The sequence below is a fragment of the Pecten maximus genome, chromosome 1 (assembly GCF_902652985.1).
Source record: "Pecten maximus chromosome 1, xPecMax1.1, whole genome shotgun sequence".
NCBI classification, from domain to species: Eukaryota; Metazoa; Mollusca; class Bivalvia; order Pectinida; family Pectinidae; genus Pecten; species Pecten maximus.
The window spans coordinates 54,962,819-55,072,725 of record NC_047015.1 but is presented as its reverse complement, the minus strand read 5'-3'; the positions used below and the strand labels follow the sequence as shown (position 1 = coordinate 55,072,725).

Below are 109,907 nucleotides of genomic sequence, written 5' to 3'. Positions count from 1 at the left end.
TTTTGTAGAATCCGCTACGCGGATTCATACAGTTTGCAAACAAAATTTGTTTCATACCCCGATGAAACTAAAAAAAAATGACATCAATGCTTAAATGTATAACAAAAAAATACTACAGGGTAAAAAACTTAGTTAGATACTCGTATCTGGTTTTCAATTGCAATATGTGGTGTATTGAATAAATTCATTAAATTCTTTATCATATCTATTAAACATGAAGAGCTTTTTTCGGTTTTTTTTTTGTTTGTTTTTTTTGTGATTTTTTTTTTTTTTTTATTTCGAAAACTAAATTTTTTGTATAACATAAACACCTTTTGTTTGGCAGTTTGCTGATTTTGCGGAATTCTACTGATTTATAGCATCCGAAATCAACAGTTCCCGGATGGTATAAAAATCTAAACTATTTTCAAAAGAAAAGAAAGAAATAAAAGCCAAAACGTAAACCCAATTTCATTATATATGTACTTACAGATCTGATCCAAGTGAGATGTCTTCTGAACAGTCTTTTTCAGTTTCTGTAGCTCTGGGCGTACCGACAAATGTGGCGCTTGTTCTAAGACTGGAAAGGCCTGGTGCGTGTGTGTCTCTTCTGAACAACTTTGAACGCTGTGCGCGAATCACGTCGAGTCGATGCTTATAAAGGCATGTAAGTCCATAATGCATTGCGTCTCCGTCCAATCAGATGTGCGCGTTGTTATCACATGATTACTTAAGTAGATGATAAGTAAGCATCTGTCGAGTGTTTGATTCGTTGTAAAAGATGATTCACCAATGCTTGGAAAACGGGCTGCATGTAAGCGAACGTCGCAAATAGACCTTATCTAAACGAGTTCTTGACTATTCGAATTCGTGAAATAAATTGAGGAATTATTGCAACTGAACTAAACATGGACTTATTGTTATATTTGGCTATCAAAGTTCGTTCATTCATAACCTCTACTCGCATGATCACTAGTTCAATAGCATATTCGATCGACGTCTTTTTTTGCATATCAAAGTGAGCTGTGTTGATAATAATAATGTTAAGTTTGATTTTGATTAGTATGATAATCACGTGTAATAACTACATATATGTACTGCGCATGTCGGATTTCTTAGCTTATGCTATACCGTGGCGTCCGTCCGTCCGTCCGTCCCAAACACAATTTGGTAGGAAGCATCCCTAGGTGGATGGGATATTTAAATACATATGATGGGGCTGACCCCCCAGGTGCCCGAGGGGCCAAAATGGGTCCATTTGGCAATATTGATATAAACGAATTCTTCGTTGGACCTAAGCAATGTATGACATCGGTATTTCAGTGGTAACATCCCCTATATGGCTGGAATTCAAATTTATACAAATTATAAGACTGACCCACCAGGAACCTGAGGGGAGGGGCCAAAGGGGGTCCATTTGGCAATATTGATATTAACGACTTCTTCTCTGGACCTAAGCTATGTATGACATTGATATTTCAGCAGTAGCGTCCCTAGGTGGCTGGGATTCAAAGGGGTATGGTCGTTTTCCTCCTATCCTGACCTAGGCCACGTACATCGATAGTCTGGGCTAAATATACAGGTAAAAATATCACGAGAGACCCCAGTGATTCCCACAGTTCCAAAATAGATCGTCATGGTCCATTGGCGCGCTGTGTGATGTGAACGGATTACATGTATGTAGTCAATCAATACCATATGAAATAAAGTTAAATTGGCATGTTAAAAATGAATTTTACACTACTCATCCATGTAATAGTATGCCTGTTGTCGACACTGCTGTTCATTTACATTTTACTTACCGAGTAAATCGGCTACGATTTCACTGAGGCTTTTATTATCCAAGTGATTTTTTTTTTATTTCAACATTTCTATCATCTTTATAATAAATAGTTTATATCAAATATGTATTTATTGTTGATAAAATCTTGCAAATACGATAAAAAAATTAAATGGTATTACTTTTAGAAACATAACAAAATATGAATATAAGATACATCTTAGTGATTCGAACTCCTAACCTTCGTGTTGCTAAGCAATGGTTCTATCATATGAGCTATGCGGGCTTACGGCAATGTGAAGTTTATGTTATCATTTATAGTCAGTCTAGTTAATGCTAAAATGAAAATATTTTATCAACTTCGTTTTTTTTCTCAATTTTTCGATACCAGCGCCTCGGAGGACCACTTTTTAAGAATAGGATTTTAGTTGTCTTTTGGTACATAGAATAAAATAAGACATTGTAAACGTTGGTCTTCCGATGCGCTCTATGTACAAAAATGATACGAATGCGGGAAAACCCCCCTCGAAAGATGCAAATAGCCCGATGGTGCAACTTTACGGTCATTTAATGAAATATCCATTGCTATGAACAAGCAAATTTTTCGCAAATAATGATTTGTATATGTAATAGATTTAAGGTTTGTATTAAAAAACTGAGTTTTAAACATTTATTTTTTTGATTTGGAAAACGGTCACCGTTAGGTCGAAACAGGCCAATATGCGCCACACCTTTTATACAAATGATGGGACTAACTCCCCATGGGTCCGAGGGGCGCCGCGGGGCCAAAAGGGGTCCTTTTTGCAATATTGACATTACAATCAAATTAAAATCTAGATAGTCATTCTCACTACGTTACATGAACATCTAACAACATCCCATAAGGGGCCACGTCAGGGTGACCTTTGAGATGTGTGTATTTAACTTTCAGGGCGAATTTTTTATTTTTCGATGTCATCGAAGCAAAACATTTCGTCACAGCGTGCATCTGAAGCAAACTATTTCGGCTTTGTGGGACGAAATGACTTGAAACAAATTGACAGATTATACAAGCTATGCACTCTAGTCATGCTAATTCGGACATATAAAATTCACTTCCAAGATTCTGGAAGTAGTCATTTGATTTGCTAATCCAAAAGTTCACCCCGACGTGATATCATTTTGATGTTTGCTCAAATAAACCAGGTGAGCGATACAGGCCCTCTGGGCCTCTTTTTTTTTTACTATGACGAGTGCCAGGCTGATCTTTTCTCTGCTTTTCTCATCTTTCCTGTCTTTCTCCTAAGCAGTTGCAAGTGGAACCTATATATGTAATCTGAGATAAATTCTTCACCAAGAACTTTCTGAGAAATAATAATGTCAATAAACTCAAGATGGCTACCTCTCAGCCTTTCGGCGATTTTTATTTCCCTAATAACTCTCAAAATTGAATGAACACAACTTGGAATGTAGGGGAGCCCACAAATGAAGTTTTGGAAAAAAAATCTTAAGACAAGGATTGTTTGTGGACGGACGACAGACGGAAAACGGACCACAGACGGAGGACGATTTGAATATCCAACCATCTGATGATGGTGGAATAAAAACAGGAAACAGTTGTACACTTGATTTATAGTTCGGAGAAAATGGAGAAAGGCCAAAACGGAACACAGCGATGATGACACCTGTGTAGCAGGTACTTGAGTTTATTAAAGTGCTTTATGTCCATGTACATTGTCACGGCTTCATATTCATATCGTATTAACAGATATAGAATGACCACATGGCCAAAAATATATATACATTCCCGTGGCATGGCCCTAACTTTTTGTACAGCATTATATTAAATAATATATACATACCCGTGGCATGGCCCTAACTTTTTGTACAGCATTATATTAAATAATATATACATACCCGTGGCATGGCCCTAACTTTTTGTACAGCATTATATTAAATAATATATACATACCCGTGGCATGGCCCTAACTTTTTGTACAGCATTATATTAAATAATATATACATACCCGTGGCATGGCCCTAACTTTTTGTACAGCATTATATTAGATAATATATACATACCCGTAGTATGGCCCTACATTTCTGTACAGTATTATCCAAATAATGTAGACTTAGTATCGCCATCAAATAATATTTATATACATAACCGTGGTATGACCTTACATTTTTGTACAGTATTATATTGATAATTCAGACTTCTGATGCCATCAAATATTATGTAGAGTATCATATTCAATAATGTAGACTTAGTATTGCCATCGAATATGATATACACAGAAAACAAATGAAAAAGGAGGACATTTTAATAGTGTCCTGTCCGGGACTCGAACTTACGATCTACGGCATAAAACTCTACGACTACGCCATCTTGGCACCCCTCTTAAGAGAACATTGGATGTCATCGTTAGTATTTATAGAAAATTCCGTGTCGGCCAACAATTCTTGATTGTACATGTACATTATTCTCGACAAAAAAAACAGCAACAACAACAATAAAACAAACAAAAGACACACACAAAAACAAAAACAAAAAACAAAAACAAAACAAACAAAAAACAAAAAAATGACGAATGCTAATGCGATATAGATTTACATGTGCAGAGTGAATTCATTATATGTACACGATTAGCTAGTAACATACAAACTACAATTAGTAATATGGTGATGTAGTGATATAAAAACTGGAATAGATGATAAAGTGGTTTTAAAAAGCAGGAATAAGTGATATATTGGTTTTAAAAAGCAGGAATAAATGATAAAGTGGTTTTAAAAAGCTGGAATAAGTTATATAGTGGTTTTAAAAAACTGGAATAGATGATAAAGTGGTTTTAAAAAGCAGGAATAAGTGATATATTGGTTTTAAAAAGCAGGAATAAATGATAAAGTGGTTTTAAAAAGCAGGAATAAGTTATATAGTGGTTTTAAAAAGCTGGAATATGTGATATACATGTAGTTGTTTTAAAAAGCTGGAATAAGTAATATAAAGATTTTTAAAATAACTAATATGTACAGATAATTATTTAAACAAACGTATACCCTACTATATACAGGATATGCGTTTTGCAAACCTGTTTTTCTCAGTTCAGTTGACTTTTAAATGAGAAGCCCCACGCCCAGCAAAGGTATTTACAATCTTTTGGCGATATTCTACATACGAAATTTCTGAGTTATTTGTTAAAATTGGTCATGTTTAAGAAATCTATATTTTTCCGGAGTTATATCAGCATGTTTTGCTGCAAAAAGTACTTTTTAAAATTTCCCTTTGGAACATTAGACTGCAACTCCTAAGCAATTATACACTGAAAGTTCTTGTAGTTCTTTTTTGCCAAATATAAAAAATTTCCTTTTTTTCATTAATTTTACTCTTTGACTATATGATTGTAATTCGATCGATCCTATTATTGAAAAACAGGAAAAGCTGAACACTTGATTTAATAATTCCGAGAAAGCAAACAATCGCAAACTTCGAGTCCAGCGATGATAACCCGGATGTACATGTAGCACGTCCTAAGTTTATCAAAGTGGTGTTTGTATGCATATAACATTATATATGAAAACAGGACAATGACACTTGATATATATAATATATATTAATTGTAGTGTGACCAAATATATACATCGTAACCTTACATTTCGGCTCACCATCATCACGATGGACTATTCAAATCCCTGACGTCGTCCGATAAATTTATACAAATGATAGGACTGACCCGCCAGGAGCCTGAGGGGCGGGGCCAAAAGGGGTCCATTTGACAATATTGATATTAACGACTTCTTTTCTGGACCTAAGCAATGTATGACCTTGATATTTCAATGGTAGCATCCCTAGGTGGGTGCGATTCAAATTTATACAAATGGAAAGACTGACCCGCCAGGTGCCTGAGGGGCCGGGCCAAAAGGGATCCATATGGCAATATTGATATTAACAACTTCTCTGCACCTAAGCAATATATGACATATGATATTTCAGAAGTAGCATCCCTAGGTGGCTGGGATTCAAATTAATACATATGATGGGACTAACTCCCCAGGGGCCCGAGGGGCGCCGCAGGGCCAAAAGGGGGTCCATTTTGCAATATTGACATTACAATCTAATTAAAATCTAGATGGTCATTCTCACTACGTTACATGAACATCTAACAACATCCCATAAGGGGTCACGTCGGGGTGACCTTTGAGATATGTGTATATAACTTTCAAGATTCTGGAAGTAGTGATTTGATTAGCTAATCCCCTTATGGGATGTTGTAAGATGTTCATGTAACGTAGTGAGATTGACCATCTAGATATTTATTAGATTGTTGACATTAACGACTTGCTCTCTGGACCTTAGCAATGCATCACATTGATAATTCAGTGGTAACATTCGTAAGTGACTGGGATTCAAATTTAAACAAATGATGGGGCTGACCCCCAGGGGCCTGAGGGGTGGGGCTAAAAGTGGTTCTTTTGGCAATATTGATATTAACGACTTCTTCTCTGGACCTAAGCAATGTTTGACATTTATATTTCAGTTGTAACATCTCCAGATGGCTGGGATTTAAATTTATACAAATGTTGGGCTGATCCCCCCAGGTGCCTCAACGGCGGGGCAAAAGGGATCATTTTGACTACATTTTGTATATTGATATAAAGGACATATTGCATTTTTAATACAATTAAGATCAAGAGATTAACACAGTCCTGATGTAAAAAATAAATTAGCCCAGGGGTCTTTCCCCACCCCAAGGGACTTAATATGTTTCTTTAAACACAATCATGTTGAGTCTTGACTTGACTTCATTTCTAGGTTGTATCTTTGAAGCAGTTGAGATCTTCAGCCCATAATCATACATATACAATGTAGCATTTATACAATGTAGCATTTATACAATGTAGCATTGTTAGACATTAACAAATATAACATGAACATTATTTTTATGTTTGTTCAAATAAACCAGGTGAGCGATACAGGCCCTTGGGCCTCTTGTTTTACTATGGAGAGTGTAAGGCTGATCTTTTCTCTGCTTTTCTCACCTTTCCTGTCTTTCTCCTAAGCAGTTGCAAGTGGAACCTACATATGTAATCTGAGATAAATTCACCAAGAACTTTCTGAGAAATAAGTATGTCAATAAACACAAGATGGCTACCTGTCAGCCTTTCGGCGATTTTTTATTTGAACATAACTAGGAATGTAGGGAAGCCTACAAATGAAGTTTTAGAAAAAAAATCTTAAGACAAGGATTGTTTGTGGACGGATGACGGACGGAAAACGGACCACAGACGGAGGACGATTTGAATAGCCAACCATCTGATGATGGTGGAATAAAAACAGGAAACAGTTGTACACTTGATTTATAGTTGGGAGAAAAATGGAGAAAGGCCAAAACGGAACACAGCGATGATGACACCTGTGTAGCAAGTACTTGTGTTTATTAAAGTGCTTTATGTCCACGTACATTGTCACGGCTTCATATTCATATCGTATTAACAGATATAGAATGACCACATGGCAAATATATATATACATTCCCGTTGTATGGCCCTGCAATTTTTGAACAGTATTATATTACATAATGTAGACTTAATATCGGCATGAAATAATATATACCATACCCGTGGTGTGGCCCTACATTTTTTGTACAGTACATTCCGTGTCGGCCAACAATTCTTCATTATACATGTACATTATTCTCTACAAAAAACAACAACAACAACAATAAAACAAACAAAAAACCCCAAAACAAACCAAAACAAAAAACAAACAAAAAAATGACGAATGCTAATGCGATGGAGATTTACATGTGCAGAGTGAATTCATTATATGTACACGATTAACTAGTGACATACAAACTACAATTAGTAATATGGTGATTTAGTGATATAAAAACTGGAATAGATGATAAAGTGGTTTTAAAAAGCTGGAATAAGTGATATATTGGTTTTAAAACCTGGAATAAGTAATATAGAGATTTCAAAAAGCCGGAATAAATGATATAGTGGTTTTAAAAAGCTGGAATAAATTATTTAGTGATTATAAAAAAACTCGAATAAGTGATATAGTGGTTTTAAAAAGCGGTTTTAAAAGCAGAAATAAGTGATATAATGATTTTTAAAAGCAGAAATAAGTGATATAATGATTTTTAAAAGCAGAAATAAGTGATATAATGATTTTTAAAAGCAGAAATAAGTGATATAATGATTTTTAAAAGCATGAATAAGTGATATAGTGTTTTAAAAAGCAGGAATACGTGATATAAGGATTTCAAAAATAACTGCAATAGGTGATATGTACAGATAATTATTTAAACAAACGTATACCCTACTATATACAGGATATGCGTTTTGCAAACCTGTTTTTCTCAGTTCAGTTGACTTTTAAATAAAAAGCCCCACGCCCAGCAAAGGTATTTACAATTCTACATACGAAATTTCTGAGTTATTTGTTAAAATTGGTCATGTTTAAGAAATTTATATTTTTCCGGACTTATATCAGCATGTTTTGCTGCAAAAAGTACTTTTCTTGATTTCCCTTTGGAACATAAGACTGCTATAAGCAACTATACATTGAAAGTTCTTTTAGTTCTTTTATACCAAATATAAAACATTTCTTCTTTTTTTATTTATTTTACTCTTTGACTATATGATTGTAATTCGATCGATCGTATTATTGAAAAACAGGAAAAGCTGAACACTTGATTTAATAATTCCGAGAAAGCAAACAATCGCAAACTTCGAGTCCAGCGATGATAACCCGGATGTACATGAAGCACGCCCTATGTTTATCAAAGTGGTGTTTGTATGTATATAACGTTATATATGAAAACAGGACAATGACACTTGATGTACATGTACATTCATTGTAGTGTGACCAAATACATACATTTCGGCTCACCATCATTGCGATGGACTATTCAAATCCCTGACGTCGTCCGCGATCCGTCAACTGGTTGTAAATAATCCCTTTCTGGATTTGCGTTTCATTTGATATTGTAAAAATTTGCTGATCTGCTCGTCCTTTCTGCAAAATAAAACAAACTTTTTGTCGCTAAAATAAAAAGGACCATCAGGGATATCCATTGTCACGACAGGAACCCGAATAGACCTAGAATATATACTAGTAGATTGTATCTATATATTAAGCCTAAGTCGTCCGTCCACACGGCCGGCTGACCATCCGTTAAACAATTATTGTTATTGATATTTCTTGAGAAGTGCTGAAAGAAATTTTCTCTAACGTGATGATTATTAAGGCTTTGCTCGGTTCCTAGTTGTGCAGAGTTAATATAAACTTTATTTTATCCATTCAATTCATACATATACAATACACAACTAGAAATTGTTGGTTAACAATTTGACGGGCTTTTCACCTTCTTAGCATAAATGACCTAAAGGCTTTGTATTTCAAAAGGTAAGAAAAAAACTATTTAAAAACACTTGATAGGTCATCCGCATTCTAGTTTTGAATAAATCTGGCATCTGAAATAAAACGTTTCAACAAATGTTGGACGAGGGGAGGTAACTCGTACAGCCTTGTACGAGTTATCTCCCCTCGTCCAACTAACGTTATATCTCAGATGCCGTTATATATCTGATGCCAAATTAATTCAAAATGGCGTTCCGCGTTAATGGTAAACGTTACCGAAACACCAAAAAACATGAAAATCATCAGAATAACATTTTGAATCATACTTAAATTTCTTTTTTTGGAAAAAGATTAAAAAATGAAGATTTTCTAAAAATAGACTTATTTGACCCCATAGCGAACGCTTTTATTTGACCTCTGACCCTAAAACTTTTAGTAAGTAAAAGCTAGAGCCAGCCTTTTACTACAAATAACATAATTACCTGACCCCTGTAAAATGAATACTTTTTTAATTATGGGCATTTTAAGCTTTTTAATAGATGACGTCATGGCGGCCATCTTGGATTTCAAATCAACTTAAAAAATAACATAACTTGGCCAGGACAATCCAAGGATTATTTCAGCTAAGATTGAGCTGAATACCACCGGTGGAACTTGAGAAGAAGTTTAAAATGTAAAACTATTTTTAATATAGAATATATAGTGGAAATTCAAAATGGCGTATACCGGAAACCGTATGTGTCACAGAAAAACTGAAAACGTCAAATTCATCAGAATGACATTCTACATCATACTAAGAACTTTTTTTGGAAAAAGATTGAAAAATGAAGATTTTCTAAAAATGGACTAATTTGACTCCATAGCGAACTCTTTTATTTGACCTCTGACCTAAAACTTTTGGTTAGTAAAAGTTAGCGCTAGTCATTATCTACAAATAACATTATTACATGACCTTTGTAAAATGAATACTTTTAGAGTTATGGCCATTTTAAACTTTTCAATACATGACGTCATGGCGGCCATCTTGAATTTCAAACCAACTTAAAAAATAACATAACTTGGCCAGGACATTCCCCAAAAAAAGGTTTTAAAAAATTTCAAATTTTTAAAGGGGAAAATTTTGGGAAAGGGCCGGAAAAAAAAGCCAAAACTTTTTTTTCATGTTATTAACTTTATTTCTCTGGTCTTTATATTTTCTAATATCCGGATCGCGTTTTGTCGTTTTGGCCTTTTTATATAACCTACAATATGTATCACGGAATCTGATATTTTTCCTTATTTTACATTTTTTGTACAGTACATTCCGTGTCGGCCAACAATTCTTCACTATACATGTACATTATTCTCTACAAAAAAACAACAACAACAACAAAAATAAAACAAACAAAAACCCCCAAAACAAACCAAAACAAATAAACCAAAAAATGACGAATGCTAATGCGATAGAGATTTACATGTGCAGAGTGAATTCATTATATGTACACGATTAACTAGTGACATACAAACTACAATTAGTAATATGGTGATGTAGTGATATAGAAACTGGAATAGATGATAAAGTGGTTTTAAAAAGCTGGAATAAGTGATATAGTAGTTTTAAAACCTGGAATAAGTAATATAGAGATTTCAAAAAGCTGGAATAAATGATATAGTGGTTTTAAAAAGCTGGAATAAATTATTTAGTGATTATAAAAGAACTCGAATAAGTGATATAATGATTTTTAAAAGCTCGAATTAGTGATATAGTGTTTTAAAAAGCAGGAATACGTGATATAAGGATTTCAAAAATAACTGCAATAGGTGATATGTAGAGATAATTATTTAAACAAACGTATACCCTACTATATACAGGATATGCGTTTTGCAAACCTGTTTTTCTCAGTTCAGTTGACTTTTAAATAAAAAGCCCCACGCCCAGCAAAGGTATTTACAATTCTACATACGAAATTTCTGAGTTATTTGTTAAAATTGGTCATGTTTAAGAAATTTATATTTTTCCGGACTTATATCAGCATGTTTTGCTGCAAAAAGTACTTTTCTTGATTTCCCTTTGGAACATTGAAAGTTCTTCTAGTTCTTTTATACCAAATATAAAACATTCCTTCTTTTTTTTTTTTTTTTTTTATTTTACTCTTTGACTATATGATTGTAATTCGATCGATCGTATTATTGAAAAACAGGAAAAGCTGAACACTTGATTTAATAATTCCGAGAAAGCAAACAATCGCAAACTTCGAGCACATCGATGATAACCCGGATGTACATGTAGCACGCCCTATGTTTCAAAGTGGTGTTTGTATGTATATAACGTTATATATGAAAACAGGACAATGACACTTGATGTACATGTACATTCATTGTAGTGTGACCAAATATATACATTTCGGCTCACCATCATTGCGATGGACTATTCAAATCCCTGACGTCGTCCGCGATCCGTCAACTGGTTGTAAATAATCCCTTTCTGGATTTGCGTTTCATTTGATATTGTAAAAATTTGCTGATCTGCTCGTCCTTTCTGCAAAATAAAACAAACTTTTTGTCGCTAAAATAAAAAGGACCATCAGGGATATCCATTGTCACGACAGGAACCCGAATAGACCTAGAATATATACTAGTAGATTGTATCTATATATTAAGCCTAAGTCGTCCGTCCACACGGCCGGCTGACCATCCGTTAAACAATTATTGTTATTGATATTTCTTGAGAAGTGCTGAAAGAAATTTTCTCTAACGTGATGATTATTAAGGCTTTGCTCGGTTCCTAGTTGTGCAGAGTTAATATAAACTTTATTTTATCCATTCAATTCATACATATACAATACACAATTATACAATCATACAATTTACTTTAAATATATTTTATTTACACATATTTGCAAATAGGATTTGGCACAAGTTATTACAACTTATGAAGCCATTTCCTTACAATAGTTACATAGACAACAGATGATATTACAGACTGATCAACTGCAGTACGAAAGAGATATAAGCCTACATAACATTAGGCACTCACACAAAATAATATAACAAAGTCAATAAAATTTTCAAACATGTTAAATATTGTTAAAATCTTGTTAAAATCTTCCGCTGGATTTTATAAAATTTTGTACTTTGTTAAATACAACACAATTTAAATCCAAAGACATTTTCATTTCCAAAAAGTAATAATCTTAAAGATATATTTATATCTAAATCACTTAAATGATTTAAAAGCACAACTCGAGCATTTGTGTAAGATTGACATTCAAAGAAGAAGTGATAGGCATTTTCACAATAATAGCCACAATTTACACAATTTGAGTTTTGGACCAGATTTGAACGGTAAAGATCATGATTAAGGGAACTGCATTCATGTCTTAATTTAGTGTGAATAATATTAAGTTTTCTATCACCAATTAAGTAATAAGGGGGTACTGAGCATGGTAAGTTAGGGGCTAAAGCTGACTTGAAAGCAGAAAAAGGCATGGATCTAATATCAGAATGTATAGAGTTCCACATCGTCAAAGAGGAAGGTAGAAAGGATTGGTTTGTAATAGACAGTCTGAAATTTGGGATTCTATATTTTTCATTATTTCTTAGACCCTGTCTGTTTTCACCGACTGTAGAGGGAAGTAAATTTGTAATGTAGTTTGGAGTTTGATGTCTATCCATTTTGTAAACTAATTGTAATTTCCGTCTTTTCCTTCTAACAGAAAGTAATTCTAGACCTGTTTCATACAATTTGAATGGGATTCGGAAACAAGTATAAGACTTATATTAATCCGTTTTCTTTTATGACACATTTAGTAAACGGCAGCAAGTGGGAGAATACATAAGTGAGCAAGGTAATACTTGAATAAATGAAAAATGGGGAAATTCGGAAAAGAGGAAAGATGGAAAGACCAGAAGAAAAAAATTAGAGAGGAATTTTATGCCATGACATGAGATATACAACCTGCTGTAACAGCTGTGTACTGGACAAAAAAACAACAACAAAAAAACAAGAAAAAAAAAAAAAAATTCATTTAAATCTTTTAGAAATAATTATAAATTCTTGAACACTGGAAAAAATCAAAAGATTTTCATCATACGTGAGTTCGTTATCACCGAAGAGTAGTATTTCAGTTGATAAGGGATAGTTTAGAGCACTAAAACAACGTAAGCGAAACTGCGCGAAAAGTGGACAACGTAACAGGAAATGTTGGTTGGTCTCATCTTCTTGATTACACATGCACAGAGGACTATCTATAAGATTTCTATGAAATAGATAAAATTTTAGTGGACTGCACTCCATCCTTAATCTAGCATAGTGAATCTGACCCAGTCTACTACCGCTAAGGAAGTAATGTGGAACTTTGTGGCGTGGTTTATTTAAATGACTTTTCAATTTAATTATGGACGAATCACTTTTTATTGCATCTGGCAAGAAATTCCAGAAAGGATTTCATGTAAAGACTTGTGCGACAAGGAGGCCGACGAAAGTTATTTCTAACACGAGTATTGTGATCATGGATGCTATTATTACGCTGAGGAAGAATTTCTTGTAGATGCTGAGGAAGGAGACCGCGAACCATTTTATGGAAATGAATGATTTTGTGGTGTTTACGTCTTTGCTCTAAGGGAAGCCAGCCTGTTTCAAGATAACGTTTTACTCTACTTGTGAGTTTCGTTCCGCCAGTAACTATACGCGCTGCCTCTAATTGGAGATTTTCTAGCATGTCAGACTGAGTTTTTGTAAGGTTATCCCAGACAATGTTTCAATATTCAAAAATAGGTTGGATAAGAGTAAAATACAGAGTTTGAAGGGAAGTACGATCTAAGTGAATTTGAATCTGCGTAAAATATTTAATTTTGGTGAAACCTTAGATTTGATCAAGTTGATATGATCAGTCCAACCGCCATTGATGGACAAAGTCAAACCGAGATGCCTATGTGAACTTACCTCAGAAAGCAAAATATTGTTCATGTAAAGAGGAGGATGAATTGGGGAATTAGTCTTTTTGGATATTAATAGGGTTTCCGTTTTAGTAGGATTGAAGTTAACCAGCCAATTCACTGACCATTCATGAATTTTACGAAGATCGAAATTCAAATCGACTGCACTAATCCTAGGTGAGTCGAGAATGAAATACAAAGAGGTGTCATCTGCAAATAATTTTATATTAGCTCGTATGTCTTTCACAATGCCATTTATAAATAAGAGAAAAAAAAAAGGGGGGGGGGGGGGGGGGGGGGGGGCCAGTATCGAGCATTGGGGAACCCCGGCCTTAATTTCAGACCAATTAGAAAATTTTCCGTTGATAACAACTCTTTTGTTTACGATTGTAGAGATAATTTTCGAACCATTTTAGAAGTGTACCCCGAATTCCAAAACCTGAAAGCTTACTTAGTAGTCCCTTATGCCAAACGCGGTCGAAAGCTTTGCTTATATCACAAAAGACCATTCGTATTTTTTTACCATGGTCTAAAGCAGAGTAAATATTATGAGTGATAGCAAGAAGTTGATTAACGGGTGAGTCGCCGTGTCTAAATCCAGATTGGTGGGGAGATAGTAGCGAGTGGGCATGCAAAAAATTGTGAACATATTTAAAAATGCATCGTTCCATTAATTTTCCTACAATAGAAAATAAGGATATCGGTCTATAGTTTGTTAATATAGACTTATTTTCTTTTTTTATGTACAGGGGTTACATTAGCAGATTTCCATTCATTCTGTTGGGGAAAATACCAGATGTTAGAGATAGGTTAAGCAGTGAGCTTAAGGGCTTACATATAATATCAACAGATTCTTTAAGCAATCGATGATTCACCAGGTCGGGGTCAATGGCTTTAGAACAGTCTAGATTTAATATAGCGTCTTTTACATCAGTAGCAGTGATATGTATATTAGAAATAGTTACATTACATTACATTCGTAATTAATGTTTGGAAGTTCAGCGTTTGAGTCATCAATAGTTGCTGGGCACAGAAAAAATCGTTGAACAAGGAAGCTTTTTCGAAATCATCTGAAACTACAGTGTCATTGTGAAGAAGTGGTGGTATCGGGGATTTTCTATAATTTGGCAATAATGAGTACACAGTTTTCCACCACTTCTTCACATTGAGATTAGATGGTTTCTTGAGTGTACCACAGAGATGGTTAATATATGCGATTTTTGCATGTTTAATAGTGTTAATACATTGATTACGAATTAGACGGAATTTAGCACAATGATCATTGATAAGTGTACGTTTGGCTCTTTCGTGTGCACGTTTCCGTTTTCTAATTAGTCTTCGAATTTCATTAGACATCCACGGAGAATTGTTCCTGTTGCCCCCATTGCATGATCGTAACAGGCGACTAAATTTGGAATCTATCTTTTCTCTTCTTTATTAACAGTTTTCTTCTTCCTAATGTCTCCCTTGACAATGCCTCACTTTTGGCCTTTAGTTGAGCGTTCGCCCCTGTGAGGAAAGCATTGGGTTCTGTCCCCTGGCCGAGACATACCAGAGTCTTTAAAAATGGTAGTTGCTACTCCTGCTTAGCGCTCAGCATATTTGGAGTGGAACGACTGGTTCACCCGTTGTCAGTATAATGTGACCGGGTGGGGTGCCCTGCTGGGTGTCTTCGGCAGTATGCTTCAGTGAGGTAGCACTATAAATCGGCAAAAGTTCCGGCCTATCACAAGGAGACTTAACACAAACATATCGCAGCCTCCCAAAACACACATACACACTCACCACACGCATGCATGTCGCACGCAGGGGAGACCGTCCTTAAATGACCTTAGCTGTTAATAGGACGTTAAACAAAATAAACCAAACCAAACCAAACCAAACATCCACGGAGGCTCGTTAGTAATATGGTGTCTGTAAAATTCTTAACCGAAACATTTATATCGTCAACATTAATCAATGCGTTCCAGTTAATAGATTTCAGTTTGTCTTTAAATACATTATAATTACCATGATCAAATAGCTAAACGTTACGTGCAGAGTTGATTATGAGTCTGATCCAGAAAACAAAAATACCACCAGACGTCCAACGTTGATTTATACATTTGAAGTTTGTAACGCTTTTCCTAGTGAAGTACTGGGAGGATTTTGCTCAAACTTCAGATTAATCCGAATGTTTCAGATTTTCAAAATGCCGATAAAACACCAAAAACCTTCGGATTGACTTCAGATTTACGTTTTCTTTCGAATCTGATCAGGAAAACAAAACGGTTGACAGTTGAGGTTTAGTTTCGCTATTTCATATTTCATTTGTAGGTTCTCCTTGTTATCAAATCTACATAGACCCAATAAAGATCATGCATATGTCACGTTGCCTTTTAGCCACAGAATGTTTATCATCGTACTTTTATATCAACCTTGCAATGCCTCCTTGTCGCTCAGATGATATTGATTTTCAACCAAGAGCCGGGAAAGAGATCCGGAGTATATCGGCTTTATTGAAAAAGACATGCCTAGTCTCTAAGTACTGTATGCAATGCCAAAATCTACGTTGTAGACTATTTTGTTTGTTTGTTGTTGTCTGTTGTTGTTGTTGTTTTTTGTTTTTGTTTTTTTTAATCTTGTCTCTTTCTCTTGTGTATAGCTCCTGTTCAATAAAACCATTCTTCTTTGATGCTTAATGTAAGGTTACGTTCAGATTCTTGTAGAACCTGGGGCCTGTTCGTTAATGCGGACAAACCGGTTCGTCAGTTTTTAAATGTAATATTCCAAACATATATCTTGACGGACCTGCCAATGTTAATACAAGCCTTGGAAGGTCTCTGCCATGGCTGGTCTGAAAATATTATACAATCACCAGGTCCGTCTTTATTTCATAAACGAACAACACCGGTCCAAGTGGTCTAACCGTTTGGACCGCAAAAACGAAAACGGCTCTGCATGGCAGCTACATAATACCTCACTGTCGCCGTATCTATATCACAAAATTGAATGCTTATATTTGACCATTGGTTTCAATACGAATAAATGCGAATAATTAGATTTCAAAATAACATCTGGGAACCACAGGGACTTGGCACAATTTTTCAAATGATGGTTCATATATATGTTTAATAGTGACACTATAATACACATATATATAGACCATCATTTGAAAAATCGTGCCAAGTCCCTGTGCTGGGAACCAAGTATATTTATCAGATAAGAATGAAAAAGTCCACGAGACCTAGTTATATGAAACAGGCTATACTTTTCAAGGGTGTAAGCAGCAAAAAGCCATTTTTTATAACATCTTAAGCGGCATCTCCTGGGAACAAAATAATAAACAACATATCGATTTGTTATATTATCGTCGAATATGCATGGAGGACACTTCTGGGACGTGTGAAATAACGCTGTGTAAGTGATTTATTACCGTAATACTTTAATTTCTTTGCCAGAAACAGTAACCGAAGCGCGTCAATACTCGCATACGATAATGTTATGTGGGCAAATGACATGTACAGGTAGGCTCAGGTACCATGCTTGTTAGCGAGGAGCACGAGTTTCGCACCTGTGCAACTCACCTGTCAGATACCGGGAGGAACACCTGTCAGAATACACTGCTGCTGATTGCCCCCCCTCCCCCCCCCCCCCCCCCCCCCCCCCTCCGACTATTCACAATGATCACCTGGGCAATTAAAGAAATTATACTCGCTGAAAACAGTAAATGTGCAAGCAGTAGCATGTACACAATTCAGTTGAATTGTATATAAGGTTGAAACGGGATTATACAGTAGGGTATATAGTAAACAATGATTTTAACATAAAAAATGAATGCAAGATATAGTAAGTGTTAACTAAGTGTTTGAGTGTACTGATAGGGAAATGCTATTGTGTAACTGTTTGTTGGAAAAAGGAATATGGTAATCAAAATCAACGTAAATCCATGTTTCACGGACATGGGCATTTCAGCAGCAAGCTTTTGTGGCTGTACGGTTGTTGTGTCTATGTAACAAAGTTAAGTCGAGGGTAGTTAGCTCTTGGATGGTTGACCGCTCGGTTGTACCCCTGGTGCATATGTTACACTTCAACGTGTAGAAGATTGTATAGAAGTTTCGAGTCGAGGAGAACTCCATTTGTTTGAGTTAAATACGCCTTTTTGAAAAGTTTATACAGTGAAAAAATTGGTGATGATAGGCTGTGTATGAGTCAAAAGCTGCAGTGTAGTGGCAGATCATTTCAGAGATGAATGGACGAGGAAAGAAAGACTTCATGATGGTTTGTTGTCGAATGAGGAATGACTAGCTATATAGGTTTCTGGAGGGTCAATTCAGAATTTATCATTTTCAATGGCTACTAGCTATAGGCCATGTATAATTTTGAAAAGCATGATTGATGAATGTGTATACAGTGGACCCGCGATAATCCGGACGCCGATAGTCCGGAAAACTCACAGTCCGGACGGAAATGCACGGGAACGGATTTCCGTAACGTTATTTGTACTCACCAGTCCGGAAATTCGGATTCCGATTCCAGAACTCTATTTTGGGAACGGAACGTACTTTTCATTAGTAAATTTCCCTCAATAATCCGGACAATTTTTTCACCTCGTGGACAGAAAAATGTCGGGGCAAGTCACCCGTGTCGACAGCTGTACAGACTATCGCTTGACACTGTGTGTAGTCATAGCGACCGCTGCCAGGTCATAGCCTCGGGTGTTTACCTGTGTTACAATGTAGCTCTGTTTTTATAACGGTACATTGCTTTTCTTTACCGAGTCTTTTATTTTAGGTTTTTAACTTACGTAAGAATGATAAAATCATGGACTGGTGGTAAGAACGTGTCTTTTTATTTCAGGTTTTAAACTAATGTAAAAAAAAAAAAAACGCAAAAAACACGGACTGTTAGTAAGTTGTAAAAACTGGGTCTTCTAATTTACGTAAAAAACGTACATTGTAAATAGCGGGTCTTTCATCTCAGGGTTTTAACTTACGGTAAAAAAAACCCGTAAAAATGTGGACTATTGATAAGTTGTACATACCGCAGGTCTTTTATTTCAGGTATTAACGTTTGTAATTTCTACTCGTTTGTGAACCTCCGGGACGTGACACGCATGTTGTTTGTAGGTCACATATGCCCGCTATCCGAGTGCTTGTTCTGACTGACTAACCTGATTCAGGCACATATACAAGTACACATATACTTAAAATGCTTCATAAGGGTCACATTATATTGCACGGTGCTGCTCAGAAACATCGGTTTGAATAAAACAACTTTCACTCTACATGTTCTTTTAAAAACACTGTTTATTTTTTAGTTTCAATAAAATAAAACAAAACAAGAATCATATCAGAAACATAAGTATACTTATTTTAAAAAATACTGACAATTAGACGTGTTTATGAAAGTAAGTATGTCATTTAAACGGCCCACATTGTATATAGTAAAGGGAGATAACTCTTACACGACCATTTTTTTGACCTGGTGGACTAAACTCGGCAGTCCGGAAAACTCGTAATCCGGACGGTTTGGACTGGGAACGAAGGTGTTCGGATTATCGAGGGTCCACTGTAGTAGTTTCAGTGATCCCGATCAGTTTTTGTCAATGAAACTTTTTAACATATCAGAAACACTATATACAGTTGTTCTTATATAAAAGTGTTCGTTACAGCTTTTGTTTCAATTTTATTTTGTAGTTTTTTTTGTGCCATAGATAGTGCTACAATATTCCAGATGTGGGCACACATTAAATGTATGTCTTATAGGATTTTTCTTTTGTCTATATGTGTTATTTGGAATGAATATAAGTGTCTTTATGTGTCCGGTTTTTGTTTCTGTTGGAATAAGGGTGGTCGATAGGAGACGTGTTGCTTTAGCAATGCTCTGTATATTTGTTATATAATTAATTACATTTAATGTTTAAAACTGTTTTTCTAAAAAAATCCAACACACTTGAGCATTTATGGTACATACAACATGCTCTATTTCCCTTCCTGTTATGATCAGGTAATAAGGGCCAATCATTAGAGAAATTATGATGATCTGTCATGAATTTCGAACTTATTCCTGATAGAATTATGTACAGGGATTAAATAAAACCTATACTGGTATAATTTTATTGTTTGTGTAGTAGAGCAAATCAAAACAAATACATGTTTGTGTTTCCACTTTTGGCATAAAAAAAACTTTGGCCAGGCCTTAGGAGTTTGACATTCTACCAGTACATACAATAATTATATATATATACATATATTGAGAAAAAGGTTTGTGTCCATGTAGAGTTGGGTACATAAAAAAACAAAAAAACTTAACGATAAACTTTCTAGCGCTGGAAAGTTTGTTGTTAAGTTTTGTTTGATTTTTTGATATAATATATATAATCCTCAAATATACTATAGTGCAATAGGGACATTTTTATATTATATTCTTGTTGATGGGACATCTGTTCAGAATTTTTTGTCCCCTATCGGTTAAACTGGGGAACTATAGGTTTCCTCACCGTCCGTCTGTCCGTCTGTCAGTCCACTCAGTTTTCCGCACTTTTCTTAGCCTTGCTTCAAGGTATGTTGGTGAAAGTTGGTATGTAACTTGTCTTCAGTATGAGCAGCTACAGATCAAGTTCGAGTTTCAGGGTTTTTGGGTCAAGGTCAAGGTCCCTTACTTTTTTTACATGGGGCTGCTAGCTAGGGGACATATATTGCTTTAGCCATACCTTCAGAATGCTTGTTTTATGAGGGTTATGTTATGTATTTTGAGACTGTTTAACAATAGTAATATATGTACCTAAATCAGGTACTGAAATCTGGGAGTGATAATTAATAGCTTAGTCTGACCTGATACTGTTAGATGTATATATATAGGTACAAATATACCTGTATGTCAGGGTAGGTAAATATTTGGTGTAATGCTTTTGGGAATAGACTTTTATATTGTGACAAATATTGATTATGTATTGACACACATTGTTATAGCTGATACACTTGTATAGTCACTGTCTTCCCTTAGGGAATGTGTTATCGACTAAGAAATCAATGAATTGAAAATCAATTATCTGTTACAATTAATACGACTCAAATTGCTAGATGAATTTTCTTATGATTTTATTGGATTTTTAATTTACTAGAGCTGTTTTAACGGACTTTTAGAATTTCCAATGAAACTCAGTAGTAGATAAAATTTTTAAAGAAGATGAGTACTGCATTCAGTAAAACCTGTGTATTTGAACATCTTGTGGAACATATTATTTAGTTATCACATGATTTTATGTCTAATTTTATAGTTTTCTGTCATATTGTATTAAATGACAGAGTCATATTAGACAGGATGTCATAATACACAGGGGTCAGGCTGAGACAGGATGTCATAATACACAGGGGTCATGCTCAGACAGAATACAAAATACCTAGGGGTTAGACTCATGACAGAATGTCGGAGTACCCAGTTGTCAGATTCTGACAGAATGTCAGAATACCCAGTGGTCAGACTCGGACAGAATATCAGAATACCCAGTGGTCAGACTCGGACAGAATATCAGAATACCCAGTGGTCAGACTCAGACTGAATGTTGGAGTACACAGGGGTCGAATTAGACATGATACTCAGAATATGATTGGAGAGGAAATCAAAACACCCTGGAGAGAAGAATTGAATAGGAAGACACCTCTGTCAAGATATGCAACGTTTAGATTAGATAGAGTGTCAAGTCAGATTAGACAGTGTCTTGGAACAACAAAGGCTAGATTCTATACCTAAGACAGGGTTTTATGTACTTTTCTGGGTACATTTTGTATGCTATGTATTCTCTTCTTTCCTGCAGCTGAAAATCTGTAAAAACTTTTTGATATTGACATGGACTTCATTAATGATATATATATATATATATCTTATTATAACATGCTGTTGTGTTTTTGATTACCGAACTTGCTTTTGAAATATGATTAGGAAAATACCATGATGTCATAATTCCTTATCTTGGCTAGCCAAGGTGTCTGATTGCGTTACACTCCGTGAAACCCTTGGTAAATAGTCGTCAGCTCTGGCCCTCTAGCGGAGATCCAATTTTATTACCCTTTATGCTTGAAATTTTCGACCAAATCAAAACAAACGATACCGATGTTCTTCATCGGTGATGTTTACAAACAAACATGGAGGCGTGTGTCATTTTGATGAGATATGTGGTCAATAACTTCTATCACTTGACACCAAGCATTTCAAATATTTCCCCAAATAGTGTACGTCTCTGTTTTAGGCCATGACATAGTTGACAAGGTAGCTCTGTACTAGGCATCACAATTTTTCTTTACTTCGAAACCAAACCTGAATGTCAGACACAACTTGATTGAATGCCCTGTGATTCCAGGGCGTAGGGTTTGCCAAGGATTTGAGGAGTGTAACGTAATCAGAAGCCTTGACTAGCGAAGATGTAATTCCGATATCATTATGTTAAGTAGAAATATGGTTTTTGCTTACATAGGGTTATGTTTTATTGATTCAGAAGTAATTTATTAATGATTGAAATGAGAGGTAATTCAATGATCAATAAGGGAGGTAATTCATTAATGATTGAAATGAGAGGCAATTCAATGATCAATAAGGGAGGTAATTCATTAATGATTGAAATGAGAGGTAATTCAATGATCAATAAGGGAGGTAATTCATTAATGATTGAAAATGCTAGGTAATTCTTTAATTATTGAAATGTAAGGTTATTCATTAATGATTAAAATGTAAGGTAATTCATTAATGATTGAAATGGGAGGTAATTTAATGATTATCAATAATGGAGGTAAGTCATTAATGATTGAAAATGTTCGGTAATTCATTAATGATTAAAATGTAAGGTAATTCATTAATGATTGAAATGGAAGGTTTGTCTGTGATGATTGAAACAGGAGATATATATTTTATTAATGATTGAAATGGGAATTAATTCATTAGTGATTGAATCGTGAGGTAATTATCAATGTTTGAATCATGAGGTAATTCATTAATGATTGAAATGTGGGTTAATTCAATAATGATTGAAATGTGACGTAATTCAATAATGATTGATATTGAAATATGTGTTGATTGTTTATTTTCAGAAAACATATTGAAGGAGTCATGTAGAATATGAACGAAGATGATGCAGATTATTTACGCCGTAGGTTTAGTGTCGAGTCCGACAGGACATTGGACAGTCTAGCTGAGCTTCACAACTTAGATACATCACACAGCACTCTATATAGTCCAGCCCACAGAAGGATGTTTGGCAACGGTTACAGGGGCCAGAAACCTGGGGAGATGGAGCCACCCCATCACCATGGAAACGAAATGGTAGAGGTAACTGGACCATCAAACTCACGACAAGGAGACAGAGCCGATGAAGAGGGTGAGACAACCCCGGTTAGAAGGCTTCGGATGAGATCTGACCTCACAGGAGGTCACGAGGAAAGGTCAAGGCCAGGACCAGTGGAACGCGAGTTGACAGACAGCTACATTGAGTCTTTATCTCGAACACCTCGTTACAATTCCCAAATGGACTATAACGAAAGGGTAGAACACCTGGCTGAGAACGATCCATTCCGCGGAGTATACACTCCCTCAGGAAAGCAAAAGAAAGTACAACACAAAAAGAAGAAACACAGGCATAAGAAAGATATGGACGAAACGGAAGATTCACAACCAAAAAGAACGGAAGAAATGTTTACAAGAAAGAAGAAAAAATCTAAAAAAGGATCCAGTTCTAGAGATAGCACTGGTACATTTACAATAGACGGCCACTCCAATCCATCCTTTGAGAGATCTGTTGACAATTCTGTGGACAGACATGAGGCAGAATCGGTTCAAAGCAATGGTACATACACCCTTAACAGAGAGGACTCTTTAGCAAGCCTGAAAGCATTCCACCCAACTGTCACAAGACATGATACCTCCAATAGTTTTACTATCAAACGTGCATCGTCCAAAAGGAAGACTAAAATCGGCATTGACAGAGTAAGTGATAATATGTCATTCTTTCTTAAACGTAACAACTAGAAAATTTCAGACATGATGGTATCCTAAAAAATTCATTATGCTCTTTGCTTTGAAGTTATATATTAAAACCAATGTCTCAAGAAGCTCAGCAAATCACAGATTGTGGCAAAGCTGTTCAAATTCCCCTTATATTTTTGTTAAAATTATGCAAGGAAATTGTGTCCTTATCCAATTTCAAGAGCATGTATATATCATCTGAAATTGTTTACAACAAAATATACAAACATATTGACATCCCATGAATTTTCTGTGAACATACTGTTATAGAGGAATCATACTGAATGCATTGTACACATCGCCTATAACCATACCAATGACATTGTAAATATGCTTTTAAAATACTGTATTGTACATATACTCTAAACATGCTGTAATATTCTGTTAGTATACTGTACATATACTATAAACAAACTGTAAATGTTCTGTTAGTATACTGAACATATACTCTAAACATGCTGTAAATATTCTGTAAGTATACTGAACATTTACTCTAAACATACTGTAAATATTCTGTTTATTATACTGAACATATACGTATACTCTAAACATACTGTAAATATTCTGTTTATATACTGAAAATATACTCTTAGCATACTGTAAATATTCTGTTTATATACTGAACATATACTCTAAACATACTGTAAATATTCTGTTTATATACTGAACATATGCTCTAAACATGCTGTAAATATTCTGTAAATATTCTGTTAGTATACTGTACATATACTCTAAACATACTGTAAATATTCTGTTTATATACTGAACATATTCTCTAAACATACTGTAAATATTCTGTTTATATACTGAACATATACTCTAAACATACTGTAAATATTCTGTTTACATACTGAAGATATACTCTAAACATACTGCAAATATTCTGTTTATATACTGAACATATACTCTAAACATACTGTAAATATTCTGTTTATATACTGAACATATACTCTAAACATACTGTAAATATTCTGTTTATATACTGAACATATGCTCTAAACATGCTGTAAATATTCTGTAAGTATACTGAACATTTACTCTAAACATACTGTAAATATTCTGTTTATATATACTGAACATATATGTATACTCTAAACATACTGTAAATATTCTGTTTATATACTGAAAATACACTCTAAACATACTGTAAATGTTCTGTTAGTATACTGAAGATATACATATACTCTAAACATGCTGTAAATATTCTGTTTATATACTGAACATATACATATACTCTAAACATACTGTAAATATTCTGTTAGTATACTGAACATATACGTATACTCTAAACATACTGTAAATATTCTGTTTATATACTGAAAATATACTCTTAGCATACTGTAAATATTCTGTTTATATACTGAACATATACTCTAAACATACTGTAAATATTCTGTTTATATACTGAACATATGCTCTAAACATGCTGTAAATATTCTGTAAATATTCTGTTAGTATACTGTACATATACTCTAAACATACTGTAAATATTCTGTTTATATACTGAACATATTCTCTAAACATACTGTAAATATTCTGTTTATATACTGAACATATACTCTAAACATACTGTAAATATTCTGTTTATATACTGAAGATATACTCTAAACATACTGCAAATATTCTGTTTATATACTGAACATATACTCTAAACATACTGTAAATATTCTGTTTATATACTGAACATATACTCTAAACATACTGTAAATATTCTGTTTATATACTGAACATATGCTCTAAACATGCTGTAAATATTCTGTAAGTATACTGAACATTTACTCTAAACATACTGTAAATATTCTGTTTATGTATACAGAACATATACGTATACTCTAAACATACTGTAAATATTCTGTTTATATACTGAAAATACACTCTAAACATACTGTAAATGTTCTGTTAGTATACTGAAGATATACATATACTCTAAACATGCTGTAAATATTCTGTTTATATACTGAACATATACATATACTCTAAACATACTGTAAATATTCTGTTAGTATACTGAACATATACGTATACTCTAAACATACTGTAAATATTCTGTTTATATACTGAACATATACATATACTCTAAACATACTGTAAATATTCTGTTAGTATACTGAACATATACGTATACTCTAAACATACTGTAAATATTCTGTTTATATACTGAACATATACATATACTCTAAACATACTGTAAATATTCTGTTAGTATACTGAACATATACATATACTCTAATTAACATACTGTAAATATTCTGTTTGTATACTGAACATATACTCTAAACATACTGTAAATATTCTGTTTGTATACTGTACATATACATATACTCTAAACATACTGTAAATATTCTGTTTGTATACTGTACATATACATATTCTCTAAACATACTGTAAATATTCTGTTTGTATACTGTACATATACAGTGAACATGGTTCTGAATAGGAACATTTTGACTGATATACTCTGAAAAAATTCTAATAATATTGTGTCTATACCTCATTCAGGCTGGATTTACAAAGTTCGTGAAAGACAACATAAAACAACGGGAACCGAAACCCTTGGTTGATCCTCAAACGACTGTAAAGTAAGTTTTTGTATTGTGGGCTAATTACCTATTCCGAAGAGCCGGTGAGCTAATTATGCCATGGCGCAGCGTTCATTAAGTTACATACACAACATTTGACAATGTGACAGTTCGTTAAGTTATATACACGACATTTGACAATGTGACAGTTCGTTGAGTTATATACATGACATTTGACAATGTGACAGTTCGTTGATTTACATACACGACATTTGACAATGTAACAGTTCGTTAAGTTACATACATGATATTTGACAACATGACAGTCCGTTAAGTTATATACATGACATTTGACAATGTAACAGTTCTTTAAGTTGTATACATGACATTTGACAATGTGACAGTCCGTTAAGTTATATACATGACATTTGACAACATGACAGTTCGTTAAGTTATATACATGACATTTGACAATGTGACAGTTCGTTAAGTTATATACACGACATTTGACAATGTGACAGTCTGTTAAGTTATATACATGATATTTGACAATGTGACAGTTCGTTAAGTTATATACATGACATTTGACAATGTGACAGTTCGTTAAGTTATATACATGACATTTGACAATGTGACAGTTCGTTAAGTTACATACATGACATTTGACAATGTGACAGTTTGTTAAGTTATATACACGACATTTGACAATATGACAGTTTGTTAAGTTATATACATGATATTTGACAATGTGACAGTTCGTTAAGTTATATACATGACATTTGACAATATGACAGTTTGTTAAGTGACTTACACGACATTTGACAATGTGACAGTTCGTTAAGCTATATACATGACATTTGACAATGTAACAGTTTGTTAAGTTGTTTATACTGATATTGAAACACTATGACAGCTTGTTGAATAACATCACGTAATTGTAATATTTTCTTTATCTTGAACTCTGTTCCTGACTACGTTCCACTGGCAGTTTTTTACAGTATTATACTTGATACAGTTAATAGGAGTGCAAGATTTGATCCTTTTATTTTTTTTGCAAATTTATGGCTCATATCTTCGAATCTGAATACTGCCATCCTCTTGTCCAATCCACAAGAAATTAAGGTAGAGAGTGATTGCCGTGGGGTTTTTCAGACCATCCCATGACCTCAACAGAAATTTCATAAATGACCAGCCCTTGCTCAGTAGGTGCAATGCGTTGTTTCTGCAGTCTGCAATGATGATCTGGTCCTCATCATCAAAACAGATTCCTCTTGGGTCAAATGTTCGGGCAGGGTCACATCCTATGTTGCCGCAATATCTGTTGATACTTCGAAACCACCACTTGGGCTTGTCGTTTTCCTCTTGAATTGCACCACCATTTTCACCTTTCCCCAAGAAGCAAATTTTGTTACAATGCTTTGCAACCCTATACATGTAGTCAGCATCTCTATGGGCACCATGTGCAACACCGCGTTTGATTCCTGTTGGACTAAGTTCACTCATTACACTATATGTACCTGACGGTACTGGTGTATAATCTGTTTTCATATCGCTTTCAAAAACTTTATATACAGTACAGCAGACCAAAACTGTACCTTCTTTTGTAATAGCGATACTTTTGACTTTGTCTGGCGAGACATCGTTCAATACATGCACATCTCCTTTGAGGGTAAGGAGTTTGACTTCTGTATCAGTACAGAAGTATACACAGTCTTTGCTTACTTGGGTGATGTCCCTTACACCCGCAGCTTGAACGACAAGTGGTGCTTTTTGTTTATCTTCATCAAGATGAACTCTAGCAATATGAAGGCCTCCTGCAGATTAATTCGCGATATCTTTGATATTTCAATGGAATCTTCTTTGAAAGGTTTCAAGGTACGGACAAGTTCCATGTGTTTGTAAGTATGCTTAAACATCTCAGCCGTTGCCATCAGGTGCTCTCCTGTCATGGTGCCAAACAACTTCTTGATGTCTTCTTCTGTAACCTGGTGAATGGCAAGAGTGAGGACAGTTTTGATATCCCTTGGTGACATGTATCCCTGAACTAGTTTCAAATCTCTAATGACTTCCAACATGTCCTGTTTGTGACTGTGAAAGAAAGACTCTGGATCGCTTTTGTGTTTCTCCAAATATGACAAACATCTTGATGCCACTGATTCCTGGTCACTGAGAAGTTTGAATTCCTGGTCATGTAAGCCTTTTGAATTCATGAGCAGACCTTGCTTTTCCTTGTCGATAAGCTGCGCCAATGTCTCAGACAGTTTTGTTATTTCCGCATGAAGTTTGGGTTTGGTTTTTTGTCACAATATCTTTGTGTTTGGTTATCAGTTCAACTTTTCGTTTGATTTTTTCGTATATCTTGTCCTGACCTTCCATTTGCAACATCTGTTTAAACTCCTTTTTCTTTACCTCGATGATTTCTTGCAGTTTGCAAAGTTGATGTTGTCCATGTCTGTTTTCTGTCACACATGTCATACATATACCCTGATCACAGGAAACACAAAACAAGGCCACAACCTCATCTTGATGTGTACTACAGAGTGACGTCTTGGCAGTTGGATCCAGTGTAGCCATGTCTATTCAGATTTCTCCACAACTGTGATGCAAAAAGGGAAAAATGATTGTTAAGGTTTCCATATAAATATAACCCAAATTCTAACCAATTCAGAGGTAACAAAAGCCGATTGGTCAGTGAAAGTACCAGGTACATATATATGTACTGGTAATTTTCAATATGCAACAGAAAAGCTGATTGGTTGGTGAAATTATTTTTCATATGTTACAAAAAAGCTAATAGGTTGTTGAAAATTCTTTAGCTTTTTAGCCCACCATCATCAGATGGTGGGCTAATCAAATCGCCTTGCGTCTGTGGCCCGTCCTGCAGTCCGTCCGTCCAATTCTTGTTATCGCTATTTCACTGAAAGTACTGAAGGGATCTGTCTCAAATTTCATATGTAGGTTCCCCTTGGTACATATTTGTGCGCGCATATTGCATTCAAATCGGAAAACAGCATGGCCAACAGGCAGCCATCTTGGATTTTGACGATTGAAGTTTGTTATCGCTATTTCTCAGAAAGTACTGAAGGGATCTTTCTGAAATTTCATAAGTAGGTTGCCCTTGGTCCCTAGTCATGCATATTTCATTTTGGGACCAGTCGGAAAACAACATGGCCGATAGGTAGCCATCTTGGATTTTGACAATTGAAGTTTGTTAACACTATTTCTCAGCAAGTACTGAAGGGATCTTTCTCAAATTTCATATGTAGGTTCCCCTTGGTCATTCGTATTGCTTTTTCGGACCAGTCGGAAAACAACATGGTTAACAGACAGTCATTATCGCTAAATCTCAAATTCCTATATAGGTTCCCCTTGTTTGAAAACTACTTGAGGAATGTTTCTCAATTTACACAGATTAATAATTAGAGGAAGGGAAAAATAGAGATAAGATCAATCTGTCATGGAACCTATAAAGATCATTCAATGGTGGGCACCAAACCAAGATCCCTCTGGGATCTTCTGTTACCCTCAACATTTCTCATATGCATATGAAGCTCAGTTTTTGTTAAAGACCCATAAACTGCTACCGGAGCATTAATCTTAATGATTTGTTTTTCCCCAAGGATGTAATAAGTCAAATATAGACCAAATATTTTCATTTCTATAGAAGGAGAAGGATGTTAAAGAGTTTGATATATTTCCCCCATTGGGCCCCGCCCCTCAGGCTCCAGGGAGGCCATATCTACCATTTATACAAAACTTTGTTACCTTTCCCCCAGTAATGGAAATCTGACTAAATATGGACCAATTCTTTCCCAGCTGTTCTTTTCATGACTACTTTACTGTATTTCCTCTGTTGAACCACATTTCTCTCTCCCCTATTGTAGCCCACACCTCCGCCCCCTCGAGGCCAGACACCACGGTTTATATGAAATTGGTTTCTCTTCCTTAAAGGATGCTTCAGACTAAATTTGGTCAAAATCATTTCTACAGAAGAAGGATTTTAATGAATTTCAGCTACATTTCACATATTGGGCTGCAGACCAATTATTTATACAAAATTGGTTCTCAATTCACCCAAGAATACTTCTGACTGAGTTTGGTTAAAATCTCACAAAAGGAGAAGCATTTTTAAACGAACATTAATGTTCGGTTATTGCCATCAAGAACTGGACTGCGAAATATGACCATATTTGGTAGCCACATTCACCAATACGCCATCTACTGTCTGTTTCAATGAAATATGGCTGCCCCCATTGCCTTACGCTTCAAATAATTTACTTGCAAAAACATCTTCGTTTTATGTAGTAGTTTTACCGAAAATGTGGAAATGTATTCAGTAGATGTTTTCAAGATGCATACGATTTGAGAAATGCATAACGCTAGCGAAATGTGAAGACTAAATGAACCTGAACTTTACGAATAACTCCAGGTCAATACATTTATGTAAACAAATATTGCGCAGGCGCATTCGTCTCCGGATGTTTAGAAAGTTTTGCTCTTCCGTGTTCATTCCAAAACGGCTGACATTATAGCATCGGTCTGCAAATATGTCCACGATTTACTTAAATGTGTATTATATATATTCTAGAATGTTACATCATTATCAACTAGATGAATATTTCTATAATTTAGAGAAAGAAATATATCAATAACGGCATACCAGACGATACATTGTATCATACTATAGGTTACTGTACTGCGTACATGTTTGCGAGAAAGGTAGATACTAGGTGGCATTTGTGGTCAGGGTGACTGGTCATAGCGTTAACATTGTCATCGATTTCCATATTCCATTTTCCTTTGACGAAAACGACCAATAAATCAAATGCAAATGATAATATCTTGTTTGCCATGTGCACGGGATTGGTTGTTGTAGGCGATACTTGGAACGTATTTACTGTTGTAAGGGAGGTAACTGCAAGATTACGGAAATCAAACGTTAAACCAATTTGATTGGTCGATTCTTCCATGACTTTGGCAGGGGGTTTACAATCGAAGTGACAGATAACTACGGCAATAGTTTAGTTTAAACATATTTTATTTGAAAACATTTCAAAAGGAATTGGACACAAGTTTTACAACTTATAATTGTCCTCTTCCATAAACATGAATATAATGGTATTAACAAATGGCAGCATTTACGATACAATATAATGATATTTTACACCTAGATGTTCTATATATATATAAAAGAACACAACATTAATATTTATTGGTTGAAACAACGACGTGTGCCATACCAGTTACCAAAATTACAATAGTGTTATGGCTATTAAGTAAATGATCATGACATAATATTAATAAGTAAACATAAAACAAAATGTACAATATGGTAATAAAAATGTTGGTTTACATGTACTATCAACAATATAGTTTCGATATATATAGTCTATCGATGTTATATATATCAGTATTTTGCATAATATATATGTCATATATAATTTATTTTGCACAAATTGATATAGGAGTTGTATAGTCTATTGTTCATGACTTACAATTATGACATAAATGACATCAGATTAATAAAAACGGTTAGTATTTTTTTATATATTCTTGAACAATCAACCGTATATTGTCATTGTCAATTTGACTAAGTCTATCTGATCCATTAAGTATCAGATTTAGATCTATATGGACATTAAATACAGACAATTTCCTCAAAAACATGACACGATGATCGTTATATTGGTGACATTGTAAAAAATAATGTAGCGCATTTTCCAAGGGAAATGAACAATTACATGAAGGGTTCAGAGTTAAATTAACTTTAAAAAGGTCTGAATTTAATGAGCTACATCCATGTCGAAGTCTAGTGTGAATGACATCAAGTTTTCTGTCACCAACTCCTAGTCTTATTGCTACAGGTATTTTTCGTTTTATTTGTCTTTTAAATTTTGCTATTGTTTCTGAAGATCTTACAGTGATGTCTAAAGAATTCCATGTTTTTACTGTGCTGGGAAGAAATGATTTTTCATATAGAGACAGACGACATCTAGGTGGTACATAATCTTGGTTATTTCTCAAGTTGTAAGTAGTATTTTCATTAACTCTGTTGGGCAAAAGGTCGTTCAAATAAGATGGCGCCATATTATAGTGCATTTTATAGAATAATAAAAGTTTTTTCTGCTTTCGCCTTTCTAATAGTGTTTCCCACCCGGTTTCTATATATAGCGACTGTCTACTTGTAAATGAGGTTAAACCTGTGACAATTCTAGCTGCTTCTAACTGAATTTTCTCTAACTTGTCAGTATCTGAGTTGTTACACCCATCCCATAATTCACTCGCATATTCTAACAAGGGTCTTATAAATACAATATATAATTTAGACAAAATTTCCTTTTTCAAAGTAAATTTCAACTTACGTAAAACAGATAAGTGACGTGAGGCAGAATTAGCGATATTTGAAATATGAGTTTCCCACTTAGCATTTTCGTTCAACGTTACTCCTAAGTGTTTGTGTATATTACTGCAAGTCAATGTTGTGTTATTAAATTGTAAATTAGTATCAATTTTTTCAAGAGAGCCGTTGAAGATTATAACATCAGTTTTGCTTGGATTAAAAGTAACTTTCCATAGTTTTGACCAATGATCTATAGCTGTTAAATCATCATTCAAATGCCGTTCTATATTCATTCTGTTATTTCCAGAGTATGAGAGAGAAGTATCATCAGCAAACATTCTTGACAATGAAAATAAATTTTCAGAAATGTCGTTAATAAATATTAAAAATAGAAATGGCCCTAACACCGACCCTTGTGGAACTCCAGCTTTCAAGTATCCGGTATCTGAGCTTGAGTAACCAATGACAACGAATTGATTTCTGTCAGTTATATAGTCTTTTAACCAGTTATAAATATTACCTTTGAACCCATATGAATAAAGTTTTTTCAGAAGTCCACGATGCCAAACCCTATCAAAAGCCTTAGAAATATCGAAAAAAAACATACAAGTTTGCAGTTTATTTTCCAATGATAGGCAAATGTTATGATAAATCTCAATTAATTGTGACACAGTAGAATGACCCGGAAGAAAACCAGACTGATACTTATATAAAAGGTTGTTATCAAAGACAAAGTTATATAGATGTTTATACACAACTCGCTCAAAAACTTTACTAACAGTGCTAAGCAGAGAAATTGGTCTATAATTAGAGGATAAAAAACGTTCACCTTTTTTGAATAGAGGTATTACCATAGCAGTCTTCCATTGGTTAGGAAACTTACATTGAGTTAAGGATAAATTAAATAATAACTGTAAGGGAATGCATACAGTTTCAGCAGTATTTTTCAACATTTCATGACTAATAGTATCTTTACCAGTAGCTTTGTTTAATTTAAGATTCAAAAGAATATCCTTTACTTCACTAACAGATAAAATAATATTTTCAATAGTATTATTACCTCTTGATGTAAATTCAGGAATATCAATTGGTTCATCAATAATTTCAGATATGGAGCAAAAGAAAGAGTTCAACAAATCAGCTTTCTTCTTATTCTCATATACCAATTCACCTTTAGTACTGTCGTATAGTGAAGGAATTGATTCCGATTTACCCGATTTTCCAATTAAACGATGCATTAGTTTCCAATAAGACTTAGAATCATGTACGGCAAAATTGTTTATAATACCATTTATATTTTCGAAAAACGATAATTTAGCAGTTTTTTTCATGTTATTTACCCTGTTTCGCTGTTGTTTGAATTTCAGTATGTCAACCGGACGATTAGATTTGCGTGCTTTTTTATGGAATCTGTCCCTTTTCCTGATCTCTTTGCGTAGTTCTGAATTAAACCATGGTTTGTCAGATTTCCTTATAGTTACGGTTTTCTTAGGTATACACATGTTAGCAAAGGTGAGGAAAGAATTAGTAAATAGTTCACATGCTTCGTCTACAGTACAGTTTTCCATCCTATCTTGCCATGGAAACTCTCTAATAAGACTATTAAACTTTTCATAATCAGCATTTTTATATATCCAAACATCTCGTTTATATGTTTTGAAAATCTTACCCGGTAATTGTACAACAATATGTGTGGCAGAGTGGTCACTTACTTCGTTTTCGACAGGGATAACAGAGGCTTCTAAAATATTAACGGTATCACTTACAAGTATAGGGTCAATAAGTGTACTAGAACGAGCAGTGACACGAGTAGGTTCTTGTATTACGTTTGTTAGATTAAAAAGAAGTATTAGTTCATTGAGTCTATGATTTCGAATTCTAAGCAAATCAATATTAATGTCACCAAGTATAATAATGTTAGAACTAATACCTAGCGCAGTCTCAATACATGATTGGAAATTATCCCAAAATGGTATATTTGATCCTTCAGGACGATAAACCGCACAAATAAGATATGAACAGTTAGTAAACTTTAATTCTACCCAGATGATTTCGCCACCATCAAATTCTAAATCCATCCTGCGTTTGTAATGAACATCGTTTGATATATACACCATAACACCACCCCCAAAACAGTTCCTATCAAGTCTGAGTGGTTCAGAATATCCATCGATCATAAGTTCAGAGTTTAAAATATTTTCATCTAAATGTGTTTCAGTTAATAATATAATTGAATATTCGTGGGCTAATAATTCAATATCAGATATTTTGTTGCGTACACTCCTTGTATTAAGGTGAAAAAACGACAGTTCATTGTGTTCATGTTCAGGTCCGGGATTGGTTTCTATGTCATTACACAGGAGTAAGATAAAAACAATAATGAAACTAGGATTGTTTAAAATACATTTCTGAGCACAGAAGATAATCAACATCGTTTTCTGGTATAGTGTAGGAAATTTTCCAATACTACATGACAAAATGATAAAAAGTAAGATGTAAGTCGGTGACCAAGTATAATTACCAAAAATTAATTTGCCATACACTTTAAAATAATAAGTCCCGATTGCCATTCTGTACAAGACTAAATCAATGCACATTTTGCTACATGTATTGTAAACTTGAAATTTGTGACACATGTACAGAGAAAGGCAAGGGGACAGAAGTAAAAAATCTTGGAACTGGTATGGGTAACACTGGCTATATTATTTGTAACAAACATACAAAAATATTTACAGGAACATAAGAGTAAAATAATAAAAAGACTTGTCATTCGTTTCAAACGAGAAAAGATACTTTTGGTCAATACACGTGTATCCTTCAATAGAAGGAGGATCGGCAGCTTAACTTCTTAAAATTGCTGCTGAATAACTTATACTTAATAAAAACATATTAATTGAGATTCTATTTAAAAGTTTTTGAATATTCAAATCATCTAAATTACAGCTGAACAGTTCATTGGGTCATGATTGAATATTACATTTTTTTCACTTAATTTGTTGTAATTTGTTTATTTTATAACTAAGGTAGCCGAGTTGACCATAAGAGCAAAAATTGTCAAACAATAAAGATAGCGACAAATAGACATACACGACGCGGACAGACATTACAGACAACCAGACAGAAAAACCGTACAGAATTATACTCGCACGATAAGCCTTTCATGTTTGATACACCGGGACGCGAACACTATGACACGGCAGCACAAACGTAAAGACAGACAGGTATAGACACGGGCCAACAGAAGCGAGAGTAAATATCAAACTATATACTCAGACCTTATCCTTATGAATCAAACAGACAGACAGACAGACAGACAAACGTAATGCCACGCAGGTACAATACAAATATACATGTATATATACAGACATCCTTATCCTTATAAAACCATCAGACAGACAGACGGACGACAAGACAGACAGATATACAGACGGACAAGTGTACTGCCACGCAGGTACAATAATATATGTACATGTATCATATATTTATACAAATTCTTCAATTACCGGTAATTGCATTATATTATATATATGTACATATATACAGACCTTCTTCTTCTTATAAACAACCAGACACACAAACTCAAAAACTGTATTCGGACGCAAGTACGATAGGGAAAACATGCAATTACAATTATATTACTGGTATAAGTTATATCATATTAAATAAAATGAGTGTTACAGATTAAGAGCAATATGGGTAATGTATTAAATATATTCACAGACCAGCGTTTTCCTGGCTAGTTGATAGTGATCAGCGACATGTCTAATTACGCTTCACGGATAGCAAATGATACTTTTAGTAATGATTCACACATGTAACATTATAGTCCACAAAGGATCTACATGCAACATATGTCAGTCTAATTAAACGAAATATAAATGTGAGATGAACAATGCAAATAATGTACGGGTAAAATACTTATATCTAGTTTCATTGATATCATTTTTAATATCACAGAACATAATATAACACGTACACTGATTCATTGGAAAAAGTAATATTTTATAGACGCTTTCATCAATATGTGAACCCACTACACTGTATACACATGTATATCCTTGGTAATTGTTTGAAATTGTGTTATAAGAGAGTCAGACCGAATCAAATCATTCACACATACCCTAGAACTATTTTAACAAAACAAATAACCAACTTTTGATGCTATCCAAGAAACATATACAGTGTAATACAGTGTAATTAGTTCCGTTACTGGTCATAGGGATACATATATTACATGTAAGTCTATAAGGATATTTTTAGTAGTTCCGGTCCCAAACATCGATGTCGTCATGTGATTTGATGAGGTGTTTGCGACTAGTCGGGGTTTCTTTCAAAAAGATCCGACCGTCTATGGTCCAGAAGGAGTCGATGGACTTGGCGTGTCTTAGCTGTAGTAGGTGGGAAACTAGTCCCTGACGATACTTAGCTGTAGTAGGCGGGAAACTAGTCCCTGACGATATTTGGTGAGGTCTTCCGTAATAAATGTTTTGTTTGGATTGCGCGCCAGTTTCGATTTTGACATAAATATATTGTTTTTAATCTTCCAATTCCTAAGGCGGCATATCAGTTGAGCTTTTCCGGATGTGGGATTGATCTTTCCAATAATATGGGATCTATCTATGTCATTGTCGGTAATTTGTACACCAAGTTTGTCGCGCACTAACTTGACTATGACGGCATCAGTGTTACGAATTTCATCAGGTTTTAGGGGCACATTATGGAAGCGAAGGGAGTTTCTCCTACCATACTGTTCGAGTTCCTCTAAGCCACACTAAGCTTCAGTCACCTGATCACTAAGATGGGCATTTTCATCTTGAAGTTTTTTATTTTGATCTTCGAGAAAATCTATCCTTTCTGTTTGGGCGGTGATATGATCAATAAGGGTACTGACTGCTTGTGTAACAGCCTTTTGGATGACAGAGTCAATACTAGGAGTGATAGCTTCAGTGACCAGAACACACAGTTTTTTCATGAATTTATTGTCATTTAATTTGCGATTGATAATCTGATCAAGGTCAACAGTTTTACCCTTTCCAATATGAAGGGAGAGACCAGAGCTAGTCGCACCTCTCCGAGGGGTAGTACAAGTTTCATACTGTGATAAATCTGGAAGCGACTGCGAGTCAGTTTTCGAAATCTTGGCATCCGAGTCAGTGGGACTCGAAGCTTGCTCCTTACGTTTCACAGGGCTACTATCTGGCATAGTGAATAGTAAACGTGGTGAGAACAATAGAAAGCTCGTGCAGGCGTCACACCGGGGCTCACCTGTTACCTGTATACAGGTGAAAATGTACTCTATATATAGATTATAGAGATAATGAAGACGATAATTTAAGTCAAAAATTCTCGTTAAATGGGCAAGTTCAGCACAAAGTTCAGCTACCCATCAACACAGCACAACATTAAACAGATGGGGTACAATTTTCAGCAACATTACTTATCTGTATATGATGTAATATCTGTATTTCTCACTGCCGATCTGTGACACGTCAGGCCAGGTGAACCGCCATATTTAATATCGGCAATATATTCAGATGATATCAACAATAACACTTTTAGATACGTGTGGTCGGCAGTTGTCATGTTTAAAATGAACAATTATATAGCTTGTTTTTATTTCGGCAAAGTCGAGAATATTTACTGAAACGGACCACAGGTGAAGCAGCTAGACTTGGAAATACCGAAACCAAGAAAAATGGGGCTCAATTATAATATAAATTGGCATTATTTTCAGAGAATTGACCCACATATATGTTTTTCAATGCCTAATTGTATCATATGTAAAATATTAGAGGTTTACGAATTTTAAATTAATTTTTCATTTGCGAACCGCGGCCCGATTGTCGTTAGAGTTGAATTACCGAAATGGCCGATAGTGGACCCAAATCGATATTTTTACGAGTGAATGGACCCAATATAGGATCTATTAATCTTTGGTGTGTGTATAGAGACCATATGCATTTTTTTCCTTTACCTGGAAGTATTTTGAAAGAATTTGCAAAATACCGAATTCACGATCAAATTTTCGATTGTGACGAACTACTGAGACGGTGTTAAGTTCATGTTAAGTCAATCTGATTGAAATCAGCTGTTACATATGTACACATGGCTACGTTTACTATGCAATACGCCTACGTAATTTTTTTTCAAAGACGGAAAACGGAAATCCGGATTATCTAAAAACAAATGCAAAAAGACTTGTGATATTCACTTAATTTAACATTCAGCCATTAATTGTTATTTACAGTTTGATAACTTCTGAAATAGTGTGATCAATTCTCTATATAATATTGCTGTGGAACTTGTGTTATTTTTCAAACAAATTCATTTTGATAATTTTTTAATTTAGAACGTTCATCAAGTCATGTTCAAGACTTGAAATTCTCGCTACACCATACTTCAAACACAGTAATCAATGAATTGATAAATTGAAAATTGAAGTCAAGCAAATGAGTTAATATTTACCTAAATAATTTTTCAATATACAACACATGTTCAGATGACTATTTGTGCCATGCTGTTACAAGATTTCAGTTACAATTCTAAAATTGAATTAGTATGTAAATATATGTTATCCTGTCAATATCCACAAAGCGAGTGTAGTTTACTGTACTCAAAGTCATGCCAGTAGATAGCGGTACATATACTTACTGCTTACATCTAGTGCTTACTTGTGTGAATAAATCAATAACAAAATGGTTCATATATTTCTATATATGACTTCACAAATTATGTGGTGTCTGAAGATCTGAATGAAGTGAATAAACGATGTATTACATTATTTTTATGAAATATTCAAGTCATAGATCATTCTCTTAAAAATATTGATTTCAAGTCCATTTTGGTAATTTTACTATGACGGCAATCAGGCCTAGAATGCCGAATAAGCCCCTAATATTTTACATATGATTAATTTTGACATTGGAGAACATAAAATTGTGTCCATTCTCTAAGCACTGGTAGAATGTACAGAATAGAGTTTCATAAATATATTACCAAAATTACTAATTACCCCGGTAAATATAACATTTTACATAAACCTCCCATGACTGATGGTGAACTTAGACTTGCAAATCTCCTGTGTCATTCCAATTTTGATATGTGTAAATATATACACGTACTGTATATATATATATATATATATATATATAGTTATAGATATGGAATGCTTCACAATTTGCATACAGTTATGGAATCTTATAACACCCCCAAAAATGTTCTCACCACATAAAGGTGTGATTTGTGCAATTACATTGCTGAATTGTGTGGTTCAGTATGATTGGATGATCAACATTGGAAAAGGACAATAAATAGGGAATGTGTCGTCCCATCGAATGGACTGTAATCTTTGTGATCAGGTTTGAAGTTGAAAATGAATCTTGAAGTTTTCTTTTCCTGTTTGCTGAATTATTCGATGAAGATAGTCTTTATCTGGTTGTTATTCTTTATCACATTGTTTACCATCCTGTAATTATACCAGAAGTTTATCTTCTCATATACAGATTTATTAACATCAAATGATTCCTGAACAAAAGGAGTCAAGTTTTTTGTTTTGAAGTACCATAAATGCTTGAGTACAGTTTCAATAGGATACATTCCTAATTCGGGCCTTGATTAGCAGCTCTGGTTTTGGTTTTCAGTAATTCTTTATGTGTGTTTCATCATATTAAGTTGAAATACAACTATGTATGCCAAACTAACGATGGAACTAGCCTAAATTTAGTTCATATTAGAAGATGGCATCAATAAGGTCACAGAGTCCTGGCTGTATTATAACTGATGATGCCTTCCCGAAAGAAAGAAGACATATTTTATTTTCATCGATCCAAGATAGATCAACAAACTTCCAATTTCAATTAGGACCTTACAGAAACATGCATGTGTACAATCAAATCAGAACAGCTGCAAACATTTCAAATTATTTGCAATTAATTCCTAAACCGATATCAGTAAATTTATCAACTTAAAACTAAGAAGATTACTGATTTTGCATTAAACAATAATGTTCGTTTACAGTACTTCCAGTACTTTGATTAGGAAAAGCTGACAAGCAGACGACAAATGCCTTCACATATAAGATAACTTTTCCTTTGGCTGAAAAATAATATATGCAGATTTAACCAATGTGGCCTCTTGGGCCTGTTGTAATGTCACTGCACATGGCACTAACGTGAATAAGTGATGCCCAGCCTCTTTAATTTTCAGAGTGATTTCAACAAAAGTCACTTGCACTGACAAACATTTGTTAGGTCAGGCCACAATGGGTATCCAGTTGGCCCTTGAGAGTATTTTCTGACTCCAAAAATTAGATTCGACTCTTGGGAATGAAGGAACATGTTTATTTGAGCATGTCTATTTGACATGTTTTGACCCTTCAGTTTTATGAATATAGTGATTTGATTTTTGAACTTGCTAAAAATCAAGGGTCAAATGGATGCCCTCAGTGCCTTCAGTGAACATAATCTGAAGATCCAAGGTGCATGTTTCAATCCGTACCCAAGCCAGTTTGTGTTTCTCAGGAAACTGCCATGACAGATCTAGACTCCCTGGCATTTTCTTTGTTGTGTCTTTGGCAAGACATTTTACCCTAATTAATCTGGTTAGCATGTGCCTGCTGTATGTTGTTCAGAGAGGTAGCCACCAACTGCTACACTGAGACGCTGCCTTAAAATAGCCTAGCTGTAAATAGGGCAGTAGATCAAGCAAAGAAAAAACAAAATCTAGACTGTAAATAGTGCAGTAAATCAAACAAAGAAAAAAACAAAATCTAGACTGTAAATAGGGCAATAAATCAAGCAAAGAAAAAAACAAAATCTAGACTGTAAATAGGGCAATAAATCAAGCAAAGAAAAAAAATCTAGACTGTAAATAGGGCAATAAATCAAGCAAAGAAAAAAAACAAAATCTAGTCTGTAAATAGGGCATTAAATCAAGCCAAGAAAAAACAAAATCTAGACATATCAAATTTTCTAAAAACTAAAGAATAAAAATATGATTCTCCACTTACCTGTATATGACTGGTCCGTCAGTTTCACTGAATACAGAACTGTCGCTGTAGTGATTATCATTAAAATGTGAAGTGTACTACCTTATCACACAACCATACATATGACATGATGGCTTAAAGATTCCTGTCCCTTCAAAGTGATGATTTTTGTTTGTTTGTTTGTTTGTTTGTTTGTTTGCTGGGTTTATCGTCCCATTAACTGCCAGGGTCATTTTGAGGCGGGGTCTCATTGTAGTAGTTGGTGACTACCTCACTGAACAACATAACCAGGGTGGCCTGTCATATAAATGCTATCTAGAGGAATTGGGGTAAAGTGCTTTGCCTGAGGACGCAACCATGACAGCCCAGACCAAGCTGTTTCTCAGCTTCCTGAGAACCAGAAACTCGACACGTTAATAAAGCTTATAACCCCACACACCTGAGATCTTCACCTGAGGTTACCTGGCTGGCTGTCTAACCGACTGAGCTATTGTGGCCCCTACAAAGTAATAATCATTTTGTTGACTTGTAAATATCTGTATAATGTGTATTGGGTAATTGATGAAGGGCTGTTGAGTCACCATTGTTCTTAAAAGGCACTCACAATCGAAATAATTTGTTGAGGATGAATTAATTGAATTTTATTGAAACATTTAAGTTGAGGATGAATTAATTGAATCTTATTGAAGCATTTAAGTTGAGGATGAATTAATTGAATTTTATTGAAATATTTAAATTGAGGATGAATTAATTGAAACATTTAAGTTAGTGTAATTAAATTCATCTGTATGAATTTACCAAAGAAATGACATATCGGTTCCTCCCCTGTCTGTCCATCCGTTTCAGTTTGTTAAGATCTATTTTTCATTGACATTTCACAAATGTTTTTATATTCAAAATAGAAACTGCATATTCTATGAAGACACTCGTCCCGTCCCGTCCCGTCCCGTCCCGTCCCGTCCCGTCCCGATGCAATGTAGCTAGCTAATCTCAGGAACTGCTGATGGGATCCTCACTAAACTGTGTTTAGGTGTGTCAAATGGCAGCGGGGGCATTTATGTCTTAAAGACATTTTCTAGTTGAAGAAGTTTTGCAGAGTTTATCCTATCAAGTTTTGTCTGATATAATGACGGCAAGGAATCAAATTGGAAAATGATATGAAATTTTCCTCTCGTTTTTAACATGAGTGAATTTCATGTAAACACCTATTTTTCATCGAAGTGCACTAGGAACCTGTTTCACAAATGTTTTTATATTAAAAAAAGAAACTGTAAATTTCATGAAGACTCTAGGATAATTTCACAGAACAATGTTCATGGTTTAGAATTTTAATTTTTTTTAATGGTTGAGAGTCTTTAATGTGTACACTTGTGTGTATTGATGAAACTGTAGCAAGGGTACTGGTATACACTTGTGTTTGCCAGATAAATAAAAAACAAAATTATGATAGAGATATCTAACTGATACCCTCATTCAAGTTTTAAAGTAAAGATAAAAGTCATGATCAATTTTATTTACTGAAGATAAAAGCCTGTTCAGCAAAGCAAATCTACCACAGGGTCCTCTGTTAGTAAAAGTTTAATTAGTTAAAACAATGATGTATCACAGTAAATAAATGTCCAAATAAGATCAGTTTAGTTAAGTTTATTTCTAGTTCAGGGCTTTTAAGTCCTCTATACCAGACTCAAAATAATACATAATACAGATTGATACAGTACAACATGTACATTGTTTTTATGATTTAATTGATGCTTATAAAGAAAAGTTCTTGGTTTTTCCAGTGATCTGCTAGCTTGTTTTTGAAGGAGTTTACATTTAATGCTGATATAACATGTTCGAGCTATTCGTTCCAGATTGACACTGTTCTGTTTGAAAAGTAGTTTTTTCTAAGCGTATTTGTAAATAGTCTAGGGAATATTTTTTTTGGTATGTCCTCATAAAATGATACCATTAAACCATTCTTTATCATATATTTCGCTTATTATTTTGTACAGTTCTATCATATCTCCTCTAATTCTTCTGAATGCCAATGTTGGTAGTTTAAGTTTTTCCAGCCTCTGACTGTAGGTCAATTCCTTCATTCCCGGGAGACACTTGGTTGCTCTTCTTTGAACCCCTTCTATCTTGTCGATGTGCTTTTGTAAGTGTGGTGTCCATACAGAACTAGCGTAGTCAAGTTGGGATCTTACCATACATTTATATAACGGGATGAACAACTTGGTGTCCATAAACTGGAAAGTTCTTCTGAGAAGTGCAAGATAAGATATTAACATGGATGAATTAAAATTGATGTGATTAGCTAAAAATCATTAACACACTATATTCAAAATTAAAGAAACATACACAACTTACATAAAGTTATCACAGAAGCAAATTTAAAGACACAAATTTCTTACATTCTTAACCATGAGTTATTCAGTAAAAGACAGAATTTCCAATATTCATATATACTAATGTAGCAAAGTGTAAGATTTGACAGAATACATTGCTAATATAGATACATATAGCACAAAATAAAAGCAATAAGTTCTGTAGCTAAAAAATCTTTGTAAAGAATAAAAGATTCAAGCAGTTCTTAACTTGCTTCCTATCAAGTTTTGTTCGAAATTTTATGATTTATTCCAAGGTAAGTTCACTATTGGATCGTAGTTTCAGAACAGAATATGGAGTACATCTTCCTTCAAATACCCGAACTCCACTTGTCTACGATGTTTTATATGACAAACATTGTTGGTATGCTAACTTAGCATTCTGTAAATCAATTTTAATTTGGTTTTGTCCAAAAATATCAGTACACCAAAAAAAAATAATTTGGTTTTGTGCAAAAATATCAGTACACCAAAAAAAATATATCTAAATATAGTTTATTGTTGTAACGGGTCCTTGGTTGATTAGAGCGCTGGCCATGTAATCTCAGGTGAATGTCCGAGGTACATGGTTCAACACTCCCTACCCGTGTCAGTTTGTGTTTCTCAGGAAACTGAGAAACGGGCCAGTCTGTGCTGTCGTGGTTGTGTCCTTGGTCATGACACATTGCCCTAATCACTGTGTATGGATGGCAGGCACAGGCTTCATGTGTGTTGTTCAGTGAGGTAGTCACCAGCTACTACAGGGAGACCATGCCTTAAAATGACCCTAGCTGCTCACAGGGTGAAAAACCTAGCAAACAAACACAAGAAAAAATAAATTGTGTAAGATATGTATATAAATGAAATCTAAAAAGTGGCATAAAATACAGCAAACTGCTCATTCATCAGACTAGATTTATACTCTAAAAAGTGCTGTTTCCGTTTCAGGCCTCCAGGAAAGAACATCCCAAACATGGAAAAAGGCAAGCATGTGTGGCACTATCACACACACACCGTCACGGAACCCTGCGACTCCTACGGGGAGATTCAATTCCACGGGTACGGACATGACACCGAATCCTCTCCAGTAAGTATGTTATACAGTGTAACAGAAGTCAGGACTCTAGAATTACTCCCCTACAGTAAAACTGATGGAGACTTCTTATTAGTCACCTGGTGAGAACTCTAGGCTTTCTTTCTGTCCGTCTTGTACATTACGGAATATCAAGTTTGTCAGCACTCTTGAGGTTTCATTCCTTGAGGGATTTTGATCAAACTTAACACAATAGTCTTGGGACAAGTTTGAGTTTCAGGGTTTCCAGGTCAAGGTCAAGGTCACTGTTTCTATTTATAGTGTGGGCTGGTAGGGGACATGTATTACTTCAGCAATACCTGGTAGGATTGTTTGGTTTCTGTATGTGTACATATTTTAGGTGTAAGCTATATACTGTAAATCACCTATATTTTGTGTGGAATTCATTTTCGCGCTATTATGTGAATTTAAATTCTTCACGATTATTTGTACAAAAATAACACCTTCTGATGACAGCCAAGCTATCAGTTACTGATATAGCAGTCTTGAAGAGTCCATGACTCTGATAGCTCATCATTAGCGAATTTAAAGTAATTTCCTCTTCAGTGGTCGCAAAAATCATGTCTTTGCGAATAAGTCTGAAAAGGTAAGTTTGTGAAAAAAAAATTTGGATGAAATCTAAGTGATTTACAGTATTATGGGATATATGTGAATCTCCGTACCCAAGTTGATTCTACATATTGATTCTACATATCATGTTTATACAGTCAGAAAATCATAACAAAATGAAGCCATGTGACTCCTACGGTGAGATCCATTTCCATGGCTTTGGAAAGGATTATCTTGCTGCTCCAGTAAGTAGTCTGAACCCACGGAGATTTTTACCTGACACTCTGGAAACTTCCAACAGATCACCACATTTTGGATTTACTAACCAAGATTATATTCACCTGGGTGATGTCAAGCAAACTGTTTTTGAAGAATTTAAAAAAAAAATAAACTGGCCAAAGCACTGACATGTTTTATGAAATTAAATGAAGTGTAATGATTCAGTTTCAAATGCTTTAAGAGGCCATAACCCTACAACTTCACTGAGTTTAGTTATGTTGTCTCCTGAACTGTCCTATTTCACATTTTAGAGGTGGTCCTCCCACGCAATAAAATATCGGGGGAAATATTAAATTTCACTCATATATTTTTTACCTCCAGATGTCAGTACACTCTGTGATTGATGGAAATAGACTATCAAATTCGCACTTTGTTCCATTAAATCAGGAAATTTAAATTTGCTTGGGAGATGACCATCTCTAAAGCACAGGATTAACCAGCCCTAATTTTTGCCCTTGATGATTGTATAAAGTTGAATAAAATGTTTAATATTTCAGAAAACTCACCTGAAATGAATTTTGATCAATACTGCATGAAAATGGATTAATGCTTGATGTACATGATATATGTGATGTGATTGGATTGCAAACATTTTGAAGAATTTATTAGTTTCATTTGTCATACCATTACAACACTCTGGACAAATGGTTGCATTATAACAAGGTTTTACTCACAAATATTGGTGATATAACGGGTTAAACTGGACAAATGATGGCATAATAACTATGTTTTACTGACAAATGTAGACAGTATAACAAATTTTTTAGCAGTAGTAATGGCAGTATCAAGAGGCTTTACTCTGTATGATCCTTCATTACAGTACATCCGACTGGCCAATGACACAAAGCCAGAGTTGGTGCTGGACATTATACTGAACTACTGGAAACTGCCTACACCAAAACTCCTCATCTCTGTCACTGGTGGTGCCAAGAGATTCGACATGAAACCAAAACTCTTAGAAAAGTTCAAACGTGGCCTTATCCAGGCAGCAACAAGCACAGGTATGTATTTTAACTTTGATATATTACTCAGCACAGGTATGTATTTTAACTTTGATATATTACTCAGCACAGGTATGTATTTTAACTTTGATATATTACTCAGCAGGTATGTATTTTAACTTCTATATATTACTCAGCACAGGTATGTGTTTTAACTTTGATATATTACACAGCACAGGTATGTATTTTAACTTTAATATATTACTCAGCACAGGTATGTATTTTAACTTTAATATATTACTCAGCACAGGTATGTGTTTTAACTTTGATATATTACTCAGCACAGGTATGTATTTTAACTTTGATATATTACTCAGCACAGGTATGTAATTTAACTTTGATATATTACTTAGCACAGGTAACTATTTTAACTTTGAATATATTACTCAGCACAGGTATGTATTATAACTTTGATATATTACTCGGCACAGGTATGTATTTTAACTTTAATATATAACTCAGCACAGGTATGTATTTTAACTTTGATATATTACTCAGCACAGGTATGTATTTTAACTTTGATAGATAACTAACAAATGTTTAAACCTTCAGACCATATTTCAATCAGCATTTCCTTAAAGTCATTGTCAGTGGATATTTCATTGTCAGTAGATATTTCATTGTCAGTAGATATTTCATTGTCAGTAGATATTTACTTGTCAGTAGATATTTCATTGTCAGTAGATATTTCATTGTCAGTAGATATTTCATAGTCAGTAGATATTTCATTGTCAGTAGATATTTCATTGTCCGTGGATATTTCATTGTCAGTAGATATTTCATTGTCAGTGGATATTTCATAGTCAGTAGATATTTCATTGTCAGTAGATATTTCATTGTCAGTAGATATTTTATAGTCAGTAGATATTTCATTGTCAGTAGATATTTCATTGTTAGTAGATATTTCATTGTCAGTGGATATTTCATTGTCATTAGATATTTCATTGTCAGTAGATATTTCATTGTCAGTGGATATTTCTTTGTCAGTAGATATTTCATTGTCAGTGGATATTTCATTGTCAGTAGATATTTCATTGTCAGTGGATATTTCATTGTCAGTAGATATTTCATTGTCAGTGGATATTTCATGTCAGTAGATATTTCATTGTCAGTGGATATTTCATTGTCAGTAGATATTTCATTGTCAGTAGATATTTCATTGTCAGTAGATATTTCATTGTCAGTGGATATTTCATTGTAGGTAGATATTTCATTGTCAGTAGATATTTACTTGTCAGTAGATATTTCATTGTAGATATTTCATTGTCAGTGGATATTTCATTGTCAGTAGATATTTCATTGTCAGTGGATATTTCATTGTCAGTAGATATTTCATTGTCAGTGGATATTTCATTGTCAGTAGATATTTCATTGTCAGTGGATATTTCATTGTCAGTGGATATTTCATTGTCAGTAGATATTTCATCATCAGTAGATATTTCATTGTAGGTAGATATTTCATTGTCAGTAGTAGATATTTCATTGTCAGTAGATATTTCATAGTCAGTAGATATTTCATTGTCAGTAGATATTTCATTGAGTCAGTAGATATTTCATTGTCAGTAGATATTTCATTGTCAGTAGATATTTACTTGTCAGTAGATATTTCATTGTTGATATTTCATTGTCAGTAGATATTTCATTGTAGATATTTCATTGTCAGTGGATATTTCATTGTCAGTAGATATTTCCTAGTCAGTAGATATTTCATTGTCAGTGGATATTTCATTGTCAGTGGATATTTCATTGTCAGTGGATATTTCATTGTCAGTAGATATTTCATCATCAGTAGATATTTCATTGTAGGTAGATATTTCATTGTCAGTAGTAGATATTTCATTGTCAGTAGATATTTCATAGTCAGTAGATATTTCATTGTCAGTAGATATTTCATTGAGTCAGTAGATATTTCATAGTCAGTAGATATTTCATTGTCAGTAGATATTTACTTGTCAGTAGATATTTCATTGTCCGTGGATATTTCATTGTCAGTAGATATTTCATTGTCAGTAGATATTTCATTGTCAGTAGATATTTCATTGTCAGTAGATATTTCATTGTAGATATTTCATTGTCAGTGGATATTTCATTGTAGATATTTCATTGTCAGTAGATATTTCCTAGTCAGTAGATATTTCATTGTCAGTGGATATTTCATTGTCAGTAGATATTTCATTGTCAGTAGATATTTCATTGTCAGTAGATATTTCATTCTAGGTAGATATTTCATTGTCAGTAGATATTTCATTGTCAGTAGATATTTACTTGTCAGTAGATATTTCATTGTAGATATTTCATTGTCAGTAGATATTTCATAGTCAGTAGATATTTCATTGTCAGTGGATATTTCATTGTCAGTAGATATTTCATTGTCAGTGGATATTTCATTGTCAGTAGATATTTCATTGTCAGTGGATATTTCATTGTCAGTGGGTATTTCATTGTCAGTAGATATTTCATCATCAGTAGATATTTCATTGTAGGTAGATATTTCATTGTCAGTAGATATTTCATTGTCAGTAGATATTTCCTAGTCAGTAGATATTTCATTGTCAGTAGATATTTCATTGAGTCAGTAGATATTTCATTGTCAGTAGATATTTCATTGTCAGTAGATATTTACTTGTCAGTAGATATTTCATTGTCAGTGGATATTTCATTGTAGATATTTCATTGTCAGTAGATATTTCATAGTCAGTAGATATTTCATTGTCAGTGGATATTTCATTGTCAGTAGATATTTCATTGTCAGTAGATATTTCATTGTCAGTAGATATATCATTGTTTTCTTTATTATCAGATTCACTTCAGAGCACTTGAAAATAAGATCTAGTGTAAAGAATCAAAGTTTAAAAAATGCTGAATTTCATCTTTTCTAGTGTTTCCCTTTCTTTAGCCAACAGTTTTACTGAACGGTTACTATAGACAGGTTTTGCTATACTGTTATAGACAATTAAGTTTGCTATACTGTTATAGACAAGTTTTGATATACTGTTATTAGGTCATCTGACCCGAAGGGCGCCGTCCGCCGTCCGTAAACTTTTCACATTTCAATCTTCTTCTCAAGTTCCACCAGTGGGATTAAGATGAAACTTGCCAGAAATGATCCTGAGATGGTCCTGACCAAGTGTTGTTATTTTTCGGGTTGGTCCGAAATCCAAGATGGCCGCCAAAGCCGCCATTTTGAAAACACATTTTAAACTTCTTCTCTAGTTCCACCAGTGCTGTTGGGCTGAAACTTGCCAGAAATGATCCTGAAATGATCCCGACCAAGTGTTGTTATTTTTCGGGTCGGTCCGAAATCCAAGATGGCCGCCATAGCTGCCATCTTGAAAAACACATTTAAAACTTCTTCTCAAGTTTCACCAGTGCTATTGAACTGAAACTTGCCTGAAATGATCCTGATATGATCCCGACCAAGTGTTGTTATTTTTCGGGTCGGTCCGAAATCCAAGATGGCCGCCATAGCCGCCATCTTGAAAAACACATTTTAAATTTCTTCTCAAGTTCCACCAGTGCTATTGAGCTGAAACTTGCCTGAAATGATCCTGAGATGATCCCGACCAAGTGTTGTTATTTTTTAGATTGGTCTGAAATCCAAGATGGCCGCCATAGCCACCATCTTGAAAAACACATTTTAAACTTCTTCTCAAGTTCCACCAGTGCTATTGAGCTGAAACTTGCCTGAAATGATCCTGATATGATCCCGACCAAGTGTAGTTATTTTTCCGGTCGGTCCGTAATCCAAGATGGCCGCCATAGCCGCCATCTTGAAAAACACGTTTTAAACTTCTTCTCAAGTTCCACCAGTGCTATTGAGCTGAAACTTGCCTGAAATGATCCTGATATGATCTCGACCAAGTGTAGTTATTTTTCCGGTCGGTCCGTAATCCAAGATGGCCGCTGAGGCCGCCATCTTGAAAAACACATTTAAAACTTCTTCTCAAGTTCCACCAGTGCTATTGAGCTAAAACTTGCCTGAAATGATCCTGATATGATCCCAACCAAGTGTTGTTATATTTCATTATTTTTCGGGTCGGTCCGAAATCCAAGATGGCCGCCATAACCACCATCTTGAAAAACACATTTTAAACTTCTTCTCAAGTTACACCAGTGCTGTTGGGCTGAAACTTACCTGAAATGTTCCTGAGATGATCCCGACCAAGTGTTGTTATTTTTTAGATTGGTCTGAAATCCAAGATGGCCGCCATGGCAGCCATCTTGAAAAACACATTTTAAACTTCTTCTCCAGTTCCACTGGTGCCATTGAGCTGGAAATTGGTGAGGATGTTAAGGAAGGAGGACCAACAAAGTGTTGTTATTTTTTCGGTCTCGTAAAAACTTTGACATGGCAGCAATGGTGGCCATTTTGTAACATGATTGCGCAATCATGGTTTTCCTGAACACCTATTTCAAACTTCTTCTCAAATTCCACCGGTGGGATTCAGCTCTAACTTACCAGAAATTATCCTTAGATGGTCCAGACCAAGTGTTGTTATTTATTGGGTCGGTCAGAATTCCAAGATGGCCACCATGGCCAACAGTGCCACTATATACTTGCTACAGAGAATGCATACTACAATAATATAAGGGTTTTAATTTAGAGTCAGATGACCGTTAAGGCCCCTGGGCCTCTTGTTGTATAAATGTTATTTGTATTCGTATGTAGGTGCCTGGATCATTACCGGAGGTACACATACAGGTGTGATGGAGATAGTCGGAGAGGGCATCCGAGAGTACATCCTCACCTATGGCAAACAAAAGGACATTGTCTGTCTCGGAGTTCCACTGTGGGGCATTATCGCCAATAGGGATGCTCTGGACGAGGTCAGTTGGTCAGATATTTATGAGAGGTCAGTTGTCGCAGTGGTAATGCAGTGTCCTTTCAGGTAGAGTGACCAGGATTAAATTCACTGATCCCGACCACCTGGGTTTTCTCCAGGTAATTTGGTCGCCTACCGTTGTAAGATCCCTTATGCGCTTCTATCAGGAAGATAGTATATAAGATAGTATAACTTGCTTCATAATTGTATTGTATACAATTTTGTTGTGTGTTTAATTTTGCATTTCAATTTTCATGACCACGAATATAGTGAAATCAAATCTGCTGTGAATATTACCAACTAAATATTACTTTCAAGAGAAGGCTTAGGTAGACTGTCTGATGAGTCAGTATAATATATTAGAATTGAATATTAAGTTCAATATGTACAAATTAAAAGTGATTCGAGTTTATAGATCTTAAAGGAAGCTACCAGATGATTTTAACAAAAATGTGAAAATTTCTTCTCTGTTGAACAGGACGAGAATGGAAATTTCCCTGCCATATACTCGAAACAAGGTCTGGAAGCTGAGAAAGGCAAGAGGACTGTGCCACTGGACCACAACCATACTCACTTCGTCATTGTAGATGACGGTTCACGCGAGAAATTTGGGGGCGAGATTGAATTCAGGGCCAATCTGGAAAAGACCATCTCTCACATGTTGTGTAGTTCTGAGAGCATGACCTCTAATCTGCGTAAGTTTTGTTTTAAAAAATACTCAGATGGACTATCATTAGCTTACCGGAGCTAATGCTGCACCCCCGGCGTCGGCATCGGTGTCCCGCCCCACTTTAAAGTTTTTGGGGTAAGCTTTTGGAAAGCTTGTTTGTCAAAAAGTATACACCTCACTCATTTCTTATTTTGTTAAAACATTCACTAGAAGTTTAGGAGTGATATTATAGCAAAATCATGCTGAATAAAATTGTGATTGTAAGTCGTAAGTTATTTTTTTAAAGTTACAAAAGACACGAGCCTTAGCGAGTGTCTTTTGTAACTAGCTTACTCGTGTGAGATAAATTCCATATCCAACAACCACTCGTTGTGTAACCTCTATATTGTACGTCTGTAGTGTAAATGTGGAAAATTACGCAACTTAGGGAGAAATTTACGCTAAATACATGATGACTATTCAGCCGAAAAAATTTCCACCATGCATATTATTTTGTGATTGATGTGGAATTTATAGACAAAGTGCAAAAGTAAAAAATCGCGGAAATAATCACCATGCATATAGTTAACTTACAAAATGTGAAATTAAACCCGTGCGGAAATAACCACATTTCCAGTGTTTAGTTGTTATTGTGACGTATGAGAGATGAGTGCAACTACTGGTTGAAAGCGACACTTTGACCCAGTTTGACCTTTACCATGCATGTGAAAATCCTTACCTTGACCCTACCCAGGTGAGCTAATCACTCCCCCACAATCCTTTGATAGAAGTGAACGTCCTGTTCGAGCCTGTGTGCTTTACCCCTGCATAGTGAGGTAACCATGGTTTTATATTAAATACTTTGTCATTTTGAGCGTAATTTCATGCATAATTGGAACAACCAACATTCGTACACTCGCGTGACATGCACTGAACCTGTTTCAATGTTACAGAGGTGAACACTCCAGTCATCTCACTGATCATAGAGGGAGGTATCGGATCCATGAAGACGGTCTCCGAGTCCATCAAAAACGGAATTCCGGTGCTAGTTCTGGAGGGATCTGGGAGGGCAGCAGATTTCATCGCCGCCGGTTACCACATAACCAAGGATATCATGAAGTAGGTCATTTACAAACTAGGTGTTTAGGAATTATTATCTCTAAAATCTATTTAAATTCAGTTATGCATGACAAATTTGAATGTACCAAAGCATTTACAGTAAAGTCAATGTCATTAGTGAAATTCAAAACTGAACATTTATTATTATGAGTATTTCAGTACTAAAGATATCTTTGTACATCCTTACTTTTTTTTTTACAAATATGCTAGATATTGTTTCATTGCCCAGAAGATTCATACATATATAGACTACTGCCCCAGGTTTGGGGACTCTGGATTCAAAATCTGTACAGCATCAGTACAAATACATGTCCTCTTTCAAGAAGGCTCTGATTCACCACCAAATTATTATTCATTCATTTTGTTATTTATTTTATTCATTTATTAGAATCGTCATGATTTTGTCATTCATTTTTACTTCATTTCGGTGTTTATTAATTCCGGAAAACCCATATGCATCCTTGTACATCCTAACATAAGTTGTGTTTCCATTCAACAGTGAAGACAGGAGTCATTTCCCTCAGCACTACCACCAGACCATGGAGGAAATGGCCACCAACAATTTTGAATGGAAACCTGGCGAGACTAACAAGCCGGCCAAAATAGCACAATGTCTGAAACAGCTAGAGGAGTCCCTCAGATCTCGTAGAATGGTAGGATTGCTCGATGCTAAGTCACATGACACCATGGGTCACAGTCACATGACGTACACAAGGTCACATGATACTGAGTCTGATAACACTAGGTCACATGATACTAGATCATCTGACATTATGTCACATGATCATGACACTAACTTCATATGGTTTCACTTTTAAGAAGGCTTTTCAGAATTACATGGACAACAGCAAATTAATAAGATAAAATGAATTTTAAATTCAGCTTTTTCAAGCAGCCAATTTTTATTGAATTTGATTAGGCCTCAGATTTAATTTGATTATGCATAAATATTGTTGAACTTATCCTCAATATAAAGAAGGTATTTGTTAGAATTTATACACAATGATTTAAAATACATTTACTTACAAATACGAATGAATACAAATTTAAGATATTGAGCAGAACTACTTATAGATTATTTATATATATTGCATATAAATATAGTTTATGAATGTAGAGAATGAATATTTAAAACCGTTGTGGAATAAAAGGACATCGAATCATTGAATAGGCTATATTTGACACTTTCACAAAGAGTACACAGATTTAAGAGTAACGATAACAGTATCAAATAGAATTCACACACAAATAATATCAAGTTTTTCTAACACTGTGTTTCACTATATTTTTCAGATAACTGTCTTCAACTTGGGCGATGCTGAGAACAAAGACCTCGATAAAGCCATTTTGAATGCCCTGTTGAAAGGTGAGTTTCAATATCTTGTTTGTGTTGATTCAAAATAAACATGCTTTGCGCCAAAAAATGATAGCAATATTTTGCTTGTAAAACATATTGTCGGTGAGATGGAGATTATTAATTAAGTCCTTTCTTTTTACTTAGTTTTATTTAGACATGGAATTTCTGAAGTTAAGGAAATTAAATTGTTGGCTGACTTTGTGCCAATCAGCAATCAAAGGGAGATAATTTTCTAAAATGTTAAAAAGTTTAATATGTTGTTCCAGTTGGTCTTGACAGTGTTTGCTACATTATTTTGAAATTCTTTTTCTTTTTTACGAGCTCTGCAGTAGAAAAACATTATTGCTTATAATTTGTATCTACTTTGTAGTTACCTATTAATAAACCCATACCTTGTGATAAGCCCACCTGTCGGAGTCTAGCAGAGCTCAAAGTGGCGCCTATTTTAGTGGCCATGGCGCCTTAAATTCACCATTTGTGACCAGTTATTGACCTATAAGGCGCCTGCATGGCCACTTGTGTAAATTTGCGATTTGGTTAATCTTTCAAAGGTTGCTGTCAATTCTAAAATGACATTCACAATTGAAAAAGTTACAGGGAGATGTTACACTGAACTAAAGAATTAAAAGATTTTTCTTTAAAAATGTAAGACAACTTGGCCGGGCGACTAACTTTTCCAATTGGCGCCTAGATTTTATGACTTGGTAGCCAAATAGGCCACCTGTTAAAAATATCCACTTTGAGCCCTGTCTAGTCCTATAATATAAGCCTTTGAAGGTTCATATCATGATTTTTTTTATGTTTATTATTGGATATTTATTGTTATTTGTCGAACCTCAAAGTTCAAAAAGTCTTTTGCTGTTCAGTACAATTACCAACAAACGGAATTTCATTGTCTGTAAATCCAGTAAGTTTCGTGGATGATTGCACATGGGTTTTTCGAGCACCAGAATTAATTAAAAATGCACGACAAAATCATGATTATTCAAATGATAATTAATTAATTACTGAATGAAGGAATGTTTAATGGTTAATGAGAGCCCTCTTGCAAGAGGACCGATATACATATGGATGCTGAATCCAGGGTTCCAGCCTTGGCAGTAATCTGTACATGTATGAAAGTTCTGAGAAATGAAATCATTTGAGCGTGGGAAAAAAAAAAAATCCAGTAAGTTACTTTCTTATTTCTGAACCTTTACAATATGTACATGGTAATCGTAATTTATCAAGGGAGACAACAATTCCCCCTTTGTGCCACATATGATATGGTAATTAAGGTTGAAAACTAAGTGATTTGTATTACATGACCGTCCACAAATATAAATGATCTGCCATTTTTCAGCAACTGTGGATAATGAAGATGGTAATAAAAATGTTGTTTGGATTTTTTTTTTTTTTCACTTGCTAACTTTTTTTTATGACAACAAACAAACAAACAAGCATATTTTTAACGAATCTACGCTTATTTAAACATGCTGGGAATTATTACCCCCAATTTTTTTGTCCAGAAATTTGCCAGGCATCAGAAAGTGCTAATGAAATAAAAAAAAAAAAAATCGGCATTTTTCCCCCATTTTGTCATATTAAAAGTAAATTCAGAAAAAATAAACTATCATAAATTATCCTTTTTGGCTAATTTGTCAATTATAATGCTGATACATATACTGGTATGCAGGGGTCGTTAAGGTAGATTTTCGGACTTTCAACCCGTGATCTGATCAATTCCCAACATGTCTGCGGTATATACATCTTGGTTTTGTTTTGCAGTGTTCAACTTAAATGAAATGTCGAAATTGACGAGCTTTCATCGTTTTGTCTGCTGTGTCAGTCAATGAAAAATGTTTAAACTTTAAAGCTGAATTCATGACAGAAATAAGTCACTGATGTATATTGTTATTTAAAGATTTTCGAGAGAAAAAAAATGCAAAATTTTTGCAATTTATGTTTATATATAAATAACACTGCAGTATAAAATTACCATGTATTCGGTTAATTAATCTACAGTACGCTTAATCAATCAATTAATTAACTTGTGTTATTTGTTTTTAATTTGTAGCATATGTTTAATTTTGAAATGAGAAAACTCTTGTGTTATTTATTTTTAATTTGTATTATATATGTTGAATTTCAAAATGAGAAAACTTGTTATATGTTAACAAACCTATTATATTTATGCCAAACAACCAAACTCCAAATTTATTTTATAGGAAACAAAAAGGAAATGTTTCTAATTTGGACATTTCTTTAATTCCTATTAAATAAAAAAAAAAATCATGTTTGCTTAATTATCTTAAAAATATTTATGAAAAGTATCATCGGTTGAGTCATGATTTTTTTTTTTCAAGGTTTGAGATCTTCACGTAAATCTAATTTTATGCTCATACCGATTTTGAGTTAGAATAATGGTTGTTTTTTTTTTTCAAGGTTTGAGATCTTCACGTAAATCTAATTTTATGCTCATACCGATTTTGAGTTAGAATTATGGTTGTGGTATTATGTCGAAATTCTTTGTTGTTTTCGAGAAAAAAAATTGTCGGCGATTTTTGGTGTAGGGTAACGAAAAGGTTACATGAGACAAAGTCTCAATTGTCTTATTCAAAATGTCTTTTGTCTGTCGCCATGCGTTGTCTGTAGTTAACAATTTACATTTCCATATTCTTACCCAAAACCCCTGGACCAATTTCATTGAATTTTCACAGAATCTTTTCATGGCCAAATATTGACGAAATTTGTGAGCTATATGGGAAGTGGCACAATTAGATCTATATGAAATCTCAAAAATCTTCTTCTGAAGACCCAGATCAGGAAGAATCAAATACATTTACTCTTTCATAGATGGAAAATTCTGAATTTGCTTTACCAAAATTAGAATTTCATGACCCTGGGGGTCTGGCGTTTTCCCCTGGGGAGGGGGTGAATTTTTCTATAGTTTTTAGAAGGAAATCATATTTCCGAGTCTGTTTTGTCTAATTGCCATAAAAGATCATCCTGGTTAGAATTGTCAGGATGGAATGACAGTTTGATAAACCTAAAATGGCTCTGACTGACCTACAGGGACTGATGAGAAGGGCCAAGAAGCATGAAATTAAAAAATGAATTCTCACTATTCAGATATGATAGAATCAAATACTCTTTAAAGATGGAAGGGTCCTAAGGTGCTTTACTAAAATTGTGAATTTTGTGACCCTGGGGTTGCACATTTGCCCCTGGGGAGGAGGAGGGGGGGGGGGGGGGGGGGGGTGGTAACTTTACTATAGTTTATATAGGAAAATCACATTTTTGACTATCATTTGTTTGATTTCTATTGGAATTCATTCTAACTTGTTTAATATTATCAGCATGGGATGACAGTTTGATGGTATGCACCTGTTGGCCCTGACTGACCCCCAAGGGTGATGGGTGGGTTCAAAAATGGTCAATTTTGGTGAAATATTTGGGAACTCAGGTTGCCATTAAGACCCACTTGTTGAATGAACCAATAATCTTGAAAATAGAATAACAATGTTTGGTTTGGTATTTTATTTTAAAAAATAAATCAATAATCCAAAAAATTGTGTGCTTGGTGAAAAAATAGCTTATTCTTACTTTCAATGGATGATTTTGAAAACTTCATTCTCTTAAAAAAAAGATAGAAATGCACATTTTGGTAATTTTTGAGGTTACCTACTTTCTGGAACTGTTATTAATATGATCTTACCCATAATGCATTGTTGTTTTCAAAATCATCCATAAATAACTGTACATACTTGTAACAACATATAGATACATTATGTATATACAGCTTATCAATTATATTTGATATTTTTGTAATTATTTTTGGAATATTCATTCATTTATTTGATTATTCATTTATTTATTTGAATATTCATTCATTTATTTGAATACTCATCTATTAATTTATTAGCTCACCTGGACCGAAGGTCCGGTGAGCTTATGCCATGGTGCAGCGTCCGTCGTCCGTCGTCCGTCCGTCAACATTTGCTTCAAATCGCTACTAGTCAAAAAGTTCTTATTGGATTTTGACCAAATTTGGTCAGAAACATCCTTGGCAGAAGGGGATCAAATTTTGCATAAATGGTGACTCTGACCCCCAAGGGGCCTGAGGGGCGGGGCCCAATAGGGGAAATTGAGGCAATTCCTTTAAATCGCTACTAGTCATAAAGTTATGAATGGATTTGAACCCAATTTGGTCAGAAACATCCTTTGGAGAAGGGGAACAGATTTTGCATAAATGGTGACTCTGACCCCCAAGGGGCCAAAGGGGCGGGGCCTAATGGGGAAATAGAGGTTATTCCTTCAAATCGCTACTAGTCATAAAGTTATGAATGGATTTGAACCCAATTTGGTCAGAAACATCCTTTGGGGAAGGGGAACAGATTTTGCATAAATAGTGACTCTGACCCCCAAGGGGCCAAAGGGGCGGGGCCCCATATGGGAAATAGAGGTAATTCCTTCAAATCGCTACTAGTCATAAAGTTATGAATGGATTTGAACCCAATTTGGTCAGAAACATCCTCTGGGGAAGGGGAACAGATTTTGCATAAATGGTTACTCTGACCCCCAAGGGGCCAAAGGGGCGGGCCCATTAGGGGAAATAGAGGTAATTCCTTCAAATCGCTACTAGTCATAAAGTTATGAATGGATTTAACAATTTGAACCCAATTTGGTCAGAAACATCCTTCAGGAAAGGGGAACAGATTTTGCATAAATGGTTACTCTGACCCCCAAGGGGCCAAAGGGGCGGGGCCTAATGGGGAAATAGAGGTAATTCCTTTAAATCGCTACTAGTCATAAAGTTATGAATGGATTTGATCCCAATTTGGTAAGAAACATTCTTGGGGGAAGGGGAACAGATTTTGCATAAATGGTGACTCTGACCCCCAAGGGGCCTGAGGGGCGGGGCCCAATAGGGGAAATTGAGGCAATTCCTTTAAATCGCTACAAGTCATAAAGTTATGAATGGATTTGAACCCCAATTTGGTAAGAAACATTCTTTGGGGAAGGGGAACAGATTTTGCATAAATGGTGACTCTGACCCCCAAGGGGCCAAAGGGGCGGGGCCTAATGGGGAAATAGAGGTAATTCCTTCAAATCGCTACTAGTCATAAAGTTATGAATGGATTTGAACCCAATTTAATAAGAAACATCCTTTGGGGAAGGGGAACAGATTTTGCATAAATGGTGACTCTGACCCCCGAGGGGCCAAAGGGGCAGGGCCCCATATGGGAAATAGAGGTAATTCCTTTAAATCGCTACTAGTCATAAATTTATCAATGGATTTGAACCCAATTTAGTAAGAAACGTTCTTTGGGGAAGGGGAACAGATTTTGCATAAATGGTGACTCTGACCCCCAAGGGGCCAAAGGGGCGGGGCCTAATGGGGAAATAGAGGTAATTCCTTAAAATCACTACTTGTCATAAAGTTATGAATGGATTTGAACCCAATTTGGTAAGAAACATTCTTGGGGGAAGGGGAACAGATTTTGCATAAATGGTGACTCTGACCCCCGAGGGGCAAAAGGGGCGGGGCCCCATATGGGAAATAGATGTAATTCCTTTAAATCACTACTAGTCATAAAGTTATAAATGCATGTTGTAAACTCAGAGAGTCTGGACTTCATTATTTCTTTAAAGCAGTTGGGATCCCCACGCTATAACCATAAATAGCATTGTTTGAGGTTAACAAACAAAAGGAATTGAACATGAACATTATTTTGACATTTGGTCAAATCCAACCAGGTGAGCGATACAGGCCCCATGGGCCTCTTGTTTAAATATTCATATGTTTGATATTTTTTAATCTTATCATTATATCTTCTCTGTTATAATTACAGATTAAGACTATTTTCTGTGTGAAAAATTATTAAGATATGAAATTTAGAAATCAAAACATGTCCAATATATGCATACAATAGTCAGAGAACTTCCTCATAAAAGGAATTATTACACCAGACTATCAGGATTAAACATTTACACACACATACACACACACACACATACACGAACACAAATATACACACCTTTTTTTTGCATGAGGCTCACAAGCCCTATAGTACTACGTAATTCCATTATTATCATTATTACATCACATTTTAATCACGCGCATGCAAGACGCATCACACAATTTATAATTCTTGTTGCTAAATATAGTATACAATCACATTCATGAGAGATGTGTGATGATGTTTCTATTCCTCCAACAGGTCTTGATATGCTTAATATCTGGTAACCCCCATCACTTCGTAAAAAAATCTGTTTGTCTTTATGACTATATTTGAATGTCATCTGTCTAGGTTTAAAAGTCAAAGGGTCAAAGGTCACACTTGTCCACTTTTGAAGAAAAAAGTTAAATAAACCAAATTGTTATATAGGTTTTATTTATACCCCTCCTCCCCCAAATTATTAAAGATAAAATAGTATAATAATAATGATAACGATAGGCTTTATTTAATCTTGATAACATATTGAGTCGCGCCATCTTACATATGGTCAAGTCATATAAAATGTACATTATATACTGTAAACGTGGTTATTTTCGCGGGGGTTTAATTTCGCAATATCGATACATAAACTATACACGCGGGGGTAATTTTCGCGATTGACCCACCTTCATTTGTAGTTCAAGTTTACTAAAATTAATATCAAAATAATACATTTGGGGAAAATTTTAACGATCAAAGCTAAGGGATCCGCGTAATTAGTGTAAATTTCCCCCTCACATAAATTTCCACGTTTACAGTACAACATATTCTTTTGTGTGTCAGCCACATGTCAGTCCGTGATAAGATTGTTTAAAAGATCTCTCATGAACCTCTCAAACATATTTAGTTCAACACCTAGTTAGATTTTGGAGTCATTGGTCAGGGTTCAAGGGTGAAAGGTCACACTTGACCACTTTGGAAATACTTCTGTTAAAGCTTGACCACTTTGGAAATACAACCATGGAGAAAAATGTTATATGTAATTTATATATAAAACCACATGTATGATTTCTGATTTCTGTATCTATTTTATCAGTATTTGTTCCAGTCATGATTTCATCAATGTTCCTTAACTTAAGGAATTTCTTTAACTTAAAATTGTCCATGGAAAAATTTATTGGAAAAAATCTTGGTAAAGGAGCATTCCTTAAACTCTATTATACTTTTTAATTGAAAGTTTTAATAAGGAGTTTTCTGAAGTTATGGAGTGGGGCTGCGGTGGCCAAGTGGTTAAGGTGTCCTGACACTTTATCACTAGCCCTCCACCTCTGGGTTGCGAGTTTGAAACCTACGTGGGGCAGTTGCCAGGTACTGACCGTATACCGGTGGTTTTTTCTCTGGGTACTCCGGCTTTCCTCCACCTCCAAAACCTGGCACATCCTTAAATGACCCTGGTTGTTAATAGGACGTTAAACAAAAACAAACCAAACTGAAGTTGTATGGAAAGTTTTAAGATAAGCAGTTTTCTGAAGTTATGGAAAGTTTTAAGATAAGCAGTTTTCTGAAGTTGAGGAAGGTAGTTAAGACTCTGGCCAGGTATGATCCAATAATTCTCACAGGAGATTACAGCGAGATCTTTCCTTCTCCTATGATATAAAATACAGGATGAATGACAACGCTAAAGTCTTCTGTGTTCATTTATGCTACAGCTATTATATCGGTGTGAGGTAGACAGTAGTTTATTATATTGTTTTTTGTATTGACAGCCAACAAGTCCAACCAGTCAGCCCAGTTGTCCCTGGCCCTGGCCTGGAATAGAAGTGATGTCGCCAAAAACACGATCTTCTCGTCCGCAAAGAAAACAATATTTGGTGTAAGTAAATCACTGTTTTCTCACAAATATTCTCTGGTTTGAAGTTCCACTTGTCATCATTGACTTACTATATTATTGTCCCTTACCATACCTAGGGGAGGGATTATCTTCCTTCCTTCCTTCCTTCCTTCCTTCCTATACTTTTGGGGCAGTTGCCTGCTACTGACCATAGGTCAGAGGTTTTTCACCGGGTTCTCCAAATCCGCCAATGCTTCTCACTGGAACCTTTCACTTGGGACATGTTGTCACCAAGGTCAGGCAATGTCATTAACCAAAAATAGGTCATTTTTCCCCCTACATTTTGACAGTAAAGATAAACCTTATCTGGACTCTATTTCCTACACTACTTGTTACTGTAACTTTATACTTGGGATATGGGTTTACATTGGTAAGAAATGTGTCATGTATCAAAAGATGGTCAGACTGACCTACATTTTGACCTTTGACCTACATATAAAAAAATCGCATTCAGTCTGGGACCGTGATTCGCTGAACTGTTTTGTTAAATGTTTACAGATTTTTTTAAAAATCCAAAGACTTAGCTAGAGAACAAAAGTGTTTGAATTGTGAAAGTTCTGATGTTTTGTTTGTTGACAGACTTCCCTCCATGATGCCATGACGACAGCTTTGATTCAGGACAAGAAAGCTTTTGTTGAGCTCTTTCTGGAGAATGGTGTAGAATTAAAGGATTTTCTTACCGTCAAAAACCTGTGGAATCTGTACGCAAATGTAAGTTATTGTAAATGTACATAACATGCAATATCTAACTAACACCAACAAATGAAAAACATAATAATAACAGTGTGATTGCTTGTAACACACAAAACTACATACCAAAGATAAAGACAGAGCACGATAGCATTGCTTTGTGATACAGTTAATTATTTATTGACTTTAAACGATAAAATGAGAAGTTCAAACTTTTTGAGGGTAGAAATCTCATAAAGCATGTATCTTTAAGTATTGTATATATACATATATTCCACGATTAATCATAGTTACACTTTTTCTGAGATGTCGTGCCTTTAAAGATTTTAACAAGGGAGTGGTCAGATTTCGTGCCTTTAAAGATTTTAACTAGACAGTGGTCAGGTGTCATGCCTTTAAAGAGTTTTACAAGAGAGTGGTCAGATGTCATGCCTTTAAAGAGTTTAACAAGAGAGTGGTCAGATGTCATGCCTTTAAAGATTTTAAAGAGAGTGGTCAGTTCATTTCCTGATTTTTTTTCAGTGTCTCAACGACAAAACTGACCGGTCAGCTCAACTCTTCAACAACCTCATCATGTACCTCAAGGTAAGCCCTATCCCTCAAAATCACAGCAGTATTAGTCGTACTGACCACAGTGACCAGTCTTTCTCACTGGCCATGTATTGTATTTCTTGCCAGCTAGGGCTTCATGGCTTGACCAACCCAGTCATAGCTTCTTGCATGCTATCAGATACTGTAAATGTATATACATGTACTTAGATAATTGATTTTAACGGTAATTTTATCTTAGCGATTTTCGTGCAGGAATCATTTCACTATATCTCTAAAATGTTCTCCATGAAAATAGTTACTGTTGTGCTAATAAGTCATTCCCACATACTGTAAAGCAGTTTTATTTCACATGGGATTTATTAAAAATTCAAAAAATCATTCGTGAGTTTTATGTCATTTCTAGATCAGGCGCTTTGAAATCATGTACATGTATTGGCAAATATGTCTGAAGAGTTAAAATCGTGAAATAAAGTGTTTTACAGTATGAAGTTCTACACCTAATTTAATTTTTCTGACTATCATTGTGTTTCTGTCTATGTGATGAAGACGTTAGAGTCATATCTATATTATGGTAATTCACTTTCATTAGGGGTCTTTGTTGATTTAGGCAAACAGAGTATGTTGAATAGTTTGAGTAGAAGATTGAATTACTGTGAAAACTTGGTATCAATTCATACAGCTGGGTAGGCTAGCTAGCACAAGAACTATAAACAAAGATACATTTCAGTAAGAGTTAGTTCAGAATGCTTCAGATGGTTAAAATCAGTGTAAAATTCAAGTCTCGCTCTAAAATGAAAGTTTGGGGAACTTAGCAAATTAGACCATTTTAGGGACTTGCATGTTCTCTTCTGTTTTCACAGCAGAATGAAACACTAGAATTTGAACTAAAATTTGTAAATGATTTCTCTTTTCTCTAATGCCGTCTGATTTACACACTTTATATTTGTCAGTGTGTGTTGTGTTGTTTGTATTGTACGGTATATAATTCACCTGATTATTGAAATCTAGGTTAGCTTGAAGGTAAGAAAGATTCGGAGTCACTGTTTTATTTAAAGTACCTTTATTTCTTTATCACATTTACCCGTGATATATAAAATGTACAGTGCTTGTAAACTTTTTGTTAAGGCACGCTTTGATATGTAATCATACTGGCAATTCACTTTCAGGATATGTAAATCACATAATTAATTAATGATAGCCATTTATTCAGCTGGGTAGGCTGGCACAATATTGGTTAAGTATCTTATTCAGTGGTACAACAACAGAAGCATACTGTTTCTAGCAAAATTTAAACTTTAGCATTTATCCAGAAGTCAGATGTAATCTCAACTTTTCCTTTAAGGATATATGCTATGTTCAATATTATACCTGTGGTTGGTGTTAGAGTTATCTCCCTTAGATATCATTTGAAAATATTTTTTTGTGTATGAATAACTTTGTTTTAACCAATGATTTTAATTCTTGTGTATGTTAACCAATGATTTTAATTATTGTGTATATTTACATAAATATAATATCATTATTGCATTTGTTAGAAGTCATTAAAGTTTGGAACTCTTTTGAATAACTTTTGAAGTACCAGCATATACCCTTAACATAAGGGTAGTTGTTATAGTTTCCTGAATGATTACTCAGTATATCAATAAAATAGCATCTCGACACTTGACTGACTGATAGATAGACCAATAATTCATTACCCAGTGGTTTTTGAATTTTTCGAGGGTAGCCATCACTTGAGGTTTAGTGGTACAGCAATATTAACTGTTCAAACTAAAACTGACTTTATACATACTGTAAATGTACATGATTTGGTGTCCTGAAATTTTAGCTTGTTATCAAATATTTACAGAAAAGCTATTGGATGAATTGGTACTTCTACAGTATATACAATGGAAATACATTGTCAAAAATGTAATTAGCGTAACCGCAATTTAGCACTGACAGTGCCTTATCTATATGCTCAAAAAATGCTATCATAAAACTTCCGCAAAAATAGGGTTACCACCAAATTATGTACACATGCAGTAACCTGTGACCTAAGACAGACCAAGTATATCCCTGCACGGTAGGTTATAGAAAGTAGTCCTTATATGTTCTTATGAAGATTATACGGAGTGAAAAATTTTAGCATGTTGCTAATGTCTTGTATCTAATTTACAAATCCGCTATCGCACAATTAGAAGGAAAAATCCAAGGTAGGCATTCTACATTACACTGGTTTGTTTACACTGCATGCATTCTACATGGGGATTACACTCGTGTTGGGAGTGTAACTGGGTTGTATGCACTTTAATGTTTACACTGGACCGGAGGTTGTTTTTTTCCTCAAAACATATTATCTAAGATATCTTATGGCTACACCAACCCATCCTGTCCAACCCTCATCCCACTACCCCCACTTATCAAGTTTGTTGAAAATATTATTTTAAAGGATTAGAAAGCATTCACATGCATATACAAGATTCAGTTATTTAAAGGTAAAGTTGAATTGTTTTTCGGCATAGCCGTATAATTTTCTTTTGGCCCGGATATGAAGCGACAGGTGGCATTACTGGTCAAGATGAAGTATGTGATAGGTCAATGTAGCGATTAATGCAAAATACAGATATGCAGTAAAAAACGAAACAAAGTTAAGTTAAATGCAAGCTGAATAAGTGGATGTTTCTTTTTCAAATGACACATTAATAAAATCATATTCCTGATTCACGATTCAAACTGATATAATTTTGTTTTCTGTGCTGAAACACATTAGTTCGTTCATTTATTTCACCAGCAGTTTTATATTATAACCACCAGCATTAAAACTATGCCAGATATTTCTTGTTACCTTCATACAGTCTTCTGACTGCAAAATCCATCGACGTCGTCAGCCAGGACCACCTCTCACTGGGCGTTTCGACTCCTATCCTGGAACGCCCTAAAGGTGGCGAGTCGACAGTGATTGGCCAAATCACTGTCCGTCGATGGATGGATTCCAGCACCTGTCCTCCCTTCTCCACCAAAGCCAGCTAGACGACTTCTCTGCTGTTGTTGCCAGTCGTTGTACAGCTGCCCTTCGGTCTTTCCCCCGGATGCCTACAGCAGCAAACATCCTCCACATGGACTGTGCAGGGAATCCTCTGCACCCCATCTCTACTGGCATGACCCACACACACCATCCTTTTGCTCTCACGTCATCAGCAAGGTTGGCGTACTTTTCTCTTTTCCGTTCGTATGCCTCTTGACACCGCTCCTCCCAGGGGACAGTAAGCTCAATCATTATCATCCTCTTCCCTTGCTGTGACCAGAGTAGAATATCTGGACGCAGGTTGGTTTGGACGACCTCTGGAAAAGCCAGTCTTTGTCCCAAGTCAACTCGCATCTCCCAATTCTGAGCTCCGTCCAGTATCCCTCTCTGGTGTGCTGTTGCTTTACTGCCTGCCTCTCCAGATCTTACAAAGTTGATGTAGGGTTGTTGTTTCATACATCTCCTCTTTTTCTGCCTTTCTTTCTCCAACGTGTCTGCTAGCTCCCGCAGAACCTTGTTGTGCCTCCATGTATATCTCCCCTGGGTCAAAGCAGTGTTGCACGATGACAGTACATGGGCCAGGTTTCCCGGACGATCACATAACGAGCAGTTGGGGGTTTCTGTCATTCCCGATCGATGCAAGTTGGTAGGTGTTGGTAGAACATCGTACACTGAACGCAGGAGGAACTGGATTCTACATGGTTCCAACTTCCAGATGTCTGACCATGTAAGACGCCTTTCAGTTGTCTCCCATCTGGTCCATGCACCCTGTGCTCCCATTTCCACCATCTTTGCTTTCCGTATCTCTTCTTCCATTTTCCTGATGTTGTCTTGGACCATCTTCCTCCTACTAACTGTGTCCGCTGTTCCCCACCTTTGCACTTGTGTTGTCCCAAGCCCCTGTCTTCCAATGCAGGTAGTCCCAACAATGTCGCTGTGCCTTAATCTGCTTTCTGCCATCACCAGCCTAGCCTTTGCCACCTTAAACTCTTCCACCAATGATGATATGGGTAGTTGAAGTTTGGCTGTTGTGCTGTACAGGCCCACACTGGTGAAACTTGGAGGGACTCCAAGCCAACGTCGTAGACACTTGTTGATCTTCCTCTCAAGAGCTTCAACTGTAGTAGTGGTGACTTCGTACAGTGTAAACTTGATAAGCTTGACGGTAAAAATTAAAAAAAAACATTTTGAAGGAATCGTTTTTACTTTTGATTCAACATTTAATTAAAGTATGGAATTTTTTTTCTTTTTTTTCCCCACCATGAAATCGGGGACATATAGTGTTACCCATGTCCATGCCATTCCGTCCCGTCTCATCGCACCCTGTCCTGTCACGTCCCGCAATGTAACTAGCTAATTTCAGGAACTGCAGATGTGATCCTCACCAAATTTTGCATACATAATAAGTATGGTGTCATGTTGCGCACCTTACTCTTTTTTCAAGGATAAAGCATCCAAGATGGCCGCAACAGCCTCTGATTGGCTGAAATCATATGCAATAATAACTTCTGTTCTATTTGATGGACCTCAATGAAACTTGATGAGAGGGATGATTACATGACATCCCAATTTTCAATGAAAAGAAATGCTGAATTACGATTCAAGATTCCCTCCAAATGGAGGCTTCTGATTGGTCAAAATTTAGGTCATGACTGACTTTTACGAAAAATTGATATGTACATTTGTGTTTGGGTTATACTAAGACAATGACAGTGAAAATTTGAAAAATCATCGACTGTTTCAATTTACCACCTAGTAACAACATTCTTTCATAGATTTTCAAAAAAACTTTGAACATGGGCCAAGTATGAGTACCGTTCAAAGGTCAAGGCTGAGGTCACTGTTGCTAAAGTTAGAAAATCAGTTTTTACACCTAGCAACTACATTCTTTCATAGATTTTCATCAAACTTTATACAAGGGTCGATTATGGGTATGCAATGTACTACTGATGTTGTGTTTTGGGGTGTCAAGTGGCAGCGAGGGCATTTATGTCTTACAGACATTTTCTAGTTTCTCCCTCTTTTGTCAGTCAAACTAGCAATTTAATTTCTTCATATATGTAAATTATAAAGATAAATCAAGTGAATGTAGGTTTCAATTTAGCTGCTTATCAATTTATCTTACATATATTTAGGTATATTTATCAATTTATCTTATATATATTTATCAATTTTTCATGCATTTCTTTAGATGTGTTTATCAAATCTATCTTACATATATTTGGTATGTTTAGATAGGCTTTGCCTTGAACAGTGTATGAAAGTATATATGGAAATTTCTTAGACAATTGGTCTTCAGAAAATTGAACATAGCCCAAGTCATTTTTCCATAGACTCATTTTGTAAACATATTGTTGAAAGTAGCATAACTGCATCACGCAAACACTTGCATCATCCAGTTCATACTCACTCAAATGTTTGAAGCAAATAACATGCTGTTCTTGGTAAAAACACCTTGATTGTTAGCTCTGAATTCATATGATCACTTGTCAGAAAACATTGGAATGTTGTTAACATGAATTGTAATGTATGTCAGGACTCAAACTTTTCATAGCCAATCCGGCCAACACTTAGAAATTTTACCATAGACCAACCAGGTTTTCTATAGCCTCTTGCCAGCGGACCACCTTTTACTTTTGAACACTGCTTGAACATAAGCTATGCCTGATGTCAAATCCTATGGACTTCTTTTCTGTCAATAAAGTTTGTTGAAATTGAAATTTAGAAAAAAATGAGTTTAGATATTCAACATCAAGATTGTGTGTTTGACTATCATTCATGGTACCATGATGCAGTATACAAAATGGACACTATAATGTTAGCCATTCTGTCCTATGGTACACGTATGATGTTGAGATCAGGGAATATTCAAGAAAACCAGGACGCCATGGGCCCAAAATCAGGAGAAGTGTTTGGTAATACGATCTGTTATCATGATATTTTCAAATACACACATTGATAAATTTGAAAAATGAAATAATTACATTCTTATTTGGAATGGAACAATCGTATAGAATCAGGAAGTCCTAGTATGGGCAGAAATCCATGGAAGCACATGTGTCTTTTATATGTCCGATCCTCTGTCCTTATGCAACTGGTTAAAGTTTCTTAAGTGGCCTGTGAATGTTCTTGTGGGGTCTAAAAATGATGGCATGGTTTTATTTTGTGGGAATTATTTCTATTTTTTTTCAATATTTCTTTCTGTACATATTTCTGACTTTACTCTTTGGGGGCTTCTTTTTTTTTTTTTTTTTTTTTTTTCAACTTTCGGAATAGAGTCAGTCAGGTGTGTTATAAACTTGTTTGCATTGCTATTTTTTTTTATTGCATGGAGGATATATGTAGTGTTGGGAATCCCTTTCAATTTCATAATCAATTATCAGCATTTGTTAAATAATTGATGATCAATTATTGATTGATCATGAACAGAAAGGGAAATATCTGGAAATGGTATATGTATTATCAAGCTAAAATATATTTTTAATTATATTGCTAATTTCTCAACAATATTGGTAAAATCAGACAGGATTAGATTGGTATATTAAAGGGGAGATAACTCCATTGAAATTTTCTTAAGAATTTTGGTAAAATTATGCAGGAATAGATTTATATTAAAGGGGAGATAACTCCTTTGACATTTTTTTCTAGAATGTTGGTAAAATAAACCAGGACTAGATTGGTATATATCAGGGGAGATAACTCCATTATTTACACAGTTTCACAAGAGTGTTAATAAAATATGGTTTGGATATAAGGTGCTTGAACTAAAAAACGGTGATGGATGGAAAGAAATTACAAATAGATTAAAATGTATTCAGAGGAAGGAGGTATCTAAAATAACTTATTAGATGATATTATTTCCATGTTTTCAGTTGATTAGAAGTTAGTACAGACATAAGCTTCGTCAGTAAGCCACAGTATCCTCATTTTGGCATTTTTCAGTGAAATCTGTTGGTGGTAAACATTTGGATTGATTTTGATTGTGTGTTATTAATACAAGGTTAGATATCAGAATAATGATGTGTTTTTGTTTACAGCAAACCTGGGGAGCATACCTCTGCTGTCGACCGGTTCAAAATCTGGGGAATCACCCGGAGCTGGTGGAGTTGGTGGGGAAGACCATAGTTTATATAATGGGAGACGAGGCTATTAATCCCTATTACGACAAGGGTATGTATACCATGTACGACAGGAAGTGACGGATGTAAATGAAGATCTCTATGAAAAATTCATTGAAGTTTCTCAGTGAAAACAAAAAACAAAAAAAAACAGCGAAAGCAAGACAAAAAAAAAAAGTATTTGTTTAAGAAACACAGAGTCTTGCATTACGAAAGCCGGTTGGGACCATTTTTGTAGAAGAAAATAAAGAAAAAATCGCGTTATTACGCGAAACTAACGCGTTATATCGCAAAACTTTCGCGTAATTACGCGAAACTAACGCGTTATATCACGAATATATATTGATAGTTATAAGAAGTATCGGCTACTTTTGAAGAGTATTGACATGAGGCACGACAGTTTAGTGAGTTTTTATTTTGAGCTTAGCCTCCTATCCCAAGCTGAAATTTTGAGTTTTTTAAACAATAGTGGATAGTGCTGTTTTAAGCAATTCAACACGTAAACGAACTTTGAAACGATAGTGTTTAACAATAAGGAAATTAGTTCTCGGATATATACGATGTTGCATTATTCATTCTCAAAGAATTACAAAATTCTGGACAGAAAAAAAAATCTTGTTTCTCGCCCTCCATCTTTACAGTCAGTATCTGATACTCTGAAACCATTTCATCGTCTGATATAACCTGCTGCGCATTATAACGCAAAAGTTTCGTGATATTATACAATTATCGACCTGTTTTCAGGTAAATATGATGATTTATAAACAACTCGAGAAAATGATATTTCCCGAGGCCGAAGGTCATCGTATTCACCTGAAAACAGGTTGATAACTGCTTCATTATATGACAAAACTGCAACATTTTCATATTACAGAATGATTATCATTACCTGTCATAGGATTGAAAAAATAATAGTGATCGACTGGAGAAAGGTTCAAAATGACATTTAAAAAGTCAAAGTCAACAATGAATTTAAACTTCATTATTTATTATTGCTTAAAATTCAACAAAATGTCAATGCTAAAACATTTAAGAATTCAGTCTATTAAACTCTGTCCGGGAGTACATACCTACACGTACATGTAAGCATGCATTTTTGACGACACGGATAGTTGGACATTCCCTTGTTACTATATTTGGGTGTGTAATCGAGTTGTTGGATTGTTATGTCACCCTGGATTTGACGTCACGGATTGCGGGAGAGTCCCTGTTATTATATTTGGGTGCGTATTCGAGTTATTGGGTGGTTGTATCACTCTGTAGCGAGGGTACGGACAAAAGCTCCTTTATATATATAAAAAAAAAATTAATTTCAATATATGTACATTTTCATTGATGTTGTATTCTCATGAAAAGAAATATATCATTAATGTCTTCATGTGTATCAACAGTGAAATGTCTTTATTTGCACAGGTATCAATTTGTTTTTTTATATGATTTCTTTGATTTTAATCATTCCTAAAATTAAAATGATTACAAGACAGAGCAACATGTTTGGTAAGGCAGTCATTATATTATAACTTGAGACACAGATACTGAAAAAGGAGATGTTTTAGGAACCTGCTGGCACCATGTAATCGATGATTATTGATAAAATACTATTAAAAAATACAGATTTACTAATAGTATATAACGTATACCAACTAAATTTATATAGAAGGGGCTTTTGTCCGGGGGGTGGGGGTAAGGGACGGGGGTGTTTTGTCCTACACTGAGGCACGGATTCGGGGTTGATAATAATATTTGATCAAAGGGATAATGTTTAGAATTGCCCAATCTGGAAAGGGGGGAAATCACAGTCATATAATAATATTTCGCGTAATTACGCGTTAGTTTCGCGTAAGAACGCGTTAGTTTCGCGTAATAACGCGTAAGTTTCGCGATATTACGCGTTAGTTTCGCGTAATAACGCGAAAGTTTCGCGAAATAACGCGTTAGTTTCGCGTAATTACGCGAAAGTCTCGCGATATAACGCGTTAGTTTCGCGATATAACGCGATAGTTTCGCGTTATTACGCGGAAAAAAAAAGTTGCTCCCATTTAAGTCAGCTAGAAAGCCCCTTTTCTCTGTTGGTAATATAATACATGTACTAACAATGTACACATAACTCTTCCATAATGTTTTGGATTGTATGAGACATTTATTATAACATACATTTCGTCAGTATCCAGGTTTCTGATTGGACGAAACTGAAAATGGAATGTTTTATAGCATTCTGATTGGAGGACATTTTCCTAATATATAAAATTTGAATTTTTTCGTTGATATTATGTTTAATTTCTTTGCAGAGAATAATGAATGCTGTTTATTTTTCAGGCGATAAATTTGTAGTTGATGATGTGGAGCCTTGTATGGGATATATACCAGATAATAGATGTAGGTATACCTATAGCCACACATATCATTGTTAGTCCCTGCGGGGAATTTTGGGTTTCCTCCCCGTCTGTCCATCAATTCTTCCGTCTGTCCTTCTGTCCATCCAATCAGTTTTCTGCACTTTTCTCAGCCATGCTTCAAGGTATGTTGGTGAGAGTTGAAATGCAACTTCAGAATGAGCACTTACAGATCATGTTTGAGTTTCATGGTTTTTGGGTCAAGGTCAAGGTCACTATTACTATTTTTAGCAGGGGTAGGGCAGGGGATGAATTGCTTTAGCAATCGCCAGCATGCTTGTCTATTTCACATCCAGGAAGAGTTCTTGTTTCTCAGGAAGTCAAGATGAAAGAAATCTTGTGCTATCATTACAAAAGACACTTCAACTCAACAACTCCCGTAGGTTGTTTTGTGAGGTAGCCACCATCTACTACATGGAGACTGTTACCAGAACATTAAAACCTACAAATTGTATTTAAATCAACATTTTTCATTCAATTTCAAGCTTAATTGTTCTGTAATTTTATATTTATTGAAAATAAATGATTATTTTTAAAGTTTTGAATGATACTGAATAGAAAAACCTAACTATTAGAATCTACTTTCTAATCCTTCTAAAAGGAGTCATGCTTTTCACAGTATATGTATAATTTCAGCTGTGGATACTTCAATGGCTGGGAAGAATTGGAGAAAAATCAAACACGATTTTGATCTACCAGAGAGAGAATTGTTTCTGTGGGCATTGTTACTGAACAGGATGGATCTGGCTAAACTCTTCTGGAAATTAGGGAGGGATCATTTAGGTAAAGAACTTCTTTAGAATCCAAAGTTTATGTTCTTAATAACTGTACATAAAAACAAAAGTGAGTTCAACACTTAGAATTTCAATGATTGGTCAGTCAAACTTAAAATAGATGTATTGATCCAATTCAATATAAATATGTTTGGTTGAATTTGATGGCATTGTGAACAATAGTTAAGCTGAAAAGTACTTTCACAGACTCTTTAGGAATTAGCAAGAACAAAACATGTTTGAAGAAGAAGACTTTGAAACTAATATGTGTAGATCAAAAATTTGTATTATATAACTTATTTATATTAAAAGTGGAGTTTCTTTTAATGTCACATTTCTCTTATTATCACATTCTCTTTGATGTGATATTAAAGGGGAGATTTACAATAGCCATACATGTGTGACAGTGTGTAAATATAAAGAAATACCATTTCAGGTTCAGCTTTGCTGGCAGCAGGTCTCCTCAAAGGTCTGGCTGATGTAGCTGACGGTGAAGAGGAGATTGAACTCAGCGTATCTTTAGAGGAGAGCGCAGAGTGAGTTACCTCCCCTCTGTCTGTAAAGTTAAAGCAAATGTTTGAATATAACCTGATGTCTTTAACAGCAAAAAATGCAATGCAGGTTTTATCTTTTGGGACTAGTTTAGGCTTTATAATCCAACATATCTGAATTTTAGTCCCAATGAATTTTAGTCCCAATTCCGATTTATATTCAAACTTGTACAACCCTGCACCTATTGGAATTCCCCAGGGGCTTTGGTTATCACTATGGATTAGAAATTACCAAGTTGATTTTCAATTTACCTTAAGGAAAAATCCTACAGGGTAGCCCCTAAGAATGCCAAAAAATTATAACGTGTTGATACATGAAAGTAGAATTGTTCAATAACTTTATCTCTAAAGTGACTTGTGTTATTATCTCACCTGCCGAAGGGCAAGTGAGCGTATGCCAAGGTGCGGTGTCCGTCGTCTGTCCAGGCCATCTGGCTGTCCGGCTGTCCGACTTTAACTTTTTCATTTTTGTATAAATGCAGTCCAAACATTTTCACTGATTTCCAGAATTGTTTGTATATAAAGTAAGGACGGGCCTAGTTGACATGTACTTGAAGTTGACACTGTCAAGGTCTTTATTAATATCTACAGGTCCATCAAGATTTAAGAATCAAAATCTCTCTGCATTAATGAAATGGCTGGATAACGAAGATTATTGTGTATAATTAAGAAAAAAATTAAACATGACAATATAGAGGGTGACTGGATTATAATTGGTCATAATCAAGTGTATTTAATTAATAAAAAGTAACAGTAAAAGGAATTATTACAATATTGATGTGACAATGTTCTATTATATTATTTTTAAGAGAAACACTGCATTGTCACTTAATTTATTTCTCAGTCAAAGTTCACATAAAGGTCATAGGGTCATTTTATTGACCAATGAAAATGCTTCTGAATATAACCTCTGAAGCTAAAATTCACCAATGTGAGTTTATGAATTAAAGATTAAGCATAAATTTCCATATTCACAATATGCATTGCACGATGCTTTTTTATACAGGATGTTTGAGAAATTAGCCGTGGATGTGTTATCGCATTGCTACAAGCAGAACAAGGCTCTTGCCCATCAGTTACTCGTTCGACAGCTTGGAGATTACGGTAACAGCACACTGCTGCTCATGGCTGACGCCAATGAACTGATGGACTTCATGGACCATACCTGTTGTCAGACCAAACTTAACAGCGTGTGGAAGGGACGCATGGCTCTTTATACCTCTACCTACAAGGTGGGTGTTCTAAAAATCAGGATATCTTATAGGTAGTTTCATTCCTTTCCATCACCTGTCATGTCAACTCAGGATTTCTAGATTTCGCGTGTATTGTTCTCCTGAACTTATTTTTATGGCTCTTTATACCTCTACCTACAAGGTGGGTGTTCTAAAAATCAGGATATCTTAGAGGTAGTTTCATTCCATTTCCATCAACTGTCATCTCAACTCACGATTCCTAGATTTTCATTTTCATTGGTCGCATGTATTGTGTCCTAAACTTGTTATTTTTATGCCCCTGCCATAAAATTGGGAGGGCATATAGTGTTACCGATGGCCTTCGCATCACATTGTGTCCGGGCCTGTCGCGTTGTATCCCGTCTTGTCCTGTCCCGATTCAATGTAACTAGGTAATCTCAGGAACTGCTGATGGGATCCTCACCAAACTGTGTTTCTGGGTGTCAAGTGGCAGCGGGGGCATTTATGTCTGACAGACATTTTCTAGTTAACTTCTATGTAGTGTCTAAGTGACTTCAGTTCTGCAATAAAGTATAATAGGTCTTTCCTAAGAAGAAAAACATATATACATACCAACGATAAATATTCATGAGTTAGAAGAATATTCAGCGTTAGAGAAGTTAGATAAATATTCATGAGTAGAGAAGTCAGATAAATATTCATGACATATATAAATATTCATAACATAGATAAATATTGATGTCTGGAATAAATATTCATCGCACTCCCTCTTTGGTGTTGCCTTATGTGGCATGTCAGCTTTCAATCGATATATTAACTGTTGACGGAGAGTTGACTTATACAAGAATACGACTTAGATAAGTAAGATAAAAATTCATGATGTGAAAAGTTTAAGTCAATTAAGAATAATAAATTATGAACACTATGTTACAGATACTTGCTGCAATGGTGATACCCGTTTTGATTCCGGCCATTAAATTTACTTGCAACAAAAATCCGACTGAGTATCTGGAGGACGATGATGAGGTCGACTATGATGACCTTGGTGAGGTCATGGCTATTGAGGGGAACACCATTGGTAACAGCAAGGTTGCCCCGGAAACAGCAGGAAAATCAAAAATCAAGAAAAAACTCTATCAAGTCAGTTTAATAGGGAAAGGAAAGGACGGGATTAATGTCTTTTCGGCAGGGTACCACTTCTATACTGCACCAGTCACAAAGTTCTATTGGTACACGGTAAGTAAAACCAAGGGGAGATAATTATTGTATTTTTCTTTGTTTGATAAACTTCAGTGTATTTTTCACATAAATACAGTAAAGGGAGATAACTAATGTATGTGCATATAAAGTCAAATAGAACAATAGTTGTACAATGTATAATCAAATAAAAAATAGATTAAATAATTATGTTCTATAATTTGGATGTTTTCGTATCTGTTAATGTATAGGAAAAGGAAGGAAAATTCAGCGACAATCATTTTCAAACGTTTAGTTTTCTGAAATTTTTTTTTTTAAATCTCAATAAGGCGAAAACATATATTAAATTACATAAAAAATCAGATAAAAATTAAACTGAAAACTTTTTTTTAACAAAAAATGTTCATGTCTCATCAACATACCTATTTCTTCTCGAAGGTTTTGTGAGAGAGAAATAAAAACTTTTAATTCATTGCCATTTTTATTTCATTCACAGGCTGCATATTTGGTTTTCCTGGCAATATTTTCTTACTTCGTATTGACAAACTTATACCCAACATCTCATCCAGACTCACCATCTACCATAGAAATCGTAACGTGGGGCTGGACTATCACCATGGTGATTGAGGAGGTCCGACAGGTAAGATGGACATGTGTGTCTCTCCGCCCTAGTATTTTTAGCTCACCTGCCCGAAGGGCAAGTGAGCCTATACTGTGGCGTGATTTTATGTGAAATTCGCGATAGTAAATCTCATCATTTTTAGCTCACCGGTTACGAGTAACCGAGAGCTAATGCTGTATCCCCAACATCCGCATTGGTGTCGGCATTGGCGTCCCACCCCACTTTAAAGTTTTTGGGATCAGTTTTTGGAAAGCTTCTAAGTCCAAAAGTATACACCTCACACCCTTCTAATTTGATTTATACATTCATTTGAGATCTAGGAGTAATGTTATGGCAAAATAATGCAGAAAAAAATTGTGGTATTTTCACATTTCACCATTTTGTGGACTCCAAAACTTAAAAGTTTTTGGGGTAAGTTTTGGAAAGCTTTTAAGTCCAAAAGTATACACCTCACAACCTTTTAATTTGGTTTATACATTTATCAGAGGTCTAGGAGTGATGTTATGGCAGAATCATGCAGAAAAAAAAAAGACTTTTTTTCATTTTACCATGTTGTGGACTTGAATACATCCATTAGAGGTCTAGGAGCGATATTATGTGACGTACAATTTCAAAATGACATGCTTATACATACATAAAAAATGAATGCATAGTGTGATTGCTGCCGCCGTTGAGCTTTCACAATCATTGATAGCACTTGTACATATTGGAAATATTTCATCTCTGCATTCACAGGTTTTGACGCGTGACCAGAGATCGCTGGTTCACAAACTTCGGAGTTGGTACTCCAGCATATGGAATCGGTTTGATCTGATCATGTACCTCCTATTTCTTCTGTCGGTGATACTGAGGTTCGTCCTCGATGACAACAATTTCACATGGGCCAGGATGACATATAGTATCACCCTAGCTATGTACTTCCTCAGGTTCATGCAGGCATTCTTTGTCGAGAAAAACATCGGACCCAAAGTCATCATGATCAGAAAAATGGTATGTTGAGCGTTGTAGTATCACAGTACCTAAAATTGGACATTTCTAACGATGTTGATGATGAACTTGGAAGTACAACCTAATTAGAGCATGTTCAGTTGTGTTCTGATAAATTTTGCTCATTCAAAATGCTGAATGGATAAACCGAAATATCTAACACTAAAATCCTGTATTGGTTGTATATTTTGAAATATCGTATCAGAAAAAAAATGATGACAAAATGTTAATTTTTTTTATCAAATTTGGGATGGATTAAATTTTTTATACAAATTTGGGACAGATTGAATTTTGATTTATGATATAATTTGTGACAGATTGAATTTTGATTAATGATATAATTTGTGACAGATTGAATTTTGATTTATGATATAATTTGGGATAGTTTGAATTTTCATTTATGATGTAATTTGTGACAGATTGAATTTTGATTTATGATATAATTCGGGACAGATTTGATTTTGATTTTTGATAAAAATTTTGGATAAAATTTTATTTAGATTTTTGATAATCATTCATTGTAGAAGATAGTAAATGTTCATGTTTCATTTTACAGTTGACAGACTTAATGTTTTTCTTCGCCATTCTGGCGGTGTTTGTGCTGAGTTTTGGTATTGCGTACCAGGCAAACCTCTTCCCAAACGATCCTCCGTCCTGGCGACTACTGAAACAGGTGGTTTACCTCCCTTACTGGCAAATGTACGGCGAGCTATTCCTGGAGAACGTGGAGGGTAAGCCTTATTGTCATTAAAATAGTAGGAGAGGTCATTAACTTTGAATTAAATGATAAATTGATGGTAAATTAATGGAGTATTTAATGATTCCCCTATGAATAGTATATACAGAGGAGCCCACTTATTTGCATATCGCTTATTTGAATAAACCGCTTATTTGCATAAAATTCTCAGGTCCCGATTTTATTACTATTTATAGGAGAATCATATACAATTTGTATTTCAAGAATATGACAAAATATCAGTGTGAAATTTGCTGTCCAAAACTCAGAGTGAATTCATTAATGCATGTACATGTAGTTAAATCGTCATATTATTTTCTGATATACAAATATCAATGTTATAATTACTTAATTTCTTGATCGTTATTGTAAGATAATTTTTCAACTTCCACACACGTGTTCCTGTAATTGTCTTTTCCAAGTGTTACACGTATTTCAGTTCTTGGTCTAGTAAAAAAATCTCACAGACGTTTGTGTCTGGAAATGTTTTAGCACAGTTTTTCATCTTTTCAAATAACATTTTGATAGATGGGAGTTCTACAGGCTCCATGGACCTCTTGTAGATGACATCCTGCGCTTTTTCACCTAATGTAGGAAAGAGAAAATGAGATAAGCTGGCATGATTTTTTTGCATTTGAAAACTTGGGTTCATGGTGAGTTTTTCTTCATTAACAGGTGAGGTGCCTGCCGATTGCACTACCAACGAGACAATATGGCGGGCAGGAACGATGCAACGATGTGCGGAGAACAATGCACTGGTGGCGCTACTCCTGGCCATATACATGTTGCTGACCAATATCTTACTGGTCAACCTCCTGATTGCCATGTTCAGGTAAATGTCATGCTGGCTATTAACATGTTACACTTAGGGTCATTTCTGTATTACCAGGGAGGTCACAGATGTTTCTGTTAAAAGTGCAGGCATAACAGTTTTAGAAAAACAGTTACGCAAATAATTCAAAAGTGGCCTCTTAATAAAGGTTTTCTTATTACAGAGGGTCTTATAAAAGAGCTGATTTTATAACAGAGGGTGTCTTATAACAGAGTTGGTCTTATAATAGAGGTGACCTTATAACAGAGGTGGCCTTATAACAGAGGTGACCTTATAACAGAGGTGACCTTATAACAGAGGTGACCTTATAACAGAGGTGTCCTTATAACAGAGGTGGTCTTATAACAGAGGTGATCTTATAACAGAGGTGGTCTTATAACAGAGGTGACCTTATAAGAGAGGTGGTCTTATAACAGAGGTGATCTAATAACAGAAGTGGTCTTATAACAGAGGTGACCTTATAAGAGAGGTGGTCTTATAACAGAGGTGGTCTTATAACAGAGGTGACCTTATAAGAGAGGTGGTCTTATAACAGAGGTGACCTTATAACAGAGGTGGTCTTATAACAGAGGTGATCTTATAACAGAGGTGGTCTTATAACAGAGGTGATCTTATAACAAAGGTGACCTTATAAGAGAGGGGGGCCTTATAACAGAGGTGGTCTTATAACAGAGGTGACCTTATAAGAGAGGTGGTCTTATAACAGAGGTGACCTTATAACAGAGGTGGTCTTGGTCTTATAACAGAGGTGATCTTATAACAGAGGTGGTCTTATAACAGAGGTGATCTTATAACAAAGGTGACCTTATAAGAGAGGGGGGCCTTATAACAGATGTGGTCTTATAACAGAGGTGACCTTATAACAGAAGGGGTCTTATAACAGAGATGATCGTATAACAGAAGTGATCTTATAACGGGGTGGTCTTATAACAGAGGTGTCCTTATAACAGAGGTGGTCTTATAACAGAGGTGGTCTTATAACAGAGGTGTCCTTATAACAGAGGTGACCTTATAACATAACAGAGGTGGTCTTATAACAGAGGTGGTCTTATAACAGAGGTGATCATATAACAGAGGTGGTTTTGGGATAGAGATTGTCTTTTAACAAGGGTGACCTCTGTGGTTTCTGTCTTAGATAATTTAAAGATTATGTTAAAAATAAATATTGATATAATAGGCATGTTTGATTATACAAATGATGTCTTTTCAATGTACATGTAAATGAAATTTTCCTTTTTTTATGCAGTGACACTTTTCAGAAGGTCCAAGACAACTCCCTTAAAGTATGGCGGTTCTACAAATTCTCCCTCGTCTACGAGTACTACGAGCGGCCGTCCATTTTCCCACCTTTTATCATAATCAATCATGCTTTCCGTGGAGGACGATGGCTCATGCACAAATTCTGTCGAAAACTGAATTACCACGATGACTTTAGTAAGTAACTATACAATACTCAGTACAAATTATGTGGAGGCATGGCGGTCTAGTCATAGGACACAGAGCTACGTGACCGAAGGGTCGCTAGTTCGAGTCCTGGCTTCGACGCTGTGTTGTATCCTTAAACAAGATATTTTACTCTGTTGTGTTACAGTCGACTAAGCTCTGAATTGCATGTTACAGGGTAGTGAGGTAGTCACCAGCTACTACAAGGAGACCCCACCTCAAAATTACCCTGACTGTTCACGGGGTGATAAACCCAGCAAACAAACAAACAAACAGTTCATGGCCTTGAATTTTTCAATTTAAATTTGAAAACCTAAAATAAAAAATCCATAAATATATAAATAAATCCAAATCCCTTCTATTTAAAAAAAATTGTCATAAAAGTGCTTAAAATGAATCAGAGAATAAAAACAAAAAATAGGATTATTCTTTGAAAAAAATAATAGATATATATAATATATAAAAACAATTCTACATATAGTTAGATATCCATACTATATTTGATTGATTACAGAACTTCACCTGACGGACAGAGATAATACACGCCTGACATTGTTTGAACGAGAGGCTGTAGAAGATTACCTCCACACGTCACGAGAATTGAAGAGGGAACAGCTCGACTCCAAGGTCACGACCACGTCAGAAAGGTCAGAATTAGTTGTTGTTTCCTTATATAGATCATAGTTCAATGTGTTGTCATGGTATACTAATAACCCATGACTATGGCCAAATTTCTAATATCGCTCCCTCGACCTAAACGTGAAGGATAAAAAACATGATGGCAAAGGAGCGAAAACATGATGGCGAAGGAGAAACCCCCGATGGTGAAGGAGCGAACACACAATGGCGAAGGAGCGAAAACACGATGGTGAAGGAGCGAAAACACGATGGTGAAGGAGCGAACACACGATGGTGAAGGAGCGAAAACACGATGGTGAAGGAGCGAACACACAATGGCAAAGGAGCGAACACACAATGGTGAAGGAGCGAACACACAATGGTGAAGGAGTGAACACACAATGGCAAAGGAGCGAAAACATGATGGCGAAGGAGCGAACACACAATGGCGAAGGAGCGAACACACGATGGTGAAGGAGCGAAAACACGATGGCGAAGGAGCGAACACACAATCACGAAGGAGCGAAAACATGATGGCGAAGGAGCGAACACACGATGGTGAAGGAGCGAACACACAATGGCAAAGGAGCGAAAACATGATGGCGAAGGAGCGAACACACAATGGCAAAGGAGCGAACACACGATGGTGAAGGAGCGAACACACAATGGTGAAGGAGCGAACACACAATGGCGAAGGAGCGAACACACAATGGCGAAGGTGTGAAAACACGATGGCGAAGGAGTGAAAACACAATGGTGAAGGAACAAAAAATACGATGGTGAAGGAGCGAAAAACAATGGTGAAGGAGCGAAAACATGATGGGGAAGGAGCAAAGTTTCGTCACTCCTTCGCCATCGCGTTTTCACTTCTTCGCTCCTTTGCCATTGTGTTTTCTCTCCTTCGCGTTTAGAGCGAAGGAGCGATATTAGAAATTTGGCCCTAACGAACACTATACGTGATCTTTATATTTGGTTTCAGTTTCCATAATTCTTACAAGTACAAGGTATTCCTTTAAACATTGTATTACAACTTTTTAAAAGTGAAGTTTTCTAAGTAAGAAATCCTGTATATTTACGGTATCAGGGATAGATTTAGTATATTATATATACAGCCAAACCTAACCTGCTTCAGGGACCACCTGAATTAAATTAACTTCCTCTCACACGTAATCATATTTTTACCTCCCAATGTTACTAGCGGTTTCCTTTCTGTCTGTATTTTACATATGTACGTAATGCCAAAGATTGTAAACACTCTAGCAGCTTCATTCCTTGAGAGATTTTGATCAAACTTCTCACAATGATAAAGCACCATAACATTCCAATCAAGATTGAGTTTCATGGTTTTCGAGTGAAGGTCACTGTTACTTTTTTTAGCCGGGGGGCTAGTAGGGGACATGTATTGCTTTAGCAATGCGCAGTATGCTTGTTTACTTCACTTATTACTTGAACCTGAATTAAGTGACCACCTGTCATATGTGTGACCTGTTTTATTACCTCCCTTAGAATATCATGTATGACAGACTTGGCTATTGTCTAAATCGTACATATAGATAGTATATTCATTCCCTTTAATATAAAATAAGGATTGTTGTATTCTGTTTTCCTTGAAATTACTGAAATTCTCATGAGCTGATGATGTTTGCTTTGGATCCCTCCTCAGGCCAAAAGGTTAAATGTCAAGGTCACTTATGCTAATAATGAAAAGTTGAATTTCCCACAATGATTAAGCTCTCTTTGATCTTTAAAACATGATTGCTTTGGATTTTGTAAATTTGATTTTCAACTGGACCCCCATCTGTGTCTAAAAAATCTTTCGACTGTCGGCTGCACAGTCAACCGTACAACAACTTCCACAGAATCATAGTCTTAATTCCATATTCAATGATCAAGTATGGAGAGATACATCTCTCTCATATTCCCGTTCAGAGATGTCCTAATTTTCTTGTAATAATATCTTTGTATTTTTATTCATTTCTGCTTAGACTTGAAAAAGTGATCGATGAATTAGACAGCATCAAGGATACCGTGTCACAGACCGCCAAGCACAAGAGTTCTCTCACGGAGGCCACGACGGATGTAACACCGCGGGATGTCTCGAGTAGTCTCCTCACCGCTCGGTCCGTCAAGTAAGTGACACAAAACTTTCTGGCCTTTCCTCACTATCCACATCACAGGCAGTGGTGAGTTTGTGATTTCAAGGTCATCTTGGTCTTTTTGTGTCTTATCAAAAGTATTTTTGTCATTTTGGAAGATTCTCCTTTTCATGAAAACCATGACAATAGCTTGTTCAGGTGCAAGAATAAACCTGCATGGGGCTTGTTAGTCCCCTGCCGTTTGAAAAACGGGGGGACTATGAGTTTACCCTCCGTCCGTCCGTCCGTCTGTCTGTCTGTCTGTCCATCCGTCTGTCTGTCTGTCACGCAATAGTTGTCCGGACAACTCCTTCTAAAGTGCTGCTCCGATTTTAATGAAACTTGGTATGCATGATCAGTATAACATGTAGTTGTGCATCCCACATTTTTTTTCTCGAAAAACCAATTTTCAAAATGGCCGCCGACTTCTCATTGGTTGAGACTTGTCCGGACAACTCCTCCTAAAGTACTACTCCGATTTTAACGAAACTTGGTATACATGATCAGTTTAACATGTAGTTGTGCATCCCACATTTTTTTTTTCAAAAATTCATTTTTCAAAATGGCCCCCGATGCTGGCTTCTCATTGGTTGAGGCGTGTCCGGACAACTCCTCCTAAAGTACTACTCCAATTTTAACGAAACTTGGTATTCATGATCAGTATAACATGTAGTTGTGCATCCTACATTTTTTTTTTCTCGAAAAACCAATTTTCAAAATGGCCGCCGACTTCTCATTGGTTGAGGCGTGTCCGGACAATCTTAAAGTACTACTCCGATTTTAACGAAACTTGGTATACGTGATCAGTATAACACGTAGCATAAAAAATGGAAAATAAATAGTTGCACTCCTGGCTCAGGCAGGGGACTTTGTATTGCTGTTGCAATACTATCCATCCTTGTTTAAAAGAGTTCTGCTTGTAAATATCCTGTGGCAATCATAGGGAACAAGTACATAGCCCCCTGACTCAAAGTCAAACACACGACATTTACCGTATATATCCTGTAACAGGCCTAGCGGGTCATTATATAACCTCTGACTCAATGTCAAGACTTATCACAGGATATTTACCGTATATATCCTGAAACAAGCCCAGGGAGCCAGTATGTAACCTCTGACTCAAAGTCAAGACTTATCACAGAACATTTACCGTAAATATTCTATAACAGGCCCAGGGGGCCAGTATATAACCTCTGACTCAAAGTAAAGCACAAGACATTTACCGTATATATCCTATAACAGGCCCAGGGGACCAACATGTAACCTCTGACTCAAAGTCAAGACTTATCACAGAACATTTACCGTAAATATTCTATAACAGGCCCAAGGGGCCAGTATATAACCTCTAACTCAAAGTAAAGCACAAGACATTTACCGTATATATCCTGTAACAAGCCCAGGGGGCCAGTATGTAACCTCTGACTCAAAGTCAAGGTTTACCAGTATATCACCAGTACTTGCCTGTTCTGTCATTTTACTGAACTACAAATGAAACGGCTTATTACCAAGTGTAAACAAATATTATAGTGCACTTTATGTAGCATGTGTTGTGTGTTATGAAGTAGGATTTTGTTGATATTAAAATCAATCACATCCATAATGCATAAAGTACAGATTGATTAATGTTCTAAAAATAGACAGTGTAGCTATAAGTTAAAGCTGATATGGAAATTTTATGGTGATAAAACAATCCAATATTCTGTGCCTTATTTAAGTCCCCGTATTAACATTGTAAACAGTATCCTCTTAAATGTTTCTACAATAGTCGCATGTACCTTGTTTGTAGTGGTAGAGAAGTCAGAATGACATGATTGAATTGCTTCATAGCTCTATGAATGCCATCTTCTGTATAGCATGTGACTGTATTTCTCCGTGATTCTGTATTTAATCCTGCACCTGGGTATGCCATTATGAGGAATTAAATTTATGATTGATTATATTTGACAGAAATGTGGATCAGCGAATGCAGGATCAGATGGACCAGTTGTCTTCTTATGTACGTGAGGAACTCTCCTCTATCCACAAAAGTGTGTATGATTTACAGGCGATGATCATGGAGAACAAAAGACAGTCGGTCACTTCGCCTGCACTGGACATCACACATGTCACCGACTCTCAGGACGTGTAGACCGGTCAGTACGGGACATCACACATGTCGTCTCAGGACGTGTAGACCGGTCAGTACAGGACATCACACATGTCTCAACACTCAAGAAGTGTTCAGAAGTGGACAGCGGTCAGTGCTTTATATTGCATGATTTAGTAACTACAGCTGACAAAGTTATGATATATCTTTGTGTCTGACCAGGAACAGATATTCAGGGTTGTAAGAATATCTAAAATTTGTTTTTATCAAAATTTCCCTTTAAAGATATAAAGATATATGGTTGTGTTATCTTTGCTGTTTTACAACTGAAAACAGGCTGTTTCCTCTAGCATAAATGTGTATCATAAATGTGAAGCATAGACATCTCAATATGCTGGGAAAAATTAGAAAAAATTTCCCAGTTTTCATCAAAATACTACTTACACTATATTTTCCCAATTTGTGTAGACACAGATTGCTAGAGCACTGTCTTTGCTAAGCAACTTCTGAGATTTCACCGAAAGACATGCTTAAATTTTATATGCATATCACAATCATGTATAAATTCTATGATTACTTATTATTTAATGTAAGACTTTGACGTTATGTCAGAAATTCACTTTCCCATCGTGATATTTCACATTTGTCAGATCGGAGATGGAGACAGATACTCAAAGTCGCAATTCTTGTATTTTGACCAAATCACACCCATTTAACATTGAAATTCACAAACATTTCTATAAACATATATGATTATGTACTGTACCAATTCATTTCTTATTTCTGTAGATATTTCAAATCTTAACGATGTAACTGTTAAAAAATATGTTTGAATTCCATCCTGGCAGCTTCTCTTTTTTAGTGATCTTGAAATGTAACTTTTGTAACCATGATTTTCTTACAATACTCTGATGACTGGTATTGTATATAGTGTATTTTCTGCTGACTGTGTATGTGTTCAGTGTAATGAATATGAGGTTGGTTCAGTCCCGGGAAAAATTGGTGAGAATTGGAGAATATCGCAACAACTGTGTATAAAAGGATGTCAACCTGTTTCTTTAGACTCAGTCATGAAAGTGGAAGGATATGATTGAGAGAGAATTTGATTACCGGTGTCGCATGGTATTTTGAATCATGGTAAAATGACCCTGGGTCAACGGTAATACTGCTCTGATTCGAGCAATGTTATCTGCCCACTTATTTAGACATTAGCCTTGCTTGATATCTAGTACATGTATAAACAACTTTTTTTCGTAAAATCAATAAATTTTATGAATTTGACATTGATTTTTAAATGGTGAAATATTATTTGAATATTTAATGAAAATTTTATGCATATACATGTTTTAAATATTACAACATTTTATACAAAATGTGCCTAATTTTAGAGAAAAAAATTATCAAGTCAATTTTTATGACACCATTATATAATACTAATTTGCATGTTATGTTAAATGTTCACTGATTGGTCGATGATATCCATAATTATTTGTGTTACATGTTCACTGATTGGTAATTTAGTACATATGTACCGGTATACTTATTTGTATATTTTCTCACTGGTTGGTCAATGGCAAAAATATTTATGACTTGTCTGTGATATATTTTGTTGTTAATTTAATAGGTTGTTGAGGATGTATGTTATAAAATCTGTTTCAACATCCTACATATTAGAGAGATGTTGAGTTTAACTTTGATACAACCAGAATTTAGTGGGAATATTTTTGTTTTTATGACAGTAACGGGCCTGAATTTCTATAAAATATTTGTATATACGAGTTGTGATGTGTATATTTGATTTTTAAAAGTGCTTAGTGATTTTTTTTCGGTACCAATATGTTTATCAAAAACTGAATATGTCAATTTATATAGCATGTCATTTCAAATATTTAAAAAAATCACAAAGTCAGACAAAAATGGACGAGTTACCTCCCCTGCAATAAATCGTTGCAAACTAGTTTAATTTGCATTATTTAAAGCCCTATGAACAACTATGATTATTTTAAGGTTATTGAGATGTATCATTAGTTGATAGTAATATTTGAATTTGAGCTTTTAGATTAAAATTTTGGTTTGGTATAATTCGTAACTAAAAATGTAATAAATGAAAAAGATAGGGAAAAAGTATTACACATTTAAATTCAATGTTTTCAGCATTGGTTACAAATGAGTATTGTCTGTACATTGAATATTTCTGATTTAAGTTCCATTTGCTTCTAGAACTGCACAAACCAAAGAAACTTTCCACCACCAAATATCTTACTTTTATTTTTAACATTGATTATCATATGACAGCATTTTCAGTAGAATAGATTGACAATCATTTTCATTGGTTTCAAAGTATTGTTGTGTGTGAAGCGTAATTATAGTTACTTGGGAGAGGGGACATTTTATCTAGAAGTATTTAAATATATCTTGGTAAGATTTTCTGGTTTTCAGATTGAATTTTAGTTCTAGAAGGTTTAGTGAAATTTTTGTTGTACTGTTGAACAATAAAATGGTGGTTTACTGTATTATATTGAAAGAAAATACAAAAATGCATAAATTATAAATTTTTACACAGTTTATTTACTTAGGATTTATACATATTTATGAACCCTGCTAGAAAACAGAATAAAATTAATTAAGAAGTAAACTTTAGGGAACTGTTTTAATACAAAACTCAAGTTGTTTGGCAGGTTGAAAGAAATTGAAACTGTCCTTATACAAGTTTGTGAACGAATATTATATTTAGTTGTTTTTGGTGAGTATGTGCCATCATTGATAATTAAAACACATTGTGTCTGATATGATATGCCAAATTACTCATAAGGCAGTTAGTAGTCACTTAAAATGATTTAAATGTAATGAGATTTTACGGTATAGTGATACAAACGTGCGGTGGAATATTAGTGTTTGAGACATTATAGAATCTCTTCCCAGAATGCAAGATTGAGATCTGAAGTCATTTCTGTGACAAATCTCATTTAAAGTGACACCAAAGTCCAGGATTAATCAACCTCAAACACATAATTGTCATAAATTATTACTTTGCTGCACATTTGTGTTAAAATTTCATAAAAAATATATAGGAACTATTTCATTTTTCTAAATTTCAATTCAACTGAATTATCTCCCTTGTGTATGACGTCATTTGAATAATTTTGCGTTGTATATTGTATAAAGATGTCAGACTTGGCAGAATATGAGCTGAAAATGAGGGACATTTATATCTCGCGTTTTAATCTAAAGTTACAAATGATGTGCGTTATATTGAGGTTTTTGCTATAATGACAAACTGGGGTGACGATATATTGAGGTTTTTGACTATATAAATGCAGATTTATGAAGATTTTGATGTTGTATCTTACTTTTGTTATCTTATATGCGCAATGAAAAGTTGTGGGATCAATTTTAATAAAAATATCATCATGTGATCAAGTAAAACTTCTCAATTTGCATTCAGTTTTCACGAATGGTAACTTTAAACTGCTGGTGTGTTTCATAGAATTTAGCCTTTAAATCAGGTTTGCATTTCTGTTAGGTATGCATATCACAAACTGATTTAATTTTTTTTTTTTTTGACATGTTGGACGTATGCTCTCCACCGTTTATTCTACCTGTTTTACGAACAAAAATGTTGCTGAGTTTTATTTTTTTAACACTTGTTTGTACATTAGAAAATCATATATATTGACATATCTGAATAATTGTCTGAGAATTTTATAGAAATCTTTTTATCAAAATGTTCATTACATGTTCATACTCAAAAATCAATACATCGATTCATTTTTGTATAAAATGTAAATATATGTGTATTGATGAAGAAACCGTCCTGCCATATATTTAATTTGAAATTTATATATGTAGATATTTATGTGACTATAATCATTTTGAGCTGTGATAAAACTTTCTCATTATCTAACATGATTTAATTGTTTTAATGTACTGTAAATGTCTTTGCCATAGCTACAGTGGAACATTAATAATCTGGAAAGAGATGTGAGATTGAAATAATCATCCCTAATCAAAATTTTTTATATGACTTCAAATTTGAAATGAATCGATTCCTCATGCCATTTAAATCTTTTAAGTATAAATTTTATATGTAATACTTACTGTGTATTTTTAGGTTTATGATAGAGATTTATGAGGATTTTGTAAGATATGAAAATAAAACTGTTTATAGATGTAAAATCATGATATTAAGAGAAATGTGATATTAAGCAGTATGTGACATAAAATGGACTAAACTGTGATAAAGAAAAATCTTGTTAAAGTGACATATAGTGTAGTTTGAAAATACTAATTAATTGTAACATCTTGAAGAAATATTTTCCAGATTATAGAGGTTCCACTGTAAGTGTGACGGTGTTTTATTTGTAACATGTACACACTGAATTTGTTTACTTAGTGCGATACAGGGTGTATTATGATTATATCATTATATATATTACGTGAATTCTCGTCTGGATGCGAGTATTTTTTTACACCAATATCACAATGAGATTCTGGGGCATACCAACCGGCATTCCCTGGTTAATTTATTCCAATAAATGGTGCAATGGCAATATGCCAAACGCTTGTGTGATTTCGCTTAATAGGTTGTAACATCAGCCGTTTATATCAGAAGAATTCGAATGTTATCAGGGCTTTTTCTGAGGGCTTTTTGGGGCCGTTCATGGACCCCCATTCCCAATTGAAATAATTTCATATTTAAGCCATGTTCCTAAAATTTGCTGTTTACTCCCGAAAAAAATCTTTCCCAATTCATCATCTTTCTTCTAAAATGAGACAAAAAGGCCCCTTCCCAAACCAGCGAGATATAGCCCTGGTTATAGCCATTTGTTTCTGAAACTTTCACTCGTTTGTGTCATTTCTGGTTGAAGCTGTCGACTTGAATTTTTAATTTTTCTCCGAAATCATATCTGATAGCGATTCAACCAGTGATGGGAGGCTCCTGTATATTGGGTCCCATCAACTACACCATGTGACAGTAGGTAGTCATGTGACATCTGCAAAATATTGCGAGAGTTATATAGATTTATGTTGTGAGAACTATTGTTCAATATGCCCACCATTTTTTTTTTTTTATTAAGGAACATGAAATTATCATGATTGTCACACCGGACAAGGTTGTCCAATGGGTGAAGTTCGTTTATCATGGACAACCCAAATAATGGAGCAAAAGTCATAATTTTTCTATTTTGTAAACTTGTTAAATTTTGATTGTCACCTAGAAGATATTGCTACAATTCAGTGATTCAGTTGTGGCCTTCTAGTATGAGATTAGTGAGTGAAAATAGTGAGAGTGAATATAATTAACGTGGAAACACCTGGGCTGTATGAATAGTATTATGTATAATTCCTTGGTTCCATTTATTCAAGTATTGAAACTGATTAACTATTATATGTTGTGGCCAATCTGGCAACAAATCAAGAGTTGTGTGTCAACAATGGATATCTTGCAGAAGAAATAATTTTACATGTTTTTTTTTAAACGAACATTTCTAGCAGGATGGTTCCAGAAGTTAAGAAATCTGCTCTCAATTTTCCACTGCTCGCATACAATAAATAACTGTTGCCGTCCATATATGTATGTATATGTTTGCTTATTGGTGGAGATTTTTATCCCCTATCAATGGCAGGCCATTTGTAGTAACTGATGGCTACCACAAGAAAGCCATATGGGATTTGGGGGGGGGGGGGGGGGGGGGGGATCTCGGCTTCCTGAGAAACACAAACCGGCCAAGATGTATTAAATTAATATTAATGTATAATCATATGTACTTATACATATATTTATTTTATTAATTTGTCAGTAGATAGTTAATGTTAATTATTTCTGTTAGTGAGACTTTAGTCATTATTTTAGAGAAAAAAAATTTCTTATAAATATATCATAATTTCTCGGCTTCCTGAGAAACACAAACCGGCCAAGATGTAGTAATATCAATGTATAATCATATGTACTTATACATATATTTATTTTATTAATTTGTCAGTAGATAGTTAATGTTCATTATTTCTGTTAGTGAGACTTTAGTCATTATTTTAGAGAAAAAAAATTTCTTATAAATATATCATAATTTTTCTTCAACCCTGAATTTGTCGCGATGTCTTATGATAATTCAATCTTTATACATCTATACAGGAAATAATTGTTTGAGAAAATTTTAAATACTAATCCATTAATGATATTTGTATACACTATACATGTGAATTTACAACGGGTAGGGGGAAAGAACCTTGTTATACTGTCACCATTTGTACAGGTAAATCTAATTTTAGAAACATACCAAGGGAGAGAACAAGGTGCAGAAAAGGTACTAAAGGCCTGAAATATTTCTGTAGCTATCAAGGTGGATGAAATGGGTGGCATTATATTGGAATAAAGGGCATTATATCAAGGTTTGACCTATTTTTTAACCAATAGATGTGTTCCTGTCTGTATATTGTTAAACGTACATATATATATATCAGAACAGAGCATTTTTGAAAATTGAAAAAAAAAAATAAAAAAATTTAGCATTTGATCAATATTAACCAATTTTGAAAGCAAATATTTATTAGTTTCTAACTTAACAAAAATTGATACCTACGCAAAAAATAGAACATTATTTAGAGGAGTGGTACTTCATATTATTTCATCTTTCATTTTGTCCTTTTGGCTGTATTTTTCACAAACCTTTTAATAGTTTGGAAGAGAGAAAACTCCAGACTATACAAATTCTTCTGCTGGCTAATGTTTCTAGCATTACAATCAAGATATTATCGACATGACACATCGGTTCAAAATATCTTTGTGATAGTGTAACTGTTGGGTACCTGCTTGTATAGCAGTCTAAATGCTGTACATATATTCACTTAGAACATTCTTCACAAATAAAAAAATTTATATGAAATGTTTGTTTGGTTTTTTTTTAATTTGCTTCAGAATGTCACAATAAAATACCCAATGATAACAGAAAAACTAGTTTAATCATTTAATCTGTGATCTTTAGACTTATTGTTTGATTCTGATGTTCAAATGCTATTTGCAGCAGATCAGATATTTATCCCCTCGCGACGAAAGTCGGGGAGGGATATAGCGTTCCGTTCGTACGTACGTTCACTTTTTGTCAGTGCTCTTGCGACTTCATTTTTGAACGGATTCTGACCAAACTTCATATATGGGTCCAGCATGGGAATACCTCGAACGAGTTCGTGTTTCAGGGTGCCAAGGTCAAGGTCAAGGTCACAGTTACTATTTATAGAAAATCTTTGTCAGCACTCTTGCAACTTCATTTCAGAACGGATCCTGACCAAACTTCATATATGGGTCCAGCATGGGAATACCTCGAACGAGTTAGTGTTTCAGGGTGCCAAGGTCAAGGTCAAGGTCACCGTTACTATTTAGAGAAAATCTTTGTCAGCACTCTTGCGACTTCATTTTTGAACGGATCCTGACCAAACTTCATATATGGGTCCAGCATGGGAATACCTCGAACGAGGCCGTATTTCAGGGTGCCAAGGTCAAGGTCAAGGTCAGCGTTACTATTTATAGAAAATCTTTGTCAGCGCTCTTGCGACTTCATTTTTGAACGGATCCTGACCAAACTTCATATATGGGTCCAGCATGGGAATACCTCGAACGAGTTAGTGTTTCAGGGTGCCAAGGTGAAGGTCAAGGTCACCGTTACTATTTAGAGAAAATCTTTGTCAGCACTCTTGCGACTTCATTTCTGAACGGATCCTGACCAAACTTCATATATGGGTCCAGCATGGGAATACCTCGAACGTGTTAGTGTTTCAGGGTGCCAAGGTGAAGGTCAAGGTCACCGTAACTATTTAGAGAAAATCTTTGTCAGCACTCTTGCGACTTCATTTTTGAACGGATCCTGACCAAACTTCATATATGGGTCCAGCATGGGAATACCTCGAACGAGTTCGTATTTCAGGGTGCCAAGGTCAAGGTCAAGGTCAGCGTTACTATTTATAGAAAATCTTTGTCAGCGCTCTTGCGACTTCATTTCTGAACGGATCCTGACCAAACTTCATATATGGGTCCAGCATGGGAATACCTCGAACGAGTTAGTGTTTCAGGGTGCCAAGGTGAAGGTCAAGGTCACCGTTACTATTTAGAGAAAATCTTTGTCAGCACTCTTGCGACTTCATTTTTGAACGGATCCTGACCAAACTTCATATATGGGTCCAGCTTGGGAATACCTCGAACGAGTTAGTGTTTACGGGTGCCAAGATCAAGGTCAAGGTCACCGTTACTATTTATAGAAAATCTTTGTCAGCACTCTTGCGACTTCATTTCTGAACGGATCCTGACCAAACTTCATATATGGGTCCAGCATGGGAATACCTCGAACGAGTTAGTGTTTCAGGGTGCCAAGGTGAAGGTCAAGGTCACCGTTACTATTTAGAGAAAATCTTTGTCAGCACTCTTGCGACTTCATTTTTGAACGGATCCTGACCAAACTTCATATATGGGTCCAGCATGGGAATACCTCGAACGAGTTCGTATTTCAGGGTGCCAAGGTCAAGGTCAAGGTCAGCATTACTATTTATAGAAAATCTTTGTCGGCGCTCTTGCGACTTCATTTCTGAACGGATCCTGACCAAACTTCATATATGGGTCCAGCATGGGAATACCTCGAACGAGTTAGTGTTTCAGGGTGCCAAGGTGAAGGTCAAGGTCAGCGTTACTATTTAGAGAAAATCTTTGTCAGCACTCTTGCGACTTCATTTTTGAACGGATCCTGACCAAACTTCATATATGGGTCCAGCTTGGGAATACCTCGAACGAGTTAGTGTTTACGGGTGCCAAGATCAAGGTCAAGGTCACCGTTACTATTTATAGAAAATCTTTGTAAGCACTCTTGCGACTTCATTTCTGAACGGATCCTGACCAAACTTCATATATGGGTCCAGCATGGGAATACCTCGAACGAGTTAGTGTTTCAGGGTGCCAAGGTGAAGGTCAAGGTCACCGTTACTATTTAGAGAAAATCTTTGTCAGCACTCTTGCGACTTCATTTTTGAACAGATCCTGACCAAACTTCATATATGGGTCCAGCATGGGAATACCTCGAACGAGTTCGTATTTCAGGGTGCCAAGGTGAAGGTCAAGGTCACCGTTTCTATTTAGAGAAAATCTTTGTCAGCACTCTTGCGACTTCATTTTTGAACGGATCCTGACCAAACTTCATATATGGGTCCAGCATGGGAATACCTCGAACGAGTTCATATTTCAGGGTGCCAAGGTCAAGGTCAAGGTCAGCGTTACTATTTATAGAAAATCTTTGTCAGCGCTCTTGCGACTTCATTTTTGAACGGATCCTGACCAAACTTCATATATGGGTCCAGCATGGGAATACCTCGAACGAGTTAGTGTTTCAGGGTGCCAAGGTCAAGGTCAAGGTCAGCGTTACTATTTAGAGAAAATCTTTGTCGGCACTCTTGCGACTTCATTTTTGAACGGATCCTGACCAAACTTCATATATGGGTCCAGCATGGGAATACCTCGAACGAGTTCGTATTTCAGGGTGCCAAGGTGAAGGTCAAGGTCACCGTTACTATTTAGAGAAAATCTTTGTCAGCACTCTTGCGACTTCATTTTTGAACGGATCCTGACCAAACTTCATATATGGGTCCAGCATGGGAATACCTCGAACGAGTTAGTGTTTCAGGGTGCCAAGGTGAAGGTCAAGGTCAGCGTTACTATTTAGAGAAAATCTTTGTCGGCACTCTTGCAACTTCATTTTTGAACGGATCCTGACCAAACTTCATATATGGGTCCAGCATGGGAATACCTCGAACGAGTTCGTATTTCAGGGTGCTAAGGTCAAGGTCAAGGTCACCGTTACTATTTATAGAAAATCTTTGTCAGTGTTGTTGCGACTTCATTTTTGAATGGATCCTGACCAAACTTCATATATTGGTCCAGCATGGCAATACCTCGATAGCCCATGCCTGATAATAAGCCTATCCATGTCTATTGCAGTTCAGTGCAAATGACAACTGACGTTATTTCAATGTCCTGCAATAACCCTATCGTTTGCGATGCCTTGTTTGATTCACCACAGTTTCGCCAATATGCATCTTAAAATGAACCCAGTAAGGTGCTGACAGTTATTCAGATTAATGAACATATAATGTGGCTCAACATAGATGAATGTAAGGTGAAACAACTTTTAGGCTACTGTCAAAATGGATAGAAAAGGTAAAATACATGTAAGTTGAACATCTTGAAGAAAGTAAACAATAAGTTACAATAAGTTATCTCCCCTGTTGCACTAGATATGCAAATCAGTTGTTACCACTGTTTTGAAATGTGTCTTCAAAGTATAAAGCAAAATGTATCTTACCTCAAATTTTCTAATAAAATCAGATGACAAAGCATAATGAATTTAATTATAAAAAGAGGAAGTGGTTATCTCCCTTTTTCAAATTTTAATTCATATGTAAATGAGTTATTAACACAAACAAAATATTTTATGAAACTATAGGCCAAAAATCACATCCGAGGGTAAGTGGTGGGGTGGGTCGACCACTATATCACACTGAATCAACCAAGTAAAGGCTCATTTTCAATTAATTTGAATTTAGCCAACAAAATTAGTGTATTTAACATTGACTTTTCTTAACAATAATATTGATTCTTAAATATGCATTTTTTTTTACCAAATTAAACATATAATGACCGACACCTAAGTAACTCATATAACTAGGTATTCTTTGTTTTCTTCCAGCACAAGTGCTCTTCGTTTGTCTGCTATAAGACACACTTACTGATCGAATGATGGGGCTTAACATCCTTGTTCAGGTTATAACCAAGCCCAGAATCCCAAATTCAATACTGAACAACTTCACTTTATGTATATGTACTTCTTCAAAATTTATGTCATGGTAAAACTCATTTGCATAATGCCAAAGAAAAAATAGATGAGATAACTATAAAGAAATATCCATATGGGAGATAACTCTGCAATTCACTCTATATAATTTCAAGTGAAAAAGAAAAAAAGAAAGAAAAATATTTGCATGCTGCAGACAGAGTCCGGAGTTTATTTACTATAAATAAAGAAGGGTTTTTTAGGACCAAATAATTTGGCCGGTTTTGGCAAATATCTGGGCAGTATAGCAGTTTTGATATGAGTGCAGTAACAAGTGCAATCAATGATTGCGAGAGATCAACGGCGGCATCAATCACACTATTCATTCATTCTTTTTGTATGTATAAGTATGTCATTTTGAAATTGTATGTCACATAATATTGCTCCTAGACTTCTAATGGATGTAATGGATACAAGCTTTCCAAAACTAACCCCCAAAATCTTTAAAGTGTGTTTTTGTGTCAAAAAAAGTAAGTCCACTAAATGGTAAAATGCAAAAAAAAAATGTATGTATAAACCAAATTAGAAGAGCATGAGGTGTATACTTTTGGACTTACAAGCTTTCCAAAAACTTACCCCAAAACTTTAAAGTTTTGGGGTGGGACGCGGACGCGGACGCCGGAGTGACAGCATTAGCTCTCGGTTACTCGTAACTGGTGAGCTAAAAATGAGTCTGTTTCTGCAGATTTTATTATGTGGATACATTTGGCTACATGATGAAATGGTGCTTTTTCTAATACTAGTAACATCAGATGGATAAAAATAATCATTTTTTTACTACAAATTTGAATAAATTGTAAATTTTGCATTGCATGCATATCTACCAATCTAAAATCTATCAGACTGGTTTTAACTTCAAGATTTATAATCCAAGTCTAGCAATCTGAAATTCTTCCGATGGGTTTCAAGTTCTATAATCCAAGTCTAGCAATCTGAAATTCATCTGATGGGTTTTAACTTTTATAATCCAAGTCTACCAATTTAAATTCTATTCAACAGATTTCAAATTTTATCATCCAAGTCTACCAATCTGAAATTTATCCGATGGGTTTCAACTTTCCTAATCCAAGTTAATGAAGACACAAAGACAATATTTTATGAATATCATTTATTTCTTAGTGATTACTGTATGCCTGCTACACACAAGCTGCTCCAATGAAGATGACGTCAGAAACAACACTATAGATCTGGCTAACAGGTACACACTCACACCGTTCTACTATTGCACGATCGAACACTCTCCAATCTGTCCATAACAGAACAACAGTTTTTCACTTGTTTAGAGAGGACGGGAATACCTCAAACGAGTTAGTGTTTACGGGTGCAAGATCAGTCAGTACCGTTACTTTTATAGAAATCTTTGCAGCATCTGCGACTTCATTTCTAAACGATCCTGCCCAAACTTCATATGGGTCCAGCAGGGGAATACCTCAACGAGTTAGTGTTTCGGGTGCCAAAGGTGAAGGTCAAGTCAACTTACTATTTAGAGAAATCTTTGTCAGCACCTTGGGACTTATTTTGACAGACCCTGACCAAACTTCTATTGGGTCCAGTGGAAACTCGACGGTTCTATTCAGGGCCCAAGTGAAGGTCAAGTCCCGTTCTAATTTAGAGAAAATCTTTGTCAGCACTCTTGCGACTTCATTTTTGAACGGATCCTGACCAAACTTCATATATGGGTCCAGCATGGGAATACCTCGAACGAGTTCATATTTCAGGGTGCCAAGGTCAAGGTCAAGGTCAGCGTTACTATTTATAGAAAATCTTTGTCAGCGCTCTTGCGACTTCATTTTTGAACGGATCCTGACCAAACTTCATATATGGGTCCAGCATGGGAATACCTCGAACGAGTTCGTATTTCAGGGTGCCAAGGTGAAGGTCAAGGTCACCGTTACTATTTAGAGAAAATCTTTGTCAGCACTCTTGCGACTTCATTTTTGAACGGATCCTGACCAAACTTCATATATGGGTCCAGCATGGGAATACCTCGAACGAGTTAGTGTTTCAGGGTGCCAAGGTGAAGGTCAAGGTCAGCGTTACTATTTAGAGAAAATCTTTGTCGGCACTCTTGCAACTTCATTTTTGAACGGATCCTGACCAAACTTCATATATGGGTCCAGCATGGGAATACCTCGAACGAGTTCGTATTTCAGGGTGCCAAGGTCAAGGTCAAGGTCAGCGTTACTATTTATAGAAAATCTTTGTCAGTGTTGTTGCGACTTCATTTTTGAATGGATCCTGACCAAACTTCATATATTGGTCCAGCATGGCAATACCTCGATAGCCCATGCCTGATAATAAGCCCATCCATGTCTATTGCAGTTCAGTGCAAATGACAACTGACGTTATTTCAATGTCCTGCAATAACCCTATCGTTTGCGATGCCTTGTTTGATTCACCACAGTTTCGCCAATATGCATCTTAAAATGAACCCAGTAAGGTGCTGACAGTTATTCAGATTAATGAACATATAATGTGGCTCAACATAGATGAATGTAAGGTGAAACAACTTTTAGGCTACTGTCAAAATGGATAGAAAAGGTAAAATACATGTAAGTTGAACATCTTGAAGAAAGTAAACAATAAGTTACAATAAGTTATCTCCCCTGTTGCACTAGATATGCAAATCAGTTGTTACCACTGTTTTGAAATGTGTCTTCAAAGTATAAAGCAAAATGTATCTTACCTCCAAATTTCTAAAAAAATCAGATGACAAAGCATAATGAATTTAATTATAAAAAGAGGAAGTGGTTATCTCCCTTTTTCAAATTTTAATTAATATGTAAATGAGTTATTAACACAAATAAAATATTTTATGAAACTATAGGCCAAAAATCGCATCGGAGGGTAAGTGGTGGGGTGGGTCGACCACTATATCACACTGAATCAACCAAGTAAAGGCTAATTTTCAATTAATTTGAATTAAGCCAACAAAATTAGTGTATTTAACATTGACTTTTCTTAACAATAATATTGATTCTTAAATATGCATTTTTTTACCAAGTTAAACATATAATGACCAACACCTAAGTAACTCATATAACTATGTATTCTTTGTTTACTTCCAGCACAAGTGCTCTTTGTTTGTCTGCTATAAGACACACTTACTGATCGAATGATGGGGCTTAACATCCTTGTTCAGGTTATAACCAAGCCCAGAATCCCAAATTCAATGCTGAACAACTTCACTTTATGTATATGTACTTCTTCAAAATTTATGCCATGGTAAAACTCATTTGCATAATGCCAAAGAAAAAATAGATGAGATAACTATAAAGAAATATCCATATGGGAGATAACTCTGCAATTCACTCTATATAATTTCAAGTGAAAAAGAAAAAAGAAAGAAAAATATTTGCATGCTGCAGACAGAGTCCGGAGTTTATTTACTATAAATAAAGAAGGGTTTTTTAGGACCAAATTATTTGGCCGGTTTTGGCAAATATCCGGATTGGACAGAGTGCACTGTACATTAAAAGGCCAAATAACTTCTTACAATCAAGTATTGCATTTAAATTAGTCCTACCAAGGCATACAATTGGATTGTTGACAGGAGGTCTCATTGTGGTTTCATTTGAACATTTTATTTCCATGATGGAACTTAAAGCATACAAGCTTGTAAAGGTTAAATATCTGGGCAGTATAGCAGTTTTGATATGAGTGCAGTAACAAGTGCAATCAATGATTGCCAGAGCTCAACGGCGGCAGCAATCACACTATTCATTCATTTTTTATGTATGTATAAGCATGTCATTTTGAAATTGTATGTCACATAATATTGCTCCTAGACTTCTAATAGATGTATAAACCAAATAAGAAGGGAGTGGACTTACAAGCTTTCCAAAACTGACCCCCAAAATCTTTAAAGTGGGTTTTTGTGTCAAAAAAAGTAAGTCCACTAAATGGTAAAATGCAAAAAAAAAAATGAATGTATAAACCAAATTAGAAAAGCATGAGGTGTATACTTTTGGACTTACAAGCTTTCCAAAAACTTACCCCAAAACTTTAAAGTTTTGGGGTGGGACGCGGACGCGGACGCCGGGGTGACAGCATTAGCTCTCGGTTACTTGTAACCGGTGAGCTAAAAATGAGTCTGTTTCTGCAGATTTTATTATGTGGATACATTTGGCTACATGATGAAATGGTGCTTTTTCTAATACTAGTAACATCAGATGGATAAAAATAATCATTTTTTTACCACAAATTTGAACAAGAGGCCCAGAGGGCCTGTATCGCTCACCTGGTTTCATGAGATATGAAACAAGAATGATGCTGAAGTATATTTGTCGCTGGTATTGGTATGTCAATATATATCATAAGCATTTTATATGGGTACATGTACATTGGTTTTATTTTAATACTGAAAATTCCAAAAAGTGCATTAATCCGCGACCTCAGAGGGATGCTACCACACAAATGTGAGTGATATCCAATGCTTAGTTTCAGAGAAGAACTTGTTTAGACCAATTGACCCCTTTTGACCCTGACCTCTGCCCCCTTGGGGGTCAGCTCGTTCCTTTATGCAATTTTGAATCCCTACCCCAATAGGATGCTACCAGTCAAACCATTGCTTAGTTTCAGAGAATAAGTTGTTTAAATCAATTTAGCCAAATTTACCCCTTTTGGCCCCACCCCTCAGCCCCCTGGCGGCCCGGGTCAACCCCAACATTTTTACAATTTTGAATCCCCACCCCATAACCATGCTACCATACAAATGTGAGTAATATCCATTGCTAAGTTTCAGAGAAGAAGTTGTTTAAACAAATTGACCAATTTTTGCCCCGCCCCTCAGGCCCCTGGGGGGGTCAGCCCCACCATTTGTACAATTTTGAATCCCCATCCCATAGGGATGCTACCCGGGAAATATGAGCGAAATCCATTGCTTAGTTTCAGAGCAGAAGTCGTTTATTTCAATTTTGCAAAACTGACCCCTTTTGGCCGCGCCCCTCAGCCCCCAGGGGGGTCGGCCCCGTCATTTGTACAATTTCAAATTCTTACCCCAAGGTGATGCTACCAGTAAAATATTAGAGATATCCATTGTTTGGTTCCAGAGAAGAAGTCAATTATATGAATATAGCCCGATTGACCACATTTGGCCCCACCCCTCAGGCCCCTGGGGGGTCAGCCCCATCATTTGTACAATTTTGAATCCCCACCCCATAGTGATGCTACCAGGCAAATATGAGTGACAGCCGTTGCTCGGTTTCAGAGAAGAAGTCGTTTATATCAATATAGCCAAATTGACCACATTCAGCCCCGCTCCTCAGGCCCCTGGGGGGTCAGCCCCATCATTTGTACAATTTTGAATCCCCACCCCATAGTGATACTACCAGGCAAATATAAGCGATAGCCATTGCTTGGTTTCAGAGAAGAAGTCGTTTATATCAATATAGCCAAATTGACCACATTTGGCCCCGCCCCTCAGGCCCCTGGGGGGTCAGCCCCATCATTTGTACAATTTTGAATCCCCTCCCCATAATGATGCTACCAGGCAATTATGAGCGATAGCCATTGCTTGGTTTCAGAGAAGAAGTCGTTTATATCAATATAGCCGGATTTACCACATTTGGCCCCGCCCCTCAGGCCCCTGGGGGGTCAGCCCCTTCATTTGTACAATTTTGAATCCCCACCCCATAGTGATGCTACCTGGCAAATATGAGCGATAGCCATTGCTTGGTTTCAAAGAAGAAGTCGTTTATATCAATACCTCCAAATTGACCCCTTTTGGCCCCACCCCAGAGGCCCCCAGGGGGTCAGCTCCATCATTTGTACAATTTTGAGTCCCCTACCCATAGGGATGCTTCTGACCAAATTTGTTCAAATTCTGATCAGCGGTTATGAAGAAGTCAATTGTTGACGGACGGACGGAGGGACGGACGACGGACGCCACGGTATGGCATAAGCTCACCTTGGTCCTTCGGACCAGGTGAGCTTATAAATTGTAAATTTTGAATTGCATGCATATCTACCAATCTAAAATCTATCAGACTGGTTTTAACTTCAAGATTTATAATCCAAGTCTAGCAATCTGAAATTCTTCCTATGGGCTTCAAGTTCTATAATCCAAGTCTAGCAATCTGAAATTCATCTGATGGGTTTTAACTTTTATAATCCAAGTCTACCAATTTAAATTCTATTCAACAGATTTCAAATTTTATCATCCAAGTCTACCAATCTGAAATTTATCCGATGGGTTTCAACTTTCCTAATCCAAGTTAATGAAGACACAAAGACAATATTTTATGAATATCATTTATTTCTTAGTGTTACTGTATGCTGCACACACAAGCTGCTCCAATGAAGATGACGTCAGAAACAACACTATAGATCTGGCTAACAGGTACACACTCACACCGTTCTACTATTGCACGATCGAACACTCTCCAATCTGTCCATAACAGAACAACAGTTTCACTTGTAGAGAGGAAAAATTATAATTCAGGTTTGACAGAGGACAGTGATTGTATATGATGAGAAGTAGTGTTAATACATGGAAATGATGGTGCTTTATGATAAATTAAAGACTGCTAAAACTTACATTTTGTACAATAATTATTCTCGTAGTAAATTTGCATTTGATCATAGGTTCAGTTAAACAGGATTACAATTTCATATTATATATAACTTAAAAATATTCACAATGAGTGATATACAAATTTAACATCCTCTCCAATAGCGGAAAGGAAATGTCTGCAAAATCAAATTTGTATGAAATGTATGCCATCTACACAATACATAGGTGCAGAATGAGACCAAAAATGACTTAATGTTGTAAGAGAATAACAAATTAACAATTAAATTAGAAAACAATAGCAATATTACAATACATCAACCATTAAGGAAATATTCCCTCAAGTGTTTTAACACTTAAAATCAAAATCAAAGCAAAATCCCCCAAAAATTATGCATAGATTGCCCTATTATATATATATATAGACTAATATGATCATCATTTGATAATGTCTGCACCCTATCAAACCTACAATTAGATACAGCTTCCAGGTGTTAAATTAGAATTTAAAGCCATATAAATATTTCACTTCAAGGAAGAGGACAACTTCTTGCTGTTACTTCTTGTGTTCAATTAAATTTAACATTATCAGTTGAAATATGAAGATTCCTTCTTTCGCTTAATTTGTTTACACATATAAATGGTTGGTGTCTGCAAGTCAAATGCAACAAATCCAGTATTCAACCCCTATCTACCCTTTTAGTATGTAATCTTTTACACTAATATTACATGTACTTGCGAACATCATGAACCACATTTTCTCTGGAAAAATCATTCTAATGATTTGAAAAAAGATTTCGTTCCAAAATCCAAGCTTATGGCAGGAAAACTACACAAGTTACTGGTACATTTTTTCAAATGCATTTGTACAAAATAATTCAAAGTATCTTATTTAGATATATGAATGCATTTAAATCCCAATTTCTAGTTTTACTACCACTAACCAGGGTATTACTTTTCACACTTTCGACTTGCAGGTTCACTACCCAAAACACATACTCAGTCCTGGTATTTTAATAAATCAATTTCATTTCAAGACTGAAATTCTCTATTTTTCACACTTTCGACTTGCAGGTTCACTACCCAAAACACATATTCAGTCCCTGGTATTTTAATAAATCAATTTCATTTCAAGGCTGAAATTCTCTACAATTCAATATCAAACAGAATCCATAATTCATTTTAACTACATTACCCCACCCTACCCAACCCCATTTTAAGTAGTATATCATTTTTAAAGTGAAAATGATATAATTATAATTAATCACATTAAATAATTCAGTAACTTATCAATTGAGAGTTTCTAGAGTATTCACTGGTATTTTTACCTTCACAAGGCACAAACCAAAGAAAAATCATTATGGGTCAATTCTAAAATAAAATTATCAAGTGGTAATTCAGTGAAATCATGACCATGCCCTTTAATTACAGTGGGAAGTTGTAACCATATTCCTCGGGGAGAAATTGGTGTTCAAGTAAGGAAAATGACAGTGAGAAAAATGCTATTGACAACAGACAACTGGAGAGTGTACAAAAATTAACACAAGTCAACATAACAAATATGAGCAAAAATAACATGAGAAAGGAACCATCCCAGGGAAAGAACAAAACTTCTGTAGCAGAATATCACCACTATATATCTAGAGAAACAAAACATTCAAATTAAAAAGAAATCTACACTTCACTATGTGCATGGTAGATATTCCATGTTTAATTCTTTACTCGGGAAGGCTCGTTTCCACGGAACTGTGTATTGCAGCACATAAAACAAAGATGACGTGCCTTGTGTAACAATACGGTGGCACATCACCATTAAAAACTTAAAGGGCTATAAGGAGAACAAGCCTGTGAGTTCGTGCACCTCTATGTGCGTAATCACAGAAAGCCTACCTAGGTATTTGTACAAATAGACCATGCCAATATGTATCTACTAGATTCCTAAAACTACCTGTACATAATCTTACAAGTTACTAGTTATGCCCAAGCCTCACAACCTATATAAACATTAACAGCGGAACCTTAAAACCAGACAAGTTAACGTCCTTCAACAACTTCATCCCCTCAGTCTGAAGCCATTATCACACTATTTCGTTTTTTGTTTGTTTGTTTTTTGTTTTGTTTTTTTGAAAAATCATACCAGTATGAAGGAAGTGTGGGCAGAATTGAAGCGCGTGTAAACATTTTCAACATCCAGACTAATTATTTCATTAATATGGGCCTTGATTTGCTATTTAAATATTTTACTGACAAATTTCTTCAACACCTAAACATTCAGGATTTGCTCGCAAGGAGCAGTTTATTTTTTTACTGTACGTTTTCAAGTTTTTTTTTACAGAAAAAAAGATCATCAATTCTCAAAGTCCGCCATCTTAAAATTCGACAGAATTTCCCATTAGGAACTTGAAAATTAATAAACATACACACAGCAATTTATATTTAATTCAGTGGTAAAGCGAAATAAATCGGATGAAAGTCCAGGTTCACCATACAACAATCTTGGGCTGCTTCAAATAAAATGAGAAGTGATACAAGATCAGGGACCTTATATAACAGTTTAAAAATGAAAATGATAAGAGTAATTGAAGATCCATATAGTCAGGATGATATATTTTAATTAGCTGTGATTGGGAACTATCAATGCCTTACAGTAATGAGGCCTGGGCAAATCCTATATTCTAAAGAGATCACATAGTTTTGGCATTTAATATAAACATTTTTAATATCATTATAAATTGATACTGGACAATATGATGTTAATACCACCGGTACAGTGGATGTTTTATCCTGCAATGAGTTTTAAGCCGACTAGGAAGGCTTAATTTGATGCTCCATCAATATTAAATTGCCTTGTTTGGTGCCGATTCTAACTTTCATGTGATAACTGTCATCAACGGCAAAAATTAATTCCAACAGCTTAATAACAAAGACACTATTCACTGTATCATATATGGTTTCTATTTGAAAATGAATGACCGAAACAGCAGTTCGTAAGTCTACATTATATAGCGGTAATGTTGAATCATGGTATCATGACTACAGAGCAAATCAATATCTCGTTTTCATTGTGAGGATGACAAAACTTGACCTTTGACCCCTTACATGTATATAGGAAATGTGCAAGCACTGCCCTATTCACCTAGAACTTCATAAACATACAGACTTCCAAATGAGATATCCCCACATGACAAAGTTATAATTACAAACCTTAAGAAAAATGCTCATTTACATCAAACGCAAACAAGAGATCCCAGAGGGATCTTGGCGCCCACCATTGAATGTTCTTCATAGGTTCCATGTCAGATTGATCTTTTCTCTACTTTTCTCTTCTTCTAAGTCTTACTAATCTGTGTAAATTCAGAAGAAACCTCTAGTACTTTTCAAACAAGGGAAACCTATATACAAAATTTAAGATTTAGGCACCAAGGGGAACCTATATATGGAATTTGAGAAAGATTCCTTCATTACTTTCTGAGAAATAGCGATAACAAACTTCAATTGTCAAAATCCAAGATGGCTGCCTGTCGGCCATGTTATTTTCTCAAAATGCAATATGCATAACAAGGCACATGAGGGAACCTACATATGAAATTTCAGGAAGATCCCTTCATTAGTTTCTTAGAAATAGCGATAACCAGTTTCAATTTTCGAAATCCAAGATGGCTGCCTGTCGGCCATGTTGTTTTCTGATTAGTCTCAAAATACAATATGCATAACTAGGCACCAAGGGGAACCTACATATGAAATTTCAGGAAGATCCCTTCATTAGTTTCTTAGAAATAGCGATAACCAGTTTCAATTTTCGAAATCCAAGATGGTTGCCTGTCGGCCATGTTGTTTTCTGATTAGTCTCAAAATACAATATGCATAACTAGGCACCAAGGGGAACCTACATATGAAATTTCAGGAAGATCCCTTCAGTGCTTTCTGAGAATTAGCGATAACAAACTTCAATTGTCAAAATCCAAGATGGCTGCCTGACGGCCATGTTGTTTTCTGATTGGTCTCAAAATGTAATATGCATAACTAGGCACCAAGGGGAACCTACATATGACATTGGAGAAAGATCCCTTCAGTACTTTCTCAGAAATAGCGATAACAAACTTTAATGGTCAAAATCCAAGATGGCTGCCTGTCGGCCATGTTGTTTTCCGATCGGTCCCAAAATGCAATATGCATAACTAGGCACCAAGGGAAACCCACGTATCAAATTTGAGAAATATCCCTTCAGTACTTTCTCAGAAATAGCGATAACAAACTTCAATGGTCAAAATCCAAGATGGCTGCCTGTCGGCCATGTTGTTTTCCGATTGGTCCTAAAATGCAATATGCATAACTAAGCACCAAGGGGAACCTACATATGAAATTTGAGAAAGATCCCTTCAGTACTTTCTCAGAAATAGCGATAACAAACTTCAATGGTCAAAATCCAAGATGGCTGCCTGTCGGCCATGTTGTTTTCCGATCGGTCCCAAAATGCAATATGCATAACTAGGCACCAAGGGGAACCTACAGATGAAATTTGAGAAAGATCCCTTCAGTACTTTCTGAGGATTAGCGATAACAAGAATTGTTTACGGACGGACGGACGGACGGAGGGAGGGACGGACGGACGGACGGACGACGGACCACGGACGCAGGGCGATTTGAATAGCCCACCATCTGATGATGGTGGGCTAAAAAGAACGATCCCAAATGAATATGTAAAAGTACAAGTGTATGAGGACAGAACAAGATTTAGGATAGACGGACATAGAAGAGAAATGAAATAGAAAACAGACTCTTCACCGACTGTCAGAGTCAAGAAATCTAACATCATGAAATGACTTTATGATATGAATATTGCAGTGAAACAAAAAGTCAACGGGACTACCACTGTCAATAAGACTCTTATTAGCTTTTTTCATTCAACGAAGAAAAATTATGTATCAAGACTTGGTGTGCATACAGATCTGGCTAATCCAAATTCAGGCCCTTTTAAGCCTTAATAAAAAATTTCAATGAACTATTATCCATACAGAGTAAATTTTACATCAAGGATTTTTTCTAAGTCCATGCTTCACATTGTAGGTGTGATTTCAGTTGTTTTTCATTCATTTTCTTGAGATCTACAAGTTTGTGACCCAAGACAATTTGCCTTTGAAAACGTCAACTTAATTTTCAAACAAAGAGTCACTCTTCAGATTGGGATTGAAAGAACATTACATGGAAGACTAAATGGCATATTCAAGGACTTGTCAAGGCTACAGACCAGGTTCCAGGACTTCCAATGTAGAAAGTGAATTCAAGAATTCTCAAAGCCACAAATAGCAAAATTTAAGGACTTTTCAATATTGTACCTACCCTGAAAAAGTCTCAACCATATTGCAGAAGGTTTCAAGCAAATTGCCTGTATCCAATTTGTGATTAAGGTTATACATTAGCTGTAGAGATTTTGTTAAAACTTGACAGTACAATGGTGTACAGTAAATGTTTGGGTTACACCGACAGATGTGTGACCATGTTTAAACTTGGAGATGTCATGCAATATGTAATATTATTACAAAATGTTTATTTCTTGTCGACAGAATTACTAACGATGGTGAAAACGATTTTCAATTCAAATCTGACTCCTAAGAAAAGGACAGACAAAAAAAAATAAAATAAATGAATGTTAACTTTGAAAATAATATTAAGGATTGTCATTACTTGTAAAGTTAAATTGATCAA

General features: G+C 35.3%; 1 protein-coding gene across 2 annotated transcripts; it reads left to right on the top strand.

Annotated features, from left to right (window-relative positions):
- Positions 1 to 17,269: 17,269 nt before the first annotated feature.
- On the top strand, positions 17,270 to 87,087 carry LOC117338359 (transient receptor potential cation channel subfamily M member-like 2). 2 transcript variants are annotated; one of them, XM_033899689.1, is made up of 28 exons: positions 17,270 to 17,420; positions 23,087 to 23,978; positions 26,517 to 26,596; positions 45,159 to 45,297; positions 46,011 to 46,097; positions 46,952 to 47,132; positions 51,802 to 51,959; positions 52,434 to 52,650; positions 53,558 to 53,723; positions 54,223 to 54,376; positions 55,017 to 55,089; positions 62,768 to 62,874; positions 63,472 to 63,603; positions 64,105 to 64,167; positions 71,179 to 71,311; positions 73,576 to 73,635; positions 74,289 to 74,435; positions 74,862 to 74,961; positions 75,983 to 76,208; positions 77,103 to 77,405; positions 77,863 to 78,006; positions 78,724 to 78,978; positions 79,532 to 79,706; positions 80,387 to 80,543; positions 81,790 to 81,977; positions 82,501 to 82,633; positions 84,590 to 84,733; positions 86,687 to 87,087. In XM_033899689.1, exons 2-28 carry the CDS (start codon positions 23,115 to 23,117, stop codon positions 86,865 to 86,867), a joined length of 4,767 nt encoding a protein of 1,588 aa, XP_033755580.1. In that variant the 5' UTR covers positions 17,270 to 17,420; positions 23,087 to 23,114; the 3' UTR covers positions 86,868 to 87,087. The 2 variants fall into 2 exon arrangements, with proteins under 2 accessions (XP_033755580.1, XP_033755589.1); XM_033899698.1 differs by lacking the exon at positions 46,011 to 46,097.
- The last annotated feature ends 22,820 nt before the right edge of the window (positions 87,088 to 109,907 follow it).

Bases quoted from the DNA above. Each gene is read 5' to 3' on its own strand.
- LOC117338359 (XM_033899689.1), top strand. From the start codon at position 23,115: ATGAACGAAGATGATGCAGATTATTTACGCCGTAGGTTTAGTGTCGAG. The intron at 55,090-62,767 runs GTGAGTTTCAAT...TTGTATTGACAG, and splicing joins TTTGAATGCCCTGTTGAAAG to CCAACAAGTCCAACCAGTCA. The intron at 77,406-77,862 runs GTAAGTAAAACC...TTTCATTCACAG, and splicing joins CAAAGTTCTATTGGTACACG to GCTGCATATTTGGTTTTCCT.